This window comes from Camelina sativa, chromosome 11, assembly GCF_030686135.1.
Source record: "Camelina sativa cultivar CO46 ecotype springtype chromosome 11, ASM3068613v1".
NCBI lineage: Eukaryota > Viridiplantae > Streptophyta > Magnoliopsida > Brassicales > Brassicaceae > Camelina > Camelina sativa.
Window position 1 is genome coordinate 33,066,952 of NC_141890.1, and position 132,966 is coordinate 33,199,917.

At 35.5% G+C, this 132,966-nt stretch overlaps 12 protein-coding genes, 1 long non-coding RNA gene, 3 other non-coding genes and 5 pseudogenes across 31 annotated transcripts; 12 read left to right on the forward strand and 9 right to left on the reverse strand.

Annotated features, from left to right (window-relative positions):
* The first annotated feature begins 609 nt into the window (after positions 1–609).
* Positions 610–2,814, forward strand: LOC104724744 (two-pore potassium channel 2-like). Its single transcript, XM_010443289.3, has 2 exons — positions 610–1,733; positions 2,256–2,814. Exons 1-2 carry the CDS (start codon positions 871–873, stop codon positions 2,401–2,403), a joined length of 1,011 nt encoding a protein of 336 aa, XP_010441591.1. The 5' UTR covers positions 610–870; the 3' UTR covers positions 2,404–2,814.
* Positions 2,815–5,259: 2,445 nt separating this feature from the next.
* LOC104724745 (WRKY transcription factor 8-like) lies at positions 5,260–7,799 on the forward strand. Its single transcript, XM_010443291.2, has 3 exons — positions 5,260–5,964; positions 6,803–6,943; positions 7,256–7,799. Exons 1-3 carry the CDS (start codon positions 5,495–5,497, stop codon positions 7,629–7,631), a joined length of 987 nt encoding a protein of 328 aa, XP_010441593.1. The 5' UTR covers positions 5,260–5,494; the 3' UTR covers positions 7,632–7,799.
* A 3,374-nt stretch (positions 7,800–11,173) lies between these two features.
* LOC104724746 (protein REDUCED WALL ACETYLATION 1) lies at positions 11,174–15,286 on the forward strand. 2 transcript variants are annotated; one of them, XM_010443292.3, is made up of 17 exons: positions 11,174–11,574; positions 11,658–11,722; positions 12,139–12,230; positions 12,324–12,461; positions 12,560–12,616; positions 12,692–12,764; positions 12,855–13,013; positions 13,132–13,281; positions 13,355–13,610; positions 13,719–13,834; positions 13,928–14,014; positions 14,104–14,192; positions 14,298–14,360; positions 14,450–14,506; positions 14,587–14,683; positions 14,767–14,927; positions 15,003–15,286. In XM_010443292.3, exons 2-16 carry the CDS (start codon positions 11,690–11,692, stop codon positions 14,920–14,922), a joined length of 1,623 nt encoding a protein of 540 aa, XP_010441594.2. In that variant the 5' UTR covers positions 11,174–11,574; positions 11,658–11,689; the 3' UTR covers positions 14,923–14,927; positions 15,003–15,286. The 2 variants fall into 2 exon arrangements, with proteins under 2 accessions (XP_010441594.2, XP_087329790.1); XM_087473664.1 differs by having other exon boundaries at positions 11,237–11,539; positions 11,642–11,722.
* Positions 15,287–20,174: 4,888 nt separating this feature from the next.
* On the reverse strand, positions 20,175–21,395 carry LOC104728526 (F-box/kelch-repeat protein At3g08810 pseudogene; annotated as a pseudogene). Its single transcript, XR_015570573.1, has one exon. The product of XR_015570573.1 is annotated as an F-box/kelch-repeat protein At3g08810 pseudogene (transcript).
* A 145-nt stretch (positions 21,396–21,540) lies between these two features.
* On the reverse strand, positions 21,541–25,346 carry LOC104724748 (LRR receptor-like serine/threonine-protein kinase FLS2; annotated as a pseudogene). The gene is made up of 2 exons (XR_015570572.1): positions 22,107–25,346; positions 21,541–21,999 (listed from the first exon to the last, which is right to left on the reverse strand). The product of XR_015570572.1 is annotated as an LRR receptor-like serine/threonine-protein kinase FLS2 (transcript).
* A 612-nt stretch (positions 25,347–25,958) lies between these two features.
* Positions 25,959–26,038, reverse strand: TRNAL-UAG (transfer RNA leucine (anticodon UAG)). The gene has a single exon. It is a non-coding gene; the product is annotated as a tRNA-Leu (tRNA).
* Positions 26,039–27,992: 1,954 nt separating this feature from the next.
* Positions 27,993–28,838, forward strand: LOC104724749 (uncharacterized). Its single transcript, XM_010443293.2, has 2 exons — positions 27,993–28,256; positions 28,509–28,838. Exons 1-2 carry the CDS (start codon positions 28,059–28,061, stop codon positions 28,707–28,709), a joined length of 399 nt encoding a protein of 132 aa, XP_010441595.2. The 5' UTR covers positions 27,993–28,058; the 3' UTR covers positions 28,710–28,838.
* A 157-nt stretch (positions 28,839–28,995) lies between these two features.
* LOC147934739 (uncharacterized) lies at positions 28,996–31,168 on the forward strand (annotated as a pseudogene).
* Positions 31,169–43,220: 12,052 nt separating this feature from the next.
* Positions 43,221–45,099, forward strand: LOC104728527 (pentatricopeptide repeat-containing protein At1g63150-like). 2 transcript variants are annotated; one of them, XM_087476168.1, is made up of 2 exons: positions 43,221–44,270; positions 44,373–45,099. In XM_087476168.1, exons 1-2 carry the CDS (start codon positions 43,627–43,629, stop codon positions 45,097–45,099), a joined length of 1,371 nt encoding a protein of 456 aa, XP_087332294.1. In that variant the 5' UTR covers positions 43,221–43,626. The 2 variants fall into 2 exon arrangements, with proteins under 2 accessions (XP_087332294.1, XP_019087760.2); XM_019232215.2 differs by lacking the exon at positions 43,221–44,270 and having other exon boundaries at positions 44,452–44,664; positions 44,746–45,099.
* Positions 45,100–46,070: 971 nt separating this feature from the next.
* On the forward strand, positions 46,071–47,159 carry LOC104728528 (uncharacterized). Its single transcript, XM_019232012.1, has one exon. The coding sequence runs from the start codon at positions 46,071–46,073 to the stop codon at positions 47,157–47,159; it is 1,089 nt and encodes a 362-aa protein (XP_019087557.1).
* Positions 47,160–53,496: 6,337 nt separating this feature from the next.
* On the reverse strand, positions 53,497–53,599 carry LOC147934740 (U6 spliceosomal RNA). The gene has a single exon (XR_015573228.1). It is a non-coding gene; the product is annotated as a U6 spliceosomal RNA (small nuclear RNA).
* Positions 53,600–55,319: 1,720 nt separating this feature from the next.
* Positions 55,320–58,298, reverse strand: LOC104724750 (uncharacterized). Of its 2 annotated transcripts, none has more exons than XR_757763.2 (8): positions 57,693–58,298; positions 57,569–57,587; positions 57,365–57,459; positions 56,981–57,066; positions 56,808–56,873; positions 56,030–56,566; positions 55,631–55,927; positions 55,320–55,537 (listed from the first exon to the last, which is right to left on the reverse strand). It is a non-coding gene; the product is annotated as an uncharacterized LOC104724750 (long non-coding RNA). The 2 variants fall into 2 exon arrangements; XR_757764.2 differs by having other exon boundaries at positions 56,808–56,876; positions 57,693–58,117.
* Positions 58,299–59,070: 772 nt separating this feature from the next.
* On the reverse strand, positions 59,071–60,447 carry LOC104724751 (uncharacterized). The gene is made up of 5 exons (XM_010443295.2): positions 60,123–60,447; positions 59,920–60,030; positions 59,657–59,830; positions 59,477–59,587; positions 59,071–59,396 (listed from the first exon to the last, which is right to left on the reverse strand). Exons 1-5 carry the CDS (start codon positions 60,198–60,200, stop codon positions 59,256–59,258), a joined length of 615 nt encoding a protein of 204 aa, XP_010441597.2. The 5' UTR covers positions 60,201–60,447; the 3' UTR covers positions 59,071–59,255.
* A 2,900-nt stretch (positions 60,448–63,347) lies between these two features.
* LOC104724752 (uncharacterized) lies at positions 63,348–64,162 on the forward strand. Its single transcript, XM_010443296.3, has one exon. The coding sequence runs from the start codon at positions 63,801–63,803 to the stop codon at positions 64,023–64,025; it is 225 nt and encodes a 74-aa protein (XP_010441598.2). The 5' UTR covers positions 63,348–63,800; the 3' UTR covers positions 64,026–64,162.
* A 3,400-nt stretch (positions 64,163–67,562) lies between these two features.
* Positions 67,563–68,854, reverse strand: LOC147934741 (uncharacterized; annotated as a pseudogene).
* Positions 68,855–72,491: 3,637 nt separating this feature from the next.
* Positions 72,492–76,714, forward strand: LOC109124692 (3-oxoacyl-[acyl-carrier-protein] synthase I, chloroplastic). The gene is made up of 7 exons (XM_010443297.3): positions 72,492–74,534; positions 74,681–75,112; positions 75,415–75,588; positions 75,700–75,813; positions 75,915–76,016; positions 76,183–76,249; positions 76,334–76,714. The coding sequence occupies exons 1-7, from the start codon at positions 74,073–74,075 to the stop codon at positions 76,399–76,401; spliced, it is 1,419 nt and encodes a 472-aa protein (XP_010441599.1). The 5' UTR covers positions 72,492–74,072; the 3' UTR covers positions 76,402–76,714.
* Positions 76,715–76,800: 86 nt separating this feature from the next.
* Positions 76,801–81,171, forward strand: LOC104724754 (DNA replication licensing factor MCM3-like). The gene is made up of 16 exons (XM_087475526.1): positions 76,801–77,093; positions 77,193–77,306; positions 77,418–77,518; positions 77,706–77,914; positions 78,016–78,146; positions 78,238–78,476; positions 78,559–78,795; positions 78,906–79,060; positions 79,176–79,384; positions 79,469–79,628; positions 79,714–79,910; positions 79,997–80,056; positions 80,150–80,239; positions 80,334–80,536; positions 80,629–80,848; positions 80,939–81,171. Exons 2-16 carry the CDS (start codon positions 77,244–77,246, stop codon positions 80,993–80,995), a joined length of 2,331 nt encoding a protein of 776 aa, XP_087331652.1. The 5' UTR covers positions 76,801–77,093; positions 77,193–77,243; the 3' UTR covers positions 80,996–81,171.
* A 690-nt stretch (positions 81,172–81,861) lies between these two features.
* On the forward strand, positions 81,862–88,568 carry LOC104724755 (protein VARIATION IN COMPOUND TRIGGERED ROOT growth response). 7 transcript variants are annotated; one of them, XR_015572513.1, is made up of 10 exons: positions 81,862–82,479; positions 82,573–83,692; positions 83,816–84,118; positions 84,237–84,650; positions 84,738–85,901; positions 85,997–86,412; positions 86,489–86,684; positions 86,827–87,003; positions 87,097–87,328; positions 88,092–88,568. XR_015572513.1 is itself a non-coding variant. In XM_010443301.2 (6 exons), exons 1-6 carry the CDS (start codon positions 82,016–82,018, stop codon positions 86,003–86,005), a joined length of 3,474 nt encoding a protein of 1,157 aa, XP_010441603.2. In that variant the 5' UTR covers positions 81,862–82,015; the 3' UTR covers positions 86,006–86,487. The 7 variants fall into 7 exon arrangements, 2 of the variants coding, with proteins under 2 accessions (XP_010441603.2, XP_010441602.2); XR_015572512.1 differs by having other exon boundaries at positions 86,506–86,684; XR_015572514.1 differs by having other exon boundaries at positions 86,506–86,684; positions 86,857–87,003.
* An 857-nt stretch (positions 88,569–89,425) lies between these two features.
* On the forward strand, positions 89,426–93,640 carry LOC104724757 (protein VARIATION IN COMPOUND TRIGGERED ROOT growth response-like; annotated as a pseudogene). Its single transcript, XR_015572515.1, has 5 exons — positions 89,426–90,050; positions 90,170–91,280; positions 91,397–91,681; positions 91,805–92,194; positions 92,294–93,640. The product of XR_015572515.1 is annotated as a protein VARIATION IN COMPOUND TRIGGERED ROOT growth response-like (transcript).
* A 509-nt stretch (positions 93,641–94,149) lies between these two features.
* On the reverse strand, positions 94,150–97,397 carry LOC104724758 (la-related protein 6A). 4 transcript variants are annotated; one of them, XM_010443302.2, is made up of 11 exons: positions 96,896–97,397; positions 96,664–96,745; positions 95,952–96,046; positions 95,750–95,815; positions 95,579–95,658; positions 95,398–95,482; positions 95,265–95,312; positions 95,113–95,178; positions 94,875–95,024; positions 94,655–94,748; positions 94,150–94,555 (listed from the first exon to the last, which is right to left on the reverse strand). In XM_010443302.2, exons 1-11 carry the CDS (start codon positions 97,193–97,195, stop codon positions 94,380–94,382), a joined length of 1,242 nt encoding a protein of 413 aa, XP_010441604.2. In that variant the 5' UTR covers positions 97,196–97,397; the 3' UTR covers positions 94,150–94,379. The 4 variants fall into 4 exon arrangements, with proteins under 4 accessions (XP_010441604.2, XP_087331653.1, XP_010441605.2 ...); XM_087475527.1 differs by having other exon boundaries at positions 94,670–94,748; positions 94,875–95,015; positions 96,896–97,368; XM_010443303.2 differs by having other exon boundaries at positions 94,875–95,015; positions 96,896–97,368.
* A 10,586-nt stretch (positions 97,398–107,983) lies between these two features.
* Positions 107,984–108,090, reverse strand: LOC147934742 (small nucleolar RNA R71). The gene has a single exon (XR_015573442.1). It is a non-coding gene; the product is annotated as a small nucleolar RNA R71 (small nucleolar RNA).
* Positions 108,091–132,966: the final 24,876 nt, after the last annotated feature.

Below are 132,966 nucleotides of genomic sequence, written 5' to 3' on the forward strand. Positions count from 1 at the left end.
CAAAATATATATTAACAACTGGTGCATGTATATTTCATATATAATTAAATTGAAACTTCATTCAATATTTCAAATTAATAATGCATACATAAAAAAAACATACATACATAACCTAGGCATAACATGTGGTACTTTCTAGTATTAGTTTATTAGTGAAAAATATATCAATATAACGTTTATATACAAAAATCATCCTCAAACAATATCAGCAAAGTGGTGAATCTACCGAGAAATGAGCGTGGCACCCCAGTTTGATGCCTCAGCATCGAACAGTACTACCTTTCTAACGATAAGGCATCCACATTGAAGGAGGAGCCCAGAGATTGCTGCTTCCAAGATAGTTGACCTGGACTACGATGCTGATTTCTCAGTAGAATAGTTGTGTTACGTACTATCAAATACAAATCTGTTTGTATATATATTTTTTCTTTCTGTGGAGTGTGGAGTACATTGAACTAGTACTATTATACTTGCCAGCAACATTTGGGTTAATCTTTTTTTTTTTGGCAAACACATAGGGTTAATCAAATAGATAGAAGTCAACTATAAACCATAGGGGGCCAATATCATGTAGGAGTATTAATCATCTCAATAAAATATGACAGACACAACTATCCTAATATCGTGTCAATCAGTTTTATCAGAAAACTGTCTTATTTAAAACCTCACCTTACATACAAAGATCACAGTAGTATACTTTTATGAACAATTCTCAAGAATAACACTGAATAAGCAAAAGCCAAATCATAATCCCGACAAAAGGTTCAACCTTTGGTGTTCAGACAGATAAAAGCTTGTTCCTTTATCATCGGAAAACCACCCCGGTTTCTGAAAATTTCTCAACTTTCCGGTTTCCCGGCGAAACCCCAGATGGCAAACGACGGTAACGACGATAACAACAATGACCCATTACGACAATACTTGATTAGCCCTAGACTCAACCAAGCACCGTCTCTGTTTCCTTTACCGGAGGAACACAACGACGTCACGATTCCAATGCCATTGACTCCATCGGAATTCAAAAACCGGTTAATCTTTGGTCCGTTCTCTCAAAACTCTTCTCCTTCATCCTCTTCCTCAACCTCATCTTCTAATTCCATAGACCTCCTTCTCCCACCTCCGGAGCTTAATGTACCGGCCCGGAAACCAGAATCGACCCACCATCTCCACCGATCTAATACAGCTCCTGCTATGGCTGCAATCAACGAAATATCTCATTCAAATGATCAGGCTGAAGTCAACGGTATATTTCAACCAAAAGATCAGAGAACAGAGCAATCTGATTCGAAATCAGTTGTTGTAAGACAAGCTGTTGCTTTGCTTGTTGCGTATCTCTCTTTAGGTGTGCTTATCTACTGGCTGAACCGAGATAACTACAATGTAAATCCGCCTGATCGTGTTATTGATGCTTTGTACTTTGGTGCTATAACGATGTGTGGAGTTTTGATTATGCGTTTTGTTGAGAAAACCGGGTGGTTCGATTCGTTTTGTTTCTCGGTTATGTTGGCTACTACAGTTGGGTATGGTGATCGAGCTTTTAGTACATTGCTCGGTAGGTTTCTCGCTGGGATTTGGTTGCTTGTGTCTACTTTAGCTGTTGCTCGAGCGTTTTTTTATTTGGCTGAAGCAAGAGTTGAGAAGAGGAAAAGAGAGCGGGCCAAGAAAGTGCTTGGCCAAAGCATGTCTATCTCTGACTACCTTGCTGCAGATATCGACCAAAATGGCTGCATTAGGTACTCATTTTGCTCCTTTCTTCTTATCAATTTCCCTGCTTTTCCATCATTTTTTTATTTGTTTTGTCCCGTTGTTCCGCGAGGTTTGATTCATGCACCAAAAGTTTTGTTCTTTGATGTTAGTCCTCAAGATTGGTTCATTCTTGTTCAGGTTCTTGAATTCATTAGTTTCGAAGATTCTCTTGAATCTGTCGGATTCTCGGGGTTATTCGTGTTTTCTTGAACTGGATGACTCATATTCAAAGATTATGGTTTACAAAAAGTTTCCACCATTTTATCCTTTCTAAGTTTTTGAACTAGTTGATTCGTCGGTATCGAAGTATTCTCTAGTTAGATTTAAACTCTAATAGCTTAAGTTTTTAGTAGACTCGCACACCCTAGTTATCTAAATAACGCTTGTGATCTTTAGTCCATTGATCCTCTTGGTTTTATACTTATATCACTATTATTTTATCTTCTACTATAAAATCATTTGATTTCTTTCATGTCTTTGACTAATATCATTTTGTCTTCTTCTTGCAGTAAAGCAGAGTATGTGATATACAAACTAAAGCAGATGGAGAAAATAACACAGGAGGACATGTTACTGATCTGTAACCAGTTTGACAAGTTTGACCGAACCAATAAAGGAAGGATCACTCTTGTTGATCTCTTGGATACTTCTGTTTAGTAACACGCATTACAACATGATTGAAGATGTCAATGGAAAAATCCGCGGTTTTCGCAGTTTGAATTTTGTTTCTTGCTTGCCCTTTTCTTATGGCAGAAATTGTCACCTTCTCTCCTAAGATCATGATGATGAGAATGAAGAAGGTTGCTTTTCGTGTTTCCTTTGGTTGACTTCGCTTTGATGGCTAAGATCAAAATATACATGTTTCTTACATGTGTCTGTATTTTCTGATCAAAAGATACATGTTTCTTTCATGTTTCTTTCATGTGTATCAGTGTATGTATTTTCGGTTTGAGCAAAAACTTTTGTTCACAAATTCCGAAAGGGTAAATGTTGTTAACAAAACACAAAGATTTGATATTTGTTACTCATTTTACTTATGGTTTTGTTTCCAATGAATTTATTTACTCATCTATCTTTCACTTTCATCAGTTTTAAAGATTAAAACATAATATAAATGTTGATGGCTATATGATCATAATTTAGAAGAGATTTTCTTGCTTTTACTATGGTGTCACATGCCTATCAAGAAGCCTGTTCCATTCAACAATGGCGTAGGTCAACAATCTCCTCCTCAATTTCTCATATCTTATAGAATCATAATCATTTATGTTAGCATTTACTAGACTTTAATAGTTACAAATATTATATATTATGCTTTCTCAATCATGACAACTATTCAAACAAAGATGGTGAATGAAAATCGTACTCTACAACAAAAAAATCTTCAAGAAGTTAGGTGTTTCCGTACATACTCCGTGAAATTGGTCGTAAATTACTAAATTTCAACTGCAAACATATATTTTTATGTCTATATATATATATATTTAACTATCTAAGCTCTTGCAGAGAAAGAGAGGTTGACCGCTTAGTTTGGTGATTTAGTTTACGGAACTGAAAATATACAGAAAGAGAGGTTGACTGCTTTTTACAATACTTCATTTTTATCTCGCAATGATATCATCAGTGGTAAAAAAAGAATACACTGTGAACCATATTGTTTTAAAAATAAATTCTATAACCGAAAAATAAAAATGGTTTAGTACGTGAATTGATTAATTTTGCTCGGTGCACTGCATATATATTCAAAACCCTACAAGCAAAAAGTAATTATTGAAGTTTTGGTCCTCTGATGATCGGTTGCTTTCTTTGGGCCATCTCGACTCGACAATCTACCAGGCAATTGTAGTTTTGTCTCGTAAACGTTTTTCATCACCATATATTTCCTTTTTTGAATGATATGATCAAGTATGCATGATGCTTCATTTTTTGTGTGTGTGTGTGTGTATAATTAATCAAATCTACAGGCATGAAGCTGTAATTCGTAATTTGAACAAACAATATTCAGACACATGAGCTGTTTATATTTTAAGGTATACTCTATTAAAAATTTGTACAAATCTATAAAAGGAAAATAAATGTATTTTGACCGTACCATATGTAAAGTATGTCACTTCTCATTGTCATTTTTCGTTAGGAATCATATGTCTCTCTTTTCTTATTTCCTTCATTTTCCCCATCAGTTTCCACTTTTTTCCCCGAAATAAAATTATTTTGTCTTGTTGACAAACGTATTAAATATTTAAAAGCATCAATAAAGATATCTATAATAGGTACATTTGGCCATATTTCATATTTAAATTATTTAGAGATGTTATTTAAATGTTTTTGTTATGCTTGATGAGGAAAGTTCTAATGTGAAAACTGAAAAAGAGATTCTGCAGCGTGAACCGTGATGACGTTTGTAAATCGTCAGTAAATCATATTCGATTATTTCATTTTCCTTAACGTGAATAACACAAATAAATCCAAAACCTATACATATAATTGAAATTTACGATCAAATGGTTCATACAATTTCTTAATTTAATTTTTACTTTTAACGTCACTAATTAATTTTTATTTACAAAACCAAATTTAGTCCCGCTCCAGTCCCATATATGTACCACTTTATATTAAAACGATTTGTAAGCACCGAGCCACCGACTGATAATTTTGTTTTTCGAATATTTTGTTATAACTTTGTATGTATATTTTCATGTAAATTGGTTCTAACTACGTCGAAATTATATACGGATACGTATGTAATATGTATGTTGTCGCAATTGCAACCTTTGACTTGAAATATTAAAATTTAATAAAACTAAAACGTCTGATATTTATTAGGGTTTAGGGGAATTACACAATCCAATAGTCCACCACGTGCCAGGTCATGTGTCGGTTACGGTCAAACGCCGGTGCCAATAAATAACACGTGTCATCCATATAACCCCACAATCCTCTTTGACTTGGCTCTTCCTCCTTCACACCAAGATGACCGGAGACTGTCTACTTCCGGTTGCCGGTTAACCACTAGTCATCACCTCATGCATGAGCCTTCCTACACAACAACAAGCTTTGTTTCCCACATCTGAAAAAAGATGTAAATTAATATCAACTTTTCATGTCTTACTTTAAGGCCCCAAAAATAAAGTAGCATTGCTAAAGACAACCCAAATATGTAAAAAGATAGAGATTATTTTCTTTCTTTTTGTTTGGTCAGACAATGAATAGAGAGGCTTGAAAGATGTTTATTTATGGTAAAATGGCTTTTTCTTTTGTGTTCATGTTCACACTGTTTAAGAAACAAAATGACAAGGAAGAAGTATATGTTTCCTCACTCGAGGCCACTTTTGTAACTCTCGATTTGGGAAGAGGTAAAATGCTTTTCGTCAACTTAACTTTATAAAAGTTATCATTATTTTTAATATATAAAAAGTCATTCAAACCTCTTTTTGAATCATTCACACTTCAATACTCTTTTCATTCAACCTTAGATTTGTACATATATATATCTAAGACAAAAGAGGAAAAAATATATGCTAAAACGCCATTTACTATATATTTATTCAGCAAGACATAATAAATAATATATATTTTCAAAAGGCATAAATACGAGACGACCCAAAAGTCTTAACACCAAATTTAGACCGACTAAAAAATTCATTAACGTAAAAAGTTCTTCTTCTTCTTCACGCTCCTCTCTTTGTCATTTTCTTTTCTTTTTTTGTCTTTCCTTTTTGGTTTAAGATTCCTCTCTTTGTTCTTCGTCATGTCTAATGAAATCAAAGATCTTAACAACTATAACTACACTCCATCGTATAACCATTACAATATCAACAACCAAAATATGATGATGAACCTCCCTTACGTTTCCGGTCCATCTACTTATAATGCAAACATGATCTCATCACCACAACTTGGTTTCGATCTACCCTCGAAGAACTTGAGTCCTCAAGGAGCGTTCGATTTGGGCTTCGAGCTTTCTCCATCTTCTTCCGACTTTTTTAATCCTTCGATCGATCAAGAAAACGGTTTGTATAATGCTTTTAATTATAATAGTAGCCATAAGAGTCATGAAGTTGTCGGTGGTGGTTGTGCAACCATTAAGAGTGAAGTAAGAGTTTCAGCTTCTCCTTCTTCAAGTGAGGCCGATCATCATCCCCGCGAAGATTCCGGCAAGATCCTGAAGAAAAGAGAAGCTGGCGATGGAGGAGAAGATGATCAACGTTCTCAGAAAGTGTAAGTTTTATATAAGTTCTTTTTCCTAATTATATAGCAAGATAGACATATTTAGAATTCATTATCAAACTTCTCAGAAAGTGTAAGTTTTATATAAGTTCTTTTTCCTAACTACTTTCTTTTGTTTTTATTTACCCAAAACAAATCTTAAATAACGTGAAAAATAAATAAAACACATTTCTTGTTTTTTTTTTTTTTTTTTTTTTTTTTTTTTTTTCACTTTCAGGCCCGAAACAAGAATCGTTTTTTTGAATATGATTCTCTTGAACTAAAGTATTTCACTTTGATATTCAGTTCAGGTTTTTCTTTTATACCGAACATATAATATAGATTTTGCATACCATAAAAAGACATCTTTAAGAACACTGGGATTTAGTTTTGATGAAACTATGTAGTATAGAAATTCACTTGTTAATATTTAATTTTACATTGATATGCATGTTTAGGTAGGATCCAAGTTTCATAATTGAAAGAATGACAACTCAAATTATCTCGTCCATATTTTTTCTGTAATACGTAATCTAATATTACTGATTAATTGGGATTCTATTCTGGTACGTTTTGAAAGATAGTTTATTCATTGTTCGTACCTATAATTATTGTTGTATAAATCTTATCCCTAAAGAAACCAGTTAAACAAAACGACGTGTCCCATTTTTTTATTTTTTAATAGTATTGTAATTTGTGTGCTAGTCCTAACTCCTAACAATCATTTGATGCTTAACATTATTAAATATAGTTCAATGAACCAAAGTCAAATGTACGGTACGTTACCATAAACTAGAGATGGTCCAGCCTAATTAAACGTTAATTTAATTGAACATATGATATGGTTCAGAGTTAAAACAAAGAAGAAAGAGGAGAAGAAAAAAGAGCCACGAGTCTCGTTCATGACAAAGACTGAAGTTGATCATCTCGAAGACGGCTATCGTTGGAGAAAGTACGGCCAAAAAGCAGTCAAAAACAGTCCTTATCCGAGGTAATTTTATCGGTCCTTATATAATTATTATTTATTATAGGTAATTTTATCGGTCCTTATATAATTATTATTTATTATTATAAAACGATTTATTTCAATATAATTATCTTTCTAAAACTTTCAGTTTTTTTTTTTATCATTCAAAACACATGGATAAATAAATATTTATGACATTGTTTGAAAAGTCTTATCAATTTTGTTTTTCAGTCTATATTTTAATTACCAACGAAGAAAATTTAAATAATGTAACTAACATTATAATTACAAGCCACATGCTAAAACAATATACTATACTCTCAATTACGCATACAGGAGTTACTATAGATGCACGACGCAGAAGTGTAACGTGAAGAAGAGAGTGGAGAGATCCTACCAAGATCCAACGGTCGTGATCACAACTTACGAGAGTCAGCACAACCACCCGATCCCGACCAATCGCCGGACGGCACTGTTCTCTGGAACCACCGCATCAAATTACAACCCATCGTCGTCTCCAATATTGTCCGACCTCATCATGAATACTCCAAGAAGCTTCTCAAATGATGATCTCTTCCGTGTGCCATACGCTAGTGTGAACGTGAACCCTAATTATCATCAACAACAGCAACAGGGATTTCATCAGCAGGAGAGTGAGTTCGAGCTCTTGAAGGAGATGTTTCCTTCGGTTTTCTTCAAGCAAGAGCATTGACGATATAAATAATGATTATGTAAAATATAGAAACAATTCGGATGCATAATAATAATAAGTGATAGTGTTATTTATTTTTGCATGTATATGCATATACATGTTTTTGTAACTAGCTATAGGATAAATATGGAGCCCTTTCGACTTATAAAAATAATTTCATTTCTTGAAGTAATTTTCTTACATGTATATAGAAGCATAGACGATCCTTTCATGGGTCTCTCTTTTTTTTTTTTAGCTTTATATGTTGTTAACTAACGAGGAAAAGGACATAATTAACATATCATATCTAAAATATAGTCGAATACTAAAGCAAATAAAACTTTTTTTTTTGGGTATTGGAAACTAAATTTAGACTAGAAATTAAAGTTAGATCGAACGTAACTATATTTGATCACAACCCCACCAAAAAAAATGTACGATCCAACCAATACATACGATCAAATATAGTTAAAATGCAAATTGTACCTTTGAACATATGTTGATGTACCACATGATCACTCACTCATCTCAACAAATAACTGGGGTTTTATAGTAGGAAATTCATTTTTATCTTGGTACGTCTCATGCGTCCGACCGCAAATTAATTATGCGTGAGAATTAAGGAAGCAACCTAGCTAACGAGTTTGGTCGTACGTATTAGATAGATTTAATATTATACTTTATAAAGGACACATTATCCTTCCTGGAGTATCATGTAAGGAATGTGACCGGATTAGTTGCTTGACAAGTCCATCTTGAGTTCAGAGCATGTTTGATCCACTAAGGCACTAACCACAATAGTTTAATCAAAAGAAGAGATAATACGAGAAATTTATTGGATGTGTTTTTTGTCTTTTCTTTTCCTTCTCTTTCAAGTTGAACATTTTAACAAATTATTCCCACAAAATTTCAAATCCACCAAATCAAACTGGACTTTTTATCTACAGTTTATTGTTTTTTTTTTTTTTTTTTTTTTTTTTTTTTTTTTTTTTTTTTTTCTGAAGTTCCTCCTCTACACCCATAATGGATTCAAAGTTGTTAATTATAGTTGTCACTTGAAGAAATTTAAATCAATTTTTTTTTGGGTGCAGAGAAACTTCAAAATCCATTTGTTATATAGTTGTGAACACATGATATAAATATGTAGGATTTGCATTGCAATATGACATAGTCAAAATATTTTGTGAATGATCTTTAACTTGCTTGTGTTACCGGATGGTTATGTTGTCTAGCTACGATCGTAAATAGACTAAATATTTTTATAACTAGATTTTTAGTTCGATTGCTCGCTAAAAAGCGAGCTTAGGTTACATACAAACAAAAAAAACAGAATTACTGAGACATACTCCAAAAGTTGGTTTATTTCTGATATCTAAATTTTTTTTAAAAATTGCTCATATGTTTAGTGTTTCGGATGTAATTACAATTTATTTCTTGGTTTATTTTTTTGATTTTGATTAAAAAAAATAAACATTAGTAAACAATTCCATGTTATTATTGACATTGAACGTCTGATTTATATTACTTCACGGCTGAGTTATAATTCTTAAAGGAAAACGAAAGGTTTCGTAGATTCATATGACGGTTGAGTTATAATGTTTGATGGCTGACTTATTACAAGAAATAAACTGAAAGTGAACGTCTGATTTATATTACTTCACGGCTGAGTTATAATACTTAAGGAAAAACGAAAGGTCTCTTAGATTCATATGACAGCTGAGTTATAATGTTTGGTGGCTCACTTATAACAAGAAATAAACTTAAAGTAAACTTGGCGTTCGTTGTTTTTGCATCTATGTGCACAACTCGACACCCTCTATCATCAGTGTTAAATACATATTTGTGTTTTTTTACCCAATTACTGGAAACAACAATCACTGGAACCGGATCCAAGAAAGAAAATGAAGAAGAATGAGAAAAATTAATAAGAATGAGTGTAATTAAGAAGCGAAAAACAAGGAGAAAAACAAGAGGAAGAACAAAGTGAAAAAGAAGGTAGAAAACATGTAGATCTTTCACTTTTGAACCAGCTGAAGAACAAGAATCGAAGGAACGACGTTTCTTATTTCCGAAGAAGATGATGACATGGATGATGCAACTGAAGTGGCAAGTCAGTCACCAAACAAACATGTAAATCAACCTAATTAAATCAGCCATCAAACAAGACTATAACTCAGCCACAACATGAATACTATTACAATAATTAAAAAGCAAAAAAATACTATTACAATAATTAAAAAGCAAAAAATGGCTGCCAAATTCAGCCGCTTAATGTCATAACTCAGCCGTATCGTTTAATAAGTCAGTCATAACTGAATAATATTCTAATAATTAATCTTTCACTACTAAGTCAGCCGTAAAATGGCCGAGTTTTCCGATAAATAAGCTTATGATGGCTGAGTTATAGTGCTTAACCATAACTCAGCCGTAACGACATCTCATAAGTCAGCCGTTGTTCATAACTCAGCCAGCCGGAAAATGTTATTTCAGCCAAAATTTTGACAACTCAACCATCGGGTGACCAGATTTCTTTAAGTCAGCCGTAACGCTTGGCTGAGTTATGCTCTAAGTCAGCCTTCCGCTCTTACTCAAATGTTTTTTTCCATAAACCAGCCGCAACAAACTGTAACTCAGCCGTCATTACCTCTGTAACGCGATACGATTGAGTTATTTAATACACGTCAGCGATTTTTGACGTGGCGTCTGTCGTGGAAATGACATTTTTGTAAATTCTTTTTGTAATTACGTTTTTTCCTGTAACATAAAACAAAGAAAAATACTTAGGTTCACCCCTAGGGGTGAACATTTATATTCACCCACTCCCCTCTCAACCAATCAGAATGTTTTATCTAACATTTTATTTAAAAAATAAATTAAAATTAAATTAAAATGTAAAACAAAATAAGAAAACAAATTTTGTATACTTTTATTTAAAGAAAGTTAAATATTGGCTTGGTTTAGATTTTACAATTAGACGAGATTATATATCGGTTTGGGTTTATAATTGAGAATTAGAGTTTAGATTTTATAATTAAAAAGAAATTATATGTCGGCTTGGGTTTACAAATGAGGTGGTTAGGGTTTTAGATTTTACAATTAGAACAAAATTATATGTCGGTTCGGGTTTATAAATGAGATTGTTAGGTTTTAGATTTTACAATTAGAACGACATTATATATCGGTTTGAGTTTACAAATGAGATGGTTAGGGTTTAGATTTTACAATTAGAACGACATTATATGTCGGTTTGGGTTTACAAATGAGATGGTTAGGGTTTAGATTTTACAATTAGAACGACATTATATATCGGTTTGGGTTTACAAATGAGATGATTAGGGTTTAGATTTAACAATTAGAACGAAATTATATATCGGTTTAGGTTTATAAAAGAACAATTTAGGTTTCTAATTTTATAATAATGTATACATATTTTATTTTTTTATTTTATAAAGGGATGAATGAAGAGCACGCCGGATGTTTTGAAATAAGGATACGCTAGATATTTTAAAAATATATGAAATATTTTAGTAATAAAAAAAATTATTTGTTCTCTTAATATTCCAAAACAAAAATGGAGTAAAAAAACAAATGGATCCATATCTATGATCTGTAAATATTTTAAATTTGTTTTTTGCTGTTATAATTTAAAAAAAAAAAAAATTAAAAACTTTACTAATTGAGTGGACACGGAAAAATATTGTGGAGGAGTCACTGTCGTCTCTCAAGCCAGAGAGAGACCAATCTTGCTCGGTAAAAAAATCAGTCGCCGGCGATCGAAAACGACGGCTCTCCGAACCCTTTTTTTATTAATCTCTTCTTCAAGCAAACACTTTCTCTGTATCTCTCTGTCTGCTATTTATTATGATCGTCTGCTAGAGATCACTACCTCTCTCGATATCAGATGACCACCATCTTCGTCTTCTCTCTTCGTTGAGTTTCTTTTTTTTTTTGTTTTCAATCTCTGGTAATTTCAAATCTTTGAGATTGTCTCTGATATTTTCGTTACTTTGTTTTGTATCCGTTAACCATAGGTGTGTGTGTTTACAGTTCGGAAGCTCTAAACAGAGAGATTGCTAAAAATGGTGGATCCGGGACCAATTACGCCGGGCCAGGTACTATTTCTCGAGAACACTCCTACTGAATTATTTGCTACTAATTTCGATTCAGTGATGAGGAGTTGATTTATATTTATAGGGCAAGATTGAAAAAATTTCAGTGCTATTTGATTTAGGGTCATTATTGTTTTCTAGAATTTATAGAGTTGGGGTATTTTGAATTGAAGGATTTGTGACTGTGATCTCGTGGAATCAGCCATTTTATAGTGGGAGTAAAACCTTAGAAACAGGTTCCTTGTTCTCTCGATAGTAGCAAGTCCTGTTAATGATGGATCATGAATACTAAATGATCAAGTCTAGCAAATCCATGAAAATTTGAGTCATTCTTTGTGATTAGCTTTGAATTGTTTAGAGTTGGCTGGAGACTGACCACAATCTACAAGATTTAACTTTGTTAGTGAAACCTTTTGTAGGTATCTTTCCTGCTTGGAGTTATCCCAATTTTTGTTGGTTGGATATACTCAGAGCTACTTGAGTACAGGAAATCTTGGGTTCCCTTAAAACCGTAAGTTCTTGCAACATCATACTCTCAATAATGTAGCAGAGTTCTTTCTTCCCTAATGAGGCTTGAAAGGAGAGTTGCATTCTTGTAATGCAGTCACTCAGATAATAATCTGGTTGAATTGGGAGACGTAGCAGAGAAGGACGATGACAAAGCTGACTTGTTGGAGGGAGGTCTTTCCCGATCGACATCTTTACGGTTTCATAATTCAACCATCAGAGCAAACATACTTAGGTCGTTGTTACTACCAGCTCTCAAGTATTCTAGTTTGTTTATTACACTTCTTCAAGAGTTCTCATGCTAAGGTGTGTTTTGATTTTGTCGAATCACAGGTTTTTGAGTATGGAAGATTCGTTTTTGCTGGAACACCGTGCAACGCTGAGAGCAATGTAAGTGAAAGCTACCTCAACAAGTGATCATCTCATTGTTCGTTATCTTTTGTTAACATTCATAATCATACTTAGGTCGGAGTTTGGAGCAATTTTAGTATATTTCTATATCTGTGACCGCACGGAATTGCTTGGAGATTCTACCAAGGTACCCTTGTATTTCACTAGCTTTGTGTGTTCAAATCCATGTAAGTATCATATTTGTTTTGCTCATGGGACTTGGGGTTTTCTTTGACAGAATTACAACCGCGACCTTTTCCTTTTTCTCTACGTTCTTCTCATCATAGTATCAGCCATGACATCGCTCAGAAAGCACAATGACAAGTCACCTATAACTGGGAAATCCATTCTTTACCTTAATCGCCACCAAACTGAAGAGTGGAAAGGATGGATGCAGGTAAGTTTCTCTTAGTTATTGAAAATATGATCATTGTGTTCTTTTCCATAGGTTTACTATATATTGCAGCTCTTGTAGCTGCTTTCGACATAGTGTTCTCATGTCCTACTCTTATCAGGTTTTGTTCTTAATGTATCACTACTTTGCTGCGACTGAGTTATACAACGCAATCCGTATCTTTATTGCTGCTTATGTTTGGATGACTGGTTTTGGAAACTTCTCCTACTACTATGTCAGAAAGGATTTCTCTGTTGCACGTTTTGCACAGGTGATACCACTCATTCGACGATAAATTCTTGTTATTGTCCTTTGCTTTCATCTAAATTCTTGTCTTCTTACAGATGATGTGGAGGCTAAACTTCTTTGTAGCATTTTGTTGTATTGTTCTCAACAATGACTATATGCTATATTACATCTGCCCAATGCACACTCTCTTCACTTTAATGGTGTATGGAGCTCTGGGTATCTGCAGCAAGTACAATGATATAGGATCTGTGATAGCTTTGAAGATATTTTCATGCTTCCTCGTTGTCTTTTTGATGTGGGAAATTCCTGGAGCTTTTGAAATATTTTGGGGTCCATTAACATTCTTGTTAGGTAGTTAACTTCTCTGGATCTGATCATATTCTCTTTATGAACTGACACAAGCCATAATGAAATTTGAAGGGGTTATAATATTTGGATATTGCTTGTGAGTAACTGCAGGTTACAGTGATCCTGCAAAGCCCGATCTTCATCGACTGCATGAATGGCACTTCAGATCAGGCCTTGACCGCTACATATGGATTATCGGAATGATTTATGCCTATTATCACCCAACTGTAAGCTCTTAAACAGAAGCACACATTCAGTTTTGTTTCTGTTTTTTGTAGTGTCAATGTAATTAAACTTCAAAACTTGGGATCATTCTCTAGGTAGAGAGATGGATGGAGAAGTTAGAGGACTGTGAAACGAAGAAAAGACTATCCATAAAAACCGCTATTGTTACTATTTCCGTGCTTGTAAGCCATTTCAGTTATCTTTTAGTTTGCTGATTGCACCACTCATTTATCGAAATTGATAGATTTTGTCCTATTTGCTTACATTTTAGGTTGGCTACGTGTGGTATGAATGTATATACAAGCTGGACAAGACCAGTTACAACATGTATCATCCATACACATCTTGGATCCCCATCACGTATGTGCATACAATCTCTCTTTCGTGATATCGTCTTTACATATGTCCCTTATCTCACTTCCTAAGACTGAAACATGACTCACCGTTTGGTGTTTTGGGTTCTAGTGTTTACATATGCCTTCGGAATTTCACCCACCAGCTTCGGAGTGTCTCATTGACTCTCTTCGCGTGAGTCAAATATATTTAAGCTAAAGCCTCTGGTTTGGTTTGCTTGCCTGATTTCCATGTAATAATACTCTTTACATTTCCCGGTGCAGATGGCTCGGCAAGATCACTTTAGAAACTTACATTTCCCAGTTTCATATATGGCTAAGGTTTGTTTTCTGCGACTTGAAATCTTGTTTTCCTGAAAGCCTATCAGAACTTTTGTTGATTTAAAGACCCCAATCTGCAGATCAAACATGCCTGATGGGCAACCAAAATGGCTTCTCTCTATTATTCCGGGATACCCTATGCTGAACTTCATGCTCACAACTGCGATATACGTCCTCGTAAGAAACCGTTACTTCTTCTCTCCCCTTTCTTTTCTAGTACCAAACATTCTGAAACGTCTCTATGTGTTCTTGTACTCCAGGTATCTCACCGTCTATTTGAACTAACCAACACACTCAAGACGGTGTTTGTACCCACAAAAGACAACAAACGTCTCTTATCTAACTTCATAGCTGGGATCGCCATCGCTTTTCCTCTCTATTGCTTCTCATTCGTTCTTCTTCAGATTCATCGCTAAAAACCGTGAGTCCTTAAATCATTATCATTGCGATTTACTCATCAAAAATCTAATGCTCTATTGGTTTCTATCATTTACAGGCAGAAAGAAGTGTTTTTCTTTGTGTTAGATACTTAGATTTGTGGATCATTTTCTTGTGCACAATCAGCTTGGGAGGACGTCCGTTCAACATAGGCAGAAACCAACATCGCTCAACTACTTTGCCCTATTGCCATACGAAATCGAAGTGATTGTTTTCGATATAATATTTCAGAAATGTGTTACTTTGTATAAAATTTTGGTCGAATTATAAATCTACACGACAAAGGTCATCAACCAGTGTTCGTTACTTTTAAAAGTTAATAGTAAATGATTTTCAATAGCATTACAGTTGGCAGATTAGTGATTGAGATTAAGAATGGTAAAATAATGAGTACAGAGTTTCGTTGGATAAAAATCCCCCTGTTATTATATCAGGAGTACATTTGGTAATACGTATAAGTTTTTTTATATAAGATTTACTTAATTAAACTTTTGCTATTTGAGTATATATCGAAGCTTGAAGTTATTATTTATAATATCCGAAAAAACATATTTAAAACAATTTTAAAAGAAACTATTCATAATTTAAATATTCATAATATTATTATATTTAAAGCTTGAAGTTATTATTTATAATCATATTTAAAGCTTGAAGTTATTATTTATAATATCTATAATTTAAATATTCTTGATACTTTTAACTTGTAAATTTTTGTGGATCATGTTATGGACCATGTGAAAATTTACATAAATATGATTATACAATTAGTTTATCTACGGTTTAGTCTACTAAAATACACAAAATACTTTATTATGATATCAAATGAGTTAAGGAGAAATGGTACACCAATCCTAACCAGTATTAAAAAAAAAGTACAATTCATCTAAAATTATAGTGTCTAAATATTAATCAAAACATATTGAAACAAATACAAAAAATACAACATAATTTTTTAATCTCTATATACTTATTTAAGCAATGTTGTTAGAACTTTAAGCAGCTTTGATGTGACATATTACTTAAAATGCTATTGCATCTTAATTAATCTAATAACTAAAAGTTTATATTTTCTTACAAAATAAAAAATAATATTTTCAAAATTATTTAACAGATTTTATTTATTGTTTCAGAAATTTTATTAAACAATAACAAATTATTTAATTGGCTAAAACTTATTTTTTATACACGATATTCACTATATAAACAAGATTAAGTGTATAATGTTGAAAATATACATATACATTATCTAACTGTAATTTTTATATATAAATTTAATATATAATAACATGTTATACCAATAACTGCAAAGGTGTTAATATTAACACCGAACACTATTGTAAATTTGGTATATTAAGATCTTTAAACATAATTACATCAATTTGTAATACCAGATCACGGGTCAATACATGTTTTGTTAGTTTTTTTAAAAATAAACTTTACCAAATTTATAATTAACGAATTTGATATTGCAACCAAACCAAAATAATAGTACTGACTACGGGTCAAAATCGAAGTATGAAATTAAGTAAATTAAATATATAATTTTATAAAATGTAAAGAATAAAGAAATTTTATACTATTATTTTGTAGCAAACAAATCTAAATTTACGTAAATATTAAAGAAGTGGTTAAAAATTATACATGTGGCTAATCTATGATTCTATGAAAATTACTTTAAAATATGTTATTTGCTTATTATTATGTGTACTAGGTTTTGAACCCACGCTACGCGTGGGTTTATTTGATATATTTTGATGAAAATTATATATAATTGATGACGGTAATAAAATATTTTTTTTATAAAAAATTTAAATTAGTATTAAAGAAACAAATAAATTTCAGATACACATTTTTTAAAAATATAAAAATCAATTGTGTTATAAAATCAAATCTGATAAAAAAAATCATGAATTTAACTCGACGTCGAGGCGAAGCGAATCAAACTGATGACCTCACATATCCTAAGCAATTTTTTTGACCACCAGAAAAACGGAACAATTTTATCATCATGAATTTAACTTGTTTTCATATTTAATTGATCGCTATAACCTATGTTTTCGTGTTTTTTATTCCATGTTTTCTTATTCTTCATATTCTTTCTTGTCATTTTCACTGTCAAATTTTGTGGTAATTGTCATCGTTACTTTTACCGTCTGGTTCTTCGTTATACTCTTTTTATTCTTCTTCCTCGTCAACTTCTTCACATTCTTCCACTGAAAAACATTTTTTTTAGACTACCACACAACTTGTTAACCCATCAAACTCTAAGAACAAAATCATTTCTTTTCTCATAAAAATAAAAAATAAGATAAAAATAAAAAATTAATAAAAGAATATCAACTCATCTATAAAATCATACACAAAAATATATTTTACAGCTCATAAGAAATAAAAAGCAAAAACGTAGATAAATAAGATAATTTATGTATTACATCAATATTTATAATATTTTAAAATTTTAAAAGGTTTCGAAATAGAAAATTTGAACCTTTTAAAAAGTTTCAATATTTATAATATTTTAAGCTTTTAAAATTTAAAAATTATAATATTTAAAAAAAAATTAAAAGCTAAGAACTTTTAAAAGTTTCAATATTTATAATATTTAAACTTTTAAAAATTTGAAATATTCTAATATAGTTTTTGAAACTGTTTAAAGTTTAGTTTGATCAAATAAAAAACCGAATCAAACCGAATATAACTATTAAATTGGGACGCCTGATAAATCAAGCTTTTCTGCTCATTCATTGTTAAAAGCATATTAATCTTATTTATAATGGTTCTGAACCATTGTCTAAAAATTTTCTAGCCGATGTGGGATATTGTACATAGTTCTTTTATTTTCATAAATTTAAAATTTTCCTTTTTCTAAAAAATTCTGGAAATTTAAAAATGTTATTGAATGACATGTCAAATCATGATAGGATTTTTAAAATAATTCTTAATATAGAAAATTCTGGAGATTTTAAAAAATGTTAATTAATGACATGTCTAATCACAATTGGAGGTTTTAAATCCTATGTGGACGCCGAGCTTATAACTCCTACTTTTTATTAGTATAGATTCTTTAACGTTGATTACTTGTTCAAGACTCATCTCAATCGGACTGGACCATGAGTCTCGATCTATGACTTTATCAATGTTGGAGTAGTCTTCAATTTCGAAAGATTTATTCCATCATGCTTAATGGGTTTAAACGGCCTAACCGGAAAATCGTACATATTATGTTCAAGAACAACCAAAAAAATAATTGTTGAGCAACTTTCTCTGATGTATCAAAAACTTGATGTTATCATCACAGTCAACAAAGTCTAGCAAAAGACTACTAATGGACAAAGACGTATTTACTCATGCCAATATTACTATGACTTTAGTAGAACAAGGGTTTCAGAGTGATAAAACAGGAAGCTACTCATATTTAAAGGACTTGGATCTGATTGTCATGATGACGAATCCAACAAAAGTAGAGGAGCTAGCTAGAGAGAGAGATGCAAAGAATGAGTTATCGGTGTACTTACACAGACACACAATTGTTTATCTGTGGTTAAAAGAACTTGATGGTCTAATGGAGATACTTAAGGGGATAATTAACAAACGATTAACATATCTATAGCTTCATAAGCCCTTTTTAAATCTGGAATCTTTTTGACCCCTTCAAAAACTTATTGGCAAGATTGCTTCCTGATGTGGACATCAAGCCGAACTCAAACCAAGATCGGAAAGGTGAGTATTTGAATTTGAATTCACTAACGAGTTTCTTTTTCTGATTTTGCAGGATTTTCCATTTAATCTTTTAATTTGATTATGCTTTCATTCTTTGTAATTTCGGCCAATGAGAATCCCTAAGCTGCAGAGCTATTTTATAAAGGTCCTTTCTCAGCTTGTAACAGACACTTTTTGATTAATAAAAATACCTAGTTTTCTTGTTAAGAAAATCCCACAGTGCAGCATCAAGAAGTTTTCAAGAGTCAAGACACATAGCTAATTTGCTAGATTTCAAAGTCACCATTACCTACTCAAGAAGGATCCCCTCATTTAACTCTTACACTTGGTCTTAACTCTTAACACAACAGTGTCCCCTCATTTAATAAATAGGGATACATTGTGTATGTTTCACTAGGAATATCAATATGTGCCAAGATCAACCATAGAAAATTATGAATAAACTCCAAGTGGTTGGTAAGTATGAACCATCAGTACGTTATAATGGTGTTCTCTTTGCTAATCAGAACACATAATCAATAAAATTTTAAAGATCATAAGGAGTATCATAAATATGGATGGTTGTATCATCATCGGTACCTATATCGAAGAATCATAAGAGATGGTTCCGTATCTTTGTTTATTCCTTCTTTGTTCTCTCCTACCAAGCAACAGCTACAATTTTTTGGTAGATTATATTACAAAAACGGTGGAAAGAGTAAGCGGATGAGGTCTTTTTAGTTCAACACATTGGCTTCCCTGTTCTTGTTCTGTTTCGTTTCTTTTCAACCATCAGATAACAACCTGAAACAACAACACCAATAAACAAAAGACTCAGACAATTGTCTTCTTACAAAACAATTGGACCAGTTTACATTGGCATTGGACTACTAGTATCAGCAAACTGTTACCTTTCCTCGTTCAGGTTGCTCTACTTACAGCTATTACCTGGCAAGTCTACACAATTGGTCTTGTGGGATTGTATCTTTGAGTCATCTTCTCTGTTATCCAAAGCTATATCGGCCATGGGACTACCTATTGTTCCGATACTAGCAGTGGTAGTGTTTCATGATGAAATGGATGGGACAAAAGTCATCTCCATCATTTTAGCTACTTGGGGGATTCATTTCATTTACTTATCAGCATTACCTTGATGACAAAAACACAATAATATGTGAGTTTTGTTAGTAATCTTGTAACTAGTCCTGCAATAAGACTACGTGTGTAGCTAATGCATAACCTTACACATTCTTTCTACAAAAGGAATATTCATATATATAGAAAGCACGATAAAAATTCATACAGGACATTTGAATCGAAAACCAACCAACATAGATTACATCTACAAATATACATGCTATGAAACATAAGTCGACATTTTGAATGAGCGTGAGAAAATGTGACAAAATTGCCCAATGGTATCGATAAATTTATTGACCAAAGCTTCCTTTGTTTGTTGTTCTCTTTACTCATAGCAAGCAACTCTGCTTTGCTCTTTCCAAGTGTATGGGGCAAGTTCTAGCTACGGTCAACTATCTGAAGTAAAGGAGCTAGGGTCAACTATCTTACAACACCGTAGAAGGGGTTCTTCCATCTGAAAAAGGTTTGCTCTGTCGTCTTCCTGTTTCATCAAACAGTCGCAGCAACAGCCTTCACTAACGTATGTGTAACAGGCACTGAAAGCACGTGATCAAACCACTCAACTTTCCCCCAAATTTCACAACTATTGGGCCTTTAAAGTGCAATCTCGGCACACCATATCATAAACTTATGTGGGAAACCATCAGAAGAAATCTCAGGCCAAAAAGCCGCAATCTTTCCATCATAATCACCCAATATAACACGAGCATTAGGAGGGAACTTGGGTAGTCCTACCAAACCCTTCAATTCTCTCCATATTCCGACCTGAGTGTCAAACCATCTGAACACTCCGTTTTTACAAGCACAGTACAAAACATTACCAATCTCACAGTGAGAATCTGAAGACACACAAGTACTCATCCCTGGTCTAACGAGGTCCCATTTACCTTCCTTGGCATTGTAAGCAAACACCTTACTCCCAGCCATCACGTGGAGCCTCCCGCCAAGTGTGAGTCGTGCAATCCAGAACACTGACCGTAGAGGAAGAGGCTTTGAACTTGGACTCGGATACGCCAATGATATAGATATCAGAACCAACCGCCACGAGGTTCGAAAAGAAGGCATCAGGAGAATGTGGGATTGGGACTTTAACCAAAGCATAACCACTCTTACTCTTCTGATTGGTTAGAGTTTGATCAGGTTTACGGCAGAGGGTGAACCAAGTAAAACCAGTATGCGCCCGGAAGCACACATAGGGACAACTCTCGGTGCGGCCTAAGCGTGACCGGGTCTTGTAAAGCTCCGGTGAATTCAGCAGAGATCGAAAATTCTTGCAGACGAGTGAGAGACTCGGGTAGTATAATCTCGAGACTCGCGCGATGATGTTCAATATCAAATGATCATCGGCAAGTGTTGGGATCGGGGTCGTCGTTGGCTTCTTCTTCTTCTTCGCCGCCGGCGTTGTTGTAGTCGTTGTCATCCTCTTCCTCTTCCCGTTGATCGACGACAACAACTCCATTCTTATCCAAATTCAGGAAGTCTAAGAAGTCGTAAACACAAAAAGTTGTTTAGTGATCGGATAATATCTTTGCCCTAAGGGCTACATTATATATAGATGGGTACTTAACATATTTCTTGAAAACTTATTAGAAAGAGAAAAGGAAAAAACTAACAACTTCCTTTTTCTATTTCTTTGTCTTTCCTCACGTGCCTTTCACATGAGTCTAACTCATCATGTTCTTCTTTGTTACATTCTTTCTACCAAAACATTGTTGTCCATGTGACCATGTCCAATAATAATTATAAAAAAAAAAAAAAAAAAAAAAATCAGAACCGTTTATTCAACTTTAGAAACAGAGTTTGACAAATTCGAAAATTTTGTCAACAAAGAAGAAAGATTTGCTACTAAACTTCTCGATCTTCTTGAAATGAATTCGCTTTGCCTCTAAGCTTCATCAGATGTGTAAGAATCTCGTTCATATCAGGTCGATCTTTAGGTCTAGAGCTTGTACAGAACAAACAAAGTTTCAACAAGTCTTCGATAGCCTCTTCCTGTTTCCGAGTAACAATAGCTTCCCCGAGTTCAGAATCAAGAACCCTAATTATCCCTTCTGTTCCATCTTCAATCGATTTCTCCACCAATTGACGCAAAGTCATGCCTTGTGATTCTTTATCATTCAACGAAGTTGGTCTCTGTTTCTTCATTAGCTCCATCATTATGATCCCGAAGCTGAATACATCCACTTTTGTTGTCACTTTCCTCATATAAGCAAACTCTGTTCATGAAATATAAAAATGTATTTCAAGTCAGTCGATGGCAAAATTAAGGTTTAAAGTTTTGAAAATTGGGTGTGAAAATTAGGGATTTTTTTGAGTATTTTACCTGGAGCTAAGTATCCAATTGTGCCTTGGAAAGCAGAGGTTGAAGCTGTGGTGCTTCCATCTTCGCGTAGCCCTAGAATCCGAGCAGTTCCAAAATCGCTTACGTGAGCAACAAGATCACTGTCGAGGAGTACATTCGCTGGCTTCAGATCACAATGAACGATTGGAAAACCATATCCAGAATGAAGATAATCGATTCCGCTCGCGATATGAACACAGAGATCGATTCTCTTGGATAATGACCCAATTGGTGCAGCAGAGCCGTGAATCGTGTTCTCCAAGCTTCCGTTCTCCATAAAGGGAAGCACTAAAGCTTTCATTTTTCCGCTTTCCCAAGCAAACCCTAAGATTTTCACCAGGTTTCGATGCTTTAGTTGGCTCAGTGTTTTAGCTTCTGTGTAGAACCATTTATCTGACTCTGCAGAGAATTGCTTCAGATTCAATACTTTTACTGCAATCACTGTTCCATCTTCTAGCTGACCTTTGTATACTGTACTTAAGCTGCTTGAACCAATGATGTTGGCACTGTTGAATGAATCTGTTGCTTGTTCCAACTCTTTCGGATCGAATCTCTTTAGCTTCAGAGCTGAATCCAAATCAGGTAATGAAGACTCTGATGAGTTTTCAATCTTTTTTTCCTTTTTCTTGCGACATGTGAGAAACAGAACAAGAAGCAGAACAAGAAGAAGAGCCGCGGCTGATCCGAGAACAATCACAATGATTGCAGTTCTCTTCGAGAAATGGCTCGACTTCTTCTTCTTGATCGTACATGTCTTGAGAGGTGTCTTGCTGCCACAGAGATCTGTATTTCCCATCAGATTTGATGCGTTGATGTTTTTGAACACACCGGATTCAGGAACATGGCCTTTGAGGTGGTTTGAAGCTAGTTTGAGATGTTTCAAAGTGGAAAGATTTGCAAGACTCTCTGGAAGTTCACCTGTGAGATTGTTACTAGAGAGATCCAAGGAGACCAAATGCGTCATGTAACCGAAGCTCTGAGGGATTTCTCCATAGAAACTGTTCCTTGAAAGGTTCAAGCTTATGATCATATCCATGCCTCCTTGTTGGAAGACTTCATCTGGGATCTGACCTGAGAGATTGTTCCATGAAAAATCCAGTGAGAAGACGTTTTTGCAGGCGTGTAAAGATCTTGGAATAGACCCGGAAAACAGATTGTTGGAAAAGTCTATTTCTTGAACCATTTCAAGCTTCCCAAGCTCGTTTGGTATGGTTCCGGTTAAGAAGTTGTTTGAGAAGTTGAGGTAAAGCTGCATGTTTTTCATCGAAGCTAACAGCTCTCCAGGGATGGTTCCGGTGAGCAGATTGTCAGAGATATCGAATGTGTTTAGAAGCGAAAGCGACTTAAGGCTTGCAGGGATAGATCCGTTGAACTTGTTTCCATGAAGATCTAAGTAGGTAAGCGAGTCAAGCTTCGAGAACAAGACAGGAATTGGACCGGAGAATTTGTTCTTGGATAGATCAAGAACTGAGAGTTGCTTCATATCAAACATTTCTTCAGGAATTGGACCTTCAAGATCATTTGTATGCAGCCTTAGCCCCTGTAGGAGAGTGAGATTCGACACCTCTTTTGGGATTCTCCCTGTAAAACCATTAGCGTGAAGGTACACGATATTCAACTCTTTCAGATTCCCTATCTCTCGAGGGATCAGTCCAGTGAGAGAGTTATATGAAACTTGCAAAATCTTGAGTTTCTGAAGCTTCCCAACCAATGGCTTGAGAGTTCCTGTTAAGTTGTTATCTGCCACACTAAGAATTTCCACGTTTGAACAGTTGAAGATATCATCTGGAATCTCACCGGTAAAACGATTCCGCCCGATAGAGATTAACGTAAGATTCATCCGTCCGAAACCTTGCGGGATCTCGCCAGTCATCATGTTGTGAGACAGGTCTAGGAGTTTAAGATTGGTGCAGTTACGTATGCTAGAAGGTATTGGTCCGGTGAGAAGATTGTCGTGCGCTGAAAGGTTTCTAAGGTTTGTAAGAAGCCCTAGATCCGGCGGGAGCTCACCGGAAATAGAGTTGAACCCCATCGTTATCACGTCAAGTTCCTCAAGTTTGTGATGGACTGTGGAAACTCCCCTGTAAAGTTGTTGGAATGAAGCGTTAGGACTTCAAGTGACTTGAGAAAACCGATTTCTTCCGGTATCGGTCCAACCAACTGGTTTTCTGATAAACCTAATCGGGTTAACTCAGTCCAATGAGGATGGAATTGAAGAAGTTAGTTTGTTCTTGTATATCCGGAGTGCTTGCAGCTGAACCAAATTCCCTAATTCAGCTGGTATTTTCCCGGTTAACTGGTTATCATACAGCTCAAGTTGGACCAAGCTCGAGCAGTTTCCATTCTCAGCTGGTATTTCTCCTTCCAACAAGTTTTCAGTTAAAACGAGAGCCTGTAAATTCGAGAGATTTCCAAAATCTCTCGGTATCTTTCCGGTTAACTGGTTACCACTCAGGTCTAAATCCGTCAGATTAGACAGAGTACCAATTGATACCGGAATCGAACCACTTAACCGGTTACCAGCTGCTACAAACATTTGGAGATGAACCAAATCTCCTAAGCATTCTGGTATTTTCCCGGTTAAGTTGTTGTAATCAAACCCAATCAATACCAACGAACTGGTTTTGCAGATTGCTTCAGGAACATCATCGGACAACAAATTGTTTCTAAGATCAAGATAAACAATATTCTTAAGCTCCCAAATCTCAGAAGGAATCAAGCCAGAAAAATAGTTGAAGTAAAGAATAAGCTGGTTAAGCTCGGTTAACTTTCCTATTTTAACAGGTATCTCGCCGGTAAAATTATTTGAAGTGAGATCAAGAACCTGGAGATAGGTGAGATTTGCTATGGCTGGAGACAGAACACCTCCAAGTTGCTTCTCCAGCAAGGAAACCGAGACAACGTGACCGGTACTATCGCAGGTGATTCCGGTCCAGTTGCAGTGTCGTACGGAACCGGTGGTGGTCCAATCCGACAAGACTCCTAAAGGGTCGCTGGAAATGCCATTCTTGAAGGATCTTAAAGCATCTACCTCTGGTTGGAAGCTCTGTTTCGCAAGTGCAAAGCCAAAGAAGAAGAAGAAGAAGAAGATGATGATCAAACTGGTCTCTGAAAGTGACTTCATGGTTTAGATGAGTTGAAATTGAAGAGAAAATGATATGAAAGAATTTATTATCGGAATACACGAGGTCAAATGTTTATATATAAGTATATATGCGCAAGAAGATGAGGTATCATGTCATGTCACGGATGTGAAAAGGCCAAAGACGCAATATAAGTTTCAGAAGTCACATAATTTGATAATTCGGCCAAGTTGCATATAAAGGCATTAATGTATTCCCACTCATACACATGCTTATATATGTTTGTATTATATATCATATTCATTTAATCTCACAATGCAGATATTCATTCCATATCATGGGACCAGAATGTATAGTTTACTACATACTAGTGTATTAGCTCTCTATCTCTTTGTTAAAAATCTGAATATTGCATACTGTTCAAAAAATCTTACTTTTGTTATGACTTATGAGCGGTATAGATAACACAAAGTAAATTTCACAAGGCTTTATTCTGCCTCCATAATGTTCCATTCAAATTAAGATATATCACTAGAATGAGAACAATACATACTTGGAATTGACCCATTAAATAATAATATTTTCATTTCCAGATCATGTTTACTTGAAGTTGACCGATTTAACAAATATCGAATGTGATTGGTTGATGTAAAAAAATATTTGAAGGGGAATATCCGGATATTGATTGTAAAATAAAGACGAACAAAGGAGTCAAAGACTATCATAAAAACAAAACAAAAAAAATAATAATTGACAGCTGTGGGATTTGAACCCACGCCCTTTCGGACCAGAGCCTAAATCTGGCGCCTTAGACCACTCGGCCAAACTGTCACATTGTTATGACATTGTGAGTTTTTGCAACTAATATCTTTATTTCGAAAAGAAAATATTATTTTTCTTTTTTCTTTTCTAAATATTTCTTAAGAGTTAAGTCTTCTTCGGGATTGACTATTTTTTTGGGACAAGTATATAAGTAAATCTATTTATTAAATTTCATTCGTACCATTTGCTAAGTAATATATTTAAGATGCTCATAGAATTTTTTTAAAAAAGGGATGATTGATTAAGGTGTTCGCGAGAACTAATTAGTAAATATTCAAGCACAAGAGTTAGTAACTGCACATTATTGTGATTTGTGACTTGTGACTTGTGACCGATCGATTTGAACTACATATTGCTACGCATGACTACGATTACGGTTATTACTGTCACGGTTAAATTTTTTGTTTAATTATAACTATAACCGTTTAATAAATGGTTAAATAATTACAGTTAAATCCGGTTTTGATTAAAACGGTTACGGTTATATACGGTTATTTGATAATGTAATACGGTTAATATTATTTGATATAATATTATTATATGATTGATATTAAATAAATAATTACTAGTATATTTTATTATATTTTTAAAACAATTACGGTTTAAATATACGGTTAACCAACAGTTTTAATACAGTTACGGTTAATTAACGATTATAGTTGATATAATTTAACTATATATTTATAATTAGCGGTTACCGTTTTTAACTATTTTATACGGTTACGGTCTGCTTACAATTTAGCTACAGTCCAATTACAGTTTGAAATAAAGTTTTGGTTTAATTTTGGTCATGCCTATATATTACACAATATTACTTCACGACTGTACATGTCATATCTTTACATCACAAAGGTAAAATTGTTACAAAAAGCGTCTTAGGCGCGGCGGTCCTAAACACCGATTAGACACTATATATACATGAATTATGTGCTTCCATTTTATAGTATACAGTAGTTTATGTGATAGTATTTAATTTGGATGTCTAATAACACCTATAAAATGTCATACTTTTTTCTATTTGAATTTAGGGTTCAAGATTAAAGTAATATTTTTAGATTGGTAAAACAAACGTTGGTAGGTTTTATTATGAAGTGCGCTTTAAAAAACTTCAATTTTATCTAAGACTTTACTAATATTTGTATAATTTGGAACATTTTATTTTGAGAAAAATCAAAGACTATATTTTTCATTTTTGGACAAGATTATACAGTAACTTTTACTCGATTTTTATTTTAATTTAGCTAGAAAAAACATTATTTTGTTCGTGAGTATGACGTGACATGTCGTCACATGTCATCCATCTCATGTTGCGTGTGAACTAGCATTTTAAGATAGTATTTTGTATATAGAATGAAATCTAGAATAGATAGATATATATCCAATAGTTATAATATTCATATTCTTTTCTTAATCTCAATAAATTTAAGATAAGTATTACAAAATTTAGCATATATATCGTCGGAAATGAGTAATTACCAAAGAAAATAATAACAATTATAATATAATTCAAATATAGAGGAAAGAATAATACTAACATAGATAGACATTTCTTTATGTATTGAACCAATTTGATCCAATCCATCTATATAATGTTTGAAAAATATTTTTTTTTTCTTGAGTATGGCGCGTCACATGTCATGCATCGCGCGTCGAGCGTGTGAGCTAGTATTTTGTAAATAGAATGAAATCTAGAATAAATAGATATATATCCAATAGTTTCAACAATAATATTTTTTTTTAATCTTAATAAATGTAAGATAAGTATTACAAAATTTAGTATAGTTTTGGCATTATATATATCGTCACAAACAAGTAATTACCAAAGAAAATAATAATAATTATAATATAATTTAAATATGGAGGAAAGAATAATACCAACATAAATAGACATTTCTTTATGCATTGAACCAATTTGATCCAAATCATCTATATAATGGAGTAAAGTACTAACAACAACAACAGCAACAACAATAACAAAAATCTCTCTAAGCATAATTTTTTTTTTTTTTTTTTTTGCTTCTTAAGAAAAATGGGTAGTAGAAAGCTTGATCATGTGAAAGACAATGACAATGACAATGACATCTCAGGGAAAATAACCTTTTCTAAACGCCAAATTGATACTTTCAAGAAGGCTGATGCACTTGCGAGGCAAGCTAGGATTCGCAAGAATCAAGCCAAACTTGATCAGCTTCTGGAACAACTGGAACTAAGCAAAGCGTATGAGGAGGTATGTGTCCCATGTTTAATATTCTTTATAACTTTGTTTTTGTTTAAACTACGTTTTATAATATAGAATCCCAATTTAAACTACATTTGATTTTAACTCAACCCCTAAAAAACAGATCTTGAACCCAAATATATCACGTCATCCATTTTGGAGTGTCATCTATTGCATAAATATAATATTTTTTTAATGCCTTCATAGATTATTTTGTTGTATTTTATGTCTACCAAACACTAGATTTTATGTAAACTCCAGGAATTGAGGAAGAGGCAAGAAAAAAATCCCTGGGCCAGAAACTACAATAGGAAGGAGATTCCCAACCTAAAGTTGGAGGACTTGCTTGCTTTTAAGAAACAACTCGAGAATCTCAAAGAAGTTGTAGAGAGGAAACGCGTTGAAATGGAGGCTTCGTTGAGCCTATTGTATCTTTCAAAGAGTGATGATATTAAGAATTAAGAATAAGAAAATCAGAAGAATTTTGGGCATATGAAATCATTTTGGTTAGTTGTTGTTGAAGGAACTTTGTGTCTTTCATCTTTTTGTCTTTTAAATCATATTTCATAATAAAAATAAGTTTCATCTTAATAATTTGGAATAGATGCAATATTGTTTTTTTTTTTTATCAAACTGAATAGATGCAATTATGTGGGCTTTTGATACGAGAACTCTCGTTGTACCTCGTTGGTTTTCTCCCTGCGCGTCTAATTCAATCTTTCACGCGATTTTATTCCTACCAATATATATGGTCATACGAGGTTGGAAACAGGTTGAGATCAAATATCTTATTTGTTTATTAAAACTATTTGGTCCTAAGTATTTTTTTCAATTATATAAAAACTTTTTTTAAAAAATAATAATTTAAATAGGAAGAATATAAAAATGCTCAGAATCATTTACCCCCTTATTTAAAAGTACGAATATAAAAATTTGTTACCCTCGTATGCAAAAATGCTCGGAACTTTTTTCTTATTTGCATAATTCTAATGATTTATTTGCAAATTTATTAACAACTTTCTACAAACTTCTTAAGTAAAAAAAAAAAAATCAAAGAATAAACACATACACTACTTCTACGTGTTTAATTAGATTTTGCCAAATTTTCACTTTGGTCTAAGATTGTTAAATCTAATTTGAATGTCGCATTCTTTGTTCAAAAATATATATATATATATATATATATATATATTAATTTGAATGTCGCAATATGTCGCCTTCGGAATACTAGCTACCACGAGGTACAGACACATGATAATTTTAAGCTCGATTATCCAATTCTCGGACATCTTCTATGTATCATAGCTCATTAGACATTACACCATAAATTCCAACAAAAAAATGCCGATCAAAATTTATAACTCTAAATACAAAAAACAAATTCCAACAAAACACATTAAACACATAGATTCCATTCCTCATACTTTTTTTTCCCAATCAATCAAATTACAAAAAAAAAATATGAACACTAATTATTTTGCATATAGTTCTTATATCAAAATTATTGTGTACAAAATAGGAAAATAAATAATGAACGACTTCATATATTTATCCGATTAATCATTTCCTTGCCTACACAATTTGATGGAAAACAACATTCATACTCCTTCGATCTTAGGCTCTTTTTATTCTTTTTCTCACATACAAAAGATTATGATTCCTTTGCATTAATTAGACTTGGTACTGCTCTTAGCTTAACTTTTTAAAACATTAAACGCCATATAACATCAATTTTTTTTTTCCCGTTTCGTTGTCATCGTAGCTAACGAGACTTAATAAACGTAACGAGAAAAATTGCAGCTGGTTTGGTTAAAGTGTATTTTTGTATTTAACTTTGACAAGAAGTGGTTAAAAATTTTACATGTGGCTAATCTATGAAAATTACTTTAAAATATGTTATTGCTTATTATATGAACTCTTTAATGTTGATTTCTTGTTCAGCCTAAGACTCATCTCGAGTACTGGACTGGAGCATAAGTCTCGATCCATGATTTTATCAATGTTGAAGTAGTCTTCTTTATTAAAGTCAATTTCGAAGGATCTATTCCATGTTTGATGGGTTTAAACGGTCTAACCGAAAAATCGTACATATTATGTTCAAGAGCAACCAAAAAGTAATCGTTGAGCAATCTCTTCTGATGTATCAAAAACTTGTTGTTATCATCACAGTCAACAAAATCTAGCAAAAGACTACTAATGGACAAAAAGGTATTTACTCGTGCCAAATGGCCAGTTTGATTATCGATTTTCAATAAATATAGAGTAATCAATTGTTCTCGTTTAGCTATGTTGGTACTCATCATGATTTTGGGAGCTACCACTCTACAAATGGAGAAAAAAGTAGTCACTTTTTTGCAAGAAATAAAAGATATTTATCAAGGTAATTATAAAGTGTCATCAAACCAATGACAACATCTTCAAACTCATTCATGTGGAACAACTTCATATCAGGTTTAAAGGTGACCTTTGTCCAGTTCTCATTAGACTAAGTTATAAGGGGATCATCATTGTCCTTCGTATTGTTTTTAAAGACCTAAATAAACATCACACCAGAAAAATTAAGTTTTATATCATAGATAGATTAATTGACTGTTCTCGTGTATTTCTCTGATGGTACTCATCGTTGTTATGATTGTGGTCACAGGGTGGTAGAGACGCTTCCAACCCCAAATATATTTTCACAAAGCTATCAGCCATGGCAAGAGTTTTTTTCCCCAAAGATGATGACGACCACCTTTGCTACTTGATTGAAGACAAGAAAAAGATTGAACCATCACATTAATTATCTGCCCAACTCAATGCAATACATTTATCTTTTAGACTTTTAACACTGGTTAATGATTTTTCAGCTATTTTACGATCATTCCTACAATGCTTATCAACGGTTCCAAAGGGATTGGAAGTGGTTGGGGTACCTTCATACCTCAATATGACCCTAGAGAGATTGTTCATAACATTAGGCGTCAGCTGAAAGGTGATGGAATGAAGAAAATGGATCCTTGGTACCAAAATTTTAAAGATAATTATATTTCGGTTTGGGTTTACAAATGAGGTGATTAGGGTTTAGATTTTATAATTAGAACAAAATTATACGTCGGTTTGAGTTTACAAATGAGATGGTTAGGGTTTAGATTTTACAATTAGAACGAAATCATATGTCGGTTTGGGTATACAAATGAGATGGTTAAGGTTTAGATTTTATAATTAGAACAAAATTATATATCGGTTTGGCTTTATAAAAAAACGATTTAAGTTTTTAATTTTATAATAATATATACAGATTTTATTTCCTTATTTTATAAGGGGGTGAATGAACAGGTTAGGGTGAACCCAAGTATTGTCCATGAATATAGGGTTCAAGATTAAAATAATATCTTCGGGTAGGTAAAACAAACGTTAGTAGGTTTTATGAGGTCCGCTTTAAAAAAACTTCTATGTTTATCTAAGACTTTACTTAATATTTGTATAATTTGGAACATTTAATTTTGATAAAAATCAAAGACTAAATTTTTTTATTTTTGCACAAAGTGTTATACAATAACTATTACTGGATTTTTATTTTAATTTATTTTTCTCGTGAATATGGCGCATCACATGTCATGCATCACACGTCGCACATCGCACGTGTGAGGTATCATTTTAAGATAGTATTTTGTATATAGAGTGAAATCTAGAATAGATAGATATATATCCAATAGTTCAACATTCATATTTTTTTCTTAATCTTATTAAATTTAATATAAGTATTACAAAATTTAGCATAGTTTTGGTATTATATATACTGTCACAAACGAGTAATTACCAAAGAAAATAATAAAAATTATAATATAATTCAAATATAGAGGAAAGAATAATACCAACATAGATAGAAATTTCTTTATGAATTGAACCAATTTGATCCAATCCATCTATATAATATTTAAAAAATATTTTTCTTATTTTGTGAGTATGGCGCATCACATGTCATGCATCGCCTGTCGCGCGTCGTGCGTGTGAGCTATCATTTTAAGATAGTATTTGGTATATAGAATGAAATCTAGAATAGATAGATATATATCCAATAGTTACAACATTCATATTTTTCTTAATCTTAATAAATTTAAGATGAGTATTACAAAATTTAGCATAGTTTTGGTATTATATATACCGTCACAAACGAGTAATTACCAAAGAAAATAATAACAATTCTAATATAATTCAAATATAGAGGAAAGAATAATACCAACATAGATAGACATTTCTTTATGCATTGAACCAATTTGCTCCAATCCATCTATATATATATAATGAATCAAGTAAACACATACACCATCGTACACTAGACGGACCTTTTCTATGTACCAATTTACTTATGAAAAAATTACTCAAATGTTATCCAAAAGTTGGTTTATTACTCATATCTAACAATTTTCTTAAAATTGCTCAAATGTTTATTGCCTTGGGTGTAATTACAATTTACCCCTTGGGTTTAGTTTTTCGATTTTGGTAAAAAAAAAATAAAAAAAATACACATCAGCAAATTAAAATACACATCAGATATGATTTAACATGTCATTAAGCAGTTTTTTTTTTCAGATCAACAATTATTTTTTCTTGTTTGTATCAAAGAGAGGAAAAGTGAACAGTTTTCACTGTTCACAAACCGCCAATACTACTAAAAAAAAACTCTTCTTCGTCGTCGGTGATACTCTGTCATTGTCCACTCTGTCGCCGTCAATCTCTCGCCGTCATCTCTCGCCGTCTTTGCTCGCTCTCTCTCTCTCTTCGTCATCGCACTCTCTCTCTTCGTCGTCGCACTCTCTTTCTTCGTCGTCGCTCTCTCTCTCTTCGTCGACGCTCTCTCTCTTCGTCGTGTTCGTCTTCATTTAAACGTTCCGGTATGTGTCGAGTGTTTAGTTTCGAGTTTTCCGGCTGAATGTGGGTTTTTATCGATGATTTACGGCTGATTGTCGCCGTCGTTAATAACGGCTGATTTGTTAGATCTATTCGATTCGATGGCTGATTTACATTTAGGGTTTACGGCTGATTTGTTAGATCTATTCTATTTGATGGCTGATTTGTTTTATTTTGCGGCTGAGTTACGGATGAGTTTTGTATTGGTGACTGAGTTATTTTGTGCTTTAGATCTGAGTTATGTATTTGTGGCTGAGTTATGTTATGCTTTGTGTATGAGTTTGTTTTATGTTATGGCAGATTTATTTTATGATTTACTTATGAATTATATTATTTATCAGATGTCGATGGTGATTATTTCTGAAGAACAAGCAAGGGATTACCTCCCAAGACTATACGCTGAAGGAAACTCTAATCTAGAGTTTAGAGATATTAATACCAATTTCAGGATGGGAGAACTCCCTGTGATTAGGGAATCAATAGGACAAGATGCGTGGGAAAAAACGAAGGTTGTACCTATCGGAATAATCTCTATGCTACTTGATAGCCAATTCGTCTGGTCTGGTAAGATAATACATTTCCTACTATGTAACCAGTTAAGGGTACATAAGAAGGAGGTTTGGTTTGTGGTCGATGGTCAACCTATCAGGTTTTTGGGTTGAATGAATTTGCTCATGTGACGGGGTTAAACATAGACCCAATGCCGACATAACAATTTGAACTTAAAGAGGAACACATAGAGTTCTTCAGACTTGTGAAAGTGTCTGGTGGGGAAGGTCCATCATTAAATGAACTCAGGGAAGGACTGAAAGTGTGCCGGCAATGGCTAAACCTTGATCATCGTAAATGGTTGGGGCTGTTGCTTCTTCAACACATTGGACTTTATGGTTTGCATCATAACTCTAGAATTCCATATGAAAGTGCCAAAAGAGTTTTTGATGATGAAGAAATGAAGACTTATCTGTGGGGTCGGTCAGCATTTGAAGCCCTTGTTGATGGCATAAATTTGTTGAGGACTATGGGGAAATCGTACACCCTTAGTGGGTTTACACCCGTGTTACAGGCTTGGGCGTATGATTCCATCAAATGCTTTGGAGATTGGTTTGGGAATGCATCAGCTGAAGATGATGCCATACCGTTGCTCCGATGGCATGGAAACCGTACACATTCAACGATGGAAACGGTTATTGTTGAAGAGATCAAAGCGCTTGGTGAGGTAAGGTTTTGATTGTGTTATGATAGACTGATAGTTACTGGCTGATTATTGTTTAAATGATGGCTGATATATGGTTTAGCAGTGGTTGAGTGATTGTTTAGTAATGACTGAGTTATTATTTAGTATAGTAAGTGCTGAGTTATGGTTTAATTATGGCTGAGTTATTGTTCTTTTATGGCTGAGTTATGGTTCTTTGATGGCTGATTTATGGTCTTAGATGGCTGAGTTATGGTTTAGTGATGGCTGATTTATGGTTTTAGATGGCTGAGTTAAAACTTACTGATGGGTTTCATAATCTCTTATGTTACAGCTGCGTGTCTGTAAAAAGGTTATGAAGGAAAATGGCTACGATCTATTTCATATGTGGCCAGATCAAGAAGACGACCCAACAATTGATCGCCTGATCGAAGACATACATATGGATAAGTTTGTTAAAGGTTTTTGGGCTGTTAAGGAGATTGATAAGAAGAAAAAGAAAAAGAAAGCTAAAGCAGGTGTTGAGTCTGAATCTCCTCCCGCAAAGAAGCGGAAAGTCCATAAGGAGGAAGTTTCCAACAGTCAGGGTGGTGATTCTGGTGAAGGAGCAGGAGCTGCACAGGAGAAGAAGAAGAAAGGAAAAAAGGTAAGTGATATGGTGTATAGTGAGTTTATATTTTATGTAACCTTTCGTTAGCCTGTTTACTACAGTTTGTGTATTTGTTCCAGTTGGCTAGTGAGGAGGAAGATGCGGGGGAAGATGTGTCGGTTAGAACTCTCGTTGACTTGGTGTCCAGGTTAAACTCAAACTCAAGGTTTGACACCCTTGATACAAACATTGCAAATATGCCTCTGGATTTGGAGAAGAAGATTGGAGATAGAATAGAAAAGAAGATGAACGAAAGGATTGATACCAGGTTTGGACCTTTTGAGCGTGATCTCAAACAGATGAAAGATCACGTGCTTTCCATGGGTGTTGGGGAAACTGGCCAAAACACGGCATCTACGTATTCAAATTTCAAAATAAAGGACCTGATATCACCGGACCTTCAGGCAAAACTACAGACACCAAAAGGTCCACCAGTCATTCTAGGAAAAATGCAACAAAACTACTCTGTCAACAGTCCTCCGGTAATGTCTGATTTATCTTAATTTTATGGCTGATTTTCCAGAATGTTTAGGTTGAGTTATCATTATCGTTAATTGTCTTCGCTATGTTATACAAGAAAAGAAATCTGTTGATGGTAGTGGTTTGGATGGGATCAGTAAGAATCTGATGGATGATTTTGATAATCCTCTTGATATCCTTCAGTAGTCTCCAGCTGCTAAGAAACCAGCTGATACAAAAACATGGCCTTACACGAGGAGAAATGCCAAAGAGTTAGAGGTGACAGAGAAGGCCAAAGAGTTACAGGCGGCAAAGAAGGCCAAAGAAGTAGCTGCGCCAAAGAAGGCCAAAGAAGTAGCTGCAGCAAAGAAGGCCAAAGAAGTAGCGGCTGGAGACATTCAGGAAAAGAAAAGAGGTAGAGGTAGAAAGCCTAAAAATCCTACTGCTGTTAGGTCGTTGTCTATTTTACTACATGGAGGTTTGAATAAGGGAGAAGCTGGTGCAGAAGCTGCTGAAAGCAGTGTATGTGTATGTGATATTACAGACCAGTTTATTGCTGAAGCCAACACACTTGAACCTGAATCTGAGGAAGATGCAGAGGAACAAATTAGGCTTGATAGAATTAAAGCTTTTAGGCTGGAATTGTTAAGCTGTCCCCGGATGGGAGTGCATTGAATACACAACAAGCTCATCCAAGCAGGATTTTCCCTTATATTGGAGACAACAGACTGACGTGCATGAGGAAGAACTGTTCACCTGGACCTAGAATATATGATCCTTTGGCACCTGTTGATCTGGTCACGTTGCATAAACTTTTGGATTTTCTAAAGAAAGCCGAATATGACCCTTTAGACCCTTTTTCTTAACAAGTTAATCACAGCTTGTTAACATTATATTAACTTGTGTTTATTTGTTTGTTAGGAATATTCCGTTAGGCAAAGGCGGAGTCAAAATTGAATTCTATAGGGAGCTAATCACCGAACGAAAGGACTGGCCAGTGAGGCCAAAAGAATATGGTACCTATGGGTGGCTTACTGATGAAGTAAGTTTATCTTAATGTCTTAGTTATTGTTGTCGTTGTCTAAGTTATTTAAAACATAATGGCTGAGTTATTGTTCTTTATTCAGTTACCTTTTTTACAGCACATGGGCGCGTATATGAGACTCCTTAGGGATAGGTACAACCGAGATCCCTTCCCATATGACAACAAACACATTGTGTTTGTAGACCCGTGGTTCACCATGACGATGGTTCGTGATCATTGTCAGTTCGAGATGAAACCCAAGCTGTTTAAATTCACTGGCAATAGTTATGAAGATTTAGTTAAAGGTTTGTTACCTTCAGATCAAACGACTAATTTGAAGTGGATTAAAGATGTGGATCACCTGTATATTGGTCTACAAACTAGAGGCAATCACTGGGTGGCACTGCACGTGGATCTGCTTAGGGGGCATATTGATTGCTATGATAGCATCGTCGGACAAGTAACCAAAGAAAGTGAGGGTAAGATGCTGAATACTTGTAGGAAGTTTACGTGGATGATTCAAGCAATGATGAACGAGAACGTTCCTCACAAATATCGTGAACCTACTTTCAAACAGTTTACCTTCAGGAGGAGGAAAGTCTCCAAGGTCCCGCAAAACGTACAGGTTGGTGACTGTGGCATGTACGCTTTAAAGTTTATAGAATGTCTAGCGCTTGGTGTGTCTTTCGATGGAATCTGTGATCAAAATATCCAGGCTATACATGTTAAAATGGCAGCAGAAATCTACGATGAGGCACCTGATTTTATGAATCAGTTTACGTAAAAAACATTTGTATTTCTTTTGGTAGAACTTGTACTTGGATATTGAAAACATTTGGATTTCTTGTGGTAGGAATTGTACTTGGATATTGAAAACATTTGGATTTCTTTTGGTAGGAATTGTACTTGGATATTGAAAACATTTGGATTTCTTTTGGTAGGAATTGTACTTGGATATTGAAAACATTTGGATATTATAGTATCTTTTCAATGTTACAACTGAGTTATGTACTTCACACGGCTGAGTTATGTACTTCACACGGCTGAGTTATAAGTAAATAATAAATAAACATATATGTTATGGATGAGTTATGTACTTCGTACGGCTGAGTTATGTACTTGGTACGGCTTCGTTTGGTCTTTCGTGTCGTGCCTCGATATTACAAAAAGTGTTGTTAGGGAAACCCAAACAATAATTCTGTGTCTGCTCAGATCCACACGCGTAATAAATTCATAAAGTTAGCTTTTTCACAATATATTATACAAAATAATAAAAAAACTGAACTCAAAATTCGAATAAAAAAAGAAAAAAATTCCGACAAAGTGACTAAGTGATGGCTGAGTTATTGAGTTACACGGCTGACTTATGAAATATTTGTAAATTTATATTATTATAACTCAAATTTTAAATGTACAATTGAAATATGAATATTACAATTATTATAACCAATAAAAAGTAATAATTATAGAGAAAGATTGATTTTTACACATTCTCATCAGAATGTGTAAAACATACAACACATGACATTTAGGGGTTAGGGTTAGGGTTGGGGTTTAGGGTTTGAGATGTAAGGTTCAGATGAATAACATTATTTGTTTTTTGGTTTTGGTTCTAATTTGTTTTAACGTGTTTAATTTAAGGTGGTAATATGTATATACCAATATGATTTCCATTTGATTTTTTTTGTAAAATGTTTTGGTTATTTCCGGTTATGGGTCGGTTAGATTAATATATAACCATAAATAACCCAAAATATATTGTAATTAAGTAGATTAGCCTAATATAACTGAAAGTAAGCCGAATATAACCAAAATTAACCAAACATACCAATACAAAAATACCAAATTGGGAAAATTATTTTTTCGGTTCGGTTCGGTTTGATCGGTTTGGTTATTTAGTCCTCTAATTGGATGGTTAGCTGAGTTATAGTTTATGACGACTGAGTTATAACAAAGTAATGGATGAGTTAGGAAAATAGATTGATAAAACACCACTACATAGAGAGTTCATACCAATTCCAAAAAAAAAAAAAAACAGAGTTTGACTAAGCTCACAGATACTTGTTCAAGCTCTCAAACTTCTTCTCTAGCGCATCATATTTCTTTTCCATATTCAAGAAAATTTCTTCTTGAGTCTCAATGCGCTTCTTGGCTGCATCCAAGTCCTGCTTCATCTCAAGATGCAGAACACAAAAATAAGAGTACAGAAATCTTTACATCTGTGATTTCATACGGACAACTGAAATAAAATTCTCCCCTCGTGCTAGGATCATTAGATCTGGCAACGAGAAGCAATGCACCACAATTACACCAGACTGGAATGCCCTTGTCGCGCCTCCAGATTTTGCCGTACCTCATTTTCATTTTCATCTACATTACCACAAACACAATATTACGATAATGCTTAGAGATTTCAGATGGTCCAGAGATGTACCTCAGTTAGTGCTTCAGAAGCAGTTTTCTCGTCAGCCCTGGAGTTGCCACCGTAGATATCTCTCTGAGCCATCATTTTCACTCAATTACTAAAGCACAAAATCACTACAATCCCATCATTTATACTAAAACAATAAATCAAACGACGTCGTTTAACAATACTATACGTGACGGCTGAGTTATGTACTTTACACGATTGACTTGGGGTAGTATATTAAATTAACATTGATGTTACGGCTGAGTTATGCAGCAGCCATATTAATGGTGTTACAGTTGAGTTATGCAACGACCATATTAATTTATTACATACCTTCTTGAGAATACAAAAAGTATTGTTGGAGAGACACAAACTATAATTATGTTTCTTGTTATCATCCACACGCGTAAGAAATACATTTTTTAAGATTTATTATTAAAAAGGAATTCAAAATTTGAATTCAAACTTTAGAAATTTTTTTAACAAAATTTGACTATATGGCTGAGTTATCGAAATAAACGGCTGACTTATGAGATATTTGTAAATTAAAATTTTTATAACTCAATTTAGAATGGAAATATGTATATTACTATTATTATAACCAATAAAAAGTAATAATTATAGACAAAGAGTGATTTTTACATATTCTGATCAAAATGTGTCAAACATTCAAAACATGACATTTAGGGGTTAGGGTTAGGGTTAGGGTTAGGGTTTGGGATGTAGGGTTCATATTTCCAACATTATGGGTTTTAATTTAACAGTTTGGTTTTGGTTCTAATGTGTTTGGTTTAAGGTGGTAATTTGGGTTTACTAATATGATAACCATTTCAATTTTAAAAATTTTTGAAATTACTTTTCGGTTATCTCCGGTTATAGGCCGGTTAGATTAATATGTAACCATAAATAACCCAAATGTTATCCAAATTAGGTAGATTAACTTAATATAACCGATAGCAAGCCGAATATAACCGTAATTAATCGAAAATACCTGTACAAAAAATACCAAAAGGGGAAAAATTAATTTTTTGGTTCGGTTCGGTTTGTTCGGTTATTTAGTCTTATAATTGGAGTGATGGCTGAGTTATAGTTTATGACGGTTGAATTATCGTTTAGGGTCTTCTCATTAATATGAAAACATATTCTTCTTTCTTTGCTGGATCTTTCGTTCTGTCAGATTCCTAATAAATATTAAAATGTCTCTCGATGTCACAAAAAGTGTTGTTAGGGAAACACAAAAAATCACTAATTATGTGCCTGCTCAAATCCACATGCATAATAAATTCATAAAGTGAGCTTTTTCACAATATATTATTCAAAATAATTAAATTATTATTTTTCGAATTTCGAATTTTATTTTTATAAAAGTATTTCTCCAACCATTGAATATTAAAATTATTATTACTCAAAATTTAAATTTAGAATGGAAATATGAATATTACTATCATTAAAACAAAATTAAAAGGTATATTTATAGACTTAGAGTGATTTTTACACATTCTAATTTGAGGGTTGGCTGAGTTATCGTTATTCACGACTGAGTTATGTAAATAATTAAGATAAAGTGATGGCTGAGTTATCAAATATTGTGGTTGACTTATCGAACTTTGTGGTTGAGTTATCATTCCGTAATGGCTGAGATATCGAAATAACGACTGATTTATATTAATATGAAGGTACAACATAAACGAAAAAAAAAAAAAAAAAACACAAAATCATAGTTCATAGTTCATATAGAAGACGACACGAAAGTAAAATGGAAATCACTTTCAGAAACCGACGTCATCTGGGCCAAATTCTTCAAACATATCGACCAAATCATTCCAAACTATGCTAGTCAGCATCTGGGGTTTATTGCCACCACTCGCCCATATCCTCTTGAGTGCACGCATCTGGGCTCTAAATAACGTTCTAGCCACCAAATTAAACTGCGTCCAGACCATTAAAGTATGCTTTGGATCCCACGTGTATTTACCCTACAATTAAAGGAAAAAAACGATAAGAGTATAGAATAATATCAATATGGTGGTTTGTTTTAGTGATCTTACCGCAAGGAGGAGAAACCATCATCTCTTAAAGTGGAAGGAAATCAAGTGGTACGTCGGCCACGCATGGTGCCAGTTGTGTTGAAGTATTACTCCAATCCCGATAGAGAGAACGTGAAGGAACTTGAACCACGTAACAGTGGTTGTGTCAACCCAGGAACCCACACCAGGGTTTAGGACCGGAATATTCTCCCGATCAGTGGTGCAAATGATCGCTTCGACATCTCTAAAAAACTGTCCATCGATATGAGGAACAACTTCCATGTCGATAGGAAGATGTAACAGATAGACATATCTGTGATTTAGAAGTGTATAAAGAGAAACAATAGAAACGAAGAATGAGATGAAAGAGAGTCAGACATATGAATGAGGAGAATATAAAGGAAAAACAATATGAAAACGAAAGGTCTCGTCTATTATTAGGTTAACTTATGGTTTCCCGCCAAAATATTGCTGACGGCTGAGTTATAGTGTGACGAGAAAACAAAAGGTCTCGTCGATTCATGTAATGGCTGAGTTATAGTGAGTTATGGCTGAGTTATCACAAGAAATAATCTGAAATTAGAAACGAAAGTAAATGGCAGATTTATATGACTTGACGGCTGAGTTATAGTTTTACGGGAAAACGAAAGGTCTCATCGATTCATGTGATGGCTGAGTTATAGTGAGTTATGGTTGAGTTATCACAAGGAATAATTTGGAAGTAGATGGCTGATATATATGACTTGACGGCTGAGTTATAATATTTACGGGAAAACGAAAAGTCTAGTCGATTCATGTTACGACTTAGTTATAGTAAAGTTATGGCTGAGTTATCACAAGAAACAATCTGAAAGCAAACGACTGATTTATACGACTTGACGGCTGAGTTATGGTATTTAAGGGAAAACGAAAGGTCTCGTCGATTCATGTGACGGCTGAGTTATAATAAAGTTATGGCTTTCTTGTATTCTGCCCAACCAAATAATATACTTTTATGCTATCTCTCTATATATACAAGTATTTCAGTTTCTTTAGTCTATTACCTCTCAACTACAAACTAGAATAAAATTATTGTTAACAACACTATGTCCGCTCGAGCACCCAAGATGTCGGATCTCCTCTACGATGTTTTCATAAAAATCGTTTCCGTTGCTGCAGAAGATCGATGGTGGTCACTTGGTTCTATTTTAAGGGCTGGTCGTAGGGGAAAAAATGCAGTATACAGTAAAGAAGTTCTAAAGAGAGCTGCTATATATTGCCTTTGTACTGATCCATCACAAATCAACACATCCAATGCCCCTGATGGTGGCCTCCAAATTGAAGGGCGGTACATGCCTTTCTTCGTCAAATGCTTTAAAGCTGGCAACCCCATTCCCTTTTACTACGAAGGGCTAAGGGTTGTGGCTGAGGATAGAGATATCCAGCGTGGGATTGATATTCTCAGTCGAAATTTACCGGCTGATATTGATGCCACCTTAGCATGTGGGGTACTAAGTATTTGTCAAGGGAATGAGGTTATGGTCGTCCATTACCTCCAGATGTTTGATGCACATCATTATCCTCTGCTGTCTGTGGGTGTCATGGCAACCGGTAATGATTTTCTGTTTGAGTTATCTTGTTATAAGACGGCCCGGAAAAACTCATACACAACCTCCCATCTCTATCCTGACAGCTCGTTACTCCCTTCACTCGTTTGTGCTGTGATGTGTTATTTGGATAACGGTCTCCATTCTCTCCGCTATGGAGACTATGAAATCATGTGCAAAAATTGTTACCTTTGGTGGTTGTCCCTCAAAGTCTCTGAGAAGCAGTGATTTTCAGTTTTACCTTATCAACTCGTGACTCTAAAGTCTGTTTATTTTAAAATAATTATTTTCCATTTCTTAGGTGAGTATCTTTTTCATGTATTAAAAGTCCCTTTTTTGTTTAATTATATATGTTCTATATATTGTAAGCTTGTTTCCACATGTATGATAGAGACTTTGGTTTTTGGTATTATCCATTAAATGGAAATATTTTTATCTAATTTCCAATCCTTTCATTAGTCAGTGTGCTTTACATTATTAGCCTTTTGTGCAATCTCATCATTTAGGAGGTCAGTGATATGATGAAGTTGTTGTGGTAATGACAACGCCGCGTTTTATGCCTAATGATGGTGACAATAAAGTAAAGTATACCGGTTAAAGAAAACCAGCTGTAACCGAATCGACATTGAACCGATTATAGGGTTTATTCGATTATGTGCAGTGTTCACAACTTCACTCACTTGCAAGTTGCAAGAGAATCATTCTGGAGAGCCATTTCGAAGCAGTCAAGAGGATGAGGAGATCAATTGCGATTTCGATGACGGGCAAGAGATATATTCATCGGCTTACTCTGGCGAGAGGTAATCCTGGAAGCGCTCCTGCTCTTTGTTGGAGACGATCTTTTTCTGATTACAGAGAGAAACTGAGTAGAAGAAATGGGAAATTACAGGATTTGAAGTTAGACGATGCGATTGGTTTGTTCGGTGATATGGTTCAGTGTCGTCCTTTGCCTTCAATTATTGATTTCAGTAAATTGTTGAGTACCATTGCCAAAATGAAGAAGTTTGATGTTGTCATCTCCTTGGGCGAGCAGATGCACAAGTTGGGGATTTCTCATAATCACTATACTTACAGCATTTTGATTAACTGTTTTTGTTAGACGCTCTCAAATCTCTCTTGCTTTAGCTCTTCTCGGAAAGATGATGAAACTCGGCTATGAGCCCGATGTTGTCACGCTTTCTTCGCTTCTCAATGGATACTGCTGCCACGGTATGAGGATTTCAGAGGCAGTTGCTTTGGTTGATCAGATGGTGGAAATGGGATATCAACCTAATACGGTGACATTTACAACTCTGATTCATGGCCTTTTTCTCCACAACAAAGCTTTCGAAGCTGTGGCTTTAGTTGACCGGATGGCTGAGAAAGGTTGTCAACCAAATCTGGTTACTTATGGTGTGGTGGTAAATGGAATATGTAAGAGAGGTTATATCGATTTGGGTTTACATCTGCTCAAGAAGATGGAACAAGGAAAATTAGAGGCTGATGTTGTTATTTACAGCACAATCATTGATGGTCTCTGCAAATTCAAACATGTGGATGATGCTTTCAACCTGTTCAACGAAATGGAAAGCAAAGGAATTAGACCTAATGTTTTTACCTACAGCTCCCTCATAAGTTGCCTTTGTAATTACGGAAGATGGACGAATGCCTCTCAACTACTTAGAGATATGATTGCGAGGAAAATCAACCCAAATGTAGTCACTTTCAGCGCATTGATCGATGCGTTTGTGAAAGAAGGGAAGCTTCTAGAAGCTGAGAAATTGTATGCGGAGATGATTCAAAGGTCTATCGATCCTAATATTGTCACGTTCAATTCATTAATCAATGGGTTTTGCATGCACGATCGTCTAAACGAGGCCAAGCATATGTTTTCTTTGATGGTTAGCAAGGATTGTCTCCCAGACATAGTGACATATAATACTCTTATAAAAGGATTTTGTAAGTCTAAGAAAGTAGAAGAAGGTATGGAAGTCTTCCGCCAGATGTCTCAAAGAGGATTGGTTGGAGACACATTCACTTACAATACCCTTATCCAAGGATTTTTCCAATCTGATGATTGTGAGCATGCCCAAATGGTATTCAAAAAGATGGAATTTGATGGTGTGCCTCCCAGTATCGTGACTTACAACGTTTTGTTAGATGGACTTTGTAAAAACGGGAAGCTAGAGAAGGCCTTGGTGATCTTCGAGTATATGCAAAAGAGTGAACTGGAACTTAGTATTGTCACATATAATATTATGATTGAAGGGATGTGCAAGGTTGGGAAGGTGGAAGATGGGTGGGATCTATTTTGTACCCTCAACCTTAAAGGAGTGAAGCCTAACGTTGTAACCTACAATACAATGATCTCAGGATTTTGTAGTAAACGCCTATTACAGGAAGCAGATGCCTTGTTTAGAGAAATGAAAGTAGATGGTTATCCCCCAAGTAGTGGTACCTATAATACGCTGATCAGGGCACATCTAAGAGATGGTGACAAAGCAGCATCAGCAGAACTCATCAACGAAATGAGGAGTTGCGGGTTTGCTGGAGATGCTTCGACCTTTGGCTTGGTGACTAATATGTTACATGATGGAAGATTGGACAAAAGCTTCCTCGATGTGCTCTCTTAAAATAGTTGAATCCTCAAGAGAAGAGGAGTGGCAAGGCGTCTGTGAGGTGAATAAAGTGCTTGTGTTACATGTATTTCTTAAAACAATTTGGTTTGTTGTCTTGTGTAAGTTTTATGAAGTTGTCTTATAATAGGAAATTAGGTTAATCTCTTCGTTCTCTACATAAACATATATAACCAATGCCTTTAGTCACACCCACAAACTCTCATCTCACAATCACAGGCAGGGAAACAAAATAGGTTCTGTCACTTTACAGCTTCTTTAAATTTTCTCATTCTAGATTTTGTTTGCCTTCATATATGGAAATTATATAGGTTGATTGTGCGGTTTTAGATGAGTAACTTGCATATTTGTTCTGAGTTCTGCAAAACCATCTTTTCCTTTTATAGTTTATTAGACTCATATTTATTTCTGACTGGATTGTTGTATGATGTTGTTAGCTACAATCTTACATTCATCTTCTAAATCCGTGGTACTAGAAAAGTAGTGTCACGCTTTTGTACATTGGCTGAAGTTTTTATAATAGGTACAAATCCTTGAATGAAAATTTCCTTTTTGTTTTGCAGATTTTGGCGAATCGTTTATGAGGCAAATTTTTTAGAAGATGAAGAGATGATAATTAGTACCTTACTCGAAGCATTCTAGCAATAATTGATTTCTTGGAACACTAACCTTTACTCTTTACCTTTTGCTCTTTTACTCGGCAGCAAAAGCTTTTAATGTAGAAGCTTTTGCTGCCTTTATATGGAAGGATATGCCAAAAAAAAAAAAACCGTCTAGAAGTCAGAGTGAATCGGTCGGTTAGTAAAATTAGAAATGATTAAATTAAATCTTGACCGTCAAATACATAAAATAATCCAACGGCGGTGCACAAGTGTTTTTTTTTTAAACTCTTTCTGGTTGAACCAGAGAGGATTTGCTCAGATATTTTTAGTTAGAGAAATTGAGAAGAAACCCAAAATCAGCTGAAGATGAGGAGTTTGCTTGCGATTGCATCTTTGACGACGGGAAATAGGTTTGGTCATCGGAGTCTTCTTCAGAAAGGTAACCCTAGAACTGCTCCTACTTCGTTTGGCCATTGCAGTTTATGTTGTTACCGGGTGCGAGCTTATGCTAGCCTCAGTGGTGATTACAGAGAGATATTGAGTAGAAATGGGATGAGTGATATTAAATTAGACGATGTTGTTGATCTGTTCAGTGTTATGGTCAAGTCTCGTCCTTTTCCTTCAATCATTGAGTTCAGTAAACTGTTGAGTGCTATTGCTAAGATGAAGAGGTTTGATGTTGTCATCTCTCTGGGCAAACAGATGCAAAATTTGGGAATTTCACATAATCTCTATACTTACAATATTCTCATAAACTGTTTCTGCCGCCGCTCTCAACTCCCTCTTGCTTTAGCTATTCTGGGAAAGATGATGAAACTCGGCTATGAGCCCGATGTTGTCACGCTTTCTTCTCTTGTCAATGGATACTGTCACAGTAAGAGGATTTCAGATGCCGTAGCTTTGGTTGATCAGATGGTGGCAATGGGATATCAACCTAATGCCGTTACATTTAACACTCTGATTCATGACCTTTTTCTTCACAACAGAGCTTCTGAAGCTGTGGCCTTAGTTGACCGGATGGTTGCCAAAGGCTGTCAGCCAGATCTGTTTACTTATAGTACAATAGCTAATGGATTATGTAAGAGAGGTGATACTGATTTGGCTTTAACTTTGCTCATGAAGATGGAGAAAGGGCAAATAGAGGCTGATGTTGTAATTTACAACACAGTCATTGATGGTCTCTGCAAATACAAACATGTGAATGATGCTATTGACCTGTTCAATGAAATGGAGACCAATGGAATCAAACCAGATATTTTTACCTACAGCTCCCTCATAAGTTGCCTTTGTAATTACGGACGATGGAGCGATGCCTCTCGTTTACTTACTTATATGATCGAGAGGAGAATCAACCCCAACGTCGTTACTTTCAATGCTTTGATCGATGCGTTTGTGAAAGAAGGGAAGCTTTTAGAGGCGGAAATTTTGTATGAGGAGATGATCCGAAGACAATAGATCCTGATATTTTCACTTACAATTCATTGATCAATGGGTAAGGCTAAGCATATGTTTGAGTTCATGGTTAGCAAGGATTGCCTCCCAAATGTAGTGACATACACTACTCTCATAAAGGGGTTTTATAAGTCTAAGCATCCTTTGACATATGTACATATCTAAAACCTCATTTTTAAGTTACTCATATCTTTAATTATAACCAGAGAAAATATCTATGTACCTTGATTAGACAGTATAAGATTGTTGGATATTGTTTTATATATTTTGTTAAGCTCTTGTAAGGCTATTATCCACCTTTTATGCTTCCACATTTTAGTATCTACTCTCAGTTTGAGGCTGATTTATAGTAAAGTTATAGCTGAATTATCACAAGAAACAATCTGAAAATAAATGGCTGATTTATATGACTTCACGGCTGAGTTATAATATTCATAGGAAAACGAAAGGTCTCGTCGATTCATGTGACAGCTGAGTTATTGTAAGTTATGGCTGAGTTATCACAAGCAAACGATTGATTTATACGACTTGTTATAGTTTTACGACTAAATTATATTAATATTAAACATTACAAAAATAAATAAAAAAAAAAGTTCAGAGTTCATAAAGAAGACGAGACGACGGTAAAATGGAATTCACTTTTTAAAACCGATTAAGAGGAGGAGGAACCACACACTGTTCGACATCGGCCTGCGCAATCTCTCTCATAACCTCTAACCTCGTGTGCTCTGTCTCTAAGTCGACAAGTTCTCCACCCAATATTTGATTCAGTTGGGATATTTTAGCGTCGATTAGTTCCACTTGATGCTCGAGGGCGGTCTTCTCTTCCTTCTTCTTCATATGATCATCCATCATATGCAGAATTGCTGTGTAGTGATCAGTTGTCTCCGCCTCGGCCTCGACTCTCGTCTAAGTAAAAGCTTCAGACACGACCAATAGTGATTCCTCTTCCCACTTGAAATCTGCATTTCTTTGACGTTTATTGGAACTTGCTTCGGCCATGCGGATGGACGGCTGATTGTCTTCGTCTCCCCACTCTGCCTTGCGTTTTTGACATCTACTGGAACCCTCTCCGTCCATAGCTCGGTTATCAAAAGAAAAACAATTGTCACAAACTGATAGGTGCAATGATCGGACAATATGCAATAGATTGAGAGGTCATGGAGAGGATACTTACATGTGCAATGATCCAAGGAAATGCATTATAATGATAGATGAGTTTTGAAGGTGAACTGATCGACGAAGATGCAATATTTATAGGTGCAATGAGCGGAGAAGAAGAAACCGAAACGATACAATGAATTATATGAATATAAAGGGAAAACAATAGAAAAACGAAAGGTCACATCTATTATTAGGTTAACTTATGGTTTCCCGCCAAAATATTGCTTGACGGCTGAGTTATAGTTTGACGGAAAAACGAAAGGTTACATCGATTTATGTGACGGCTGAGTTATCAAAATGAAAAATCTATAATGGCTGAGTTATCAAAAGAAATTTCTCGTTTATTATTAGGTTAACTTATGGTTTCCCGCCAAAATATTGCTTAACGGCTGAGTTATAGTTTTATGAAAAAACGAAAGGTGGCTTTGATGGCTGAGTTATAGTAAGTGATGGCTGAGTTATCACAAGAAACAATCTGAAAGTAGATAGCTCATTTATATGAATTAACGGTGGAGTTATCACAAGAAACAATCTGAAAGCAAACGACTGATTTATACGACTTGACGGCTGAGTTATTACACAAAATAAAACAAATCTCCCCAACTACATCCGACAAGTTTTCACATTGTGCCCAACTTGCTTACATCGCGAACATGCATGTTGCTTCCTAGGGCGTTTATTTCCAATGGCCACTTCCAAAGATGATTTAATCCTACGCTTCTTGGGCCTTCCTGGCCGGTTCACAATAATCAGAGGCAAGCACGGTTGATTATCCACAGTAGCAGGAACCGGGACTGATTCATCTGGAGGCACGATTGAACCACCCCATCCGTTAACCAAATCGACGCTCCTAAATTTTGGATTGCACAAGGATATACGAGACACATCCTTATGCTCTGCAGCTGCGATTGCATGGATGCATGGTATTTTCTCATGGTCGAAATGACGGCATGTGCATTTTTTTAGTTCCAAATTTACAACATGCAAAGATGTTCCATATGTAACTTGCACACGTACAGCATCAATCGTTTGTACCTGCATAAGTCTTGTTGCGGTGACACGGTCCTAGTAGGGAGTAGAACAAAAAAAAAACAAAAAAACGTTTTAGGCTGAGTTATGAAAACAATTACGACTGAGCTATGAAAACAATAATGGCTGAGATATGAAAATTATTATGGTAAGGGCTGAGATATGAAAACTGTTATGGCTGATATATGTAATAGTTATGGCTGAGATACGAAAACTATTATGGCTGAGTTATCAACATTGACGACTGACTTATGTAAACTTACCTTTAACAGTTTCTCAACACCTCGAGTGAGCGTTGTTAGCTGCGATTGCGCATCCTCTCTCCGTTCAGAAAATCATCTGGTCATCATATTCCGTATTGATTCTAGCAGTCGAACTATGGGAAGAATTCTAGAATTTGACAGTGCTTTGTTTATTGATTCGGCAATATTCGTTGTCATTAAATTGTACCTTTCACCCGGGAAATGAACACGCGCCCACATTCGGACACCAGCTCTTAGGAGGTATCAATGTAGTTGGGAATGAAGTGCTTCAATCTCATTGAAAGCCTCATTAAAATTTGACAGCCTAAAACACCTTGCCGCTTTTTTCACCAGAGGGAACAAATGTTTTCCTTTGAACTTCACCAAAATGTTCTTATACAAATGGTAAGTGCAAATTCCACGGGAAGCCAATGGATACACTTCGCCAATCGCTTTCCCTATTGACTTATGTTTGTCAGAGATTATCGCAAGATCCTTTTCGTCAGGAATGGCATTTTTGAGTTGTGTAAAAAACCAACGCCGAGACTCATCATTTTCAGTATCAACAATAGCGAAAGCTATTGGAAAATTTTGAAAGTTACCATCCTGAGCTAGGGCTGTTAGAAGCGTCCCTTTGTAACTACCATGGAGAAACGTACCGTCGACAACAATAAATTTGCGCATGAAAGAAAACCCAGCAACACTCACACCAAAAGCAATAAAAACATATTTGAAACAATCTTCATCATCTATTTGGAGACGCGTGATTGTACCTGGATTTTCCCTTCTTACCATGTATAGGTAAGAAGGCAATTCGCTAAAACTATCCTCAGGAGTTCCCTGATCGATCTCCCTTGCAAACCGCAGCAACCGATATGCCTTCCAATAACCCATCTATTGACACCAACAAATTAATAAATCAGCCATAAAATATAAGTCAGCCGTAGAAAATCAAAAAACCAGCCACAATACGTAAATAAATCAGTCAAGACATTCATATCAATCAGCCTTATAAAATCATTAAGTCAGCTGGTATTCATTAATAATCCAGCCATAAAGTAATGATATGTCAGCCATTATGTCAATAAGTCAGCTGAGACAGAGTAATTACCTTCATACTAAATTGCTTGTTGAAAATGACTCCAACACTTTTAGGTTTAACTTCCGGACCAAGATCAACAAGATAGTCCCTGTAAAGACCTGCCAATACACCAGCTGGTTTTTGACAGGATCGATTAGAACGTTCCGTCACAGAACATGAGTGTTCCGAATCGTATAGACGAACATGAAAATCCGGCTCATCCCCTTGTCTAGATGCACGAACTCTCCAAAGACATCCTTCAACCCAACACCGCGCAACCACCATTCTTGGATTTGATACTGGTAAATTAAAATCAAATCCATCCCTAACCGAAATAAGTCTCACGCGATTCCTGAACTCGGCTTTGCTCCTGTATTGTTGTCCTACAACAATTTTTAGCGTTGACAACTCCAACCTAAAAGCCTCTGGGTTCATAGTCGATCCGGCATTATCGTTGTTATGAGCTCTCTTCTTAGGAGGTAGAGTCGGTGAATCTTCGTCTTTATTAGGAGCCAGAGTCGGTGCATCTTCGTCTTTGTTCGGAGGCTCGCCCAAGACAGAAAAGTTATCATTATCAGATGATGCACCATCGGAGTCGTCGAAAACATCAAATCAAGTTGAAAATTCATCGTCTTCTTCTTCGTCAGCTGCTTCTTCGACATCTTCTTCTTCTTCTTCATTTTCTTCGTCATCACTATAATCATAACAAGTGCCTTCAAATCCCCCACCGTCCACTTCGTATGTACATTCTACTTTCGAGTCACTGCTTGGCCATATCATACTTCCTCTAGCTCCACTAGATTTTGTAGACTCTTTAGCCGAAAACTCCACACAGAGACGTAGCTGATCGGTTTTCCATAGCCCCAAAAAACATTGCAACTGCCGATCATTGGAGACAAAAACTGGTGGAGTATCATGCGCCATTAGTTTTAGTGCCTTGTTCGAGAACATGTAGCTCAGCTTTAGCTCATGGCTAAACGCGTCCAATCCGTAGTCTTCAAGAACAAGCTCCACAAGCTTTTCATGTGTTGTGCCTCTATCGATCTGCACAACTATACACGCTCTATCGTCGGTGCTAAATACATATCTCTGTTTCTTTATCCAATTACCGGAAACAACTAGTACCGGAACTGGATCCATGAAAGAAAATAAAGGAGAAGGTGAAGAAGAAGTAGAAAGAACTAGGTGAAGATGAAAGTGAAGAAGAAGTATAAGAACAAGGTGAAGAAGAAAATGAAGAAGAAGTAGAAGAACAAGGTGTGATATATAAGGTAAATAGTTCACTTAATAACCAGTTGAAGAATCGAAGGAACGACGTTTCGTATTTCCAGAAAAGAAAGATGATGACATGGAATGCTGACATGGATGATGCGTCCGATGTGGCAAGTCAACCATTAAAGAAATAATAACTCAGCCTTAATAAAACTCAGCCATCAAACAAATTATAACTCAGTCACAACATGAATAACATTACAGTAATTAAAAAACAGAAAAATGGCTGCTAAATTCAGCCGCTTGGTCAACTGAAAATATGTAACTCAGCCGTATCGTTTAATAAGTCAGTCGTAACTGGATAACATTCTAGTAATTAATCTTTTGCTACTAAGTTAGCCGTGAAATGGCCGAGTTGTACGATAAGTCAGCCTATCATGGCTGAGTTATAGATTTAAGTATTTAACCATAACTCAGCCGTAAGTACATCTCATAAGTCAGCCATTTTTCATAACTTAGCCAGGCGGGGAAAGTTAATTCAGCCGTGTCGTATTGATAACTCAGCCAAAATTTTGACAACTCAACCATCGGGTGAAAACTCGGCCACACGTTATGGCTGAGTTATGCTCTAACTCAGCCAAAATTTTGACAACTCAACCATCGGGTGAAAACTCAGCCGTAAGGACGGCTGAGTTAGAGCATAACTCAGCCAGATTTTAATAACTCAGTTGTAACATGTGGTTGAGTTATGCTCTAAGTTAGCCGTCCGATCTTACTCAAATGTTTTTTCCATAAATCAGCTGCAACATACCTATAACTCAGCCGTCATTACCTCTATAACGCGTTACGGCTGAGTTATTTAATACACGTCAGCGATTTCTGACGTGGCGATGACATTTTTGTAATAACGTTTTTTCCGGTAACATAAAACAAGGGCACGCTGGGTATTTTGAAAATACCCGAAATATTCTAGTAATAAAAAATTTTTTGTAGATTCTGGTAATATTACCTAAAATGTATAACATGTCAGTAAAATTCCCTTTACTTATTCAAGATTTTACAACAACAAAAAAAAAAAAAAAAAAAAAAAAAAAAAAAAAAAAAAATTGAAACTCCCTACGAATTGAAAGCAAGCACGTTAACGTTCTTCTCCGCCAGAGCCAATTCACAAACCAACCGGAAACACAAAAAGCCTCGTCTTGGCTGCAAAATCAAGTTAAGCCCCATCCTAAGATTATGACTCTGTTAATGTCTTCGGTTAAGTTCCCCTTTGTTGTTGTTGTGACTTATACCGTTATACGTACCAAACATCTCATCTCCGCTATTCACTTGTGAACTAAATGCTTATTTACAATTCAGTCTGCCATAAATAGATTCATGAGTCGACTTCTAGTGCTCCATATCCATAAGAGGCTAGTAGTAGTTGGTCATGATAAATGATCATAATGATAAAACGGAGCTAGTTTCTTTGGATCTTGAAGACTGAAGAGGTGAAAGCATAAGAACCAAGCTCTTTGGGTTTTTGCAGTTTGTTTACCCGAGTCACAGGAAGGGCTAAATCACAATATGAGAAAAGAAAGCTCGGATCCTCGTCAAGTAAATCAGTTGGAAAAAAAATTTGAACCATTTCTCGATTTGTGCGTGTCATCCTTGCGCAGGGGCCATGCTAATCTTCTCTGTATCGTTCCAATTTTATCGGATGTCCCCGAAGGGACAATCATTTATTCGACTCTAACACTATATAAACACAGCTTCGTCTGTCTAAGTGAAACGATGTGGGACTTTTTCTACTTATTACTTTATTAGTTTACAGCTTAAATGGGCCTTTCTTTGTGTCCATTAGCATTGTTCACCTTACGTAAAATGCTTCTTTCTGATTGAGAAAACGATCGTCGCTGGTGCAAAGAAAAACAGCGTTAGGTAAAAACTAAAAAGACTAAGTTGTTTGCATCATTTGTCCGTTGCAGTAACTGGCCCAGTAGTGTGGATTAAGCACGAAACTTACGGCTAGAGTAGAGAAGTCTTATGTTAACATTAACCGTTACGGTTTAACCTTGTACAGTATACATGGAGTAACTTATTTACTACAATAACATATCTATTTAATTATAGTTCAGTTTATTCCGGTTTGATACATCTTTTGTTGGACCCTCATGGCCCCATTGATTAGTCACAGATATTATCCAAAACTATCTCGTTAACACTCAGTCCGTACCATGTTTTATAGAATTGGAGGAAACCTTAGAACTTAGAAGTGAAATAGTTTCTCTCCATTTATTCATTAGCCTTATTTATACAAAGTCTCACACTTGATTAACAAGTTATTTACATATATGATAATGGTAATTCTAGCTTTTTTTTTTTTTTTTTTTGGTCAAAGGTAATTCTACCTATTTAACAATAAGAAGATATACATAAATATCAGTTTTATCGGAGATCTCTTAATAATGGTTTTCAAAAAAAAAGAAAAGAAAGAACATTGCTAAGAGATTGACCAAAACAAAATCAGTAAATCAAATTAAGAAACAAAAAGTAAAGGGAATCTCAATGGCATAACGAGTTTGAATTTTAGATCAAAATTTGGAGGCATGTGATACCATATAAGAGTGGTGAGAGATAATAACAGTTTTTGATATACCCAATATATATATATATATATTTTTTTTGTTTAGATACCCAAGAATTTCGTGATTCAAAAAAAATAAACTCTGTATACAAAATTTGTTATGATGATGGAATATTAATTACATAAATTTAGTTATAAAAAATAATTATTAACAATCTGAAGTAGTTATTAGTGACAGTTAAATTAAATCAACTCACAAACTTTTACTTCTATAATGTAAGTAGGGATGTCAAACGGGCATGCCCGCACCCAAACGGACTGACCGTGACGGTCCCGTATTTTCGGTGGTCCGCCACGGGCGGCAGGCGACGACTCATAGCCTATGCCTGCTCCGCTTAGTTTTGCGGACTAACGGGCATGCCCGCGGGCGACTTCTTCTTCTCCTTATTTGCTTTGCGGCTCCTATGGCTGTTGTTGTTAGTGCTTAGTTCATGTTGCAGATCATTTCAATGGTGATGGTGGGTCACCTCAGATACACTCATCTCTCTTACCACAACCATGAAAATTGCTTAGCCCTATCACTCGATTGTTGTTTTTTGCCTGTGATGCTAGTTAGGATTGTCATGTGCCTTGGATACTCTCAGCGGCCAAGCTTATGGAGCTAAGTAAAGCTAAGCTATATCGGAAACTAGGTGTTCAGACATATCAGTTATGTTCTGTCTCGCATTAGTGTGTCTCCCTCTCTCTCTCTCATTTGGTTCAACATGGAAAAGCTTCTTGTATTTCTTGGCCAAGAGCCCAAGACCCTTCAATCGCACATGAGGCACAAACATAGCAAAACAAGTAGAACCATAAACAACAAATGAAGATGTTTAAACTGAAATGTAAATCAAATAAATAGTAAACTGAAAGTATTAAACCAAAGTATTAAACTGAAACATTAAATCAAAATATTAAACTGAAATGGAAAGCTGAAAACATAAATCTCAAGGTCAAGATGTCTCTTCAACCAAATCAAGCTTCATCATCAACAATTGATTGGAAAGAAGGTAATGTGTCTCATCTTCATCAAATTCTTCATCCTCCTCTACATATGGCAAAGTAATAAAAGAAGGTCAAGGTAAATATATCACTTAAAAGTTACACAATCAATACCAAATTGTGAAAATTGTTTGCTTACCATTTTCATATCTTCAAAACCTTTTAACCAATTGCCGCAGCATATTAGTGCTTGAACATTTTTTGGGAGAAGACGGCTTATGTACTTATTCTGCTTTCTCTTCTTCGGTTCTGATGATGATGTCTTTCCTTAGTCCTTTTCAACATCATCTACATCAATATGAATCGCTGCTCTCTTACGACTTGTAGATGGCTCTGCTCTATCAAACATATTATGTTCTTCTTGAGCATTTGCATCATCAATTACTCTTTGAGACTCTAAGTCTATTGATCTCAGATCATAAGAATCATTTGAATCCTTTACAAAAAAAAAAAAAAAAAAAAAAACTGAAATATCATATCACAAGAGTTTAAAGGATTGAGGTTTTGACAATAGACAAAAAGGAACAATATAGCTTACCATCACGATAAACTTTGAGGACTGGAGTCGTGTAAAGATTTTGAGGACTTTGAGGTTTTGGTGTGTCTCGATGAAGTCGTGTGTAGAGAGATGAAGTCGTGTGTGTTGTCAAGCAAAGCAATTAGCCAATGAATTATGCTAAACTATTTAGGGTTTGCAGCTTTTAAACAAACTCTAAACGACTAAATCTTCTAATATCTAGTTAGTATTTACTAATTACTAAATATATTTTTTAATTATCTTTCAAAGCTTCTAGGTGTGTCGCAGGGTTTGGTTTAAATTTTAAAACAAGCTAGACAGCGGTTACCTGTAGGCTGTTGTAGGCAAGGAACTGCTTTGCTGCATCGGTTAGAGGTTGGATGCTTCAGCCATTAAAACACTAGAGGGGAGCTCGAGATAGAGCAGAGCGGAATCAGGGGTCATGCTACTACAATACCTCATGCAGGAGGCAACCTCAAACTTGTCAGCAGCCATAAGCACGTCTAATAAAGCAGGTGTTGTTGTCACAATTAGAGAGCTCTATCAAAGCACCTTCCTCTGCCATACACATAAAAGCATAGCATAAAAAATCAACATTGTGGTCTCTTAAAGCTAATAATGCTTCATGGATACAAAATATCATATATACTAATCAAACCCGGTAACTGAGTATACATAAGGAGAAAAATTAATCCAAAAGAACAAGAGGCCAACAGAGAGTTAGTAGAGAATTGAAGCCAATAAGACGAGACTGACAAATAGCAGAAATGAACCAAAAGCTTCACTTAAATTGTCGTACCTTGTGCACTAATTCTGAGAGTGTTACATGTCTTTGTTCTGATTCCCTCATTCCATTAGGAAAAAGCTGCTACAACAACAGGGTAAAGAAAAATAATGATCAGATGAGATCTAAGGGTCACAGAATTGCATAAGCAAAAGCTGCAAACTCAATGTTAGAATCAGATTTAAAACCATTTTTTTGAGCTATCTGAATATTCCAATCCGTGGCTTTTAAGAAAGCGTATCAAAGTCTCTGTTGGATACCCTTGATGAATGTTCTGCAGCATAACACAAGCACTCATAAATCCGCCATATTATATACCAAATAGAGTCTTTTCTCAAGTTTGATCCTAGAGAGAACATAAGATCTAAGATTACATATATGATACCCTCAACTGAAAACTCAATATCAGTCAATGATCTAAACTACAACTCCATAGATCGAACAACATTGAATCAATACGGATCTATCCAAGAGGCAATAGCTAACGCAAAGAGAGAGAGACTTCTATATATAGCATGAATCAAGTCTAGATCCTCCTGACATAAGCATTAGAAAGGACAAAGTTAAAACACCTATTTGGCATTACGCATCCCCTTGGAGGCTTGGACTTATAATCTTCCATTGCAGCTCTCAATATCTTCTCTCCTCTGAACTGAAGCCGTACAGCCTGAAAATTTTACATGATAAAGAAAATGAAAAGAACACAACAAGAAAAATCAATAAACTGAAGTGTATGGTCTCTAAGAAACAAAAGATTCATGGGTATTAATGGGAACCTTGTTTTGACTATCTCCGCTGAAGGAACCGCCATTGCAGTAAGCCAGTAACCGAGCTTGAATCAAAACCCATACCAGAATACATAAACAAAGATTCTAAACAAAACTAGCCAGAAACACTTACAATAGCACTTGTTGAAAATCTATCTGCAATCCCTCGTCAAATTCGCACAGGCTTTCACTAACCATAACTTCATCAGACATCAGTCATCACAAGCAGACCAGATTCATTGAGAATTTGCGCATAACTGAATCATGTTGGAAGAAAATGAAAGAAATTTCGGACCGCCCGCCTCCCCGCAGTCGTAATCGAGAAAAGTCCGATTGACCCCCAAACCATACGGGTCGAATCCGCAAGACCCGCCAATTTTTGGGCATCAAATGGGAAGCCCATACCCGATCCGCTAAGACACCTAACGAACCATGCCCGCGGGCCTAATGCCCAATTGACACCCCTAAGTGTAAGTTTGACAAGTTCGTTTGGTGTTCCAAGTGTAGATCACTCTCCACTTCTCCAGAGTTGAACCCATGATGCTGCATTTGTTGGGGAGAAAACTGTATATTTTTAATACATTTTATAGGGTTAAAAAGCTACACCCTAATCCCTATCAGAATTTTAATAAAAACGTACACTTATACGAAAAAGAAAAAAATATTTTCAATAATCAATAAACAAAATGTAAATGGCTATATATTTTTATTATTGGATGTCTAATTTCTCTTTCTCCTTTTTTCTTCGTTTTTGTTAACCCTTTCTTCAATTTATAGATGTATGTGGAAATCGTAAAGACAGGTAATAATGTATTTCCATGTTGGTGTTGTTCTTCGTCAAAAGTCTTTGCTCTGTATTAATTCGTTGAAACCCACAACTTTACTTTTATTAACAAACTCCTTTGTTTGTTATTCTTATTAGAAAAATATACGTATATTGGATTAAATTAGCGACTCAAATTTTCAAACAATAACTTTATAAAAAAAATGCACTATGTTGTGTGATATAAACAAATTTGTAAAAATCAATTTTTATGTGACAACCCGTCCCACGGACCCCACTAGCTCACCGCTAGCTGTTTCAACGGATCGTTCGTAGATATTATTAGCTCACCGCTAGCCGTCCAAATGGACTCCAAGCTGGCCCTGCAGGGCATCGATCATAACCCATTATTGTGGATATCCAAATCTACCAGTAGGTTATTGGTGCGTCAGACGTTACTCGAACTTTGGTCTCCACCTTTTAACAACCTTCCCACAGGACAAGTTGTCACCAATTGATCCGCAAAACGCTGAAACGTCCAAATGCATCTTCAAATTTTCTATAAAGGCATAATACTCACTTTTGACGCATTTACAGACACATGTTTATTATTTGTAACCTTTAGGCGAAATCTCATATCTTCTTATAACTTCGTTACAATAAATCCATATTAAACGAAATTCAACATAGTGATAGTAGTCATGTACACATATAAACTTTGACAACCAATGTATGGAAATTTATGCAATAGATATTAGAAAATATATCTATTAATTATAAGAATCCGATTAATTATAAAGTAACGACATGAATTCCTTCCATATTGACATTATAAGAAAATCCCAACTTATTCTATATTTATTTTGAAGGGAGAAACAAGCGATAAAGTGATCATATATGCTCCATGATAGCAAATTTATATGTTACTAATTTCTAAATATAATAATTCTTGATGATCGTTGGTTTAGACGATTCTGGATCCCTCTTCGCGATCATTTTCTTCACAATTACGTTCATAATTATTGTGTCTTTAACTTCTTCTCTCATGTCCTCCAAATGCATATTTTCCACGCCCTTGTAGAAAAAAAAAAGTTAGAGAACAATTTGTTAACAAAAAGAATATATAACAAAAGAAAGTGTTAAACTCTACCAACCTTAGACTTAAGAAGAGCTTCAAGCTTTTTATTGAACTCAATCAACTCGTCCAAGAGTATGTCTTCAGACTCCTTCTCATCAATGAACACTTTCATCCTCATCTTCAAACCCTTTTTTTTAAAAGACATTATAATTAATCTTGTGTGGACAAAAAGAAAAGAAAAATCAACCAACATTACCTTCACACTCCCTTCGTTCGTTTCTATAGCTTCCAATATAACATCAAATTCGTCTTGAGGGTCGTAAATCCTAGTCTCCATTTGTCCAAGCCGATACGTCACAAATGATTTCAGAATCATAGCATCTTTGGTTTCTTCTGTCAAGTCTTTCACGCAAAAAATTTTCATGCTCTCCTACACAATCCAATAAAATAAAAATTGTAAACATAAACAGAAATAAATTTAAAGGAGTGTTAAAAATTGAGCGCTAGCTACTACTTTACCGTAGGCTGTAGTAAAGTTTCGAGCTTTTTGTCTATCTCAATCAATTCTCTCAACTTTAGATCGATAAGCTTCTTGTCTCCAAGAAACTCTTTCATCCTCGTCTCAACAACCTGATTTTTTTTTATAACGAAAATATTAATACTTTGTAGACCAAAAAAAGATAATATGAAATATATAAAATCTTTTGAAACAAAGACTTTACCTTCAGCTCTTCTTTTCTTTGCATTTGTTGGATCGCATCCTCGTATCCGGATACAAGCTTCGTTTCTTCATGATCCATTTTTCTTGATTTCTTCTTACAATTAGGACAAGATCGATAGGAAAATGTTATGATCACTAGGTTTCTCTTTAAATTTGTTTTCTGCAAAGTTCTCCTCTATTTATAGATGTGCTGTGTCTATAACACTCACGCAATACTTTCTCAACTAGTTCACAATTTATTACATAAAAAATATATATTTCATTACATCTAACTAGCTAGTGCATAAATTGAAGTGAAAAATGATCTCAACATAAAATAAGTGTGGATGAAATTAAAGTACCTTAAAGATACATATAGTATAATTATGTTTGAATACATTTAGCGTATGTGGGATGGACTTAAATATACATTCAGTTATTATGTTTTAATACTTTAAAGTATTCGAATGATGTTATTATATAGTATAAAACAAAATATTTAAGACATACTACGAAATTATGTTGCAATTGTAATCAAAATCTAAAAATATTTATGACATTAATAAAACTATAATGTAACTCAACCCCATTTCTTCACAAATGTCTTTGATTTTTACCCTTCTTCATCTTCTTTTCTGTTATTAGTAATTAGTAATACCACAAATGTCCCCATTAGGAAAGTTAGCTCCAGTACGAAATATAGTCACTTTTTATTTTTATAAAGTCACAATGGAGTAACTTGTCAATAATTTTTTTTAGTCACAAATAGATTAGGATCCCACCGAACAAATTATTTATAATTAAAACATTTAAATTATAAGTTGTATTTGTTGTTTAAATACGTGATAATTATATAATAATTGTTAATTTTATAGTTTAAAGTTGAAACTATATAATACCACAATATAATTTATTTTTTTATATAATATTTATTTAATCAATTTAGTTAGATATGTCTATTCTCTAATACCAATAGTGTTAACAATAATGAAATGATGTTTTATCCGTGTAACACCAAATTAATAATATTTTAAATTTATATAAATATCAACAAAATCAGTCCCGTTATATAACTCCATCCCGAGATATTTTAACTCGCACTATATCATTTTAACTTTTAATATTTATTGTTTTGTATTATAAATATTAGATTGAGTTGATATGTTATTTATTAAGATTGTAACCATTTACATTTTATAAGATTGACGCTTCTTATAAAGTTTAAATATTTCTAATACTTAGAATTCTTAAAATGATTGAGTATTTGTCATATTTAAAGTTTCATAAAAATTTAAATATATTATTAATATTTTAAAGGTCTTCTAACTTTTTTAAAAGTTTAAATAGTTATACTATTTGAAAATTCATAAACGTTTAAATATTATTAATATTTTTAACATTTTATAAAGTTTGACTTTCTAAAAAATATAAATATTTATAATATTTAACTTTTTAAGAACCGGAACCAAATAGAAGTTTTTTTAAGTTTGAATGTCTGATAAATCAAGCTTTCTACTCATTTTTATTATGAATTATTTTGGTTTTTTTATAGTATGACTCTGAACAATTATCCAATTTTTTTAGGCGATGTGGAATTTATACCCGTATTTTTTTATTCATCTATTGAGTAATATATGTATTACATTATATGCAGGAAAAATCACAATTTTTATTAACTAAATGTATTATAGAATAATTAAAGATAATTTAAATATAAATTCAAATAAAAATGAAAATGAATCATATATTTATGTTTGAATGAAGTAGAAAAATTTCATTATTTTTTTAAATCTTATATATAATTAATTTTAAAAATTTTGGTTACTAATATTAAAGTCAATACATTGAATGCTAATTATTTCTAAAATATTTTTTTTATCAAAAGTTACTGCAAAAATAATAGTATAGATGTAGTAACTTGTCACTAATTTTTCAACAAACCTAATTTAAAGTTCTGCTAAAGTTTTGGATGTACTCGCCGACGTTTAGAAAAGGAAAAATTATTTGATAGCCATGAAAATCCTCTTTGTTTTAGTGAACTTTTAATGCGTCACCGTGTCACTCTTCTTGAGCTTGACTCGGTAAAAAGATTTTCAAAAAAAAAAAAATGTAAAGAAGAGATTTGCCAATGATACTTAGGACAAAACTGATTTTATCTTAATTCCTGCTTTCGACTTTGTGTGCAATAACATAATTTCAATTTTAATATGTCTTTCTTATATATTTATAAAGATGTTATAGCGTGTGCCACTTAGAATACTTTTTTTCATATACCATATAGTGCATGACATCTCATAAATAAATAGTTTGAAAGTAACATAATGTGTGATATATAGAAAGTAAAAAATTGTAAATCAACCAATAACATAGCTTACTCATATCATGAATGAAAAAAATCATCAAATTTGTAAATCAACCAGTAACATAACCTACTCATAACTTACTCAACCATGCATTAATACTGAACTTAAGAAAGATGTTATGGTTTCGTATTTGATCATATATAAATGATTCCTGCTAATGATGATCAAATACACTAATTCTCATAATACTCTTAATTTTGTAGTGTCGTGTAGTAAGACAAAATGAAAAGAGTAATAATGTCTTACTTTTTCTTTTGAGTTTTTTCTTCCTTTCTGTTAATAATGTCTTACGTCTATAGATGCATGAATTTGTATTGTGTCAAGTAAGTGAGAAGAGCATTAAGTTATATATATCTTACTCATATTGATGTTGTTTTACGTCAAAAGTCATTGGTTTGGTGTTTTTGTTTCATTTTTCATCTTCGTTTTTTTCTAATAACTTTTTATCAATAGTGTGATACCACATGGTCCACATATGTACCAATTAGGATTCTGTAGTACACAGTTTCTTGTTTTAAACACTCATAACTAGTAATGCTGTTGAAAAGTTTCAAAATCCTAAATTATAATTAAATTAAATTGTGGACACTTTTAAAAATTAGCACCAAAGTACATAATATGCGGTTTTGGATTGGCTGGATCGAAGGATAATATTTACTTCACTTACTCAAAGAGTTTATTTCACATACATTTGTTTAATTGTTGTGGACCTCAAACATTCCTTCATGGGCTTCAATTGTTCCTATAACTATTTTAATTTTTTATACAAAACCTTTTAAAAAACAAAGTAGGGTTGATAACAAAAAAAATGAAATTAGCTGAAAACCTGAAATAAACAATTTGGCCTTTTTCCCCCGGATAAAAATAAACAGTCTCACCTTCTTTTTTTTTTTTTTTTTTTTTTTTTGTGCAAACAAACAGTCTCACCTTTAAAAAGAAAATATGAATCAACTTATCAAAGAAATAGGATAAATCTTTGAAAGTTTGAAGAAAATATTCACTAGAAACAACAACTGTATATATATTATTTTTAGTGAATATATGAAGATATATAAAGGATTAAATATGATATATCCACGAAAATTCTTTGGACAAAACAGAGCGCACCCACGTCAGAACACCTACGTTGATTAGTTTTGCAACGCGCTTCGAATCTATGACTTAAAAATGACCAATCTATCCTTTACTTCAAGTCGTATAAAAAAAACTCATAACCACCCCAACACCAGAAACAAATCAAAACAAAAACATAACCCTAATTGTATATATTATTTTTATCTCTGTACATCTCGGTTTTGGGGAGCAGCAGCAGCAGCAGCAGCTCAAATATATTTTATATGAAAATGATGGGGACGAAAGGGAAGATTTCGATATGGAAGACGACGAAAGAGAGGACGAGGTTGAAGTTTTTGGGACTTGGAGGGATAAAATGGAAGAGATTGAATTTCAAGAAGATGTCGTTTTTGGAAACTTTGAGATACAGAATCATTTCTATCATCGAAGCTATGGTTTTGGTATCTAAGCTTGCTTTCTTCTTTCTCTGTTGCGGTTGTAGATTCTAAACAAAGTTTAGTTTTCTTCTTTTCGTCAACTCTGTTTTTTTTTTTTTTGTTGTTGTTGTACTATATGTATAGTTTTATATGTAAATTTTGATTTTGTTAATTCTTTCGGTTCAATAAATGAATGAAAATTTCTACCATTAATTGATTCAAATTTGCAAATTTTACCATCTTGGTGTTAACGAAAGGATGAAAAAGAACTTGAAAATTAGCACTACAACAAAACAGCTTAAAACTAACGAGCACAACCGTCACTAAGCTGTCGGAAACACTCATTACCGACAAATTACTGACAGACAATATCCGTCAGCTCTAAATTGTAGGGAAAAAAAATCCGTCAAAAATTCGTCGGTAATTACCGACATATTTTTAACAAGCAGTTACTGATAGATTACCGACAGATATAGTGATAGTCGGTTTGTTGGTAAATCTGTCGGTAAAAACCTGTCGGAAATCCGTCGGAGCATGGTTTGTCGATAAGGCCGTCGGTAATGTTCTGTCAGACATCCGTCGGAGATATATTTCCGACGATATTACCGACCGAACAATATCGAAAAATGCATGTGTTGGAACTCTTGGCTGGGAGCACATGCATTTTTAAAACAAAAATTTAAAAAATAAATGTTACCTCGAAAAAAATTTCGTTTAGTTTCTCTTTTCTAAATTCAACCGTAGACTCCGATCCATCAAGAGATTGTAGCATCTCCTCCTCCCGCTTCCTCGAACTCTCAACAAGCAGCTTAGCTCTACCATCTTGTAATTGGCTGGTCTTTTTGTTGGTGTGCATATCCTCCATCAAAGTAACATGGTCTGGTACCACATCATCCCTAGCAGTTTAAAAGAAACATTTAAATTATGTAAAGATTGTCTAATTAATGATAAAGAAAATAATTATAAAAAATCTTAAAACTTACAAGTTGCTTTTGTCGGGTATGGGTGCTTATTGGACCATTGTTGTGGGTATCCATACCCAACCCGCCACGTGGGCTTCTTCTATTCTGAGAAGATTGGGAGGATACTGCTTTTATAGCTGGTTCCCCCCAATATTGAATGAAACCTTTTAAAAGATCCTCGTTCACATCTTTTGGCACCTTTCCTTTCTTCCACAATTGCTTCCACTCATTCAACTGTTTAGAATATCGTAGTGCGACCGCCTTCTTGAACGCTGTTCGAACTTGGTTGGTGACATCTGGTTTCCAATTGAAATCTTGCTAAAAAATATAAAGAAAATGCATTAGCGGCAAATATATAAAACAATGTTATAAAATTAAGTTGTTAAAGTTGAAAACTTTACCGCAAATTGTCGAAACCAAATGTCTTGTTCTTTCGTAGGCATCACTGAAAACTTTGCATATGGTGTTTTGAGGATTCCATACATCATATGCAAAATGGATTTTGTGATGCCATTATGAGAATCACAAAATCATGTTGTCTCTGGAGCACAATAAGGATCTAAGCGGGGGATAAGTGATCGGCCAGGTTGAGAAACGAATTCTTCGATGCTCATCTCCACTGGAACATTTTCTTAAGCTTGTGATTCCGGGACAGCGCTATTACGTGATTGCGAAGCACTAGCTTCTCCATTAGCTTGGTTCATAGATGTGTTTGCAACATAAGAACCATAGTTCCTTCAGCAACAAAATAAAACAAAATTTAGAAATAATCTTCAAGCATAATTCAATTAACAAAAATCAATAAATAACAAAATTCAATTAACAAAATTCAATTAATAAAATTCAGTTCATCAATTAACAAAATTCAATTAAAATAAATAAATTCACAAAAATCAATTTATCAATTCACAAAATTCAATTAACAATCCAATTATCAAAATTCAAAAACAAACAATAAACAAAATTCAAGATATAGTAACAAACCAACTCATCAAATCAATAACACACAATTATCAAAATTCAATCCATCAAATTCAATTAATCAAAACCCAATTAACAAAATTCACTTCACCAAACCCAATTAACAATTTTCATTCCATCAAACTTCAATTCATCAAAATTTAATTAATCAAATTCAATTAATAATCAAAATCCTCAAATCAATAACACCCAAACAGAGCCAATTCATCAAATCTAATAACTCTACCATATTCCTAAGAAATCTACCAAAACCTAAGAAATTCATTAGAAAAGAGAGAACTTACGCCATAAGAAGTCGCCGGATCGGAGGGAGACAGGCGCCGGAGTTTTGCCGGGTTGGAGGAGGAAGTCGTCGGGGATTCGCCGGAGAAGATGTGGGGGAATGGAGAGAGATCGATTTTTTTTTTGTCTGAGATAAAATAAAACACTCGGGGGAGAAGAAGATAAATCCACTTTGGTATTATCGATATTACCGACGGAAAACCGACAAACAATCTGTCGGTAAAGACAAATATTTAATTGCCCGCGATAATGAAAATTTCATTTTATTTCATTCCCGGGTAAAATTTCGCGATCCGTCGGAAATTTGTCAGTATTTTCCACCTATTTCCGACGGATTTCCGACGGATTAGATTAATTTTCAAACCCGTCGGAAATCCGTCAGTAACTCGAAACTATTACCGACGGATGTCCAACGGTTTAGAGGTTAAACCCCTTAATTTCATAATTTCTCTTTACAAATATGCATATATTATGTGTTTATATTAACTATGGATATAATTTTCAAAATAAGAATCTATATTTTTAAACTATAGGAAAAAAAAATTTCAATGATAAGTAACAACTACTTTAACCATAACTTGTAATACCACATTACAACTACTTTTGCCAAACAACTTAACTTTTTTTTTCAAACACAGATTTTGAAGATTGTTGTTTAAAAGAAGATTATTAAGCCAATATAACATCATCCTCTATACATTTCCTATAAAATAAGTGTGTTACAGAGCCAAAATTAGAGGTTTTACACTAGTCCGTCAGTAACTCGTCAATATCTCTCGGTTATATCTGCCGGTTTACCGACAGAACCAAAAAAACCGACCAAAAATTACAAACCCGACGAAAATTTTATATCGTCGGTATTTATCCGTCGGAAATTTGTCGGTAAAAAACGACGGATTTTTGACGGGTACCTAATTACCGACGCATTTTCCGACGGATATTGTTTATTTATAAGAGTTATTTTATTATTATATATATATTTGTAATAGATTTTATTTATAAGAGATATTAATTTATTTATAGGAGATATTTGGAAATATTAAAATTTATTTATTTATTTATTTATAAGAGATATTTAAAAGTACCAAAATTTATGTATTTATTTGTAAGAGATATTCAATTATTTTAGCTTCTCGCGGAGCATGTATTGGGAGATGCTCCATAACATCAAAAAAAGATGGGAGAAATATCTTCTCGAGATTGCATAGGATCATTGGTATGTTTTCTTCCAAGTTACGAATACCATCAACTATGAGTGTTCTAGAGCATAAATCCCGAAAAAATGCACCTACCCCTGTAAGTAAAAAGAAGATCGGATTAATACTATAAAACCTCTATGAATTAATTCTTTTACTGTATATATAAATAAATATGTATATAATTCTTAAAAAATGGTGATATTTAGAAATGTATCTGTGATTGCTTGGTGGACATGGCTTGGTAAAAGATGCTCAAATGCAAATGGAAGAAATCGCTGCATCACAACATGACAATCATGACTCTTCATTCCAGTAAACTTTCCTTCAGCCATATCAACACAATTACGCAAATTAGATGCGTATCTGTCAGGAAATTTAATATCGTGGGTAATCCAGTTGAAGAACGCTTCCTTCTTGCGCGTGTCTAACCGAAATATCGGGACTGGACATCTCCCATTTTCTAGTACATGAAGTGGACCGCGATCACAAATATCTGGCAAATCTAATCTAGACTTCAAATTATCTTTTGTCTTTCCCGGGACATTTAGAACAGTGTTCATGAGGTTGTCGAAGACGTTCTTCTCGACGTGCATGACATCTAGATTATGTTTCAACAAAAAATCTTTCCAATAAGGCAACACCCAAAAAATGCTATGTTTATACCAATTGTGATTGATGCGAGCACCGTAAACAACAACATGTCCATTACCACCACAATCTGTAGTCCTCTCTGCTCCAAAATCTCTTAACTGTTCCAGTAAAATATTTCCAATCGACTTCAGGAGGTGGTGCATCAACCACTTGCTTATTCTTCCTAAACAATGTCTTCGAACGCCGGTAAGGATGACGAGCTGGTAGAAATCTTCTATGACAATCAAACAAACTCGTTTTACATATGTGCCTCAACTGAAACACATTTGTGTTATCTTGACAGTACAGACACGCTAACCTTCCATGAGTTGACCATCCAGATAGCATCCCATAAGCTGGAAAGTCACTAATCGTCCACATAAGTGTTGCACGCATCTGGAAAATTCTGCTTGGTTGAAACGTCATATGTTGTAGCACCATGATCCCATAACATTTTCAGCTCATATATCAACGGTTGCAGAAACACATCAAGAGATCTCTTTGGATGATCTGGACCGGGAACCAAAATCGAAAGGAAAAGAAACTCTCGACGCATGCACAAAGATGGCGGTAAGTTATAAGGTGTTACGATTACTGGCCACAACGAATATTGTCTTCCATGCTATCCAAATGGGTTGAAACCATCTGTAGATAATCCTAGGTACACGTTCCTTGGCTCATACGCAAAATCTGGATACACAGTTTGGAAATGCCTCCATGCTGCTGCATCTGACGGGTGCTTAATCTCTCCGTTTGAATTGTGTTCTGCGTGCCATCTCATTGGACCAGCCGTACGCTCAGATTGATATAATCGCTTCAGCCTTTCTGTGATCGGTAAATACCACATCCGCTTATATGGAACTGGAACCTTACCGCCTGTTTCCTGATATCTTGGTTTTTGACAAAATCGACACATTGTCCTATCTTCGTCTTCTCTCCAATAGATCATGCAATTATCTTCACATACATCTATCATTTGATACGGCAAACCAAGACCGGCGACCAATTTTTGAATCTCGTAATATGTACCTAGAAAATGATTATTTTCAGGCAAAATGTCTTTCACAAAATCTGTTATCGCATCTATACATTCCTCAGCCAAATTGTAGTGCGTCTTTATGGTCATCAATCTGCTTGCAGATGATAAAGCCGAATGACCTTCCCTACAACCTCCGTATAATGTTTGCATAGCTGCGTCCAACATAGATAAAAACTTGCATGCCTCTGCATTAGGTTCCTCTAACCTATCAACATTTTGACCCATTGATTGCATGTTTTCCCTATATGCATCATTCACCATCTCAATAGTACCCACACCATAATCTACTTCTGTTTTAGGTTCCTCTACGATATCAACAAAATATGGTTCGCTAGAACTAATATACTCTGGTCTTTCACCATGGAGAAACCAAATTTTGTAACCCGGCATAAAACCATTGGAATAAAGATGACCCCATACTAAATCAATCCTAATTTTGTAACATGGACATTTCAACTTACGGGTTTGAAGAACGATCAATTGTTGACATGCCAACTCCATAAATTCGCCTACACCACAAGCATACTCATCATTCAATAAATTTGATTCTGGATTGAGCATTGGTCCGTCCATCCACGGTCGAAAATAAGAAGAAGAAGACATTTTTTGTTTTTTTCTAAAAAAATTGAGTGAGTGAGCTTATGAGAAGGAGTGGTTGGTTTTTATAGAGAAAGTAAATTTCGTGTCCGTCAGTAATCCGTCAGCTATCTGTCAGTAATTTTGAAATTTTCAACGGCTACATTAACGGATACATTTTACGACGGATATTAATTTGACTTGTCAAAAATCCGTCGGAAAGGGAATAATATAAACGGCTATAATAACAAATACATTTACCGACGGATGTAAATTTACAGCCATCGGAAATCCGTCAGAAATCGATTAATATACGAGCGATAACAACAGATATATTTACCGACTAAATTCCGACGGTGGGTACTGACGGTGTAATTTGGTCGGTAATTTGTCAGAAATATTGACAGATTACTGACGGTTCCGTCTGTCGGTAATTTTCTGACGGAAAACCGACAAATTGTTAACGCATCAGAAATTGGTCAGTATTCCGTCGGTAATTATCAACTGACAGTTGTTCGTCAGTTATGACCTTGTTTTCTTGTAATGTAGGTCTCAGGAGATTGAAAAAACTAACATGTGTTATTCACGTGAGGGTATGACTCATTTTTGGGCTTTTTTGGTTATTTTATAATAAAGGGCCTTTTTTTATCATTTACTATGTTTTTTTTCTATGTATATCATAATTTTATTGAGAATTTTTTAGAGTTTGTATATAAATTTTGCTATTAAATCTTATATTTAGAAAATATTATAATTTTGCAAGATATATCTTCAAACGTGATGAGAGTTATACAATGTGTTCGATCCAAATAAATCTATCAGATTTGCAGAGTTGAAGTGAACTGATATATTATAAAAAGTGAATAGCCAAATTTAATTTGAACTGAACTGAAGTAAAAACAATCTAAAAATTCAAGTTTCTTTAAAGGTATACAATAGTTGACTAAAACTTGAACTCGAATTGTGAAAACAAGATTGTATCAAATAATCTATTAACTAAGGTTTAGTTTGGATTTACTGCAGTAATTATAAACTAAAAATCTGAAAAAGAAACTGAAGGATCCTATACTAAGTTAGTAAAATTGAGTAAACTCAACAGTGATCTAGCTATCAAAAGAATTTTCGTACTTTTGATGATAAATTTCAATCAATTTTTTTAGAAAAAAAGAAAAACTGGAAAAGCTTACTTTAGTGAAAATTGAAAGAGTAAGTGCGTAAATTTTAAAATACTACAAGAACTTACATGTAGATTTTCCAATCGAATATTATATTAAAGTTCAAACTAAATATAGGTAGGTGGTAATCTGTAGTCTGTACGTTATAGTAATCATGTGATGATTCCAACCAAATAAAGTCTTAAATTATAAAAAGTTGGTTATATGGTCCATAGATAGATAGGGCTCGGTCAAAACTCAAAAGTTTTATTTGCCAGCAATTTTTGTTTTATAAGTACAAGATTTGAGTTTTGACCAAAAAAAAAAAAAAGTACAAGATTTGAGTCAATGTAACGCCGAACTGTATTACTAAAAGTCTAAAACAAACGAATGTTGAATCAGTCAACAAAGCAGTAGATTTATTGTGATTCCAACCAATTCTGAGTCTCTAGAACGTGTAACTAAAATATGTACATCTCTTGACGACTTAATTTTTTTTGTTTGTCGTCTCCTATATATAGACTATGCCCAGATTCTTGAGATAAACTCACAGTGATGTGATCATCCCTATATAGATAATCTATATTTTGTTTCTGTTTTAGTTTGTCGTCTGATTTGGATTTTTTTTGTTTTTAAACGTAAAAGTAAGAACATGCATGTTCAAAACATATATATATTTTTTTTGACTTCAATTCAAAACATATATTTGTGTTCATCAATTCTTTTCAAAACGAACTATGGTCTATGAAAGTTATAAACACTGCTAAAATGTGGGTTGTCAATAAGCCAATTTGCATTAATTAGCCCAGAGAAAGAAAATAATTAGTGTTCGTCAATGTGGATTAGGCTGATATCATTGGGGAGTACCGAGTACACAACCAACGGACTAGTATTCGTTTCTTCTTCATCAAACATAACAAACAAATGTGGATAGATACTGGTATATAGTGGTTGTCCAAAAAAAAAAAAGATACTGGTATATAGTTTGGTTTAGGGAATTTTAGTGTATAAAAATAATAAATTATATTATATTAAAAATCTACAATTTTTTTTTAACATCAAAAATCTACAATTTTAATTAAAACCAGTTAAGTATTATTATATTTACACGATTTAGTTGTCAAGAACCAAACTCTAATATATTTGTTGTTTTGTTTGTTCGGTACGTTCTGTTCGTGATCACCATTGAAACAAAAATAACACTTATATAAACAAATAATACGGGGGAAAAGTTCTAGAATTAAGTAAAGCATTAGTTGTATAAAGCAAAATCGAAAGTTTCAAGTTTTCTTTTATATAGAGTCAAAATATATTTCCCCTAGATGATTATATTTAATTATAATACCATACAGCCTAGAGAAACTGATGGTTGATATAGACACCTGAGAAAGCAAAATTTTTATCTTTATGCGTTTATTTGTTATAAAAGAATGATGGAGGAGTCACGTTATTGGCGGTAAGCTAAATCTTGACGAAACGGATTAGTAGTTTTTCAATTTTGTGAGTGAAAACCGTACGACAATAATGTAAAACGCAATCGAATTGTAAAGCTATTTTTGTGTGTGGATAGTGACAATTGTACATAATCAGTCAAACAAGTAAACATTAAACAAGACTAAATATAAGAAGTGTTAGATTTGGTAAAGGAGAATAGAACTTGGGTGGTGAACAACTTATACCAGCTTTCTACTTGCAACTTTCATTGTTTGTCTCTCGGCTATTCAAAGTTCAATGCCCCCACGTGAGTACTGGCTCACCCACCCTACCTATTTCCATTTAATTGCATTTCGAGTAATTCGTATCCCAGTCACTTGTTTCCGTTTTAGGTTAGTTTGCGTAAATGTTTTCAAGTTTAGAAGATATATCTTTTCCTTGAATCGAAAGATGACAATTTTCTTGAAAAGTTCATGCTCAACTTTGAAGTGTCTCCTATTTGACGGAGTCTACTACATCTTGCGAGGGGTAGAAAAACTACGAGGCTAAAATTGAACACTTGTAAGTATTTTACTGCATTTTAGATAACTTTGAGCGAATAACCTTTTGGCAAGTGGCTTGCCATCTCTTATCTTGAGCACGAGTGTCTGTATTTTTATATAGTGGACTTAAACGGGTCATTGGTTTGTTCAATTGAAATTAAAAGTATTGTGCAAAAATGTTTGACCAAAAAAAATAAAAATATATATTTTGCAAACTAAAATTAAATTTGTTAGAAACTAAACTGAAATGTAAATTCATTTTTTTGAAATTGGTTTCTTATTATTTACATTGATTTTTTTTTAAGTCTGCCAAGTAGTAATTAAATCGTATACGCTAATATATATGATATTCGGAATACCAAAAAATATATATGATACTCGAGTTGGATTCTATATATATGTCTACAAATAAGAAAGTCTGGACATAAAATCTGAATCCAAAAAAATGAATTAAACCAATCTTATTATTTTTTTATTTAGAACAATTTTTGTTATTCAGTAAAACCTGATTGGATCCCATGTAAAATATGATTCAGGTTTCAGTTATGTGTGTTTTTAGAATATAACCAAAATCCGGATCATATTATGGGATAGACAATTAGATTTAAAAAAACAAAAAAATTGGTATATCATTTACCCAATCTCTAGTATTATTTAGAAGATCAAATGTAGAATAATAAAACTACAAGGCTAAAACCAAAACATCTGTAACCATTCAAGGACTTCGAAAGAATTTTTTTGTTTGTTTTTGTCTCAAATTTTTACTTCTAAAGCGAGTTCGTTTCTATATTTCTACAAATGAGTTAGTTTGAAAATGAAATCTGAATCCGAAAAAATCCGATTTAAACCGATTTTTTTTTTTTTACTTAGAACAATAATTGTTATTTAGTAAAACCCGATTGGGTCCCAAATAAAATATGATTTGGGTTTTGGTTATTTGTGTTATGAGAATATAACAAAAACCAAATCATATTTTACATTGGATCGACAATTGGATAAAAAACAAAAAAGTTTGTATATAATTTATCTAATCCCTAGTATTATTTAGAGGATGAAATAGTAGAATTATAAAATTACAAGGCTAAAACTAAAACATCTGTAACCATTCAGGGACTTCAAAAGAAAAGTTTTTTTTTTATTGTCTCAAATTTTTACTTCTAAAGTATTTCGGAGTTTTGTTTTGTTTTGTTTTTATAAGTGCGTCCCGAAATCTGACGAGCTGAAGCGCTTTCGCAAAACACACATCACACACCATTCTCACAACATCGTACTTATCGCCTTCTCTCTCATTCTCTCTCCCTCCCCCTCTTTGGATCCACCATGCAAGCTCTTCAATCTTCATCCCTCCGCGCTTCTCCGCCGAACCCACTTCGCTTACCTTCGAATCGACAATCACATCAGATTACAAATGCGAGACCCGTTAGAAGACAACGCTCGTTCATCTCCGCATCAGCATCAGCCACTGTCTCCGCTCCCAAACGCGAAACAGATCCGAAGAAACGAGTCGTGATTACTGGTATGGGCCTCGTCTCCGTGTTTGGAAACGACGTTGATGCTTACTACGAGAAACTGCTCTCTGGTGAGAGTGGGATCAGTTTGATTGACCGTTTCGATGCGTCCAAGTTCCCGACTCGATTCGGTGGTCAGATCCGTGGGTTTAGCTCTGAAGGTTATATCGATGGCAAGAATGAGCGTAGGCTTGATGATTGTTTGAAGTATTGCATTGTTGCTGGCAAGAAAGCTCTTGAGAGTGCTAATCTTGGTGGTGATAAGCTTAACTCGGTAACCTCTTTCTTCATTTTGATCATAAAGTTTCAATTTTTCTGTCTTAGATTTGAATTAGACACATAAAGAGTTTCGATTTCAGAATAGATTGAACATTTTCTTGAATTAGTTAGCTCTACATCTCTGGTTTGGGTGTTTTGTAGATTGATAAGAGGAAAGCTGGAGTACTAGTTGGGACTGGTATGGGGGGTTTAACTGTGTTTTCAGAAGGTGTTCAGAATCTGATTGAGAAGGGTCACAGGAGGATTAGTCCATTTTTTATACCTTATGCTATAACAAACATGGGTTCTGCTTTGTTGGCCATTGATCTTGGTCTTATGGGTCCAAACTACTCGATCTCAACTGCTTGTGCCACTTCTAACTACTGCTTTTACGCTGCTGCAAACCACATTCGTCGTGGTGAAGCTGATATGATGATTGCTGGTGGAACCGAGGCTGCTATTATTCCTATTGGGTTGGGAGGTTTTGTTGCTTGTAGGGCATTGTCACAGAGAAATGATGACCCTCAAACTGCTTCAAGGCCATGGGATAAAGCAAGAGATGGTTTTGTTATGGGTGAAGGAGCTGGTGTTCTGGTATGTTTCAGAAATTCTTACTCTTTACAATTGAAATTATGGATTTACATATAGTTGGCTGGCTATATATTAGCCTGTTTTGGCCTAATGGATTTGGTACACTGTTATCTTGCTGAATGGTTCCAACCTCTAAATTATGATACTTGCTTTCCCATAGTTGATGATTAGCGGGGGAAGTATATTTGAACTTGAATTTTACAACTCTACAAAGTTGGTTTGTGTCATCATGATATTGGCTCTTACATGTGACAAACTGTTTTGGAAAGACCCAATAGTAATATTACTGTGTGCTTTATTATTAGGTGATGGAAAGCTTGGAACATGCAATGAAACGTGGTGCTCCTATTGTAGCAGAATATCTTGGAGGTGCTGTTAATTGTGATGCTCACCATATGACTGATCCAAGAGCTGATGGGCTTGGTGTCTCTTCATGTATTGAGAGATGTCTTGAAGATGCTGGTGTATCACCTGAGGAGGTAAAAAAACAGAAACTTTTCATGCTTCCGAAGTTTTATGGCTATCTGAAACAAAAGGTTTCCAGAAAATTCCTGTTACTTCCCTACTTAGATTCATTCCTCGTTTTTCAGGTAAATTACATCAATGCCCATGCAACTTCCACTCTTGCTGGTGATCTTGCTGAGATTAATGCCATTAAAAAGGTATTCAAGAGCACTTCAGGGATCAAAATCAACGCCACCAAGGTTCGTCCCCGAGGCTACTGCGAATGAATGTTCTTCTTCTCCTCCATTTTGTGTATTTTTTTTGCTTTGCATTTCCTGTAAAATGACAGTGTTTGTTACAGTCTATGATAGGTCACTGCCTCGGTGCAGCTGGAGGTCTAGAAGCCATTGCCACCGTGAAGGCTATTAACACTGGATGGTTGCATCCTTCCATCAACCAATTTGTACGTATAATTTCCTTTTCTAAAATAAAATCATTAACAAGTTCAACATCACAGTATAACAAGAAGTCAAGAAAAGGCTTCTATTATTCCGCTTTCAGTTTTAACTGTTGGCAAGATTTGAACTTGAGCTTTGTTTTAGACGCTTATGCTCTGTTTCTCAATGTAGAACCCGGAACAAGCTGTGGACTTTGACACGGTCCCAAACCAGAAGAAGCAGCACGAGGTTGATGTTGGTAAGTGACAATATGCCCACCTTCTCATTGGATTAAACTGACAACGGTTTCTCTGATGAATAATGTCCTTCTGTTTTGCTGCAGCCATATCAAACTCTTTCGGGTTCGGTGGACACAACTCAGTCGTCGCCTTCTCTGCCTTCAAACCCTGATTTTTCATACCTTTTAAAAATTCTCTGCCCCATCTGTTACATCATCACCATCATCATCCATCATCACCACTTGCAGCTCTTCTTGGTTAACAAGTTTGAGCTCTTCCTCTTGGCCATTTCCGAATCTCATTTTTCATTCCATGTTTTCTTATTGTTGCTGAGATTTCAGATTTTGCTTGTTCCCCCTCTTATCCCGCGGAATGTTTGTATCTTTAGTTCGTTCCATATTTGAGTAATTTATAAACAGAACTGAGAATCTTTTGTAGCAATGGTGTTAGTTTCAGAATAATCCAATTAGTGGGATTCTCAACAATACTTATTACTCTGAGTTTTTTATGTCCAAAGAAATTAAATTTATTAGAAAAAAGTTTGAATTTTACAATGAGTTACATTTTACAAATGTCACTGGTTTAGTTTGGTTTTTATACAATTTCTCTTATATATACCGGTTCACTGGTTTGAAAATAAGGAACACAGTAGCAAAAGTAAACCGAATCTAGTTGAATTGATTTGGTACGTGCAGGGTAAACCAGATATACCGTACCGGTTTGGTGTTATCGCCTTGAGTAACGCGGAAGAGGAGCGCGTTGGCGCCACCGACAAAAAATCTCTAAGCGCTTCGAGGAAGGCCCAACCAAAAGCCCAATAAATATCGGCCCAAAATAACACTCTTCCCGCCAAAAAGGGAACAGGTCATCTCACAATATCCCGCCATAGCAAGACCCTCCCTTTATGCTTCTCGAAATCGAAACTCACTAAATCAGTTTTTTTTTTTTTTTTTTTTTTCATAGAAGAAGACGAAGAAGAAGGGCTGAACGAAGAACCCAGATTTTGTTAAGAAAATGGATGTACCAGAGGAGACGAGGCTTCGCCACAAGAGAGATTTTATCCAGTTCCTCGATAGCGTAAGTCGACTTCACTCTTATCACTTCCTCCTGTCTTTAACCAGACATTTTCTCGAGCTTTCTTCTGTTCTTGTCTAGATGTAAATTGGGAAAATTGATTGAATTGTGTAGATGTACATAGAAGAAATCAAGGCGTTGGTACAGCAGAAGCGTCACCGTCTCATTGTCGATATCTCTCACATTCATGACTACTTCCGCGATTCCTCCTCTTGGTTCGTCATCTTTCCTGAATTTGCGATAGTTTTTTAATCGGTTATTTTGTAGAAATGTTATGAATTTTCAATAACGTTTGTCAATTTATTGGAGATTTTAGGGTTTTGTGAATTTGGGGATTTTAAAGGTATGTGCTTTTTTAGATATATAGTCTTATGAATTGGAGTTTTTGTTTTGTGGGGATAGGATACTGAGGAATCCAAATGAGTACATGCAGTCATTTTGTGAGGCAGCTACTGAAGCTACCAGAGGTATTGACCCTAAATACTTGAAGGAAGGAGAGCAAGTCCTTGTTGGATTTGAAGGTGTTTTCGTCTCTCGTGTTGTCACTCCTAGAGAGCTTCTCTCTGAGTTTATCGGATCTTTAGTCTGTGTTGAGGGCATTGTCACCAAATGTACGCATTTTCACTTTTTTCCTCTGCCTTCTTCATGCTGTTTTCTTGTTTATCTTCGAGTTCAAAAATCTCTGACACATGTTTTTTTTACTTCTCTTCAGGTTCTCTTGTGAGGCCAAAGGTTGTTAAAAGCGTACACTTTTGTCCATCAACCGGTGAATTTACTAATCGAGAATATCGAGACATAACATCTCATGCGGGTTTACCCACTGGGTCTGTCTATCCCACAAGGGTAATTACATGTGTCCTTTTTTGTTGTTGTTAATCTATCTTTATTGCTGGAAGATTTTGCCTGTTACTGAATACAGAGTTTGTGTTTTTAGGATGATAAGGGAAACTTATTGGTGACTGAGTATGGGCTGTGCAAATACAAAGATCATCAGACCTTGTCAATTCAAGAAGTTCCTGAAAATGCTGCTCCTGGTCAGCTCCCACGAAGCGTGGATGTCATAGCTGAGGATGACCTTGTTGACTCATGCAAGCCAGGAGATCGAGTGGCTATTTTCGGCATTTACAAAGCTCTTCCTGGGAAAAGCAAGGGCAGTGTAAATGGAGTCTTTAGGTGCGTTTTCTCTCACACATCCCGAAGTTCAAAATGTTATTTTCACCTTGATAACGTTGACCAAGCTCTTTCTTCTGTGTAGGACTATCCTCATAGCCAATAATATCGCTCTGCTCAACAAAGAAGCAAATGCACCTATATACCAACCACGAGACCTACAGTACATTAAAAAGATTGCAGGCAGAGATGATGCATTTGATCTCCTGGCTCGTTCCTTAGCACCTTCTATTTACGGGCACACTTGGATAAAGAAAGCAGTTGTTTTGCTGATGCTTGGCGGTGTTGAAAAGAACCTCAAGAATGGAACCCACTTGAGAGGGTAAGTCTTTCTTGAAAACGGATTACAGCTTCCGTCCATTGGATACTTAAAATTGTTTTGCTAACTAGTTTTTTTCTTTCTTCACTTAAAATTCTTTTTGGTGCTTTCAGAGATATCAACATGATGATGGTTGGTGATCCATCTGTTGCTAAATCTCAACTTCTGAGAGCGATAATGAATATTGCACCATTGGCTATATCAACCACAGGTCGTGGTTCTTCCGGTGTTGGGTTAACTGCTGCTGTGACTTCTGACCAAGAAACAGGTAAAAAGCACACAGATGCGTTTTGACATTTTTTTTTGTTTCATAAACTAAAATTAAAATTTGGAAAAGGTCATAGTGCTATTTCTCATAAAATTCAACTTCTCATTTTCATCAGGGGAGCGAAGACTAGAAGCTGGTGCAATGGTCCTCGCTGATAAAGGTATTGTGTGCATTGACGAGTTTGATAAGATGAACGATCAGGACCGAGTTGCTATACACGAAGTGATGGAGCAACAGACTGTAACCATTGCAAAAGCCGGTATTCATGCATCGCTGAACGCTAGATGCAGTGTGGTTGCAGCTGCAAATCCCATATATGGAACTGTAAGTCCGCACAGAACATGTCCTAATCTGCTGACTCTACTGACTAGAATCCCTTGCTCTAATATCCTACTCTTACTCCTGCAGTATGACAGATCACTGACTCCAACAAAGAACATCGGACTTCCAGACTCGCTGCTTTCTCGTTTTGATCTACTGTTTATTGTGTTGGACCAAATGGATGCTGGTGTCGACCGCCTGATATCAGAACATGTCTTGCGCATGCATCGTTACAAAAACGATAGAGGTAGCCTACAAATCATGCCTCTATGGTTTACCAAACATTTCACAACCCACGGTTTGAAACATATATGTCTTTTGAGTGATCATAGGTGAGGCAGGGCCAGATGGGAGCTTACCATATACGAGAGAGGACGATGGTGAGAGTGAAGTATTTGTTAAGTATAACCAAACTCTACATGGGAAGAGGAAAAGAGGTCAAACATATGACAAAACCCTTACGATTAAGTTCTTGAAGAAGTACATTCATTATGCCAAGCACCGTATTACGCCAAAGCTCACTGATGAAGTGAGATACTGAACTCAAAAATATAAATTTTTACGTATCTGATTATCTTTTCCACTAAAATCTCTCTTTTGTTAATAAATTTGCAGGCATCAGAACGTATTGCAGAAGCATATGCAGATCTCAGAAATGCAGGTTCCGATACCAAGGTAATTCATTTCATAACATTACCTTACATTGAGTGTTTTGTCTTTGTCTTGGGAACCTGTATTTGACACAACCATCTACATTTCTGTCTGTAGACTGGAGGTACTCTTCCGATAACCGCCAGAACTCTGGAGACAATAATCCGTCTTGCTACGGCACATGCCAAAATGAAGTTGAGCCGAGAGGTATCAAACTAACTCAAATCTTCTTTTTATCCCTCCCTGGTCGTGAATATGTTCTCTTCAGGTTCACTCTAAAGTAATAACCTCGTTTTGAAAGGTTACTAAAACCGATGCAGAGGCTGCCTTGAAGCTTATGAACTTTGCAATATACCATCAAGAATTAACAGAGATGGATGAACGTGAGCAAGAAGAACGTCAAAGGGAACAAACAGAACAAGAAAGAACACCAAGTGGCCGTAGAGGCAATCAACGCAGTAATAATGAAGATGGAGCAGAGAATGACGCTGCAAATGTCGACAGGTAACTAATCTGATCTCCTCCCGGGAAACTCATATCACATATTTCTCAAACCTAATATACATTGTTTTATTTATTTTTGCTGGTCAATTCAGTGAAACTGCAGATCCAATGGAAGTGGATGAACCTCCAGTAGAGCAGTTCAGTGGCACGGTCTCTGCAGCAAGGATTGAAGTGTTTGAACGAGTGTTTGGGCAGCACATGAGGACACACAGGCTTGATGACATTTCTATTGCAGATATAGAGACTGTTGTCAACAACAATGGAGTTGGCGCTTCTCGTTACTCTGCAGATGAGATAATGGCTCTCCTAGAGGTAAATCACAAATCAATAAAAAAGCTTTCTCACTCTTTTGCTTTTTATACAATTTCTTCATAACTTTACTCTATTGTGGAATTTGTGCAGAAACTGCAAGATGATAACAAAGTGATGATCAGTGATGGCAAAGTTCACATCATTTGATCATGAAGGAATCCATCATCTTTATCATTATGATATTAGAATTCAAAAATAGTGTAGTAGGAGAAGAACACTCTTGGAAACCAAACTATCAGTTTGCAAAATGTGTATTCATACTATTCATACAATTTTAAGTTATACGTTCTGCATTTATGAAGTGATGAGAAATGCTTAAGAAACGCATCTGATACAAAATGGTGGAAGGATACGAACAGTTGAGCAAAGCACAACCCAAGAATAAAATACTTCCATCATCTAATGTTATCGTCTATCCTTTAATTTCTTTAGCTGTTTGTGCCAAATTCTACATATGTAATATACATCAAGATTATAACGAATATGTTTGTTATTAATGATTACGTATGCATGTCTCTGATTCAGACTAGAGCTTCTCAGAAATGTTAAGGCAAGGATCAAGGGGAAACATGTTGTTTGTTTGAATAATCCTGAATTCGATCGTTGTGACTTGTGTGAAACTGAACTGATTCAGTATGTCTCCACTCGAAAATTTTAGATTCCCAAATTAAGCTATGGCTCACCTCTGCTTTGCCCTCCTGCCTCTGATCCAGGTCATGCAGAGAGCCTTCAATGTCTCCCCAACTGGAGAGACTTTTTCAGGTAACTATCTTATTTTAGTTTGATGGCCACATTCATTTGTGACACAGAGCATAACAAAAAAAACACATGAGTAACAACAGATTTTGGAGCATCGCTAGTGCAGCGATGATTAAGACATCAAACTGGAAACAACCGTCAAGTTGCGTCTGAAAATTCTGAGAAACAATAGTAAAACTGACTAAGCGAAGACCTCGAATGAAAACAACGCAACGTGTTTTCTTCAATAATGTTTTTTTTTTAAAACAAAAATCATTTATAATTGTGTGGCTGCGATTAAGTCAAATTAGCTGCTCACTACTCTGCTAATTCACCAAGACGACCTTATACTACTTCTCTGCTTTCCTTCTTACAGTCTCAATCTCCAAAGTCTTTCTTTACTTAGTTTCCTCCTCTCACTCTCTATCTATGGCTTCTTCATCTTCTTCTCACAATAATAATTGGGTATATGATGTTTTCTTGAGCTTCAGAGGGGAAGACGTCCGCGTTACTTTCCGTAGCCACTTTCTCAAGGAGCTCGATCGCAAACTGATCACTGCTTTCAGAGACAATGAGATCGAGAGAGGTCACTCTCTCTGGCCCGATCTTTTACAAGCCATCAAGAACTCGAGGATCGCCGTGGTCCTTTTCTCCAAAAACTATGCTTCTTCAAGCTGGTGTCTTAACGAGCTGCTGGAGATTGTGAACTGCAATGATAAAATAATCATACCAGTTTTCTACTGTTTGGATCCTTCCCAAGTGAGGCATCAAATCGGTGACTTTGGAAAGATCTTCGAGAAGACTTGCAAGAGATATTCAGAGGACGTGAAAAGTCAATGGAAGAAAGCATTGACTGATGTATCTAATATGCTTGGATTTGATTCTGCGAGATGGTATGATTTCTTATAATTCATTAGATATATCATGAAATATATTGGTAGTAGTTTTATATTTGTTAAATTATCTTTTTTTCACCTTATAATTAGGGATGACGAAGCAAAAATGATTGAAGAAATAGCCAAAGATGTTTTGGGTAAACTGCTTTTAACTACACCCAAGGATTTTGAGGACTTTGTCGGCATTGAGGATCATATTGCAAATATGAGTGAATTGTTGGAACTGCAATCTGAGGAAGTGAAGATGATTGGTATATGGGGTTCCTCAGGGATTGGTAAGACTACCATCGCAAGAGCTCTGTTCAACCAACTTTCTCGAAATTTCCAAGTTAGCAAATTCATAGACAGATCTTTTCTATATAAGAGTAGAGAAATTTACAGTAGAGCCAATCCGGACGACCACAACATGAAGTTACATTTACAAGAGAGTTTCCTCTCGGAAGTTCTTAGGATGCATGACATAAAAATAGACCATCTAGGTGTACTAGGAGAGAGGCTACAACACCAGAAAGTTCTTATCATCATTGATGATGTGGATGATCAAGTGATCTTAGATTCTTTGGTGGGTCAAACTCAATGGTTTGGATATGGGAGTAGAATCATTGTGGTTACAGATAATAAGCATTTCTTAAGGGCTCATGGGATTGATCATATATATGAAGTTACTCTCCCAAATGAAGAGCACGCTCTTGCAATGTTATGTCACTCTGCTTTCAGGAAAGCCTCCCCACCTGAAGGTTTTGGGAAGCTTGTAGTGCAAGTTGTAAGACATGTTGGTAGTCTTCCTTTGGGTCTAAACGTTTTGGGTTCGTATTTGAGGGGGAGGGATACAGATTACTGGATGGATATGCTGCCAAGGCTTGAGAATGGTTTAGATGATAAAATTGAGAAAATACTAAGAATCAGCTATGATGGGTTAGGTAGCGCAGAAGATCAAGCGATATTTCGTCATATCGCATGTCTTTTCAATCATATGGAAGTCACAACTATCGAGTCGTTGCTCGCAGATAGTAAATTGGGTGTTAAAGTTGGGCTGAAAAACCTTATTGATAAGTCCATCATTCATGTCAGATGGGGTCATGTGGAGATGCACCGTTTGCTACAGGAAATGGGCAGAAAAATTGTTCGCACACAGTCCATTGACAAGCCTGGAAAACGAGAATTTCTGGTGGATCCAAATGATATTTGTGATCTACTCAGTGAAGGCATTGTAAGTTCTTTTTTTTTTTTTTTTTTTAACTCAGTATATGAGGTTAAGAGAATGCCATTTGATAAACTATGAATTATTGTATGGTTTTGTTTCACTTTCTCATTATAATATTTTCTTTTTCAGGATACTCGAAATGTTTTAGGTATATCATTGGATACAAGTAAGATTGATGATCAGTTGCTTGTACATGAGAGAGCCTTCAAAGGGCTGCAAAAACTTCGTTTCTTAAAAATTGATACGAATATCTTGAGAGAAGACGACAAATTGCACTTACCTGGAAGTTTTGACTATATGCCCCCTACACTAAAACTATTGTGCTGGTCGGAATTTCCAATGAGATATATGCCTTCTAATTTTCATCCTAAACACCTTGTCAAGATCAAAATGCCGAATAGCAAGCTATGTAAGCTGTGGGAGGGAGTTGTGGTAAGTTTTGAGAATAATATATTTATTACGTTAATTAATGAGGCAGGTCATAGTGTTTGGATGACAATAACGTGTATTATATCTACTGACCTTTGTGTTTAATTGTTGTTGAATACAGTCACTAACATTTCTAAAGGAAATGGATCTGGATGGATCAGCCAACCTGAAAGAAATTCCAGACCTCTCCATGGCTACTAATCTCGTGACACTTAATCTTATGTCTTGCAAGAGTTTGGTGGAGCTTCCTTCCTCTATACGCAATCTCAATAAACTGTTGAAATTGAACATGGAGTTCTGCAACAGTCTGAAAACTCTTCCAACTGGCTTCAACCTCAAATCTCTCGACCTCCTCAACTTTAACTATTGCTCGGAGTTGAGGACTTTTCCTGAATTCTCAACCAACATCTCAGATCTCTACATGAATGGAACAAACATTGAAGAGCTCCCTGCTAATAATATACATCTCGAGAATCTTGATAATCTTTGCATATCAAAAAGAGATAGTGATGGAAAACAATGGGAAGGAGCGAAGGTATAGTTCTAAACTTAACACGCTTTCTCCAAATTGTTTATCGGTGATTTACAATAACATCTCAAAAATGTTAATTTGGTTTAGCAGCTTAGGGCCTTACTGGCGAAGTTGTCTCCCACTTTGACGTCCTTGCAGCTCAGGAATATCCCAAGTTTGGTGGAGCTTCCATCCTCATTTCAGAATCTTAATCAACTGGAGTTCTTGGACCTCGCAAACTGTAGGAATCTGGAGACTCTCCCCACAGGAATCAACCTCCAATCTCTAGAGACACTAAATTTCAATGGATGCTCACGGTTGAAGAGCTTTCCTGACATCTCAACCAACATCTTGTGTCTCGATCTTGAGAGAACAGGGATTGAAGAGGTTCCTTCGTGGATAGAGAAATTCTTTAAACTCACTACGCTAAATATGAAAGGTTGCAGAAGGCTAAACTGTGTATCCCTACGCATTTCTAAACTCAAACATCTCAAGATTATTGACTTTAAAGATTGTGGGGACTTGGCTAGAGTTGATTTGAGTGGCTATCCAAGTGATGCAGTTTCCGTGGAGTCCTCCTCTTCTCTTCCTAGAGTAGATTTCAGGGGCTGCTTCAACTTGGATCCAGAAACTGTCCTTCACCACCAACAATCAATTCTTTTCAACTACATCTTGTTCCCTGGGGAAGAAGAAGTGCCATCATATTTCACTTACCGTACTACTGGAGTCTCCTCTCTGACCATTCCTCTACTTCACGTCCCTCTCTCCCAACCCTTCTTCAGGTTTAGAGTTGGCGCAGTGGTAACTAATGTTAAGCATGGAAAAAAGATGGAGGTGAAGTGTGAGTTCAAAGACAGATTAGGGAAGAGCTTTCACGTTGGCTCTGATTTCCATATTTATACACTTTTCACGAAAACTCAGAAGGGTAGTCAACTGTTAATTATATTGGACTGTCGTATCCCTCTAAATGAAGGTAATGCTCCTCTAGCTCATGGGAACTACTACGATCATGTCGATATGAATATTTATATAGGTAGTGAAGGTTGGAGATCTACGTTTGAATTAAAAGAATGGGGTATACGACTTTTAGAAAACTGTTCAGCACCGGAGAACCGACTTGGTAATCCAAATGGTACTCTTCCACATGTTCCTGAAGCCGAAGAAGGCAATATGCGGTATACACCTCTTCAAGGACTTGTTAATGAGACTGAACACATTGAAGAGTCGGGAGATAACATTAATGTAGAGACAGAGAGAAGCACGAAGCGAATGCGGGTAAGCATTAAGCATCAATTGAACATAATACTATATTTATCTCTCAAATCTTTTTGTATAATTGACAACTACTTTTTTTACACATGTTTGTGTAGCCGAATTGAAGACAATATGGGGTATGTTGGATATGGGTTTCACCTTGCCTTAACGGGCCTTCCACCTGACCCATCCACGAAATAGTCAACATGGTCCTTGGAAGCATTGACTGGCTGGTTAACTCTTATCGGGCCGGAAAAGTTTCTAGAAGGCCCAATAAGACGGACAGCCCAGTAAACGACAACCCGCAAAGAAACAGCCACCGACTAAGCTTTGAGGCGGTGCCACATCGATCCCAAGGTATGAGGATGAAACGTCCCATCAACTATAAATACCGGGACTAAGACACGCATAAGGGAGAAAGTAACCTGGAGCAGGAGTCTGGAGACAATCTGATTCTAATCCTAAGTACTAATTGTCATATCAGGAGTACATTATCCCGTAATTAGCCGACCGGCTCGTAATGGAATATATTGTAACTTGCTGATCTTTGGCTATCTACATAAAGTCCTTTGTTTTGCCTTCTTTAATTATTATTATTCCCGATCAAGTATCACTCGTTCAACAGGGTATATGCCTCTTCAAGAACTTACTGAGAAGCAGGAAGTGAATGCGTGTAGCATTTAGAATGAACTGAACACAATGCTGCAATGAGTTGCTACGCCGGTTATAATGGAACAACAAGATCAAAGGAGGACATGCAGCGAGACACTCTTCCGTATCTTATTATTGTTCCACAGAGCATAGGTGGAGCATCTTAATTAGGAATCTTTTCAATAGTTTTTGCCACCAATAAAGAGTTGGTTTTCAATTTGTGATTTCATGAGGCTGAAACTGAATATAGCATAACATATATCACACCATTTTTTTTTTAATCATTTGAGTGTAGCTCACAAATCCGCTGCACTATACTATGTAGCAAAACTGCAAGGATCACTTGGTATCACCTTTATTCATCAATTGCCAACCTTTGAAAGGTTACTAAAACCGATGCAGAGGCTGCGAGAGGCAATCAACGCAGTAGTAATGAAGATGGAGCAGAGAACGACGCTGCAAATGTCGACAGGTAACTAATCTGATCTCCTCCCTGGAAACTCATATCAACACAGATTTCTCAACTTTAATATTTTGTTCTTTTTCTTTTTGCTGGTCAATTCAGTGAAACTGCAGCTCCAATGGAAGTGGTGGATGAACCTCCAGTAGAACAATTCAGTGGCACAGTCTCTGCAGCAAGGATTAAAGTTTTTGAACGAGTGTTTGGGCAGCCACATGCAGTGGACACACAGGCTCGAATCGATGACATTTCTATTGCAGATACACAGACTATTGTCAACAACAATAGAGTTGGCGCTTCTCGTTACTCTGTAGATGAGATTATTGCCCTCCTAGAGGTAAATCACAAATTTAGAGAAATGTTTTCTCATTCTTTTGCTTTTTATATAATTTCTTCATAACTTAGTACTCTATTGTGGATTATATGCATAAACAAACTGCAAGATGATAACAAAGTGAAGATCAGCGATGGAAAAGTTCATAACATTTTATCATGAAGAAATCCGTATTATGATATTACAATTCAAAATAGTGTAGCAGGAGAAGAGAACTCTTGGAAACCAAACTATCATTTTGCAAAATACTAGATTTTCACGCGGGCCTATATATTTTTTTTATTGTTTTAATTATTTGTAATTTATGGTTTATGTTTTGTTAGTTTTTAAAATAGAAATATGTTATATTTTTGAGCGTTTTACGGGTTAATTTGAATACTAATTTAAAATTTGCCTATTCTCTAGATTATTATTTTATGATAATAATTTTTTGGTGTGGAAAATATGATTATAATTAAATTTTAGTGGATTGCAAGTAAAATGAGCATATATATAACATTAGGAAATAATGTTGGTACTGATAATTGTTAAATATTATATAATTTTATTTTGGTCGATTTACCATATTTAAGTTTTTTTTTTTTTGGCAATTTTTAAAAGACTAAGATTGTAAATAAATTTTAAATAACCATAAAATAAAATGATATACTCACTAGAGATGCATAAATAAAATGATATACTCACTAGAGATGAGTTTGGTCTGGTGGTATACTACGCCAGAGATGCTCTCAGTTGCTCAGATTCTTTGGTCATTGGGGGTTTGCAGGTTCTTAAGTGGACGGTTGAAGCCCTGCAAATAATGCATGTAGATCGTGTGATTTTGGAGCTTGACTGAAATAAACCTCAAGACTGGCCACGGCACTGTTTCCTTCTCCAAGATAAACAATACTCTCGCTAGCTTTATCTATTGGGACTGTAAGCATGTCGCGGGAACAGCAAACAAGGCAGCTCGAGCAATCACGAAAAGTGTGACTAGAGAGGGTCGTTTTCATTCCTACATGGCTTTAGGAGGCCCCTCGTGGCTCCAAGACTTACTACTGGCCGATGGCTGCTAAAAACTCTGGTCTTTATTTTTAAGTCTGCAGACGTTTTACTTGGAGGGCTCTAGTAGCCTCATCATCAAGTATCTGTCTGTTTTTCTTCCTTTATTTTCTGCTTCCCTCCCCTTCACATGGGTTTTGTAGTTTCCAGACTTTGTTTTTATCAGACGACAAAAAAAAAAAAAAAATTGCCATAAATAAAATGATAGAATCCAAATGTACTTCAAAAATGTTAGGAACGCATCTGATTACCAAACTGTGGAAACCCAATGGTAAAAAGAGAGTTGTGCTAATTCCTAAAGCCCTTATTCCCAATGTTTTAACCCTATGTTAAATTTATGACGACCTAGAACTCTCTAGTAGTCTAAAAGATCGATGTGTTGCCTTTTTGGTCTCGGTAACTTTCTTTTTCCAAAGCGTGATTGTGTGTTGTCCATGATGGATTCTAAAATCTGATTTCTAAAGTTAATTTTATAATCTGGTTAAATTCTACAAAGATGGATAGAAATCGGCTTTGGTATATACAGAGTAGTTCAACAAAAGCTTGCTGCACACGTTTCTCTGTCAGCCCTGATTCTAAAATCAATAGGATGGTCAAAAAAATTGAATTACTGAATAAATTTTACGTAGTTAGGATCCTAGATGTTTCTGCTTCAGACTAAAGCTTCTCAGAGAAATGTTAAGGCCATGAGCAACGGCAACATGTTATTTGTTCGATATGGAATAATCTTAAATTCGATTATAAAGTGAGACCGTGTCTTTCTTTGCTGTATAGTAATTCCTCACGAGCAAGTTGCTAAGCTTAAGAATTCTTTGAAAAGTCTTAAGAAGGAATGAAGATTGAAAGACTCCATCAGCCAATAAATGTTATCTTGGAAACAAAGACCCAGAAAGAATAAGACTTAAGACTTAAGAGGCTATGAAACATTTGTTCTGTGACCATGTGCAGCGATGATTAATACATCAAACTGGAAACATACGTCAAGTTGCGTCTGAAAAGTCTGAGAACCTTCGGCCGTCAGTCTTTAAAGCAGATGTACTAGTGTAAAAGATTAGACTTGTGTGGCAGTGATTAAGTCAAGCTAGCAAGAGAAATGTCCGAGAAACAGTAGTGATATTGCTACTCAGATGCAATGTTAATGTCTTATATAAACGTCTCACTACTTAGATCTTATATTATTCCAAAATCTTGGCTCTCAGTTTCCTCCTCTCACTCTATCTATGGCTTCTTCATCTTCTTCTCGCAATAATAATTGGCTATATGATGTTTTCTTGAGCTTCAGAGGGGACGACGTCCGCGTTACTTTCCGTAGCCACTTTCTCAAGGAGCTCGACGGCAAACTGATCACTGCTTTCAGAGACAATGAGATCGAGCGAAGCAAATCTCTCTCGCCAGAGCTTGTACAAGCAATCAAGAATTCGAGGATCGCCGTGGTCGTTTTCTCCAAACACTACGCTTCTTCAAGCTGGTGTCTTAACGAGCTGCTGGAGATTGTGAACTGCAACGATAAAATAGTCATACCAGTTTTCTACGGTTTGGATCCTTCTGATGTGAGGTATCAAATCGGTGAATTTGGAAAGATCTTTGACAAGACTTGCAAGAGACATAAAGAGGAAGATAAAAATCAATGGAAGAAAGCGTTGACTGATGTAGCTAATAGGCTTGGATTTGATTCTGCGAGATGGTATTATTTTTATAATTATTTGATTCGTTGCTAATTCATTATTATGTGCTAAATTACATACATGTTTAAATACAATTGGATACATGTTGAAATAAAATGGTTATCTTTCACTTTATTAGGGATGACGAAGCAAAAATGATTGAAGAAATAGCCAAAGATGTTTTGCGTAAACTGCTTTTAACTACATCAAAGGATTTTGAGGACTTTGTCGGCATCGAAGATCATATAGCTAAAATGAGTGAGTTGTTGGGACTAGAATCTGAGAAAGTGAAGATGGTTGGTATATGGGGTTCCTCCGGGATTGGTAAGACTACTATCGCAAGAGCTCTGTTTAACGGGATTTCGAGTCGGTTCAAATGTAGCATTTTCATAGATAGGGCTTTCGTGTCTAGGTGTATAGAAAATTATGGTAGGGCCAATCCAGATGACTGGAACATGAAGTTGCATTTACAAAGAAACTTCCTATCTGTAATTTTGGAGGAAAAGGACGTTAAGATAGATCATCTAGGTGTAGTGGGAGAGAGGCTCAAAGAAAACAAAGTTCTTATAGTTATTGATGATTTGGCTCATCAGTTCGTCTTAGATGTTTTGGCGGGAAAAACACAATGGTTTGGAAGTGGGAGTAGAATCATTGTAGCAACAAATGATAAACATCTTTTGATGGCCCATGGGATTGACCATATTTATGAGGTTCATCTCCCATCTGAAGGTCACGCTCATCAGATGTTTTGTCAGTCTGCTTTCAGGAAAGACTCTCCACCTGAAGGTTTTAGGAAGCTTGTAGTTGAAGTTGCAAGACAAGCGGGTAATCTTCCTTTGGGTCTAAATGTTTTGGGTTCGTATTTTAGAGGGAGGGATAAAGAGTACTGGATGGATATATTGCCAAGGCTTCAAAATAGTTTAGATGGCAGAATTGAGAAGACACTGAGATTCAGCTATGATGGGTTAGATAGCGAAAAGGATAAAGCGATATTTCGTCATATCACATGTCTTTTCAATGATGTGGACGTCACAGACATCAAGTTGTTGCTCGCAGATAGCAACTTGGATGTTAATATTGGGCTGAAACATCTAGTTGATAAGTCCCTCATCCATGAAAGAAGGGGTAAAGTGGAGATGCAACGCTTGCTACGAGAGATGGGTAGAAATATTGTGCGCATACACGAGCCTGGGAAACGAGAATTTTTGGTGGATTCAAATGATATATGTCATGTACTCAATGCAGGCACTGTAAGTTTATTTATTTATAAAATGCTCGTTTCATTACTCAATATATGCCATCTGTTCATAAACGATGAATTGTATGGGTTTGTTTCTTTCTCATTAATATCATGCATATTTTTCAGGGTACTGAAAAGGTTTTAGGTATATCACTGGATACAACTGAGAACAAAAAGTTGGATGTACATGAGAGTGCCTTCAAAAGGAGGCCTAATCTCCAATTCTTAGAAATTGATTTGTGGAAGGAATTGCACTTGCCTAAAGGTTTCGACTATTTGCCCCCTACACTCAAACTATTGTGCTGGCCCAATTTTCCAATGAGATGCATGCCTTCTAGTTTTCGTCCCGAAAACCTTATCAAGCTCAAAATGCAAGAGAGCAAACTACATAAGCTGTGGGAAGGAGTTGTGGTAAGTTTTGAGAGTTATTACTTTTGTTATTACCAAAATGATCAAGGAGGTCACAATGCTTCTTATTTCAGTTTTTTGTTAAAAAATCTTCTGAGCTCTATGTTTAATTGTTGTTGCGTACAGTCGCTTACATATCTAAAAGAAATGGATCTGTCGGGATCATCAAACCTGAAAGAAATTCCAGATCTTTCCATGGCTCATAATCTCGAGGATTGCGAGAGTTTGGTGGAGCTTCCTTCCTCTATACGCAATCTCGATAAACTATTGGAATTATTCATGAGATCGTGCACTAGTCTGGAAATTATTCCAACTGGCTTCAACCTTAAATCGCTCGACCACATCAATTTCGATGGATGCTCAAAGTTGAGGACTTTCCCCGAATTCTCAACCAGCATCTCATTGCTCTCTCTGTTAGATACAAATATTGAAGAGTTCCCTTCTAATTTACATCTCGAGAATCTTTCAGAGCTTAATATATCGAGTGATGGGAAACAATGGGAAGGAGTGAAGAAGGTATGTACAATATATGTCGTTCTACATTTTTTTAACATTACTGAATTGTATATTTGACGTATAACAATCTCTAAAAACTTAATTGTTGATTTGGTTCAGCCGCTTACGCCCTTCCTGTCGATGCTGTCTCCCACTTTGAAGTATTTGAGTCTCAGCGATATCCCAAATTTGGTGGAGCTTCCTTGCTCATTTCAGAATCTCAATCAACTTAGGAGATTGACCATCACAAACTGCACAAATCTGGAGACTCTCCCCACAGGAATCAACCTCGAATCTCTCGAATACCTTTGTTTCAATTTATGCTCACGGTTGAGGAGCTTTCCTGATACCTCAACCAACATCTCAAGGCTCGATCTAGTAGACACAGGGATTGAAGAGGTTCCTTGGTGGATCGAGAAACTCAGTAACCTCACTGAGCTAAGAGAATGGGATATTGCAGCAGGCTAAAGTCTGTATTCATGAACATTTCTAAAATGAGGCAGCTTAAGAAAGCTAACTTCCCAGATTGTGGGGCATTGACTAGAGTTTATTTAAGTGGCTATCCAAGTGGGATGGTGGAAGCAGACAATATTGACACGCTTTCCCAGGAGGCCTCCTCTTGTCTTATTCCTCATAGTTGTGTCCCCAAAGTGGAACTCAATTTAATGGGCTGCTTCATCTTGGATCCAGTAACTGTCCTTCGCCAACAATCTTTTACTTTCAACTCCATGAGATTTTTCAGCGGTAGAACAAGAAGAAGTGCCATCATAGTTCAATCACCGTACTAGTGGAAGCTCCTCTCTGACCATTCCTCTACTTCACGTCCCTCTTTCCCAACCCTTCTTCATGATCAGAATTAGAGTTGGCGTATTGACAACTAATATTCGGGAGCGAGTACATATCATAGTAAAGTCTGAGTTCAAAGACAGATTTGGGAACAGCCTTGATTATGACAGCAGTGATTTTGTAGTTCCTGTTTATTACCCTGATAGGAAGGTAGGCGACTTAACTATATTGGACTATTGTATCCCTCTAAACGAAGATAATGCTCATCTACCTCAAGGGAACTACGATCATGTGGCTATCCGGATTAGGCAAACTTAAGGTAAAAATATCCCAAAGCCGGGGTGTACAGCTGTTAGAGGACTGTTCATCACCGGAGAACGGACTTGGTAATCCAGACACTACTATTCCACATGTTTCTGAAGCCAAAGAAGGCAATATGGGGTATATGCCACATCAAAGACTTGTGCAGTCTGGATTCTTCAACCGTCTAAAGAGTGGGTTACGGTTTAAATTTTATTGGTGGTTCCGTACGATGCTGTTCAGTTTCTTTTTTTTTATTCTCTTTGTGCTTATATTATAAGCTGGGCTTACGATTGGTCAAGTTAGATATTGTAATGACAAAATGTGGTTTGTTGCAGCTTCATCTTGTAAATTCAGACAAAAATTTATGTTCATGCCAAACGTGGTTTGCAGCATCATGTTCAAAAAAAAGCTGCATCTTTGTGAAGACGTAAGATGCAGAGAGACACATTGAGGAGCAGGAAACGAAAAAGAGCAAGCAATGAGGCTTAGATTGAATATAAACGTAAGCTATGCCAAGCCATTAATTTAGTGAATTTGTGTTTTGAATTCCGATGAAAGCAAGCGACAAATGAGACTGAATACGTTGAAGCTTCTAGAGGCAGAGAAAAGAGGAAACAAGTCATAAATTATGTTCATACCAAATGAGCTTTGCTATGTTTGCAGCAACATGTTTAAAAAAAGCTGTATCTTTGTGAAGACGAAAGATGAAAAAACTCAAGATAATATTTTGTTGATTAGAATGTATTTTCCAGGCCGCGAGTTTGAAGACAGCATCGTAGAGACACATTGAGGAGCAGGAAACGAAACAGAGCTAGCAAAAGATGGAGTTGGCTAGAATGGAATCAACAAAATTTAGCAAATTAAAGGGAAAAAATAATAAGACAAAATGCGAATGAAGTGATATTTTCTAGGTTTATAAAATGGATCATTTTTTTCATTCACCAACACTTACAACACAAAACTAACTACCAAAGTGAAGATTTGGAGGACTTGAATATGCCAAAAGGAAACCCAAATCCCAAACAACATCTTAGTTCTAATAACTACATACATGTTTCACATTTTTTTTTATGTGAAACAAATCCACACAATGATACAACCAGAGATGGGAAACCGATCAAACTTCATGATTGGTTTGAGCAGATGTGGGAGGAGGAGGGATCGCTTTACCACGCCCCATTGTGAATCCCCTCGTCCCATCAGGCATTCTCGGGCCAGGTGGACGCTTTGAGACCTCAACGGGATGATGATTATGATGGGAAGATGATGAAGCTGATGGTGCTGTTCCATGTACTGTGGCAAAAAAATACAAAAAAAGCTGGTTTTAATAAATATTTTGCTCTCCTTAGGTACAAGAAGTGGAAAGAAATGGACTTTCTCTAAGAAAAATACCAAATCCATTGCCACCTTGATGATTCTGTCGCCTTCCTTGTCCTCCACCTCTGCCTTTGTTTCCATTTTTCTCCTTACGATGATTGCCACCATCCTGAAAATGGTTAAAAGGACGATACACAATTATAGATAGCTTTCTTGGTTCCTGAATAATGGCACAGCCTTGAAATAATTCGTGAAAGGTGAGATCAAATAATAATAGTATTAAGATGGAACTTACATCATCAGCAGGATTATCAGAATGATGGTGACGGTGAGGCTGATGTTCACGCGTCTTTTTGTTCTTCTCTTCACCAATTCGATCATGAACACGGCCTGTAGTATCCTTATCTTTATCGACTTCCCTCCTAGCTGGTCTTCTCTGTGCAAACTTTCCCGATGATGAATAATTAATCGATTAATAAGTTATAAGCTGTTTCCATATTTGTTTAAGTTAATGGATTCTTCATATTACTTACTGCTTGTTCAAGAAGCTTAACTCGCAACCCATTTCTCCAGTCTTGCTCATTATTCAATGTAGCTGCCTGCACCGAATAGTAAAAGTTGCTAACCACACCGATTCCTCAGAAAAGAGAAAATATACTGGTCTTAAGATTTTTTTGACACTCACCGCAATTTCTGCTGCCTCCACCGTTTCATATTCCACAAAGGCATGTAACTATAGACAAAAGAAGAAGAAGCTAATTACATACAACTATATGCTTGTGATTACAAAAAAGAAAGTTCTCCAAAAAGTTTCATACCCTGGTTCTGATGAATTTTTCCTTCTTACAACCCTTCTCTGGTTCTTCAGCAGCATTTGGATCACATATGGAAACACTTTTTATGCTGCAATTGCAGAAAAATATTGATTAGTATGTAGGATGGATATAAAAGGAGAAATGAGTAACTAGATAAAAAAAAAGAAAGATAGAGCCATGGCACCTTCCAGCTTTACCAAATATCTCCCGAATATTCTCATCTGAATGATCCTCAGGCAAATTTTCTACCAAAACAGTGAAAATCTATGGAGCACAAATCAGTAACAAATACGCTACAAAGGAAGCAAAAACGCAAAACAGTAGTCATAAGATTCATGTTTGAGGAAATAGGTACCTTTGGATCCCTGATCTCAGGAAGAGGACTCAGCCGCTTTACCTTCTTCCCATCAGAGCTAACAACCTGCAGGTTGACCAAACAGATTCTCAACCTCTGTATATGATTTAACATTCCTGAAGCAATTTGATTACTCCAATAACTTACAAGTAACTTGCAAGAATACTACTTGTAAGTTGTAACTACTGCAAAAAAAGCTTACAAGAAAAGATGAGTCCTTTAAGGCTGATACAATCACAGCATGGTCTCGTGTAAGCTTCTTCATTTTATGAAACGTAGCAATGCTAGCAATAGGAACTGCACAATGAAAAGAAAGCCATTGAAATTGTTCTTAACAGTTCCATACTCCAACGGCTATGTAATCATGAAACTAACATTAGCAAAAAATTACTTTATTCCATAAACAAGTAATAATTTTTCAGTAATTCGGATTTAGCCAACTAAAATACTACTTAACATGGTTCTGCAAGAAAAAGTTTTGGTACATGAAAGCACCCACTTTCGTATATCAGTTGCAATTTCTCTATTCAATACGCAATGGTCACAAAGTTTCATACTTTCAATGATATATGCTTTCAGATACCAGAAAGTGCATAACTACATAAGCATATCCTCAAAATTTAGTCTCAGAAAATGGCATAAAACGAAGGGTCAAATGCCTATTTCTAAGAAAAATACTCATTTGCATGGTTTTGCAATAAAAAGTACAGGAAAGTAACCACTCTCGTATATCAATTGCAATTTCTCTATTGAATACGCAATGGTCACAAAGTTTCACACTTATCAATGACACATGTTTTCAAGTATCAGAAAGGTCATAACTACAATATCAATTCCTCAAAGTTGGAATCAGAAACTAGCATAAAATCAAGGGTCTAATGCCTATTTCCAAGTGAAATAAAAAATAAACTAACCAAAGCCTTTTTTGTTTCGCTTCATAGCATTCAGAAGAAATTTGTCAGTAGGCAAATTCTCATCACTAAAGTAGTATTCAACCTGCAACAAGCAAAACACACACTAGATTCAGCAATTAACATTACAGAAGAACTTACCAGCAATAACCCCAGAACCGTAAGAATGTTCTTAGGATTTCAAAATTTCACAATCAATGTTTTCTATCACAAAGCGAAACAAAAAATCACTTGCCTGTCTAATGATCTTCTTCTTCAACTCATCGATTGAAACAACAACAGCAACGTCGGTCTCAACCAGATTATCACCTTCGCCGTGATCTTGATCGCGATCCTCGCCGCTATTTCGCTCGTGGTCAAAATCATCATCCGACGGAGATAAAGAAGGTATCTCGGAGGGAACAACATCATCGGAAGATCCAGTAACTGGTAACGAATCAACTTCATGTGACGGCGATTGCGATTGGGAAACAACCGCGGTGGCGTCTTCTGGTGCCTGGAGTGGAACGGCGGCGGGGATGGAAGGGGTTTCCATGTTGCCGGCGGAGCGAAGAGGAAGAGAAGACAAAAGACTCGCCGGAGAAAGAGAGAAGAATCGTCACGCTCTCTCCTCAATTGCGTCTTTTTGAGTCTCTTCCTCTTACCTCTCAGCCGACGCGTCTTCTCGCTTCTCCAATTTTATAATGTTCCAAAGACTTTTTCCTAAACGGTCAAAGGGCTAATTTCGTCATTTTACACTAAACCGCTGCGTATTGGGTCTACACTTGGTTCGAGGTAACTTGATAGGCTTTGATCTAGTAGCCTCTTTAAAAGGCTTTGTTAGCTATCGGTTACTTTTAATACTCCGTTCATAACATGAGATGTTTAGAGAAGTATATCTAGAAATCAATTTTCGTTTTTCTTGTAAGAAAAAAGAAAAAGAAAAAATACATTATGATAAAGTAAAAGTTTCTCTATTATGTGGGTTTTAGATGGCTTTCCTACAACCAAAAATAATAATAATAATAATAATAATATGATATAAAAAAAGGAGTGTAGAATGATTCTTGAATAAGATACTTTTAAAAGCTCCATGAAACACATGCATGTTTTTCATATATTGGTTTAATTTTAAAAGTTAAAGTTTAATTATATAACTAAATTATGTTAAAATAATCATTTTTTTTTAAAATAGAGGTTCTTATGGATCCAAAAGTATATGTTAAAGTCATTAATCCAAAAAGTATGAAAAGTAGGAGGACTTCATTTTATACGTTTATATTGTTAGACTATATATAAATGTACAAATACACCCTTGTATATAATTAGGGCATCTCATGTAAATCAATATATATAGTCCTTAATAACATAAGGAGGGCATCGAGCTCTACCGCTTTACACAAACTTACATGATATTAGAGCCAAACTTACATAAGGAGGGCATCGAGCTCTACCGTTCTTCCTTGTACATGAAGCTATCCTCCAAAAATCAGCCATATCGGAGCTCGTTTGAATGTTCAAACGTGCAAAACACCAAACCCTAAAGGTTCTGTTTTTCTTTTCTCCTCTAGATCCGAAAATCAACTCTCTCCTCTCTATTTTTCTTTATGCTAATAATTAGGTTATGAAGGTTTATATAGTGTCTCATAACCCAAAGCCCAATATTAATCTCATAGACTAATATAATAGCCCAAGTCCAAGTTTGGTTAGCTAAACCCAATTGGTTTCCCCACTAGGAGGAAAACCCAATTGGTTTTCTCCTACTCTTTTCGAAACTTGATCAACCATGGGTGATCAACCATCAACCAAAGCAGATATTGAGGCTTTAGGAGCTCTGCTAACAGCGTTGACTAATCAAGTTGCGGATTTACCCCAACAGATTGCTAACGCAATGCAAGGAGGAGGAGAACAAAGGGGACCAAATCCAAATCAACAGGGCGGAAAAAATCCTGTCGTTGAGGATCCAGCCCGGGTCCAACAAGGTGGAAACAACCGACAACACGGTGGAAACAATCGACAACAAGGCAGGCACAATCGTGTTGTTGTTGACAATTCCATCTCGGAGGAGGACTCGGAAGAAGAATTTGAAGAACAAGAGAATCAAAACAATCATGATTACCGAGTGAAAGCCAATATTCCATTGTTCTATGGGACTATGGGAGTAGAGGAATTTCTGGACTGGCAAATTGATGTTGATCGATTCTTTGATGTTATGGGTGTCCCGGAGAATAAATAGGTCAAGATGGTGGCAATCAGATTGAAGAAGACTGCTGCTGTATGGTGGGATAAACTAGTCCTCCAAAGACCAAGGCAAAGGAAGGGTCCAGTTAGAACGTGGCGTCGAATGAAACAACTGATGATGGAGCGTTTCTTACCAGAAGATTACGAACAGATTCTCTACAAGATGTACATTGATTGTGTTCAAGGAAACAGAACAGTGACAGACTATACGGCTGGATTCTTACATTTCTCTAAACGTAATGACTTGAATGAAACAGAGAATCAGAAGGTGGCTAGATACATCAGTGGTTTAAAGGGCTCTCTTCAAGGAAAGATAGGGTTACATACTGTATGGACGGTGCAAGAATCCTCGAGTCTAGCTTTGAAAGCAGAATTGATGAAGAAATCATCTCGGGGATTCTCAACCTTCAGGAAGCCCTCGGTTCAGAACAGTTTTGAACCAATTGGAGAGAAAGACAAGGATCCGAACACTGGCAACAAAGGAGCTAGCAGGGATCCAAACACTGGCAACAAAGGAGCTGGAAGTTCTAACAATGGTTCTAATAATGCTCATTAAAATAAAGCACCAACCCAAAAGCAAAGTAACATTTATGCGAGACCATCCATCGACAAGTGTTTCCGCTGTCAAGGACAAGGTCACAAATCAAATGTTTGTCCGAGTAGGAGGACTACAACTTTAATAGAAGAGGAGGATGACGACTTCGCAGAGAATGAGGAGTATGAGGGGGTCGAGTTTGCTGAAGAGGAATCAGAAGACAGGATAAGTATTGTACTCCAGCGACTCTTGCTATCATCCAAAGAAGAGGGACAATGCAAGAATCTATTTAGAACGCATTGTTCTATTCAAAACAAAGCGTGCAATGTGATTGTTGATAACGATAGTTCAGAGAATTTAGTTTCTCAAAAGCTGGTGGAATTTTGGAAGCTACCCACGACTCGTCATGCAAAGCCGTATGGTCTTGTTTGGGTTAAGAAAGGCTCACAAGTGAGGGTCAGCGAGACTTGCAGGGTTCCCTTATCTATAAGAAAACACTACAAGGAAGAGATAATTTGTGATGTTCTTGACATGGATGTTTGTCATATTCTTCTTGGGCGTTCCTGGCAGTATGATAACGACATCACATATCGAGGACGAGACAACGTGATCATGTTTATGTGGGGAACTCATAAAATTGATATGGCTCCTGTTCAGGATTTTGGTAACAAAGCGAAGGAAAAGAAGTCAAGTTTCTTGATCATAACGCAGAGCGACAAAGAGCTTGATGAAGCTGTTAAGTGGTGGTCAAAGGGTTGATGAGCGCTGTAACAGAAGAAACTACAACTCCACGGGAAGTGTTAGAGATTCTAGAAGACTTCAAGGAGTTGACTGCAGATGAACTACCTAATGATCTACCTCCTATGCGTGATATTCAGCATCACATTGACTTGATTCCGGGTTCTAGTCTACCAAATCTTCCCCACTATCGAATGAGTCCTAAGGAGAACGAAATTGTAAGGGAACAGATTGAAGATTTGTTAAGGAAAAGGTTAATCCGCGAGAGCATGAGCCCTTGTGTCGTACCGGTTCTTCTTGTTCCAAAGAAGGGTAACCAGTGGCGAATGTGTGTTGATTCTAGGGCCATCAACAAGATAACAATCAAGTATCGATTTCCTATCCCTCGATTGGAAGACATGCTTGATGAGCTGAACGGATCGAAGGTGTTTTAAAAAATCGATCTTCGAAGTGGGTACCATCAAATTCGAATCAGGCCTAGAGATGAGTGGAAGACTGCTTTTAAGAGCAAAGACGGTTTATACGAATGGTTGGTGATGCCTTTCGGTTTGTTAAACGCTCCTAGTACTTTCATGAGACTAATGAACCAAATTCTCCGTCCTTTCACTGGGTCCTTTGTGGTGGTTTACTTCGATGATATTCTGATCTACAGCAAAACCAAGAATGATCATTTAGAGCATCTAAAACGGGTTTTGCAGGTTCTACAAGAAAACCAGCTGTACATCAACTTAAAGAAGTGCACATTCAGTTCCAATAAGCTGTTATTTCTGGGTTTTGTCATTGGTGAAGAAAGAATTCAAGTTGATGACGCCAAGGTGAGCGCCATAAAGCGGTAAAGCTCGATGCCCTCCTTATGTTATTTCTGGATTTGTGTAAAGCGGTAGAGCTCGATGCCCTCCTTATGTTATTAAGGACTCTAGATATTGATTTACATGAGATGCCCTAATCATATACAAGGGTGTATTTGTACATTTATATATAGTCTAACACGCCCCTCAGTCCGAACAGGAGGCTCTTGTATGCTCAGACTGGACTTGAAATCGAGGAAGAGAGTTGAAGGGCAGATGGAACATGTAGGACTCATATTTGGTCTAATGCAACACGTTCTCGAACAAAGTGAATATCAATCTCAACATGTTTCATCCGTTGGTGTTTGACAGGATTGGTTGAGAGATAGACGACACTAACGTTATCACAATAGACTATCGTTGCACGTGATAGCGGACATTTAAGCTCGTGACGAAGATTTCGTAGCCAAGTGGCTTCAGAAACAGCATTGGAAACACCTCTATATTCAGTTTTGGCACTTGATCGAGAAACGGTGACTTGTCGTTTTGATGACCAAGAAACTAAAGTGTCCCCGAGAAAAACGCAATAACCGGATGTTGATCGACGTGTTGTCGGACAACCTGCCCAATCTACATAGTTATAAACAACAAGACTGGTTGGGACTGATTGATGTTGTTGTAGTCCATGAGAAATAGTACCTTTGACATACCTTAGTATAAGTTTCAATGCATTGAAGTGTGGCTCGCGAGGATCATGCATAAACAGACATATTTGTTGTACCGCAAATGAGATATCAGGCCGAGTGAAAGTAAGATATTGTAATGCACCTGCAAGGCTACGATATAATGTAGGGTCTTTGACCGGTGGACCATCTTCTGCATTGAGTTTGGATTGCACACCATCATTTTGGCACGATGAAGAATGTCAGCAGCGTAGTTTTGTTGATGGAGAAAAAGGCCCGATGAGTTGCGTGTAACCGAGAAAATATTGAAGATAACCGGGATCTGTCATCTCAAACTTGGAGCTTAGAGAGGCAATGATCGCCTGAATTAAGCGGGGAGAGGAATCTGTGAGAATGATGCCGTCAACATAGAGGAGGAGATATGCCAAGGAGGAACCATTGTGGTAGACGAATAGAGATGCATCTGACAAGCTTTGAACAAAACCAATTTTCTTGACATACACGGCAAAACGATTGTACCAGGCATGCGGTGCTTGCTTGAGTACATAGAGAGATTTCTTGAGAAGATACACATGATTAGGTCGTAATTTATCAACAAAACCGGGAGGCTGAGACATGTAAACCGTTTCTTCAAGATCACCATGGAGAAACGCACTTTTAACATCTAATTAATGAAGAGGCCAATCCCGAGCAAGAGCAACATCTAAGACCGTTTGGATTGTGGCAGGTTTGACAACCGGACTAAATGTCTCACCACAATCAACACCAAGCTGCTGAGACTTCCCATTAGCCACCAATCTCGCCTTATAGTGAACAAGGTTCCCATCTGCATTGAATTTGTGCTTGAAAATCTACATAGAACCAACCACGTTAGTAGCAACCAGTTGTGGTACTAAAGACCACGTTGCACTTTTAATTTGAGAGTCATATTCCTCTTGCTTTGCTGGATTCCAGTTAGGATCCTTTGCCGCTTGAATATAAGATGATGGTAGAGGTGAGATGGTTGTTGTGTGAAGACTCATAGGAACTCGTGGTTTAAAAATACCACTTTTGCTGTGTGTAACCATCAGGTGAACTAATGGTGGAGGCGGAGCTGCATGTGGAAGTGGAGCCACAGCCGGAGATGTAATAGGTTGCAGAGGCAAAGCCGGTTGGGTAGGTGAACCCAATTGTGGAGGTGAAGATGGTGTTGTTGTTGGCAGTGATTGAAGACGAGCTAACGAAGGAGGTGATACTTCGAGTGGAGGATCAAAAACTTCAACGGGAGCTGTTGGTGTCGAAGAAGAAGCCAGTGGAAAAATCGACTCATCAAAGATAACATGTCGTGATAAAATGATCTTCCGTGTTTTCAAATCAAGACATCTATATTAGGTCTGGGCATAAAAACCGTACCCGAATGTCCAATCCGGAACCCGGCCCGAAAAACCGGGTTCGGATTAGGTACGGATTTGCCTATAAAACCCTATTGGGTTCTATTTTCTAATACCAGTGGGTTCGGGTTAGGGTCGGGTAATACCCGGTACCCGTTTAAGTACCCATTAAACCCGAACATATAAACATATTTATAATATTTATCATTAATATAATGCAATTACCCCAAAATTATGATTATAATTTTGAATATTTCATTTAGTATTATACCTAAATATCAAAAATAATCAAAATATCTAAAATATTTTGTTATCTAAAATATCTAAATTTAACTAAATTAATTTAAATTTAATTATATTTTTTCGGGTACCCGGTAGTTCGGGTACTAATCGGGTTCTAAAATTTGTAACCCAAACCGACCCAAACCCGATAGTACCCAAACCGAACCGAACCCATATATCTAAAAATATCCAATGGGTTCTATTTTTTTAAACCCGTTTACCCGAACCCGAATGGGTAATACCCGAACCCGAACGGGTTACCCGAATGCCCAGCCCTAATCTATATCCTCTATGATCAGTTGGATAGCCGAGGAAAACACAAGCAGAGGAGCGCTTATCCAACTTGTTGACTGCAGTAAGGAGGAGATTCGGATAACACAAACAACCGAAGACTCTAAGATGATGAAAAGTCGGTGGTCGAGCAAAAAAAGTAGTGAAAGGAACTCGATCTTCGATTGATTTGGATGGAAGAATGTTAAGTATGTGAGTGGCCGTGTGTAGAGCTTCAACCCAAAATTGTGGAGACATATGAGCTTGAAAGAGTAGAACACGAATTAGGTTGTTGATAATACGAAGCATCCGTTCTGCTCTCCCATTTTGTTGAGACGTATATGGACATGAGAAGTGGAGAGTGGTGCCTTCGGAAGCAAGATGATATAGGAACACATGGTTGTTATATTCACCTCCATTATCACATTGCAACGCCTTGACAGAACACTTGAATTGAGTGCGGACATAAGCTGTGAAGTGAAGATATTTGGCAAATGTTTCGCTCTTCTTTCGTAAAGGATATACCCATACAAAATTAGAAAAATGGTCAAGAAAAATAACATAATAATTTTATTCCACCAAAACTTGAGATCGGAGAAGTCCAAATATCGGAGTGGACAATATCAAAAGGTGCAGAAACAGATGAAGAAGACGAAGAAAAGGGGAGCATGACACAAATTCGTCAAGTCAGTCTTATTATAAGAGAAAGAACCAGAAGATGCAAGAGAAGATAGAACAGAATTTCCCGGGTGACCAAGACGACGATGCCAAACTGTGCCGTTTGAGGAGACTAACGCCAACAGTGAAACATTTATCGATGGAGTCACCGAGTATAACGGACCAGAACTATCACATCGGAGAAGCTTGTTCTTGGTTGCCAGATCCTTAACACAAAAGCCATATGGGTCAAATTCAACTGAACACTGATTATCAATGGTGAAACGACGAACAGAAACAAGATTCTTCACAAACGAAGGACAAACCAACACACGATTAAGATGAAGTGGACGGTGAGGCGAACCAATGGTACCATGACCAACTTTTGTAATGTGGGCAAAGGATCCATTTCCAACCATGACTAAAGGATTAACACTCGAATTAAAAGTAGAACGTAGCGTTCCTGGCTGTGCCGTAATGTGATTGGTAGCACTTGAGTCCATGCACCAATTAGGATCTACTGGTTGTTGTAAAGTCATGGTAGAGAACGCATTTGTGATATCTGGTGGGAGAAACTGCAGAGAACGCTTGTGGTGCATAACTCTTTACTCCATGTGCCATGTGAGCTTCCGGTCGCTGCGGAGGGGTGTATCGACCGAGAATGCTGGCGTGAGGAGGTTGATGTGGCTGTTGCATGGGAAAGTGACCCGGAGAGGATGGACCATATGATGAGTATGGCTGATAACTCTCTAATTTGCATATTTTTAGCATCCTTTTTGTCCATATTTTGCATTGTTTATACCCTTACCTTAGCATTTTTAGGTCATTAACTGTAGGAATTCACTTTTAGGCCATTTAGGGTGTTGCATTATTGCATTTGCATACTTTGGATGAAAACAGATGCTTTAGAGCCTAAAATGGGGAGAAACAAGGACAAATCCGAGCATGTACCCGAAGGAGCCATCGAGCTGGAAGAACAGTACGAACCCCAACACGATCGAGGAGGATCCGAGAGTAGGAAGAACAACCCGAAGATCTACCCAAGGATTAACCCGACCTCATCTTCGTGCACCCCATCGAGTAGACCCTCGGACATGACTGGAAAGTTAGGTCAAAGGGGTTTCCATATATAAACTCCTCCTCTTCTTCCTTGCAAACGAGCACGCCGCAGACCCTCAAACCAGAGAGCGAGAGCTTCTGTGAGAGAACTGAGCGACTCAAAACACTTTTCACTTTTTGTTAGGATTTATTTTATATCTTTTTGTCATTTCTTTAGATCTCTACTTTGTATTCTTTATTCTCTACTCTATCGTTTATTACAATGCAATTTTCATTCGTATATGCTTTTGTTTCTCTTGCAATGAATTCCGAGTAGTGTAGTAAAGTTTCTAGGGATGGGATAGATGATTTCGTGTTCTTGATTGGTTAGGACGTCTTAGTTTGATTGTATATGTTTAATAGATTCTCTTGTAGATTGGTGTTCATAATGCTGTCAACAAACCGAGAGGGTGAGATTAGATCTAGGGCGTTTTACCACCGAGAGATGTAGATGAAATGCTTGAATCAACCAATGCTAGCGGTTTACTCACTTAGCCTAAGAGATTAGATGAGTAAGGGGTTTACTGACAATAATGAATCGGTTCTTATTGCTTTCTTGGTCATGTTTCTCCAATGAGAGTTGGGTAGGGGAGTGATCAAGATTGATTGTTTCTATCACAAGAGTGTTTTAACAAGATATTAGAGATTCATTGTCTAGGGAATATTTGCTTGAGGCATGTAAGACATCCGTATTGGTCAGGAACACTTAGGATTCGATTACCCCATCCTTAGAAGCTTTTGTATTTTAATTGCTTGCATTTTTATTCATCACTCGATCCCTTACCCGAACAGGTACACGATCACCTGCTTCGAGTAACCCCTCGAGTTGTTCATACCTTCTTTGCTTACTCGATCACCCCACCCGATCATGTACTAGAATGCTTGCATCGAGTGCCTAAGTCGTGTGGTTCCTTATTTATATTCCTTTCTTTTATTATTTTAGGATTGTTAGACAAAACCCCATTATTGCTTGGCTTGACTTGCATTGTTCTGATTGCATCCTTCCTGCTAGCATAAACAACCATTTGGATTGATAACCCTTTGTACTACAACTACATAGGGAATTGATACCCTGGGTGGAAAATCCTGTTATCAATGGCCATTGGGGTGGACCGTAATTCAAGTGCGGTGAGTAGTGGTGGTGTTGTTACCACGAGTTGTTGTACATGTTGCGTCCTCGTCCACGATTATGACGTCCGCCACGCCCCCTGTTTCTAAAACCTCTGCCTTGGTGACCCTGAGATTGATTATTGTAGCGTGAAGCTTGTTGTTCTTGATCAGTGGTAGTGTAGAGGACGGTGGGAGCAGAAGAGGTTTAGGATTTAATTTTGCTACGTTTAGGATTTCAGCACTTGCTAGATCAAGTTCTCTTATCTACATTGGTTTGAAATCTGACTTGTTTGTTTTCGTTTTTGTTCGTTTTGCATTTCAGGTACCACCCTATCACCCACCCGACCCGTCACTCGATCACCTGGATCGAGTTGACCCTCGTGTACACCCTCGGTCACCTACTTGTGCATGCAAACACGATCCAAAGGTAGCCGCAACTTGAGTCCATTCATCGACAACATCGACAGACCAAGGTTACTTCGTCAACAACAAGTTCCACAACCGCAACCACCCACAATTGAGGAACCAATGAACGATCAAAACGGTCCAGCAGCTCCTCAAGCAAGGACCTACATAGGAGCAGGGGATGCTCCATCTACTCACACTCGAAGAGTAGCTTTAGAGTCCTTGTGGATTCGATCCCTAAATACTACAATGATCTCTTAATTTGAAAGAGTAGCTCTAAGATAAATCTGAGCATATCAAATTTTGGCACCGTTGTCGGGGACTCTTTGATTTACCATTAGATTAAAGTCTTTGATTTTGTCTAAATTTTTCTTTTCATATTTTACCAACACTCTTTTTGTTTCTCTTCTTTTGTGTGTTTCAGGTACATGTCTCCTAAGCCTAACACTAGGAACAATAAAACTGGTTCAATTGTGAAGCTTACGAAACAAGAATTAGGAAAACTAGAGTATGAGAACAGAAAAACAGTCAAATCTTCTTCAAGATGGTCAATACAATCATTCTGAGAGCAGATGAGTAGAGAGTTCTGAGAGATCAAGAGGGCTACTTGCGCAATGAGAAGGGCTAAAAGATTGATGCAGAAGGCAACATGATTGTTGAAATTGTTGTCGTTGAGGAGCAGAACGTTGGTGTCGACCGACGCCAACAGGGTGTCGATCGACACCCTCCTCCAGCAGACGTACGTGGAGCTACCAACCACGTCCAAGACCCGTTTCGACGACAGGACCAACCCCGGGATTTGATCAGGACCACAGACTACAACAGAGCTGATCTAATGTATGAGAACCGCTCTGCAATTGTTCCTCCTCCATTTCCAAGGAATGACTTTGAGTTGTAGCTGCTTACTTCCAGCTAGTTGGACAAAGACCTTTCTCTAACATGACCAATGAGAAGCCTCTGGATCATATTGAGCATTTTGAGGATCTTGTGACCAGTATCAAGGCCAATGGTGTTACTGGAGACTACATCTATTGCAAGCTCTTTCCATACTCACTTGCAGGATAAGCTTCTTAGTGGTTAAAACAGTTACAGCCTGGATCATTGACAAATTGGCAAGACATCAAGGTCGTTTCTCTCAACTATTTTTATGATGATGCAATGTCAGATGAGCTGAGAGTCAAGATCTCTTCATTCAAGCAAAAACAAGATGAAGCGTTCAAAGCAGCTTGGGTGAGATTCAAGACTTATCAGAGGGACTTTCCACACCATAGTTTCTCCAGGGTACAATTGCTGAATATCTTTTTTAGAGGATGTGACTGGGAATATCAACTAGCTTTGGATGCTTCCAGCCATGGAAACTTCAAGGCAAGATTTCTAGATGAAGCTGAGAACCTGATTGAGAATTTGGTCTCCAGCAATAGTACTAAGAGAGTTGATGCTGAAAGTAAAAAACTACATGGAGGGTATGATGCAAACCAGCTAGCTTCAGTCAATGCTAAGCTTGATTCAGTGCACAATCTTCTGGTGGGTAAGAAATCAGTTAACTTTGCTGCTGAAGTTGAAACATATGAGCCAGAACCTAAACCAGAGAATACATAGGAGAATGTCAATTTTGTGTATGAAGCTGGGTATCAAGGTCAGAAATTCTGTAATCAGCAAAGCAACAGACCTTACAATGTTAATTCTTCAGGCTACACTCCCAAACCAGATTATCAGAAGCAGCAACAAAACAACAGTTATACAAGAACCTATGGGAACTCATCTTATCAGTCTCCTCCTCCTAAGACTTCTTCTAAAAGTAAAATTGAGGCCATGCTTGATCAGATACTTCAGGGACATGAGAATCTGACAGTGACATTCAATGAAAAGATCGACAATGTCTACACAAAGCTTAGTGGAAGGATTGATGCATTGAATGTTCATGTCAAGAATTGGAGAGTCAAGTTGCATAGACTGTTGGGTCTGTCAAACGAGAAGAGGGTTTTCTTCCAGGAAGAACTGAGTCAAACCCCAAGGACGCTAGCAATGCCATATTATTGAGAGATGATGATGATGGTGAAATTGCTTTTGCAGAACATGAATAGAAATTGATCAAGCCCGAGACAGAGAAGTCAACACCAAATGATGGTGTCGGTCGACGCACATCTCAGACAGAACCCAAAGTTACAAAATCTCCGGTTCCAGCTGCTGAGAGGGTGTACAAGCCTAAGGTCCCATTTCCTAGACAAATAAGGTCAAAACATGAGATTGAAGAAACTAGATGCAAAACTATGATGGATAAGGTGATGATAGAAATGTCGTTGGTTGATGTAGTCAAGTTTTCTCCTGGGATAAAGCGGTATGTGAAGAGAATGCTATCCAATGGTTTGAGCCCTGAGGAAGGAGCACTTCTTACCAAGGATGTCAGCGCGATTTTGTTGAACAAGCCTCCATAGAAAAAGAAGGAGAGGAAGCAGTAATTGGTTGTCTCGGTAACATCCTTGAACCGGAATCCCGGTTAGGGGATGCATCGGTCGATGCAACGTTGGTTTGCGCGATCAAGTATAAGTTAAACGTTGCGTTTTGGGGTTAGAAAAACCCTCGAATCGCTTATAAAAGCAGAAACTCGAGGGTTTGGCCGAGTTTGGCCGTTTCTACAGAGAAAGAAAGAGACAAAGAGTTTTGTGAATGTTCTTGGAAGTTCTTGGATATCTGAGGCTGTTCCTGTAGAGATCTGTAGCAGGGATCGTTGTAGAAGCTTCCTAGGAGCGTGTTTCTTCTTATTTGTGGTTTAGAATCTTCTTGGGAAAAGGTAAGTGCATGACCATGGCTTATCTAAGCTGTAGATTTCTCTAATCTACTTGTTTTATGTGTTTTATTGGCTTGTTAGTACGTTGTTGAGTCGCTAGAGACTTTGGGAAGCTTTCTGTGGCTTTGGTTTGTGTGTTTTGGTGGTTTAGGGATGAAGATCCGGCGAGAAGCTTTAGGGAAAAATGATGCTCGACATGTGCGTCGGTCGATGCACTTTGTGCGTCGGTCGATGTACTTTGTGCGTCGATCGATGCAATGCGAGGACGGCACAGATTGACCTAGGAGCATCGGTTGATGCCATGTGGAGACGTCGGTCAATGCAATTAGGGATTTCGTGCAATGTCGAGCATGCGTCGGTTGATGCATTATGTGTGTCTATCAATGCAATTGTACCTTGCGACGGTCGATGCGAGCTTGCGATGGTTGATGCGAGCTTGCGTCGGTCGATGCAACCCCAGTTGGTGTCGGTCGATGCATGGGTTGGTGTCGGTCGATGCTAAGTCCTGGTTTGTTATTGTTTGGTTATTAATTGTTGCTTGATGGTTAGAAATGTCTCTATTGCTTGTGTGTATAGTCCAGTAGATGGGAAGATTACCTTACTGAGTGTTTATAAAACACTCATGCATCTCAATTTGTGTTTGTAGTGATGGTAAAGGCAAAGTGTGACCGTGGAATCAAGGCAATGAAGAGGAGGATGTTCTAGTGTCTCGATTGGTTGTTGTCTGGCTTCTGTTAGGTTGCTAGAGTTGAGTCCTAGAATATTGATAGGATTGCTGGTTATGTGATTCACGTTGTTTTGATTATTGATTTAATTGTTATGATTAATATTGGTCTATATTGGTTTAATGGTATTGGTTATTTTCGCTGTTGGTTGTTGTGGTTAGGTGGTTAGTGGGTATGAGACCACTAGTTTAAATTATTAAATTTTTATTATTATTGTTATTACTTATTATTTATTAAAAAAAACGGGTCAGGTCGTTTCGAGCATGCGTCGGTTGATGCATTGTGTGTCGATCAATGCAAGTGTACCTTGCGACGGTCGATGCGAGCTTGCGTCGGTCGATGCAACCCCAGTTGGTGTCGAACGATGCATGGGTTGGTGTCGGTCGATGCTAACTCCTGGTTTGTTATTGTTTGGTTATTGATTGTTGGTTGATGGTTAGAGATGTCTCTATTGCTTGTTTGTATAGTCCAGTAGATGGGAGGATTACCTTACTGAGTGTTTATAAAATACTCATGCATCTCAATTTTTGTTTGTAGTGATGGTAAAAGCAAAGTGTGACCGTGGAATCAAGGCAATGAAGAGGAGGATGTTCTAGTGTCTCGATTGGTTGTTGTCTGGCTTCTGTTAGGTTGCTAGAGTTGAGTCCTAGAATATTGATAGGATTGCTGGTTATGTGATTCACGTTGTTTTGATTATTGATTTAATTGTTATAATTAATATTGGTCATTATTGGTTTAATGGTATTGGTTATTTTCGTTGTTGGTTGTTGTGGGTATGTGACCACTAGTTTAAATTATTAAATTTTTATTATTATTGTTATTACTTATTATTTATTTAAAAAAACGGGTCAGGTCGTTTCAGTTTGGTATCAAAGCCCTTACGGTTCTAGGTTTGGGTTCACTAGGCTTTGTGTTGTAGATGTTGGGGTTGCATGCTTTGATTGATTATGTGAGTTAGTCAATTGTGTGTGGCATGGAGTCCTAGAACATCCTCTTTGAGCCTACATTGTGATTGCACGGTGAGTTTTTGTTTTGTGTTCTGTTGAATTGTTTGCTTAGCCTTCTGTTCATGGTAGTGCAGATGGTTAGAGGTGGTGCTGTTGCTGGTCGAGAGTGCGGATGTGGTCGTGGTAGGGGCAGAGTCCCAGCAGTTAGTGAGTCTGTTGAGCAGAGTGTGACAGCTGAGCGTGTCAGCGAGTCGTAGGACTTCTAGGAGGGATCCACGAGTGTGGTCGGGGGTACTGATAGGATCGTAGGCACTGATGGAGTTGGTGTGGGCGGTGTTGGTGCCCGGGTGTCCGTGGATGCTAGGGTTTCGGGTGTGGGAGTCCCAGCAGGTGGAGCCCCTGGGGGAGGCATTGATCTTGCGGACTTGCTGAAACAGTTGTTGGAGGGGATATCGGGAGTGGTACCGGCTCAGGCACAGGTAGTACCTTCAGTGGCGGCGGGGGTGCAGCAGCCAGTGGCTGCGGATGTAGAAGTTCATTCTCGTTATGTCAGTATGCTAAGAGAGATGAACTATATTGGTACTGAGCGGTTTTTGGGAGGTGATGATCCTACTATTGCTGATGCGTGGAGGACGAGAGTGGAACGTAACTTCCAGTCTCTCAGATGTCCTGAGGATTTTTGGTGGACATAGCGGTCCACAACCTGGCTGGTGATGCTTAGTTATGGTGGAGAGCAGTGGCTGCTAAGAGAGTGCAAAGGGAGATGTCTTGGGCTGACTTCGTGGAGGAGTTCAACCGCAAGTATTTTCCTAGGGAGGCATTGGACCGGTTGGAGGTGCAGTTCCTACAGTTATCTCAGGGGACTCGGTCATTGCGGGAGCTAGACTTGGATTTCAGTCGATATCTTATGTATGGGGGTCGGGCGATGGAGTCTGAGGATGCTCAGATTAGGAGGTTTATGAAGGCCCTACGTGATGATTTGAGGGTTCACTGTAAAGGGAGGAGTTATGCTACGCGTGCAAAGCTGGTTAAGACTGCAGCAGAGATTGAGGAGGATATCGAGGCACAATCAGTGGTGGTTAGTCCAGCAGTTCAGCCTAGAAAGGCTCAGCATTTAGGAGGTTTTAGCAAGGGCGGCAAGCCTACGCAGGGAACCAAGAGGAAGTGGGAGGCTACGCAGAGGCCGAGTGGTGCAGGTTGCTTCGGGTGTGGGAGCATGGATCAAGAGGTGGCTAGCTGTCCCCAGAGGAGTGCCCTAGTGGCGGCACAGTCAGCGGTTCGTGTGTGCTATCATTGTAGGGAGCATGGGCACATCAAACCTAAGTGTCTCAAGTTGCAGCAGATGGCAGTGGCAGTGGTGCAGCATGTAGTGCAGCCGGGAGTGCAGCAGGTGGCACAGATTGATCAGGCGCCACGGGTGTACACGACTGTAGAGACTGGTGGGGCCAGTGCTAGGGCGATCAAAGGTATAATTTCTGGTACCGTGTCTTTGTGAAGTTCAGTAGGTTCAGATTTTATGTTATTTGTGATAAAATGTTAGGTTCTCAACACATGAGGTTTGTGTAGGGACCTTGTTGGTGGGTGGGTTTAAGTCTCATGTTATGTTTGATTCTGGAGCTACTCATAGCTTCATTACTCCAGAGTGCGCAGAGAGTGCTGATATCTGAGGAGGTCCCGGGGAGCGAGCGGGGGTTGTCAGAGTTGCTGGAGGCAAGTTCCTGAGGGTCACTGGACGGGCAAGGGGTGTTGATATTCAGATCGCAGGGGAGTCATGGCCAGCGGATTTGCTTATCAGTCTAGTGGAGCTGTATGATGTTATCCTGGGGAGGGATTGGTTGCATCGTCATAAGGTTCATCTTGATTGTTACCGGGGTAGAGTTGAGTTTGAGCGTCTAGGAGGAAAGTTGGGTTTTGAGGGATTTAGACCGACTTCGGGGAGTTTCGTGATCTCGACTGTGCAGGCTGGGAAGATGATCGAGAAGGGCCCAGAGGATTATTTGGTTACTATATTGTTGTCAGAGTTAGTGGGGCAGTCTACGGTTAGCAGTATTCAGGTTGTTGAGGAGTTTGAGGATGTGTTCCAGTCGTTGCAGGGGTTACCACCATCTCGGTATGATCTTTTCACGATTGAACTGGAACCACGATGATGAGACATTCCTCTCAGCAGCATTCAATGCCACATTTTGATCGGCCATACGCCTGAGCTTAGACGCAGTCAAGATGATGACTTAAAACAAGCGCTTAGTGGGAGGCAACCCACTCATAGGGTTTTCGTTTCCATCTTGAGTCATTTTTTATTCTTGCTTTGAGGCAGTTTGAATTAGTGTTGATTATGAACTTCTATCTATCATGTTGCATTTAATCTTGTGTTTGAGTGATTCTTAGCAGTGCTAATATCCAAGGAATGAGAGGAACACAAGTTAACAGCAACTAACTTTGGGATTTTGGCCGAACACTCTGCAGGGGCAGAGGGTGTCGACCGACACCACTATTGGTGTCGCTCGACACCACCATCACAAATGAGTTAATCCGATTTTGGTTCATACTTTCAATACTCATTCATTTTGTTTATTTTTCTTTTGTCAATCTCTTACTTGATAATATTGGAGACAATGTTGTTTAAGTCTGGGGGAGGTGTCTACTAACTACTAACTAAGTTTTTTTTGTTTCTCTTGTGTTAGTCAAAACCGTATTTTTGTTTTTATTGAGTCAAATATTTCAAAATTTTGGTTTTTGGAATTATGATCTTTGACTAACAGTTTATGTTCTTTGGCTAACACTCTAATGACTCTTGACTACTTGACCTCAAAACCGAAGTGTGGAAAGACTATGAGCTGTATCAACAATTTTGAAAGCCTTTATTCAAAAGATATCTAGTTAAACTAACATTATCTGAACTTTTATCAGGATTTTAACCGGACTTAATCTCTTATTTTGGGGTTGGAAATCAGTGGACTAGACTTTTTCTTCGGGCCATAAAAGACAGTGCAATTTTTCAAAGTATGTTTCCCCTTTCTCTTCCCTTCAGTACTCTAAAAAAAAAGAATAAAGAAAAAAAAGAAGAAGAAGGATATAAGTGACCCGAGGGATGTCGCGTAAACCCGTGCATACTTTGAAAACTCATGGAAACCTTATTATTCTAAGAAAAAAATATAAGAAAGGAGCAAGGGGTTGATAAAAAAAAGTGATACCCTAAAAAATTAGGGAAAACTCAACCCCTTGGAAGTGAGAAAAGAGATAGGAAAGGAGATGTATGAAGAATGTCTTGGCCTGAAGAGAGTCCATATGCCACTGATCGATACACCCAAGGTAAGAACTCACCTATAGTTGGTTTAATTTATGTAATGAGATTACAATTGTGAGACTAGAGATTCCAGAAGGTTGTGGGACTTGAATAAGGAATGTTGATGCTTTTCAATTGACAAAGTATATGAAGTAAGTTCTTGAGATTCAAGGCGATGTAGAGTGCGAAGATCAGTTACTTGAAGTTGAGTGAGTTCATATATTTTCAAACCTCTTTCACAGGTCTAAGTTTCTGTTTTGCTTAAGGACAAGCAAAGACTAAGTCTGGGAGAGTTGATATATCATGGTTTTTACGGTTTTTAACCATGATATAAGTGTGCTTTTTGAGTCTTTTGATTTGTTTTGTTTGATGTTTTAGAGTTTTTACTGGTTTTCTAGGATTTTGTCACGGATGGAGAAAAGTGGGGCAATTTGGATTGTTTTGGAGCATTTAACCGAAGGAAATCAACTTGGAGCTGATCAAGAGTGATGGTGTTGATCGACACCACATTAGTGTCAGTTGACACCTAAGTAAGCCGACGCACAAGCCCAAGTTTTGGAAGTTTTAAAAATTACTCGAGGTTTTCCATAATTGCAAGATTAGTCCCTGACGTGTTTTAGGACATATATATAGTGTTTCTAAGTCTTAGAAACCTTGAAACTTTATTTTTCCCTGCAACTTTTGAGAGAGAACCCTGAGAGATTTTAGAGAGCTTTTGGAGTGAAGAATCAAGATTCTTTCAGAGAAGATTCAAAACTCCGTTTCTTCTTCTTTTAATCTCTTGATGCACTTTATTTAGAATGTGATTTGTGTTTCATTGATTATGTCTACGTAGATCTCCTTGTTAGGTTTAGGGTTTCTCATTAGGGATTTCATGGATTGTTAGTTTGATTGATTGTTTGGATTCATTATCTTTCTTGTTCTTCACCATAGGTTGTTCTTAATGCTAGATCTTTGATTAGTCATCTGAATTTAGATCTTAGGATTATTAATTGATATGAGAGTATAGTTGATTTTTCTGACAAAAACTTTTGGTGAGCAAAATTACTTCTTGCAAAGAGATTTGATTTAGTAATTTTGTAAACAAATTAAACTTGATTTTATTGCTGGTTTTTAACTTGAATTTGGCAAAGAAATTTGGATTTTCGGGTTTTAAATTTAGATAATATTTATAGTGAGAACTGATTTATTTTACAATTGTGTTTAGAGTTCAAGAACGGTGCTTAATTGTTGAATCCTGCTTACTTAATTCATTGATCTGATTTTTCATGATTTCCTGAGAATTTCTCTAGACCTAGCGTTTATTCTTATTGATTTACAACTCTTTTATTTTCTGTTCTATTTTGCAATTTAATTACAATATTTCTGTTTAGTATAATTAAAAGATTATTAAATCTATTGTGTGATTCTAGATTCCTTGTGGATTCGATCCCTAAATACTATAGTGATCTCTTAATTTGAGAGAGTAAATTTGAGCATATCACCTACCACCGATATGAATATGAGAACATCAATAATAATAGTTGAAAGTGTTTTGATTACTAGACAATAGTATTAGAAGTGAGATCATTCTAATCCAAAGTGTTTTGACGGTAGCAGTAATATTAGAACTGAGACAATCCCAATCCAGAGTGTTCATTCATCGACGACGGTCTTGAACTAAACCACTAATTTTATTGCGCGATCTATAAGTTTTTAAAATGAGCCTCAAAAAGAAATGTGAAAGAAGAAAATATATACATGTATTAAGTCCTAAATCAACTACCCGTGGTGGAGAAGTTTTTTTACTTGATTGTCTTTTCTCTTTTCAACATTTGCGTTAGTCACTAAAAAGGTAAAAAATCAAAAAAAATTTAATTGGCAAACATAAACTTTGCCAATAAAGTATAATTAAATCATTTGGCAAAGAAGAGTTTTTTTTTAAGATAACTATGAAAGATAATAAAAATGAACAAAATTACAAGAAATTAACCCAGAACAAAAGTAACAATAAAAAAAAAAAAATCAAATTTATGATATGTTCCATTTCTATATAAAAATGGTATATCACAAAACATATAGCGATACTATTTAGAAGAGAAAAAGCTTCAACATTAATCTAAAAATTGTATATCATGATACATGTATTAAGTATTGTATTAACTATATACTGCAAAAAAAGAACATATATCCCAAAATAAATAGTGATTCGTAAACATAAACTTTGCTTAAAAGTATCATTTACATGGAGATTCCCAAGGAAAAGAAAAAAAATTTTGAAGTGACCTTAGTGCAGTGGCAGGAGGTAAGTCCATTTGTAGAAGGCACCATCACACCCGGGATCGAGTCCCGGCTCCTACGAATGTAGGAATTTGGCTAATGGGTCGGCCAGTTGTGGCCCAATGGTTGACAAAAAAAAAAAAAAAAAAAAATAATGCATAATCTCTTGTAATATATATATCTAGATCAAATCATGAATATGTGTAATTTATCTATCATAAGAAGAAATAAAATTAGCCCTACTTGAATACTTGATCATGATAAATCAATACAATAAAACTACAATGTATTTCTCTCCAGCATCTGACAACTCAGCATTTTAGACTCTTCTCATCTTGACACCTCAGTAAAATCTTCAGCCAATAAAAACATTTCAAATAATACAACTCATCATATGTCAACCTATAATAAGTCTATTTTATTCCATGTCATTTTTCTCTTAAAACTTTATCTTATTCTGTTAAGCTTATATTAAAATAAGTAAGCTTAAAATCACCCATAAAAATAATGAAATGACGCAAGATGTATTATTGTTCTCTCTCTAATGGGAATCGATATGGATTGTGATGATCTATGATTCTAATGAAAATGTGTAATCTTGAGGGGAAGTGGGAAGCTAATTGATCTCAAGAACTAAAGTCATTGTGTTGAACTCTATTCATCTCTGGCAAAACCATTTCACGGACTTTGGAGGGGAGGCGAATCAAGATCGGTAAATTTAATAGGGTAGCAAAATTCTGAGATAATCCTGAGGAAAAAATGAGAAAAGCACGCGATTCTCTGGGTTTAAAACTTGTTTTGTAGTGTGATGATGATGGATGATATGATATGATGATGAATATAGAGATGGATGCAAGGTGTTTCAATTACCCTTATGTAGTTGTAGCATAAAGGATGTCAAACCATAATGAGTGTGATGCAAGCAATCAGGATGTGAATACTCTTCTAAGTCAAGCAAAATATAAAGGATGTTTGTCACTAACAACCTAATGAAGATTATGAAATGCAAAATGAAAACCTACTAAAATAGGATACTAAATGCAAAATAAACAGAATGATTAAAGCGATAATGAAATGAAACAGGAACAAGAATTATAGTAAACAAACTAAGTAATAATTCAAGATTAAACAGAAACTAAATGAAATGCAACAGGATAATGCAACTAGAATGAAACAGGAAATGAAACAGAAAGATACAGAACATAAAACAGGAACTTTGGAAGGAGCTCGAGCAGGCACTCGATCGGATGCTCGATCGAGTGGATGGTCGAGTTGATGAGCGAACGTTAGAAACAGAGCAAATATTGAAACAGAGCAAGCAACAATCAATATACAATACTTAAATAGGAAATCAATAAACAAAGAAAGGTCCTAAGGATGGATTCATGGGATGGACTCAAGCTATGACTATCTAAATTGGTCAACAAACCTCAATCAACAATGAGCTATCTCTAGACAATGATCTTCTAACACATGTTAATCCATTCTCATGACAATAACAATCAAGCCAAGATACTTCTTAGACCTAGCTCTCACTAGCTATTACATATCAAAGCAGGCATTAAACAACCAGATCATTAATGTCAAAAATCAACAAAACATCTAATCTCTTAGCATGCTTCATGATAATCTCTAGTATTAGCCTTATCTAACAACTTAGACATTGGTATGATGCTAAGAAGCTTAAGATCTACCCTTACCCTCTCAGTATAAGAATAGCATAGAGCATATCTAACCCAGAAGAGATATTAAGCAATCAATCTTGACCAATCCAAAAAACCATAACCTTTATCCACCATAATCCATCCTCAAGATCCTAAGCCACTACTCACAATCACAAAAAATGATGAACAAAGTCATAAACCTAGAAATCAATGAAACTTGCATGATTAGAAAGATACGATGAAGATCTACAATATTGAAGAAGAAATCAAACTCAAATTCTTAATACTTTGAAAGTTATGGAACCAACAAGTATCAAAGATTTCTTTAAAAATAAACAAAAGTGGCTAAAAAATCTAAGCAATAAAAAGCAAAAAGGAATAATTCCCAAAATGGGTAAAATACTAGGTCTAGGATTGTACTCTAAAAAGTCTCTCCCTTTGGTGGCTGCAGGGTACAAGACCTTTTATAGGAAAAGGAAGGGAAGTCCTAAAAATGCTAAAAGACAAAATAAGTGGGTGGCTCGGTCAACTCGACCAGGTGCTCGGTCGAGTGCCGGTCGAGTGGCCTCTTCTTCTGCTTCTCCCATCCGGTCGAGTCCTTCTCCGCACACGGCCGAGTGCTGGGTCGAGTGGGTGGTCGAGTGGACTTCCGGACCTTGATTCTTCAGTTCCAAATCCCTTGTTTCCTTCTCTTGACAGCTCCAATCTTCTTCAGCATCACTTCCATGCTCCTTAGGATCCAAAATCACTTGTTTATGCAAGAAACTATGCAAATGCAATGCAAATCTACTATAATGCATAAACAGTTGTAAAACTATGCAATAATGGACAAATGAGATAGAAAATCATGCAAAAGATGTGAATATACTAAAGGAAAACAGGGCAAAATATATGAACATCAGAGTTTATAAGGGATATCTAATAAGAGAAAAAAAAACAGGAAGAAACGAAATGATTACGGAAAGAAATTGAGTGAGAGAGAGATAAAGGAGAAAAGCGAACGATAGGAGGATGACGACGAAGAAAAGAAGAAGGAGGAGATTTCTGAGTGAGTTTATTTGAAAGTTGTGGAGGTGAAAATCAATGGAAAGGTTGCAAGTCCATTGCATCAAGCTTCAGAGTGCGGAATATCCATTGAATCAAGTAGATTAGTCTTGTCGGAAACTAAAATTGCTTCTGCAAAAGTGTAAGATCGATGAACATGTACGTTTACTAAGGTTTATTTCAAAATTGCTATGTTTGTTCCTATTGTTATATATTTCAATATTTGTGAGGCTAATAAAAAATCTGAATACTTTGATGATATTTTTTTTGAAAGAAGTGTGAAAGCACCGTGACCATTGACAAACAGAGAAACTATTTTTGCATTTTTACGTATTTGAATACTTCAAAGACGGTTTAGTCATCATCCTACTTATCTCGGTAAAACAAAGTTAGATTTGTTTTCTTATGCATCACAATCCAGTTTCTTATCTCGGTAAAACAAAGTTAGATTTGTTTTCTTATGCATCATCCTAACTACAAACTATAATTTGTTTGTCAATCTTGATTTGTTAAATTCTGTTTATTTTAGTGGAGGTTATTGGTTTGAGATTTGAATTAAATTTTAAAGATTTTAAATGTTATGTTAGAATCTGTTGTTATTAGATCAAGATTTTGTTAAACTCTGTTAATTTTAGTGTTATTAGTTTGTGATTTGTAAAAGTCATTTAAAATCTTAACAAATTTGTGTTATTGGATTCAGACTTTATAAAGTCATTAAAAGTTTTGTGTTATTCAATTAAAACAAAATAATCTAGGATTGTTAATGAGTTCAATTATTATGATATTGGTTCATGATTTTAGACACTTTCTTTACAAAATAAAGTCATGAAATGTATCACAAAAATAAAGGGATTGTTTGGAGCACTTTACAAAATTTTAGAAAACTAATCAACAAAACTCTATAGCAATCTTTAACAATTTTTCACTAATTCACTTAAATGATTTTGTTGAACTCTTCAAATTTTTTCATAAATTAGAATCCAATACCACCCCCTTTTAGAGCAATTCCAATAGTGCTTCCAATCTTGCTTCAACCTCTATATTTGGTGTAAAACCATCCTCAATGGTGCTCTATTTGAAGCAATACTGTTCATTTCTCTATTTTTTAAAGCAACACTTTTTTATTTACAAAATACTCCTCCAATTTTTACATCTTATCATTTTATACCTAAACAAAATTATATAATGAATTTTTATTATAACATAAATATTTATTGAAAATAATAATCATTAAACTATTTTAATTTTAAAATACAACAACATTTATTAAATTAAAAATACAATGACATCACAAATGATAAACTCAAAATACATAATTAGCATCAAATACTTAATAATATATTTAAAATTTCAATTAAACTTGCATCATAATTGTATTAGATATTTATAAAAATAAACTAAGTGGGTTGAATTTGTAAAATTTAAAATTATAGGTCTATAGTAGAAGTTAAAATAAATCATTTAACAAAATATATCTAAACTAATTGTTTTAAAGTTAAAAGTAGAGCTAACTATTGGAGTATACCTATGGTCTATTTCAAGAGAACTCTATTTTTAGAGCAAAAAATAGAGCAAATAACTGGAGTTTCTCTAAGACATAATTTTTTAAATTTAAAGACATCAAAAAAAATAATTAATATTTATTTTTTGTTTATTATTTATGTGTTATTTGTTTTTTGTTTAATATTTGTTTATATTAGTTTTTTGAATATAAGATACTAGAGAAGTCATTTTTTTCTGTGTTCAAAAGAAAGGTACAAAATTTGGGAAATCTAGAGTTGACTACGCTTGGCCAAGGAACAAAAGTTTGACTGGAAGGTAGTCAAAATAAAAGTTTGTGTTATTGACTTTTTGATAAATCTACCACACTTGGCAAATTCTCTATAGTAATTAAGTACATTCAGTTTTGGTAAAAAAACTGAAATCAGTTGACTACAAAATTAGTTGACTAATTTAGATAATCAATAAGACGATGATACAATATACGTGACTATAAATAAAGGAGATTTCACATATTGTGTACTTTACTAAGACAACTAAACAAGAGCAAATGATTCATAAAATTGTTGTCTAAGACAAAACAAACGTTGAAGTCACCAACAGTTATATTCTTCATATTCATGTTCTCTTTCTTTACTCTACAGCAATGTAATGTATAAAGTATTTTCATAAATATATAGCAAACCTCTCTTTGTTTTCTTTTATTGTGTTAACGATTTGTAGTTTCAAATGTGTAGGCATGCACGTGGATGTTAGAGAAATAGATAGCGTGGTTTCCAAATACGAAATTGTGTTCCTGCCCAATGCGGCGAAGGTGGTTTTTTCAAACGGAATTGTTGGTGTTGTTTTCATGCTCAAAATATTTGTTTCTATACCAAAAAAGCATGCGATTCCAGCCCCCATTGTCCTCCGTTAAAGTTTTAATCTTTTAGAAAATTAATGTGTAAAAAAAAAAATCAATACATCAAAAAAAGGAAAAATAAATTAGTATGGTTAAAAACTAAATTATTGCATTTCAAAACTCAAAAATATAAATTATACTTAGTTCTTATTGTTATTATTATCACATAGAAATTGCTTATCTTGTCGTTTTATTATTGATTTTGTTATATGGATATGAATTTGTTTCATAATCTTTGAAAAGGTTGTTCACGTCATGTTAGACCATCATCATCCCTCATCTTTATTCTTTAAGGGGAGATGTCTTCAAACAAAAAAAAAGTGAAAAAAAAAAATATTAATTATATTGTTTTGGTGTCTTGGAACATTTAATACATTAACACATTTAAGACATAATATCTTAAGTTGAAAGACATCAAAACAAGTTAATTAATATTATTTTTTGCTTATTATTTTCTTAATTTGGAGATATTTTCTCTTAAGGATGAGGGATAAAGATGCTCTTAATCTATAATAATAAAGATTTATCGGTATAATAGTATATACTTAACCTTTTTAAGATGAAGACCAATATTTGCAAGACGATTTTTTAAAAAAATGTAAATATGATAATACATAAATAAACAAGTTAAAGAAATTGTCTCTTTTTCTATGTTCATATCATAACTTAAAATCTCTACCAGAAAAAAAAAATCAAAACTTATTAAAACATATATTGTAAATATCATAACTTAAGGGTATTAATTTAGCACTTATTAACCTTAGATTATGGCCAGAAGAAAGTTACACAATTTGGAAAAATCTAGAGTCGTTGAATACACTTCGCCAAGGAACACTAAAGTTATTACTCGAAGGAAGTCAAACTAAAAGTAAGTACCGTTGACTACTAAAATCACTAGACGACACGACAATTCTGTAAAACAAATTGGGGCATTCTCAAAAATACCCCTTTTTCCATGTCCCTTTTTTAAAATACTCCTTCAACAATTACGAAACTATCCATGTTTTGCTGACCATTTTCAAAACTATCTATTTTATGTATAAAATGACCAAATTACCTTTTTTTAGCGACAACAATAATGTACAGTCAGCAAAATCGAAAAAAATCCCGCCAAAAATTGACAAAAAAATCCCGCCAAAATTACGAAATTATATTTTCCCGCCAAAATTTTTGAAAGAAAAACCTTTTAAAAACCTTGTAAACGCTTTTAAAAATCTTTTAAAAAGCTTTTCAATGCTTTTACAAGAATTTTAAAAGCGTTTACAAGGTTTTTAAAAGGGTTTTAAAAGGTTTTTAAAAAGGTTTTAATAGGTTTTTAAAAAGTTTTAAAGGGTTTTTAAAAAGTTTTTATAAGGCTTTCAGAAATCGTATTAAAACCTTTTAAAAGCCTTATAAATACTTTTAAATCGTTTAAAACCTTTTAAAAAACTTTGAAAAACCTTTTAAAAACATTGTAAATTTTTTTGGCAGGAATTTTTTTTTGTCAAAAGTTTTTTGGAGGAAAATATTTTTTGGCGGGAAAATTTTTCTTTTTATTTTATTGACTAAAATATTTTTCATGTAAAGGTAAAATAGTCATTAAAAATTAAAGGAGTGCATAAATGAATATGACAAAAAAGGGGTATTTTTAAAAATGTATTTTTAACAAATTTTGTTTGGTTGAGATCTGTTAGTGGGGGTGAATTGTGACATCCCGGTTTCAGAGACTTGCGGAGAGATTTAAAAGAATTGATTTTGCCACCTATGTCACCAAAGTGCAATTATCTTTTCGGTCAAGGGTCATGAGAGAACTCCACAGTTAAGCGTGCTTGAGCTGGAGTAGTCTCAGGATAGGTGACCTTCCGGGAAGTGACTGTCGAAACTGTACGAGTGAGGACAAAACACAGGAAAATATCATGTGGTGATTTGTAGGGACGATAACAAGTATTTAAAGCCTCTCGGACATAGCAAACCGACCATGGGCCTAGTTTTGTATAATGGCACTTGATGGGCTTGACTTATCCCCTTGAAGAAGAATTACAATAGCCCAATATTGTTCATATATTTGTATTATGAAAATTTGTAATTTATAAACTATAAGAAGAATAAGAAGTGAGATTGCCAGAAAAAAAAACAATTGTGGCTTCGGGCTCAACGTGTATTTTTATTGTATACTAATAATGTGTAGGCATTGTAGTACTTGATTGTATATATCCAACGAAAACAAATTCGTAAGTGTTGGTCATACGAAAAACGATAGATATAACATATTTCTAAATGATGTGACTAGAGCGTTCATTGGTTTGGATTTGAACCCTAGACGATTAGGACATGAAAGAGAGCAACTAATCTATAGAACACTCGTATTGGAATGATGACTCGGAGATTGAAATTTTATAGTCTCTCTTATCAACCACTTAAAACGAATGTTGATCTACACACTAACATATCATCAAAATATTATTTACCTTATGACCGCTATGCATGTCGACACTCCCCAATCAAGAGTGATTTGTTAAGTATAACACTATCAATTTGATTTCCCATATAAAAAGACGAATCATGTAAGAAAGAATCACTTTTACATTTGAGATATGTACGTCGACTATGCATATATGCAACGTAATTCGTCGATCGAAATGATTGTACGTAAAGGTTTTTAAGAGTGTTAAGTACTATTTAAAAACTAAGTGAAGACCTATTTCTAAAGGTCTTGCTACATTAAATAGAATTTGATATAGCGAAAAGTAAATACTAAATAACTATAGTTGTTCAAATTTATAATATTATCAAGTGAATTCCCGACTTCATCCTTGTGTATATCTAGTTTTAAGGGAATTGAAGATAAATTTGGACCAAATGAATTTAAGTAAATGAAACACACTATAGTTGCATGGCCATGTAGTTTCTTCTCGATTGCCTTAAGATGCGATTGGCTAAGTTATTTTTTTGGTCCACATTTGGTCCTCCACCAAATAAATGGGAACATTTATATTCTATACTCTCTTTCTACAATTTGTATGGAGTCCATATCAAGTACAAATTCTTTTACTTTTGGCTGTAAATGATAAATACATTGTTTGATCAAGATTGTTATTAGATAATATTATTATAATGACTAAAATATTAGTTTATAAGGCATCTCATTGCTTTTTTTCCAGAACACGATCAATTTATATCGTACACACATGTTGTTTTCTTTTCTAAATTAGAATATTTGATGTAACAACACTAAATTATCACTAGCAATATAGATAATATTCGACATCATCAAGTACTAATTTCCTATGAAACTTCAAAGACACTTCGGACCGTACGAGAAATCACAAATTAAAAGAATTCATTCATAGGATTCATATGTATAGTCTTATATACACGGTTAATTCTTCTAAGAAAATCAAAAGTTGTAATGCAATATTTTCATATTTGTTGTGTATAATGTGACAACGTTTCAAAAGAGAATAAACAATGCTTATTCCAATTCTTCGCGTAGATATATATATATGAGATATGCATGCAGTACATATTCCGATTTGTAGTACTTTTTTGAAAACAATTTATCTTAGAGAAATTACAAAGAAAATAACAAAGAGACTTTTTGCTAAAAATATAGAAAGAGACATTAAAATTCTGTATTCTCTAAAAGTCCAAACAACAAAAGGGTTTTAGAAAATCATTAGGGTTTTACTGTTTCAGTCTTAAGAGACTTGTAAGTACTCTCTCTCTTTTGTCTTTGGTCGTCTCAAATTTGGTAACCAGTCGAGCTGACCACATCCAAAACCTATACTCATACAGCCACGTGGAAGCCACGTGAGACTCGGTGTTCGAAACTGTCATCACATGCCACGAGGGGGAAAATAATGCATACTGATGATTTTTTCATTGCCATCATTGTTCTAAAACTTGCCTGATAATAGGGGCGAGAAACGTCGGTGTCGAAATAAATATGGGACAAAAATATAGGAGGAGGCTATAATAATTTTTTGTTTTTGTTTTGGACGTTTTGGTGGAAGACTATAATAATGTTTTTAGAAAGGAAGATTTATACAATTTCGCATTTGTTCTTTTTAATTTTTTTGCAACTAATTTTGAAAATCAGAAGCTCTCTCATTTTTTTTTCTTTTTCTTTTTTTTTTTTTTTTGACTAGAAGGCAGAACGATATGTGTGAATCTTACAAGAGAACCATTAATTTGTCTTTATGCTTTTAAAAATAAAAGTTGCTTCAATATCAATCATTCCCAGCTGACAAAAACAGTACCCAAAATGTAATTTAACTTGATTTTGTTTATATCGTTTCAATACAGGAAAGATATGTTATACTAAGCATTATGTATGAATCATATATGTTTTCTTTTATATATGAATCATATATGATTGTGTAAGCTAATATGGATACATGACATAAAACTAACAATCGTTTTGTAAAAATAAACATAACATATATGAGTCCACTTAATTCTACTATATTGTTACCATGCCATCATTCATATTCAGTCTGATATTTTTATATCAGTAATCTATATATACATTTTTGGAGACATCCCCTATATAACAAAACAGAAGTACACAACATTCTTTTGTAGATTATATAATTTTAATAGATTGGTTACAAATAAGTTATACATTAATGATAGATATTAGTTACAAATAGGTTATACCAAAAATCTTAAAGAGAATATTCTAAAGAATCATATCATCTAACTTACCATATTAATTTCATTTATTAAATTATTCATTAAATAAAATCTTTTGATATCTAACTTAACATATTAATCTATCATTATACTTCACTTTTTATTTTTATATATGAGTCTATTTTGTGAAACAAATAAATTATCATATTATTTATTATAATTAAAAATAGTTTTATTTCCGGATATACCATAAGTTAAATTTTAAAAACAAATATAAATTCTTCAATCTATAAAATATTCAAGCTTTAGTAATATTATTCTTTAAATATAAAATCAATTGAATTAAAAATTTTACAGAGTAACGGGTCAAAATTTGAATATTTAAATTCAAATTTACAAAATTATGTCTTATAATGACATTCAAGTCATGATGTAGAATATACATTGTTGAAATAACTTCACATATATAACCTAATACAACATATTAAAATTTTATTTTAAATATAAAATATACAAAATTTCGTATATATAAAATTTAACCAGTGTTATAGCACAGATAATTATCTAGAGTCATTAACAATATAAAACTTACAAAATAAATGTCTTTTTTCAAGCCATCATATTTAGCATATGATTTTATTGCATAATGTTTTATCCAAATTATTTTTTAAAAACAATCACATAAATTATATTTTATATAAAAATTAAAATATAAATAAAATGAATTTCAACCCGTGCTCTAGCACGGGTCTTAATCTAGTTTATAAAATAAATCTTGAAGTTGGCACTTATTTACAAACATGCCATTAGCATTAAATAATTAATTTAATAAATAAATTAACTCTACTTATATTCGATTTTTTATAAAAACTAAATGTTTTAAAAGTTAACAACATAATTGTAAATATATACATATTTTATATCTTTAGTTTTTAAGGAGGTGAGTGAAGACCTATTGTTCTTTAAAAATTTGAAAAACTGATTTGATAAAAAGTGACTTTTAGCCTCACATACTATATTTTACTTTCACGGGTTTCGTATGATGAGTTTTTGCGGATTAAAAATCTTTGAACATGTTGTGTGATCCGCCTAGCATGGCGGGTTTGGACTATAGAACCAACACTAAACTATTAGTTTATTTCATATACTATAGATTTGTAGTCATAGTTTAGAAAATTAACTTATAAATTATTTAATATATGAATTACAAAATATTACACATACTACAACACATTCTTAATATTCCAAAAAAAAAATTGTATAGACATGAAAATATACACTAACATACTATATATGTATATATCTCTGTTTAATTATAGAAAACAAAACCAAATGTTTTAAAATTTTATATTCTATCTAATAATAAATTTAATTTAATTAGGTTATAAACTGTATATAACGTAAGAAGAAAAAATATATTCTAAACAAAATTATAAATTAATTAGATAAAATTTAATTAATTGAGAATTTGAAAAATAAATTAATTAAAAATTATTATTTAAAATATAATAATTTATAATTTAGTTCTTCGGTGTACCGCGGGTGAAAACCTAGTTTATATTATATACAGAAATATTAACACTAAAAAGTACAATATTTAACAAGAAAAAGTGAATAAATTCTTTAACAAGTTTCCAAAAAAAAACTTTTCATGGGTTGCTTCATTATCAATCATGGTATCTTATTTTCCTTATGGTGAATCTGATTTTTTCTTTTCAAAAAAAAGCATCTTACCATCTACTAACACATTTCAATTAAAATATGATATTGTAACTTCTTTTCACCTTTACATTCTAGAGATTTAACTTAAGCATTGTTAGATTTTCCACAACCATGGCGTAAAGAACTTTGATGAAAAGAGAACCAACTACAAAACAACAAACATTTCCCCACTATGATCGACATATTAAAATATAATTTTTATCTTATACAGTTTGACAAAAAAAAATCTTATACTAAAATATTCGGCCTAACTAATGTGAATACGTCAAATCATTTGGTTACAGTAAGTTAAAAAAAAAAAAGTTTGATGTCCTTAATTAATCGTGATCTTCACTTTCTATATATCAGTCATCTGTTTCATTTATCTGAGGATGTAAATGTGTGACAAAAATATTCCACGTGAATTAAGTTTTCTTCTAAACATTCCGTTATGGTTTAGATGTTAATGTTTCTTCTAAGCATTCTTCGTCAAATGGTTAAAATAGTATACCAAATCTAATATATACGTAATTTTATTTATTCTTATTGCAAAGATTGAATCGAAATATGATGATGCAATAGTATTAAGAAAGTCAAATCATACACAATACAATAGCCTACTTTTATACCATTTCAAGGAACAATATTAATATATCCTAATCATTTTCAGAACATATATCATGTAATCAAATTGTTACTTTAAATTCATTAATTATCGAGGTGAACAAAAAAACAAAAACATTAGGGTAAATAGTTTTATAGTAGATTTAGTTTATGGTTTACATATTTTGATATTTTTTATCAGAACCAAACTATACGAGTCATTAGCTAAGGGCTTCGTTTCATTCATTATTCAAGATTTTGCTAGATATGTCGTCAGTTGCTTCTATTCTCGAACTTCTAGTGGGAAAAAAAAATCAACCTAACCATCTAATGATTCTGTCGTAAGGAATATTATTTATAGGTCTCACGGGTCAAAAATATACTTTGACTCGTTGAAAAACTATAGGGACTTCATATTAGTCAATCAAACTGCCCTACTCTCCTACTCTTTTAGGTTAACATATCTATATTGAACTCATTTTCGAGAAAAGAAAAAAATGGCTTCTATTTGATGGATTAAAGAATACTTATATCTTAAGAAAACTGTAACAATTGCCTAGTGCATATAAATATACAGTAGAAATTTATTTTGGTAAAAAAATGATAATAATTTTTCGTTCAATTTTTAAAAGTGATATAGTACCATTTTTTATTATTATTATCAGTAAATGCTCTTTTAATTCTTCTGTCGGAAGGAAATGAAAGCACCTAATTATGGGGAAGAAAATTAAAGAGCAAACTAACATTAACTTTTTGTCGTGTGGTTCGTAAAAAAAGAAGAGTTTGAAAAGGCTTAAACCGTTGTTTAATTCACAGGCTATATATACCTACCCAACAAAAAAACAAAACATTAGTGATTGATTTAATTTTTTTGGCTTTATAACAAAAGGTTTCCCACGTTGTAGGACAATCACGAGGATTTTCCTTACGATTTTTGACCCTACTCGTCATTAACTACATAAACCTAATCGCGTTAGACACACACACACACAAACATTATTGAATCTAATTCATCACATGTTTCAAAACCTATGTATTTAGGCAAAATATTAATGCCATGTTTGATTGAAGAAATGATTTCAAGATATATCGGGAAAATCTCACTATACTAATTGATTTCTATTGTTATTTCCTGAACTCTAGTTGATATAAAGAAAATATTCCATTCGTTTCATAAAGAGTCTCTTTTTTAAGTTAGATTTTTGTTTTACAAATAGTGTCATGTTGTATATTCAACACACTAAATTTAGGTCTCAAATAGTTCTTCAGACAAAAAAAAAATCATTTACGAGTTTTTGAATGAAGTGAGAAAAGTTTTATCTTTCTTTGTGTGGACATGTGTTTTCATTCGAGGATTGTTTAAACAACAACATAGAGGGAGATTCCTCAATTAAAGCTAACAAAAACAAGGATACAAAGATAGATAATAGCAATCGATATTATAGTCTTGAGAGCTAAAAACCAAATATTAGCTAGTATTTTGGAATCTGTGAGGTCAAGAAGTATCGATATATTTTCCATGAGCAAGTCAATGGATGAGAATATGGTTACTGTCTTGGGTTGAAGATGGAGCAGCGTTGAAAAGACCAAAGGTGAAAATCTCATTGGAGTTAGAAAGTCTACACAAAGTAGGGCTTTGCCAAGGGTTTGAGCAAGGTTTAAAGGGCTCTCCTTATCAACAACTAGATTGGTGGTTGCAGTTTTATGCTTGGTTGGCCTTTTTTTGAAGAGTTTGAGGTAACCGCTACTCCTTGGAGTTGAGATCATAATGCCACAATTCTTCAAACATATATGAGAGGACTTCAAGAAGTTGATAAGGGGCGATTTAGAGGGCTCACTAAACAGGAGATGGAGGGAGCATGCTGATGGAACACCAGTAATCACCACTCCACAGGATCATAATGCTGAGTTCCTTTAATTCATCTCCTTCAAATGGGTCTTTCCTAGGTGACTCTAATAACAGGTTTTTCAACGGACACTTGTACCAGGCTAGTAATAGTGTGACTTAAAGTTCAAATGCAGTCTTCGAACAAATGATATCATTAAGTGACACACTAGTTGACTAGGATGGAGAAGTCTGGAGTTCAGACCAAACCTTGATAGAAGCTGATGCTAAACGAGTCGGTCCCTGACTTTGATACAAAGTAATTTACAAGGTTTATACACAGGGGAGATGTGGAAAGAAATCTAAGGAAGCTTCGGTAATCACCTCTCCTTGGAGAGGGGATCATAATACCGGTCTTCCTCAGGCTTTGAGTAACTGGTCAAAAGTTGAAAGGGAGCAAAAAATAGGTGATTCAGGTACCATATGAGACGGATAGAGCAGAATCGAGAAGCTTCGGTAACCATAGTTACAATGAATTGAGGTCATAATGCGGATCTTCTTCAATTGTTGGCATTCCTGATCTTTTTAAACGCAGAGTTGGCAAAACTATTTCGTAACAACAAAGCAACAAAGGTTGATTCTTTTCCAATTACAGTATTCGGACAATTGGTTCCAAGGATCGACACAATGATAAGCTACGTGTGGACAAAATGGGCTTTGGAACAGACCTGAGATGATGAAGAACACTATCAGAGTCGCAATGCTTCGTTTGAAGCTTGCTCAGCTCCAGCGTCATCACAGAGCTCTTGTCCAAACTCATTCAAGCAAAATACTTGGTGAGTGGATAGGAATCCGAGGAGCAAGGAGGTGTAGAAACTGACTTCGAAGTGAGCAGGTAGGATCGACGAAAGACAAAGCTAAAAGGACGTTCATAGATCTCAGATTTGACATCGAGTGGCTGGGGACTCGAGAGAAGCAACTCGCTAAGAAGATCCCCCGGTTGAGATGGGAGGGGGAGAGGAAGATGAAGCTAAAGCATTGTCGGAGTAGCAAATTGAGAAATTGATGAACCTCTAGTGAATTCAACACAAAACCATAATCACAACAGTAGACAACACAATGGAGAAAAGCAGAGAAAGAGATAAGAGTGAGGAACCAAAATCCCAGCGGTGCCGATCGGATTTGTCGCTCGCCAGGAAACGATGCATCAAGGATTGTGCTAGAAAGAGCCTCAACGAAAATCTAAAGATAGAAAAACATTAATTAAGTGGGAAAAGTTAAAAGACGTTTAACTTCGAAGTGATGAACTACTGAAACACACAAATGCGTGACGAAGAAAAATAATACAAAAGTACAAACCCAAAATCATCATTAAACCAGTTTATCATGCACTCAACATTGGATTTTAGTTGTTTAAGGTGCTGTTCGTTTGGTGAACCAGACACAAATGCATGTTATCGTTCATTTAGTGATAATTAAAAAATAAACTGGATTAGGTATCTGAAAACTCATCCAAAAAAACTGAATATCTGGATGAGTTTTTTTGGAGAGTTTGGATGAGGTAAACTCATCTATAATTGGTAAAAATAAAAAATACCCATATTTTAATTAAATAATTACAAAATATTTTTTTCAATTCTAATATACATACAACCCTAAAATCTCAATTTTTCACCCACCAACCCGCAAAATCTCATTTTCTCGCTAAAACCGCAAAATCTTGTTTTTCCACCAAAACCGCAAAATTACGTTTTCCCGCCATAACCGTAAAATTACGTTTTCCCGCCAAAAATATAAAACTACAAAATTATGTTCTTATGCCAAAACCGCAAAATTACGTTTTCCTGCCAAAACTGCAAAATCTCGTTTTCCCACCAAAACCGCAAAATCTCGTTTTCCTGCCAAAAAACGCAAAAACAAGAAAACTCGTTTTTCCACCAAAACCGCAAAATCTCATTTTCCCACGAAAACTGCAAAATCTCGTTTTCTTGCCAAAAACGTAAAACAGGAAAACTCGTTTTCCCGCCAAAACCACAAAAAACACGTTTTCTCACCAAAATCGCAAAAATCTCGTTTTCCTGCCAAAAACGCAAAAAACAAAAACTCGTTTTCCCGCCAAAACCGCAAAATTATGTTTTCCGCCAAATTCGCAAAAAAAAAATTTCCCGCCAAAAACATAAATAATGCAAAATTATGTTTTTATGCCATAACCGCAAAATTATGTTTTTTCCGCCGAAGCCGGAAAATTTTGTTTTCCCGCCAAAAACTCAAAATCTCGTTTTCTGCCAAACTCGCA

What these genes read in the sequence shown, in the direction of transcription:
- LOC104724745 (XM_010443291.2), top strand. Translation starts at nt 5,495, where the DNA reads ATGTCTAATGAAATCAAAGATCTTAACAACTATAACTACACTCCATCG. An exon ending in GATCAACGTTCTCAGAAAGT is followed by an intron (nt 5,965 to 6,802) that starts GTAAGTTTTATA and finishes GATATGGTTCAG; the next exon opens with AGTTAAAACAAAGAAGAAAG. An exon ending in AAAAACAGTCCTTATCCGAG is followed by an intron (nt 6,944 to 7,255) that starts GTAATTTTATCG and finishes TTACGCATACAG; the next exon opens with GAGTTACTATAGATGCACGA.
- LOC104724746 (XM_010443292.3), top strand. Translation starts at nt 11,690, where the DNA reads ATGGTGGATCCGGGACCAATTACGCCGGGCCAG. An exon ending in ATCAGAGCAAACATACTTAG is followed by an intron (nt 12,462 to 12,559) that starts GTCGTTGTTACT and finishes GTCGAATCACAG; the next exon opens with GTTTTTGAGTATGGAAGATT. An exon ending in ATGCCTATTATCACCCAACT is followed by an intron (nt 13,835 to 13,927) that starts GTAAGCTCTTAA and finishes ATCATTCTCTAG; the next exon opens with GTAGAGAGATGGATGGAGAA.
- LOC104728528 (XM_019232012.1), top strand. Translation starts at nt 46,071, where the DNA reads ATGAGGAGTTTGCTTGCGATTGCATCTTTGACGACGGGAAATAGGTTT.
- LOC104724755 (XM_010443300.2), top strand. Translation starts at nt 82,016, where the DNA reads ATGGCTTCTTCATCTTCTTCTCACAATAATAATTGGGTATATGATGTT. An exon ending in GGATTTGATTCTGCGAGATG is followed by an intron (nt 82,480 to 82,572) that starts GTATGATTTCTT and finishes CCTTATAATTAG; the next exon opens with GGATGACGAAGCAAAAATGA. An exon ending in AGCTGTGGGAGGGAGTTGTG is followed by an intron (nt 84,119 to 84,236) that starts GTAAGTTTTGAG and finishes TGTTGAATACAG; the next exon opens with TCACTAACATTTCTAAAGGA.
- LOC104724751 (XM_010443295.2), bottom strand. Translation starts at nt 60,200, where the DNA reads ATGGATCATGAAGAAACGAAGCTTGTATCCGGATACGAGGATGCGATC. An exon ending in AAACTTTACTACAGCCTACG is followed by an intron (nt 59,831 to 59,919) that starts GTAAAGTAGTAG and finishes TGGATTGTGTAG; the next exon opens with GAGAGCATGAAAATTTTTTG. An exon ending in AAGCTCTTCTTAAGTCTAAG is followed by an intron (nt 59,397 to 59,476) that starts GTTGGTAGAGTT and finishes TTTTTCTACAAG; the next exon opens with GGCGTGGAAAATATGCATTT.
- LOC104724744 (XM_010443289.3), top strand. Translation starts at nt 871, where the DNA reads ATGGCAAACGACGGTAACGACGATAACAACAATGACCCATTACGACAA. An exon ending in GACCAAAATGGCTGCATTAG is followed by an intron (nt 1,734 to 2,255) that starts GTACTCATTTTG and finishes TTCTTCTTGCAG; the next exon opens with TAAAGCAGAGTATGTGATAT.
- LOC109124692 (XM_010443297.3), top strand. Translation starts at nt 74,073, where the DNA reads ATGCAAGCTCTTCAATCTTCATCCCTCCGCGCTTCTCCGCCGAACCCA. An exon ending in ATCCTTCCATCAACCAATTT is followed by an intron (nt 76,017 to 76,182) that starts GTACGTATAATT and finishes TTCTCAATGTAG; the next exon opens with AACCCGGAACAAGCTGTGGA. An exon ending in GCAGCACGAGGTTGATGTTG is followed by an intron (nt 76,250 to 76,333) that starts GTAAGTGACAAT and finishes GTTTTGCTGCAG; the next exon opens with CCATATCAAACTCTTTCGGG.
- LOC104724758 (XM_010443302.2), bottom strand. Translation starts at nt 97,195, where the DNA reads ATGGAAACCCCTTCCATCCCCGCCGCCGTTCCACTCCAGGCACCAGAA. An exon ending in CTGATAATCCTGCTGATGAT is followed by an intron (nt 94,749 to 94,874) that starts GTAAGTTCCATC and finishes AACCATTTTCAG; the next exon opens with GATGGTGGCAATCATCGTAA. An exon ending in TCAAGGTGGCAATGGATTTG is followed by an intron (nt 94,556 to 94,654) that starts GTATTTTTCTTA and finishes TTTTTGCCACAG; the next exon opens with TACATGGAACAGCACCATCA.
- LOC104724754 (XM_087475526.1), top strand. Translation starts at nt 77,244, where the DNA reads ATGGATGTACCAGAGGAGACGAGGCTTCGCCACAAGAGAGATTTTATC. An exon ending in AGTGTAAATGGAGTCTTTAG is followed by an intron (nt 78,477 to 78,558) that starts GTGCGTTTTCTC and finishes TCTTCTGTGTAG; the next exon opens with GACTATCCTCATAGCCAATA. An exon ending in AAATGAAGTTGAGCCGAGAG is followed by an intron (nt 80,240 to 80,333) that starts GTATCAAACTAA and finishes TCGTTTTGAAAG; the next exon opens with GTTACTAAAACCGATGCAGA.
- LOC104724749 (XM_010443293.2), top strand. Translation starts at nt 28,059, where the DNA reads ATGGGTAGTAGAAAGCTTGATCATGTGAAAGACAATGACAATGACAAT. An exon ending in TAAGCAAAGCGTATGAGGAG is followed by an intron (nt 28,257 to 28,508) that starts GTATGTGTCCCA and finishes TGTAAACTCCAG; the next exon opens with GAATTGAGGAAGAGGCAAGA.
- LOC104724752 (XM_010443296.3), top strand. Translation starts at nt 63,801, where the DNA reads ATGAAAATGATGGGGACGAAAGGGAAGATTTCGATATGGAAGACGACG.
- LOC104728527 (XM_087476168.1), top strand. Translation starts at nt 43,627, where the DNA reads ATGATGAAACTCGGCTATGAGCCCGATGTTGTCACGCTTTCTTCGCTT. An exon ending in TATGCGGAGATGATTCAAAG is followed by an intron (nt 44,271 to 44,372) that starts GTCTATCGATCC and finishes TTTGATGGTTAG; the next exon opens with CAAGGATTGTCTCCCAGACA.